Here is a 144,179-nt window from a genome sequence, read left to right as displayed (position 1 = left end):
AGAGACACAATACCTCTATTGATAGTTTTGTATTGTGAGATCATGATAACGTGGCAGGCACTTTACTACACATGGGATTATAGCTGAGAAAACTACACTACATTCTTTCGAACTGGTACCAAATAATTCTCTCCTGAGCTTGCTAGAGCCTAGAAATATACGTACACTGGGGGAATAAGATTTCTTCTGGAAAAACAAGATATGAATTTGGAAAATAAAGATGAAATCTCATTCATCAGCTCTATTCTGATATGACTCAGAAATTACAAGGCCTCAAAGGTGATTATGAAATTTGAGTCATAGTCAAACTGAGTCAAAGTTTACTAACATTGAAGAAAAACAGCAGCTGTTATTTTCCCTTACATGAGATTTATGTAAGAGAATAATAGCATCAGTTACTGTAACTTCATAGCGGTTGAACAAAAAAACACAGTGTTGAAATAAAAATATTTAAAGGACAATAAATTGTTTTAAAATTGTAAACAATCACAAATATAGATGCATATGACATGAAAAAAATGTTTTGTGAATCAAACAGTTTTGGCTTTGACATTTGGCCAGTTCATTCATTCAACACTATTTGATTCTGCGCTTCAGCTAAGACAAATTCTGGTACAGTGAGTAAGACAAGGCCTTGTCCCTCTTTCCACCTAATCTTTCTCAACATAGTCTATGCACCAGCCCATTCTAGCTCCTTCCTTCTCCCTAGACATCAACATGGTTTAATTAAAATGTGGTGTACCTAACAGGCTTATTTACTCTTTTCTCATTTTTCTTTCCTTCTCCTTAACTACCAATATAAGCCTCTTCTGAGCTTGCCTTTTCTGTCCTCTTATTTCTGGGCACTCAAACTGGCTGTTCCATGGTTTGAATGTTTTACACAGCCTAAATTTAAAAAAAAACACGTTTGAAACCTGAGCCTTATTTGCCCTAAGAAAAACCTAGCAGCTGAGTCACAGTCCCAATGTTACAAACCTTTGGGGGAAGCAGTGAAGCTTCGCCAAGGGCCCTAACTGTGCAGCTACCAAATGGAACAGAGTAGCAAGGCAGTTTATGCAACACAGCTCTTGTGAAGCCCATCTTTCAATGCTTCCCCCTTTCAGCACACATATGGGGTTAGGGATGCCCCCACCCCTTCTTTCACTGATTCCCTCCTCTCCAAATAAACCATCTCCATCTGAGGTCTGTCAAAAAGGAAACATTCACTCATCCATCTAAAAAAGAAAAGCCTATCAACAATTTCTTTGGGCAATGCCCTCTCCCCATTTGCTGAACATGCTGTATGCTGAGTGCACTCTGAGGCTGCTGACAGATTGATTTTGATATGCATTCCCCATTGTATGTGCACTTGCTTACTCTCTTCTAATCCATTTCTCTCCAAATAATAGAAATACAAGCATTAATTCTCTTCTTGTAAATTATCTGTGGGGGTAAACATTCTAAAGGACAGGAGAATAATTAGGAAGCAAACAAAAGCTAAGGTGTGAAACTTTAGTACTCTTGTCATTTTCAAGAAAGTAAAATGTGGTCATGTGATCTCTCACTTAGCAACTGCTTCACTTAGTGACAGAGTTGCCAATTCCAACTGTAGTTGCTAAATGAGGCAACCTATACCTTTATCTCCAATAATCAGCTCAGAGCAGGTATGAATAACTGTCATTACAAAAATTTTTCTTTGAACCTGTATGTGTTTTGTCTGCTTTTCTTTCTTCCAAAAGGTCCATGTTACAAGAATATGCAGGTACAATAGTGGATTTGCCACTTTTATCACTACCATGGAAAGCTCAAAAGTGATCTATTCCATTACATTCACTTCTGATTTTTCTACCACCATCATACTAGGTATCTTTTCAGTCATTTCATTTCCCACAACTCCATGGAAAATAAAGATCTGCTTGGAATCAGAAACTAGGAAAAGGCCTTACTGGAGCAACTTCATCCAGCACATTTTTTTCTTCCCTAGGTTACAGAAACTGGCTAGGTGCTCATTGGAACTTTTTGCCAGGTGGCCAGGAAAATCTTCAAGTGCTTTCCGGAATTCTTCTGAATCCATTTGCAGTACACTATTCTAAAGGGCCTGACTTCCATGCAAAAGTTCTGATCTTTTCATCTGCAATTTGATAAGGAAGTGATCTGACCACAATAAAATGTCAATGTCCTTCATCTTCAGATAACATCTCATCTGGTCTGAAGTAAAGACCAGCTCCATTGTGCCTTGCCATGTGTTGCAGGGATGGAATTACCTGCAATAAACTCCATGATCCCTATGGAGGCTATGAATTCATAAGAGCCTTCCTCAGAACATGGAAGTTGAAGTAACCCAAGATTAAAAGCTTTAGAAACTCCAAACTAGTGCAAAAAACTTCCATATTAAAAAGTAGTAATGAAAAATATGAAACTTGATAATATACAAATGAGTATGTTATGAATTCTAGTCAAATTTAGAGACAATAGAATGCACTGCATTGGAAACATTAATATCCCTTGGGAATTCTGTAACATTTTTCAAATGCAATATTTTTATTATTTATTTATTTTAATCCCATTTATATCCCGCCCTTCTCCGAAGACTCAGGGCGGCTTACAATCTAAGCACAAATCAAATGTGCTTAGCAATATATTGAACTGCATACCTGAGAAACTAATATATATGTCATAATCTTTATTTGCATTTATGTGCATAAAAATAAGTTTATGATGTAACAGATGACATTTCTATGCAAAGAAAATATATTGATTATCGCATAGACATAACCTAATGGAATTAGTAACTCTGTGAATGCAGTTAATACTTTTTTTCCTAAAGCCCTGCTGGCAATTAGTAGTTCTAAGAAGTATATCAAGATTGACTTGTTATATTCTTCCTTAAAAGACTAAATACTTACGGAGATATTGTGATTTTAGTGTCAGTATCCTGTTCAATTTTTTTCAAATTCCGTCCCTCTTTACCAATGAGTCGGCCAACAAAATTATTATGTGCCAGTATCTTCAAGGGAATGTCGTCTGTGCTGTAAACATTCCAGACATGTGTATAAATAAAAGTCACATAATTTATCAACCACAAATTAAGAAGCAGAGTCATTTTTCTATGATCAAGTTTGTAAAGTTTATTATATAAGCAAGAAATTCTCAAACTATGTAGGAAAATTAAATTTCCTCAAGAATAAAAGTTGAAGCTTTAAACCCATCATTTCCAAATTGCTTTGAATATATTGCTATGTACAGCTAGTATAATTTTACGTTTTCTAAATGTAAGTTTATCTAGAGTATTACATTCCTCATACAAATGGCATTCTGGATACCTTAAGGGTACCTCTAATAAGTGTGTAATATCAATGAAAACTTTATTCTATATGAAACTGATAGATTTGAATAGTAAAATAGTAACCCACTGAGATTTAGAAGGCTCTGGACTAAAATACTGATTTCTTACTCAGGAATATGTTTGAAATAAGGCTTAATTTTAAAGATATTTGTTTGCTGGAAATATACTACAGTTTTTCTATTATAGTTAGAATGGGTTTTCTCATAATTGAACTCTAAAGCAATTTATTTCTTAGTTCAATCAGATTGCTTATATTTCCAGGGAGAGAAAATTTATCATTTGCTTTTCATAATATTTCCTATCTCTAATAATAGACTTCTTTTATATTCAGTAATCATAATCTGCTTAGGACAGGGCCCCCCCAACTTTTGGGCACCGGGGACCAGTTCCGTGAAGAAGTTTTTTCACGGACCGGGGGGGAGGGAGAAGGTCATGTGTTCCGTGGCCTGCTGCCGGTCCACGGATCAGGGGTTGGGGACACCATCTTATCACAGTTTAGGAAAGAACAGAATATGTTTAGTACTATCCCACAATAACTAGATGAGCTGTTTGATTATAACTGATGCCTTTTACTACTGAATTAACAGAGATGTTAGAAATGAAAGCCTCATACTGTGGTTAGTTGCAGTAATTTCAACTATTATTAAAACTTCCATCGTGTTTCAACTGTTACTGTTCAATTTATACAACAGTTGAGATGACTTTTGGATACTATTTAAATTATGATTGATAAAAATATTGAGAAGCACTCTTTGCTCATATGTATTTCATTTGCTAGTTTGAAATGTTAAGAAATTTGCTTGAAATTCTGGCATCATTTTTTCACATGAGTATTTACATCTATCTCTATATTTTAACTGTACAAAATATGCTTAAGAAATAGCTAACTTATCTTCCTCTTTTGTCTATTTTTTCAATATATATATAGACAGGATTAAGATGTAATATTCCTTTGTATATGTTTGCCATACTTAAGTATTTGAGATAGATGAGAGAGATAGATGATAGATGAGAGAGAGAGAGAGAGAGAGAGAGAGAGAGAGAGAGAGAGATATCCCTCTTTTGTCTATTTTTTCAACATATATGGACAGGATTAAGATGTAATATTCCTTTGTATATGTTTGCCATACTTAAGTATTAGATAGATAGATAGATAGATAGATAGATAGATAGATAGATAGATAGATAGATAGATAGATAGGCAGGCAGGCAGGCAGGCAGGCAGGCAAGCAAAAACATTTTTACTCACAATTTAGTGTCCTGAGCTTCCTTTTGCATTATTTCCATGATAATTTTACAAGCAGTTGAGCATCCTTCTGGAGTAGAATGGATTGTGATTGGTTTTTCAGCAGCTCCTGCATTTTCTTTACGATGAATATCAATCCTGAAAAGAGGGGAAAAATCTCAAAATATTTGTGAGTTTCAAAATCTGAGTCCTATGAAAATAAACCAAATGGAACCAAATTGTGATACATTCAGTTCAATCCATTTGGTCTTGTTGCCTAACTTCATTTAGCCTGCATCTGCCCTAAGATTAATGTTTATACAGAAGATGTTTCTCATCAAAAAGCTCCTTTGAGTCCTCAAGACAGTAATTTGTATATATTTTAATCCAATCAAATTTTAGACATAGTCTCTATTAAAATAAGCTTGGTTCCATGGAAATGATTTGTCAGTATTGTATTCTGGGATATTTTTTTTCAGCTTCCCTATCTGAAAGCCCTGTAGCTTTCAAATGACCTATTATACTTACCTTTTTAAAGATCAGCCACAATAACTCATATTCACCCATTATTTAATATATACAGAACAACAATTTCTATATTTTCCCTGCCTTGGGACTTGCAAAATTTCAAACTCTTTTCTCTCCTTGTAGTGCTAACATAGAAAATCAAGCCTTGATCAACTGCTTGCCATCCATCTGAATACTTGTCGTACTCCACTTCTAGAACTACATTAATTCAGGGTCACTTTCAGACCTACCACTCTGTGTGACTGAAGAACACATTTTGGTTCAGTGAAGAACAGGATGTTATGCTTGGCTTTTAAACAATCCTAAAAATTCACTCAAAAATGGATGTCGAAATAATCAATAAAGTGCAAAACCTGCAATCAGTGAATACAGCTAGAAAAACAGGCTTCAGTTTTACTTGCTTGAACAAGGACAATACAGCAATAGTACAATGAAATGCAAAGTCTTCATTGGACATTGTTCAATGCAAAAATACTACCTCTTCATATTGGCCTTATGCAGACTCCATTCTGCCAGATTATAGTTTTGATAACTGGAAACATTTTACAAACATCCATGCTTCTCTTATTCATACAAATGCATCTCTTCCATCCTCATTTCACAAATTGACTATTCTTTCAAGATTCTACCTGAACTTGGTTTCAACTAACAGAAGTCTATTTTTTTATTTTTAAAAAAATCTTTCTTAAAAGAAGTGAAAGTATATATTAAAATATCATACTGAATTCACTTTTAAAAATGTTTTAAAAAAAACCCTACCTCAATTAAGTTTGTTAAACTTCACATAGTGACTTACTTTGACTGTGTCTGCTTTGTGATGTTTCTGATTGTGGCCCCTTCTTTTCCAATAATAGCTCCTACGAACTGGGTTGGAACAAGTATCCGTAATGGAACATCAGACTGTGGTTTCTGTCTTGTTGCTGCACCTGGTGAACCTTGTCTAGGGGGACCTCTCTGCCCAAATCCACGTCTACCTTGAGGATGCTGCTGAGGTGGTGGTTGGGCTGCCATTTCATCAGGGATATATGCAACTTTTAATGAATAGTTTTCAAGCTGGAATCCGTTCAATTTTTCTATTGCTCTGTATAAGTTTACAAAGAAAGTAAGTTGTTGCAGATGAAGCAGCAGAACAGCCAATCAATTATGGTATAGCATTTCATTGGGAATGGTAAGCTGTCCCATCTGGCTCATGAGGTCATAAATAACCCTTCTCTTTATGCCTAAAATATTATCTCCTTCCTTCCTCATGGGGAAACACCTTAAGATGACTCGAAAGCAGCATTAATAGCAACTTGAAGCACAATTTCTCTGAAGTTCTGCCTTTTTTTTATTTCCCTAGAGCAAAAAGTACTTTAGAAGCCAGCATCTGAAAGTGTTTCCAGTTCTAAAGTGTTTTGACTGTTGGCTTTTGAAGAGCCACATTTAACTCCTTTCTCTTTATAGATAGGCAGAAATTGCCAAAAAAGAGCCCTCTGGCAAATGAAGATGTGATTGGCTGGAAACTTAAAACTGCTTATCATTGGCAGATAGACAACATGATAAGAGGAAGGACTCTTGTCCTAATTTATGACACTACAAGTAGAAGGAAAAGAACTGGACTTTGGGCTGGATCCCATTCTCCAGCATGCTCAAGAAATTCAAATTCCAAGTATAGGTAATCCTCAATAACTGTCCTATTTAATGATCATTTGAATTTACAACAGAGCTTAAAAAACAGGTTTACAACTGGTACTTGAACTTAGAATGGTTGCAATATCCCTCTGGTTGTGGTTCAGGCACTCAGCAATTGGTGCACATTTGGGACATCTGAAGTGTCCCCCAAACCATATATGATCACCATTTGTGACTTTCACAGCTGGCTTCCAACAAGCAAAGTCAATGGGGAAGCCAGCAATAACTCACAAGTTGTGGTTATGTGATCATGCTTAACAACCTTGGGTAATATACTTGACAACTACATAACTCATGTTGTAAGTTGGAGAAGATCATCTTTCACAAAGAAACAACACTTATCAGCAGAGTTGCCAATCCCAATTATTATTATTATAATAATTATTATTATTCTTCTCTTTCTGCTTTTTCCTTCATATTATATGACTGTTCAGACCCCAAATCTGAAGGTAAGGTTTTATTGCCTGCTCTTAAATAAAGCCTTTGCCTTTTAAAACTACAAACTACAAATCCTGCATGAATAGGAAAGATCTTTTTTCCTGCTCTGCCTTCCCCAAATAACCAAGTTTTAGAAAAGCCTATTTTACAATTAAAATATCTAATCCAACATCTGTCAACTCAAAACATGAATTTCTTATTGAGTTCCCCATTTATATTATCATGCATCTATTTAAACCATTTGTCTTCCTAACAGAACAATTCCTGTTTCCTCCATTACTCATTTTTGAATCAGTATAGCAATATATTATAACGTTAATCCCTTACTCATACCAAACTCACCTCAGATGAGAGGATTAAATACAGCAGTGAAAGCATCCTTATTTTCATTCTTTTGAAGGGCAAACAGCCAATCTGACTTGGCAAACTTGCTCTTTCTCCCTTTTTCTACTTACATGCAGCTGTTCATGAACTGCACCTGGCAGCCTGGAGGCAAGTGTTACTCACTTAGGCAAATATCTAATTACAATAATGTATAAATTAATTTAAATTATCAATTGGTTAGTACTGACCAATTTGTAACATTAAAAAAAACACACCACGGTATACTTGAAACCTAATTAACCAAACAGCTAGTTCACCTTTTCTTATATGAAAAGTGAATTTAGGAAAATAGTTGTGACTTTAAAATCATTGCAAAATAGTACACTACAAAAAATTCATTAAATATCTGTGAATATTGTATTCAGTATTAAAGTTTTAATCCACATGCATGGGCATGCACCTGTGTGTGTATGTGTGTGTGTGTATGTTTGTGTGTATATATGTGTGTATATATATATGTGTAGTTTATTAAAGACTACTAGTTTGTAGTTTATTAAAGACGAGAACCAGACAGGAAGGTGGCTGGCAGAAAAAAAGGACTGAGCACATGTAGGGAGTGGGTTCGAAAGCACGTAAAAATGCAAGTAGAAAAATAGGGACCACTACGGTGGGAAGGTAACAGCGTTCCGTGCGCCTTTGGCGTCTAGTCATGCCGGCCACATGACCACGGAGACGTCCTCGGACAAGCGCTGGCTCTTCGGCTTTGAAACGGAGATGAGCACCGGCCCCTAGAGTCGGAAACGACTAGCACGCATGTGCGGGGGAACCTTTACCTTTACCTTTATGTGTGTGTGTGTGTATATATGTGTGTGTGTTTGTGTGTGTGTGTGTGTGTGTATATTCGACACAATTCTAACATCTTTAGGAAGTAGGTTTGTAGTTTATTAAAGACGAGAACCAGACAGGAAGGTGGCTGGCAGAAAAAAAGGACTGAGCACATGTAGGGAGTGGGTTTTTATACCCTTTATATGTGTGTGTGTGTATGTGTGTGTATGTGTGTGTGTGTGTGTGTGTGTGTATACACAGTCAGGTCCAGAAATATTGGGACATTGACACAATTCTAACATCTTTGGCTCTAAACACCACCACAATGGATTTGGAATGAAACAAATACAATGTGCTTTTATATATATGCAGCAGCTTACTTCAAAACTGCACCCTTGTGAGTGACATGTACTGAAAGCAAGGCCTACTAAAGCAGGGGTCCCCAACTCCCAGTCCATAGACTGGCACTGGTCCGTGGCATGCCAGCAACTGGACTGTGCAAACCAGAGAAGCCCTATCCATGGGATGCAGGCAGCATGCAAAACCACGTCTCCTCCTGCCCCCAGGAAAACCTTTTTCTATGGAACCATTAACTGGTGCCCAAAAGGTGGCAGGCCACTGTACTAAATAATCTTTCAATAGGCAAACTGTTCCTTGTAGGGAAATGATCTGATACTACATTGTTCATCCAACTCTTACAACACACAATTCTAGGAACCTTACTTCTAAAAGGGCTCTTTGAAAATTGTTAATTGCATTAAATGGTTGAGGAAAAGCAAGTGTGAATGTGTAGAGAACCATATAGAAGAAAAAAAAAGTTATTATTTTCAGTTAGCCACTAGGTGGCACAGAATTCCATTTTAATAGATTTACCAAGCAAACGTAGATATCAAAATATTACAAGTAATAAAATTGGTGGGGAAAAAAATCCAAGCAGTAAAAGTGAATATATGTGTAACTATTTTACACATCACTATTTGTAATTTTATGGTATTCTTTGATGCAATGTTGAGTCAATATCACATTTTTTAAAGTTAATGTATACTTTCTGCAACTGTTTATCGCCAATAATACTCTAATATTATAAAGGCTATACACCCTTGATTTATGGCCACTTAGCGTTTAAGAAAAAGGGGGCTTTGCAGATATTCTCAATCATCCAGGTCATAGTATTTTTTTCCAAAAGCATCTGGACATTCTTGGTGCTTTGAAAATGTTTCGCTTCTCCATTGAAGAAGCTTCTTCAATTCAGAAATTGGGGGAATTGCAACCTGGATTTAACGTTCCAGCAGATTTTTCACTCACCCAGTGTTCACATGACCGCACTCTGGATACTCAGCAACATGACTATATTTATGCTCAATTGCAGCATTCCACAGTCATGTGATTGGGTTTTATTTCAGCCATAACTTCAAGCTGGGATCAAGTCCCTTTGTTCAGTACTGCCATAATTTCAAATGTTCACTGAACAAGCACTAGTAAGTTGAGGACTATCTGTATACCATAAAATGTGATTCCTCACATGTATATGGCACCATGATTTTAAGCAAGTATTCTCAACTTAGCAAGAATAGGGCAGGGCATTTAGACAGATCAAACTTTTACTGGTGCCTACTACTGCAGAATTTGCTTATAATAGAGTGACAGGCAATTCTGAACTGTGGTCATTTTATACAAGACTGTACAACCTGCTATACCTAGTAGAAGTCCAATTCCTCTGTTAATGTGTGCATCTTTGGCAGGAGATTTTAAAATACAAATTACACCAAATTTTCAATAAACCATTGCAGACATAAAATAGCAAACCCACTGATAAACGATGTATGATTTTGCAACTTCTACACCTCTCCAAAATGTTGATATTTCTGCATTTATTTTTATGGTTTGATTTTATAATGTTTTTAATTTTATATGTCACACTGAATCTTTTTTGATCTAATAAATTGTCAGGGACTACTCAGATGAAGGTTTCGTTGCTTCCAATTCTGCAGTCTTGAAATACTTAACTAAAAACCGAAAAAGACTTGCATCTAAAAATAATAATAAAGTACAGTAAACCCAGGGGTAAATAGGGGTAAAACTGGAATGTGTGTGGGTGTATGGAAGGTATATTATATAAACCAGAAGGAATACCTCAGTTTAGATAAACGCCAACAGCTTTCAATCCCTTTAAAACATTATAATCTTCCCAAAGTTTGGCTTTTCTTACTATTAAAAAGAAATTAAATGAGTGTTCCAGATTCAAATCCTTCTATAGTTGTCTTCAATCTGGGCATTTTTCACTTGCACAGATCACTCTTCTCAAGAGGACATCTGGTCAGAGACTTCAGGAAACCAAATACACCAATTAATGAGGGAACTGTTTGATGTTAAATCACCTTACTCCCTCATAAAAGTTTACAAGTGAAATTCTACAGTGCAACTAGATATGTTCCTATTCAAAAGGTAACCCAACTATGCAGGCTAACATAAGCAGTTGGATGAAGAGTGTAACCTTAGTATTTTGATTTTTAAAAGTAAATATAAAATAAAAGACAAATAAGAGACTGTATCAAATATTAATACATAAGAGAAAAACTATTTTAAAGGTAGGAAAAAAACTAAAAATAAATAAATGAGGACTTACTGCCTGGCCTGGTCCTTATTGGCGTATGTTACATTTACTACTGCAGTCTCTGTGTCAGTATTCACTAGAACAAAAAAGGATGTATCGAAAAAAATAAATTAAAACTTCCTTTGATCATTTCCTTTAAACAAACTATATGAATATTACACCACCTTGCTCACAGTTTTCCACAGTTCCATACTGTGCCAGCAAACCGTCCAGGACCTATTAAAAAGAAACAAAGTACAATGTAAACTTTACACAAGTTATACAAATTTATATAATAATCTTTCAGCATAATATATAAAAAAGGAAAAACAAAAATCCCAATTATGTTTATGTCTTACAAAGTTATTAACATAGGTTTTTCCAAGGTTTCATACTCTTTATTTCTGAATGTGAAACTTCCACATTTAGTTTGATCCCTAGGAATGAAATGAATCCATTAATAGCAAATTGTATGGAGTTATTTGTGAGTAGATATATAGAGAATTAGATTATATCTGTAACAGTTCATCATACTTTTGTTTTAAATACATACTGAATAATACTTTATCCTAGTCAAGATACAAACAAAATTAAAGAGATGGCAAGGTTTCAGAGTAAACTGCAATATGTTGCATACAATTGAACAATTATAATTAAAATTACATTTCTTCATTGCAAAATCACCACGGGGGAAAAAGTAGGCTCCAGACTTAAATCAGCACATATTGAAATAGACTTTCTAATTACTATAATCTTCCTCAAAATCAAAATAAAACCATGCTTATTTAGAAAAATGGTTGACTCAGATAAATGCAGTATTATTTATTATTATTATTATTATTATTATTTAACAACAACAACAATAATAATAATAATAATAATGTTGGAAGGGACCTTGGAGGTCATCTAGTCCAACCCCCTGCTCAGGCACAAATCACTGTATCATTTTGGACAAATGGCTGTCCAGTCTCTTCTTAAAAATTTCCAGTGTTGGAGCATTCACAGCTTCTGGAGGCAGGTTGTTCCACTGGTAAACTGTTCTGACTGTCAGGAAGTTTCTCCTTAGTTCTAGGTTGCTCGACTGCTCTTACTGGTAAAAATTTATACATAAGATTTTTAAAAATAAATGTAGAGGTGTTTACAATTTATATATAATATTTACAGGAATGTTTTTTGTAAAGTAACCTGAATTGAGTTAATGTGAGGGGGGAAGGAAAAAAACAAGTGATTATTTTTTTTAACTTCAATAGACTGAAGAATTCCTTGCATATTCTGGAATGTAACTTTTCGAGTTAGACAGCACTTAATCAGTAGTTATAATTATTTTCAAAATTTACAATAGCTAGCAATTTTATTATGACTTAAATGCTTCACAGACAGAGACAGACATAGAAGCGTTCTCTGCGGCAGGATTAGGTTCTCTTCATTCATTTTAAATAAGAATTCACCTAGCTCCCTTTTACAACAAATAAGGTTTATGTAGAAGGGACTTTATTGGATATATTTATCCCAACAAACTTTTTTTAACTTATTGAAAGCATCTTTCCTGATGCCTGGAAACTGATTGCTAAAACATGAAATATAATAAACATACTTTTAAGCTAAATTATTTTTTGAGAGCAGAAGAAATGAAAAATCATATGCCTACTGGTTAGTGAGTTTTGTAACCCACTTCTTCAAAGGAAGAAAACAGTTGGTTAGATGAACACTTAATTCATGTCTAGAACAAACACCCAAAGTCAATGGGATGCAAATTTAAACCTGTATCCAACCATTATTTTTGAATCAGTTTTAACACAAGAAAATACACCTTCCTTTTAATATTAATCTTTAATATTGGCTTACTCCATCATGATTCTTATATTCTTTCTTTGTGGGGGGGGGGAAGAAACTGAATGCAATGAGTTTATAAACAGACATACTTTTCATCAGTAAATATGAAAATAATTTCCAATATGACCAGCATTCTATAAAGGCAAAATCACTATAAATTGAACACAAAAACAAAATAAAGAAAAATAACCAAGGAGTTTATACTCAAACTATAACCATTGTAGTTCTGATCTCACACTCCAATAATGATTTTACTTCTTAAATCAATATACACGAATAAATCCAAGAAAAGCATGAGAAACATTTGCATTTATATTCTAGCTTTCTTACTTACCAGGCATTTTTTACATTTTTATAATTACCGGTACTTCCAGTTCCTTTTTGATTTTATCAAGTGCAATACATTTTACTTTTATATTCATAAAAAATCAAGTCCTTTAATTTTTCTCTAAAAACAAACCAATTCTTTCTAAATTGTTCATCTGCCTCTCAATCTTCACATGTAGCCTTATTGGGCAATAAGAGAATTTCTAGCCAAGCTAGTAGTGAGATAGCAATCTTGATGAGCAACTGAACAGAAAAATTTGTTTGTATGAACATTTACTATAGTTAGAAAATAATGTATTCCTTTTTTATGTAGGAACTCTAGCCTTTGTCTAACTGGGGTCTCCTCCTCTTGTTATAACACAAGATGCCTTTCTTGCACACAAAAGGCTGCAGTTTTTATACTATAGGCTTTCATTCATCAGACACTAAAAGCCAAGTCATACAGTATTATAAACAGTGTTACCCTATACCCACTCAAAATCCATAATAATCTTTAACAAAGAGCCATCTAAGCAAATACTATATTAATATTTCTAAGCATTGAAATCAAATATATAGTTCTGTGAAAATAAAACAGCCTTTTTGGATTTCCTCAGTTTTTCAGTATCTTTGCTACTGTGTGTTCTTCATGTGAGTTCTACATAAAGAAAATGAACAAATAACACCAATGTTCTATTTATAAGCAAGTAATTTAACATGCTATATGCCCATATTAAAAAAATACCCTTGAATTTAAGAACTAGTTGCACTATCTTTTGCTTTTTTTCCAGTAACTGAAATGTTTCCCTGTAGTCACAGACTAGTTTCTCATGTAGCTGTTTAAGAATTTGCAACCCCAATTTGTTTAACTGTATTCTCTTTATCTACTTTCAGAACTTATGTGGAAAATAGATGTTTGAGGTCACATTTATGCAAAAATATTGAAAATTCTAAACAATTCACGAACTTTTAAGCACCTTGTACAAAATTTGTCTATACTGATTACTAGCATCATACAAACTATGCTACATGAATAAATTAGACTATAAACATCATGAAGTTGGAAGCATTGCTGCCCAGAGCTACCGTATTTTTCGGACCATAAGACGCACCCAGTTTTTAGAGCAGGAAAACAAGAAAAAAAATTCTTTCTCCTTCTCTCTCTCTCTGTCTTTCTCTCCCTCCCTCTCCCATTGTCCCTTCCTTCCTTCCCTCCCTCTTTGTCCTTCCCTCTCTGCATTAGAGCAGTACCCGCGGAGGCGGCCCTGCAGCCGGGCTTTCTCTTGCAGAAAGCAAGCTGAAACGGACTGAGGGAGATTGCCAGAAATGCGAATCGGCCGATCTCATGCTCCTGCAAACTCCCTCGCTCGGTTTCAGCTTCCCTTGCTACAAGAGAAAGCAGGCTGAAATGAGGCAGATTGCAGCAGCTCGAGATCAGCCAATTCGCATTCCTGGCAATCTCCCTCACTCCGTTTCAGCCTGCTTTCTCTTGTAGCAAGGGAAGCTGAAACCGAGCGAGGGAGAGTGCAGGAGCGTGAGATCGGCGTTTCTCAACACGTGCCGATTCGTGCTCCTGACAATCTCCCTTGCTTTCCACTTGCAGAGGTTGGGGCTGGCCATACGGATCACCTTCAGACCATAAGACGCACCCTCGTTTCCCCCCCCACTTTTGGGGGAAAAAGTGCGTCTTATGGTCCGAAAAATACGGCATTTCTCTCAACGTAGGCATTGGGTATTCAGGATCAAATTGGGGAATCTTGAAATTTTGTCCAGTAAACAAATCACAAGCATACAAATTTGGTAGCTCTTTATGAGCCCTGATTTGTTCAACACACCATATTTAAAGTATATTATTTAAAGTATATTATGGTATATGGTTTATTTATTTCAAATCTGTAAGAATTAACAGATTTTAATTCTTAGTATTACAACCAATTATTTAGAGGGTGGGTGTATGTGTATGGAATTTATATACACAACCTCTTAAAATTTCATGCATTTTAAAATTAGTCTGTCAGTAAAAAATCATACTTCTGCATGCAAGCTTTAGCTGAGGCACCAGCTTACCTAGTTACTTACCTGCCTATATTTAGTTAATCTATATGTACACTAACTTTACTTTATGAACTTTCTTTCATCTCAATTTAATTCATTTCCCACTCTATCAAACTAATTTTATCTTTTTTTCTGTAAGAATGCTTTTATGGCAACTGCTCCAATGTGTTACCACCATTATATGAAAATTTCTAATTTTTCCCCAGACATTTTAAATATTTTATTTTTACTACACAACTAAGATATCACTCTATTATTATTACACTAGTGTACAATCTCTCTAAAAATGGGGGAAAGTGGGGGATAATAGAGATAAGTACTATTTTTGATAAATAAAAAAATATTCTACAGCTCTTCAACATCCAAAACCTATCAAATAAATTATTTAGGCAAACAAATATAAATTTTACAAATTATATCGGGGAGAGGCACAAATAGAAAGGAATCCTCATATTCTTGGGATAATTGCTATCTTGATTTTATAAAATTTCTAGCCAGCATGGTGCTTTGAAAATATTTAGAGACAAAAGATTAATTATACAAATTCCATCACAATGTTCATGTTGCTAAAGATCATGAAAGCACTAATGAGCCTTTAAAGAGGGAATAAATCAAAAGGTTACTGTTCACCTAGAATTGTACTTTAGAACTCTGAAAACATTTAATTCCAATTGGCCTCCATTTAACTTCAATTGTCCAATAGGGGGCAGTATAAATAAATATTTGGATGCTTCTGTTCTTCAAAGATGCAAATTATCAACTCAAGAACAAAAAACTGTTCTTCTCAAATTCTCTGTATGTTAACAGAAGAGAAAAAAGTGATAATACAAGAGGCAAGATGGTAGGCAAAAGGCATACCATCAATTTATCCTCTTAAACAGGTTGAAAATTTAAAAATGAATGCCTACCTCCCACTGCAAGTGTGGCGGAATATTTCGGATTTGAAGTTTTCGACTCCTAGTGATAGAAGTTGGGGGAGGGGGAGAGAGAAAGATTGTTATTTATTAAGTTAAAACACTACTGAATATTTCTAACAATATATGGGGGGAAATCTTATGACAAAAGCTTTTTAAAATATAACCAACAGAATGTACTGTATTTTAAGATATTGCTTTCATGTTTAATGATGTACTGATACTGATTTTTGACACTAGAAATTCATTTCTTTCAATATAACCTCCCCACACATATTGTTTAGATATGCAATCAATTGCTTTTTACACATATATGAGTTTATTGATTTATTTAGAGGGTGTGTATGGCTGCCCACTTACTTTCAGTGACTCTGGGCACTTATAAACAATAATTTGTATGTTATTGCAGAGGCTCAAGTTCCCAAAATGGTATCAATTTAATTAGCACTTAAATTTCTAAGACTAAATGTCTCTCAGATTTTGATTGGCTATTACATTCTCATCTGTTTTATAAATACGCATTCAGATATGAAATCTTTTTACCTCCAACAATACAGCAAGATCTTACATGTCTTTTTTTAACTCATCTCATAGCTGCTTTTGCCAAAAATGAAATTATCTACACTCAAATTCATGTACCACATAACCTCTAGGACACGGATGTCAAACTCGCCGCATCACATGACGTGACATATCGCAACTTTTTTTGCATTGCCAGAGCTGGGTTGGGTGTGGCCTCTGTATGATGCAACCAGCCCGCGGGCCGGCAGTTTGACACCCCTGATCTAGGATCTACCAGAACATGGAATCATGTATAGCAACACCCAAGAAATAAATGCATTTTTAAGTCATATATAACTATACATAAAATATATATACTGCATATAATAGATATCAATATTTTGAAACAAAAAAAAACTAGAAAAAATTATTTTGAAATTTAGTTAGGTATATATTCCATTACATATTACATTTACTACATAAAACCCAGTAAGAAACTCCCCTAATTAAGTTTTTAGATGCTATATGCAATATTAAATTCTGTGCTTTCAATACCTATCTTTACTAGTCTAATCATTTCATTCTTCTTCTTATATATCTGAGATATATAAAGCAGCAATGCTGAAGATGGTTCTAATTTGTCACATTTTAACTATACCCAATTTACTGGGCTCCAAACACAAAAGAGCCAACAACAAACAAGTCCCTACACAATATACACAAACAAGCATTCATAGCTATTACTCACCACTACTCCATTCTTTCTCATCCTACTCCTACAACTCCAACTACCACCCATGTGAGTTCTAGTGTTCCTAGTGAGCATCATTAGACAAAATTATTGTCGTAAGTTCTTTTAACTATATCTAATTTACTGGGCTCCAACATAAAAAGGCCAACAAAGCAAGTTACCAACAAACACACATAAACAAGCATTCACAGCTATTGATCACTACTCAACACTACTCCATTCTTCCTCACTGCTATTACTGCTCCTACAACTCCAGTTACTATCTCTTGTGAGTACTGCTACTCCTAGTGAGTATTCCAGAGAAAATTATCTCCTTGTAACTGCTTCAGACTGCTTTACTTAAACATACCTTCTTCTTACTGTCTCCCACACACCACAACCAGCTGTCTCTTGAGTACAGCTTTTATAGTCAAGGTTGCAGTGCTGGCCAGGGAAAGAGCTTAAAGAGACAAGACAACAGCAGCACAGGTGCTTGCCGTTTTCTGGGCAGTCTGCTTTCTCACGTAAGTGTGAGAAAAGGCATCAACATTTCAAGACAAAAATTAATTAAGAAATTCCACCTAACTACATTAATTGCATGGAACTTAAGTTCTTACAACAGCTTGTCTTACATTAAGAGTTCTGAAAACAATCAACCAACCAACCCAGTATTTGTTTGAAATTCTGTTCTATCTATTCTGGAATATAAAAAGCAATGGTATTAAATTTATGTACATCTAGACTAGAAATAATGTAGAGTAGGAGGGGTAGAATAGAATAGAAATAGAATTGCTTTATTGGCCAAGTGTAATTAGACACAAGGAATTTGTCTCCAGTGCAAAAGGTGATACCAATAGAGAAGATGGGAAGTATAATACTACAGCTATACAATATAGGTAAATATATTTAGACATAAGACAGGACTATGAGAATTAGGCATTCAACAAAGTGATGGCACAAGAGAAAACTAAAACGATGCGCGCTCTCTCTCTATATATATATATATATGTATGTATGTATGTATGTATGTATGTATGTATGTATGTTATTTAGCTCTTTTATATAGGGCAGGCAGACCAATCCTAATATTTTCTTGGCTGCTCTCTTTCCTAAATTTCTTCCTACAGGTTAGCTGATGGCAGATAGTCCAGAAGGAAAGATAAAATAACTGCTATTGGTACAGCCCTGGGGAACTGTCAACTCTCATTAGACTTAAAAACAATTTATAGCCTGGAAATAAAAACCTGTTATTTTCTTTGGTCATTTTTAAAGGGAAAAAAAACACTTCAGAGAACTTCATTAATCTCTGGAAAGCTTCTTGATGTTAAGTACTTGCAATGTTTACATTAATTTCTAGAGCAACTTCATTAGTCTGTAACCATTTAAAAGTCTTGTGTGATCTCCAAAGCAGCTCCGTATACCTAGACATGCTTTCTCGTCAAAGTATTATGCATTTCTGAAACAGCACTTCTACAATCTGCAGCCCCATTTGAGTGATTTACTGCTTGTGAGTTTGATGTTTTCTTTTCATATAGGTACCCTTGGATTTTGCAATATTGTTGCTCTAAGTAGGTATTTGAAGAAAGATACAAAGCTACAAATACTCAGCTGGTTCACCAAAGTTAGTTACTTCCAAGAACAAAATGCAGACACTGGACTTTCAAAAGATTTTTTTTTCTTCATAGAACTGAAGGATAAATATTCTTCTATAGTGTAAAGCAGGGGTTCCCACCCCTGAGGCCATGAACAGGCAACTGAGCAATGTACACACACACACACACACACACACACACACACACATACACACACACACATACACACACACACATACACACACACACACGGTCCATGGAAGAATTGTCTTCCATGAAACCGGTGTCTGGTATCAAAAAGTTTGGGTACCACTGCTATAAAGTATGCTTATGTAATGGATTCAGTTGATGAAGAAGAAATTTAGGGCTAGACACTTGTTTTCTTTTGTTTATTACAGAACCAGCTAGATAACCTGCTGAAGTAAGAGATTCATATGGGAAGATGTGACAATCTTAGATAAGATGAGGAAGGATAAAGATTCTCCTATAGTAACCAAAAACAGAATAGTTTAAACCAAGGGGCTTCAAACTTGGCCCTTTTATGGACTTCAACTCCCAGAATTCCTCAGCCAGCACGCCTGGTTTAGACCCCTGGTTTAAACAGTAGTCTTTCCTGCAATAAGGTATGATGACTGTGAAACTGAACACTGAGAAAGAGAAAGAAGAGAGACAGCACTGAATTATTGTTTGGAGATGGTTACCACAGTCTGCATAAGAACAGTCAATGTTTCAGTCCTGAAGGAAAAAAAGACTGACTGCTCCCCTGACACACAAAAAGCAAGCAAAAACTCACATTCATTTGGGCATATAGTGTAAGTGGATGGAGCAAAAAAAAAAAAAAAAAAGAACTATGCATGGTAAACTAGTGAGGGAAGTAGAGAACAAAGACAACTGATAAGATAAACAAATGGGATCAATGATATCAGTGGGAATATCCCCGCGAAGCGAAGAGTTGTGGATTATCACAAGCACCAGTCAAGATGGAAGGCATTTGTCCATACACTAGTCAGATCAGACGTAAGGACACCAAAATAATTATAATTAATGCTGATTGAGTTATAATCATTGTAATTTAAGAAGTGAAGGATTTTTCATGCGATGTTTCTAGTCCAACCCCCTGCTCAGGCAGGAAACCCTATACCATTTCAGACAAATGGCTGTCCAGTCTCTTCTTAAAAACTTCCAGTGTTGGAGCATTCACAGCTTCTGGAGGCAGGTTGTTCCATTGGTTAATTGTTGTAACTGTCAGGAAGTTTCTCCTTAGTTCTAGGTTGCTTCTCTTTGGTTAGTTTCCATCTATTGCTTCTTGTCCTGCCTTCAGGCACTTTGGAGAATAGCTTGACTCCCTCTTCTTTGTGGGAACCCCTGAGATATTGGAATACTGCTATCATGTCATCCCTAGTGCTTCTTTTCATTAAACTACATACACCCAATTCCAGCAATCGTCCACTAGGACTCCAACATTCCTCTCACAGTTACTACTATTGAGCAAGGTGCCCCTATACTATATCTGGTTTTTCTTGCCTAAATGTAGAACCTTACTTTTTTCACCATTGAATTTCATTTTGTTAAGATAGTGCCCAATGTTCAAGTCTGTCAAGATCCTTCTGTCTCTTAAGCTTATCTTCTGGAGTGTTGGCTATTTCTGCCAGCTTGGTGTCATCTGCAAATCTGATGAGTTCCCATCTATCCCCTCATCCATATGATTGATGAAGATGTTGAAGAGCACTGGGACACCCCACTCAACATTTTCCTCCATGTAGATGCGGTTCCATTGAGGACCACACGCTGAGTATGATTGAAAAACATTAAATATGTTCTTTCTTTTCTTCTCTGAATACACAATATGTATGTACAACTTGGGAAAAACAAATCTTATCTATGTAATTGTGTAATGAGTTTTTGGAAGCTGAAATTATACCACCCTTAAATACTTGTGCCAAATAAGTACATAAATCAAAAATTGCCTAGTGTTGATATATTTTAATGAACTATATCCAATAATAGTTTAAACTAAATCCTAAAAGGACAGCATGTGTACAGTCATTCTTAATATACATTGCTGATTTTATCAGTTGACCTATGGAAGGACAAAGTTCTTCTTTGTGAATAGGACTGAAAAGTTGTCACTGTAAAAACTATTGCATGTCTTCTTGGGAATTGGTATACAGCAGCGGCCCCCAACCTTTTGGGCACCAGGGACCTGTTTCTTGGAGAGAGGTTTTCCATGGACAGGAGGGGGTATGGTTAAATATGCTTCCAGCTTCCTGCGGATGGGGCTTCATTTTTTTTGTGTGTGTGGTCCAGTTTCTGGCATGCCATGGACTGCTGCCAGTCCACGGACCAGGGGTTGGGGACCCCTGGTATACAGAATTTCACACAATTCTGTTTTGCTTGTTTTCTAGGAGACTTCATCTAGGAATGGGTTTGCATTAATCTGTGGATTATTTTCAGTACATTTTTATTTTCTATTGTACTCTGAGGCTACAGAAGAACTAAATAAGTCTCTCCCAAACATTTCTATCAAAAAGATTTCTGGCTTCTCTGGCTGTATTTTTGTTTCCAGCAACAGAAGAGAAATGAAATTCTAGAACAGGAGTTCAAGATTCTTGTGACACGAAGCTATCTTTATTAAAGGAAGAAGTTAGCAGTGTATATTTCTTTTGGTTTGTGATTGCATTGGATTGCTCAGGGATAACTCTACGCAGGTATGCTCTTGCCATTTTAGGTTGCTGTACCAACTGAATCTAACGGTTTTTAAAAATTTGTGAATCTTTTGAATTTTCAATATGACCCACTTCCACATATCTTAATTGTAAAGAGCAGACTTGAATAGCAAATGCCTAGAAATCTGTTCTTTAAAATAATGTAAGATTTCCACACTCATACCTCATTTTCATCCCTATGACTGAAACAGTTATCTCTAATTTGCCACAGAAATATGTAGTTTTGAATCATTTTCTTCAATAAATCAATGAACAAATACACTGGTTTTTTATTTATTTGTTTAACTGCTTATCTTTTTCTAGTTTTAGGACTTGTGGGGGGGGGATAAGAGATTACGTATTAGGTTGCCTTTTTTGCAGAAATATTGAAAATTCAAAAGATTTAGCAAACTTTTAAGCACCACTATATTCCAAAAACCCAAATGTAGCTGTGTTGATACATGCCTTGGTTACACTTAGATGGACAATGTGAGTGACACTGAGCAACTACTGACCTATTGTGTGAAACTTCAACTGGTCCAAAATGGGAAAGTAACAATGGGGTTGTATTATATTTTTCTGTACATGGAATCATCTGTTTTTCTGAAACAGTTGCACTGAATGCTTATGTCTTCTGAGCACAATTTAAAGCATTTGTCAATAACTGCCACATCCTAAATAATCTGGTCCCAATGTTTCTTATCAGTCATCTCCTTCTGTACTTCCCTGCCCTTGTCCTTATACCTGATGAAAAATCCTTTCCCTAAAGGTTAATTATTACAAATGCATACAAGAGAAAGATCCATTTCAGAGGTCTCGCACTTTCAGAAGTTCAAGTTGTCAATTTTTAAAACATATTTCAGTAAATACATTTGTTTAAAGTATCTCATGCTTTCATTTATTGATTTGCATAATATAATTCGGATTGTCTTTACTCATTTCTGAATCTTTCTGTTTTAGCACAGTGGTAAAGGTAAAGGTTCCCCCGCACATGCGTGCTAGTCGTTTCCAACTCTAGGGTCCGGTGCTCATCTCTGTTTCAAAGCCGAAGAGCCAGCGCTTATCCGAGAACGTCTCCGTGGTCATGTGGCCGGCATGACTAGACGCCAAAGGCGCACGGAACACTGTTACCTTCCCACCGTAGTGGTCCCTATTTTTCTACTTGCATTTTTACGTGCTTTCGAACTGCTAGGTTGGCAGAAGCTGGGACGAGTAACAGGCGCTCACTCTGTTACGCGGCACTCGGGATTCAACCCGCCAAACAGCCGACCTTCTGATCGACAAGCTCAGTGTCCTAACCCACTGAGCCACCACGTCCCTTAGCATAGTGGTACTTTACTTAAAATTTCTTATATTTTATCATTAATTTTCACTGCTATAAGTTGAGTGTTATATAAGGAAATCCTCGGATATGAATCCTTACATTAAACATATACCTGGAAGAACAAGACCAGACCTACTTCCTAGAACAGTATATTCAGCAGTTAAAATATTTTTATAAAGACAGAGATGCTATGAAATGCTTTCTAAAGTATCTGTGCGTACGATTCTTTATTGACATACTACTCTTAAACATTGAAGATAAATTCTGTACAATAATTTCACATACTTTATCTCTTTTAATTTCAATTTTGGATAGCTACTCTCCTCACCTTTAACTTTTAGTTTTTTAAAAATAAAATATAGTGGGAACATGAAGTCTTTTTGTTTTCTCAATTATGGATAGTGCAATTTGGATGGAATCCTTTAGACATGCCCAAGGCACACCCTGTGGGACTTTTTTTAAAAACAATTCTCACTATGCTGTAACACCAATGCTTTTGATTCAATTTCAAAAACTATTTCCAGTGTGCACAGTGCAGTGCTATTAGAGAAGCAGAAGCCCCAACTCCTCTTAGGCACATAAATGGGAATTAATTATGCTGCCTTTTGAAACACACCAGCAGGGACCTACATCTAAATCTACCAGTAAACACTTTCTATACTGAAGTCACCAAAAACATATCTTCTATCATGAAAATTAAAGATGAAAAATGCAGAAGGAATAGAAAAAAAAGTATAAGGAAACCTCAGGATTTGCTAACTTCTCCATTTTTGTTCACAATTATTTCCAGTCATATACTTTTTCAAATTTTAGTAACCATGTGCAATTCATTCATTATCACTTTTAAAAACTATATTGTGTGGGTCCTTGGTATCCTCTGAGCTTGATTGTTTTCTTGCAGACATTTCATGACCAAGCTAGGTAATTTAATCAATGCTAGAAGGGAGAGGGATTTTGTTCTCATTTTATATACTAGTGGTCTGCCCAGTCAATGCTGATGAGAATGGTCTTGGTGCTTCTTGGTTACAATTTTTTCTTTCCATTCAAAATTACTACAAAAATAAAAATGACCTGCAAGCTTTCCATCTCTTCTTTACAGCATAAATCTCACATAAACCACAAGGTTCCTAGTAACCCTTTAATAAATATTGAAAATTATCATCCTTCCTCTGGAATTCAACTACATGTATAATCCACAGGACCACTTTGCAATAATTATTTGTTTATTTAGATTCATTGCCAAATATGTTATTACATGATATTTATCATATTTTTGCTATTTGGTTTATTTAGTCCTTAAAAACAAATACATAATCCTGGCTTCAATTTCATGAACAAAAGATTAATTTTCTGAAAAGAACATTTATGTTTTATACTCCAAAATGTTGAGTGTATCGTTATATAGGATATACAGGCTGTTTCAGCATATAGTTTGCTGTTTTGTGATCATTAAAACAAGAATGCTAGGTTTTCAGTATTGTTTGAAATTATTGAGTCTAAGAAGAATATCAGTAGAAAATGCCCAAATGACTGTGGCTAGTGAAAAAACATATGGCTACATTTGTTTCAAGCAAAGATTACCTGAGCATTGTATGTAAGGTAACTGAAAATGACTTTAGTACAAATTATTAACTTCATTTAACAAGGATCATCTTCAACTATCTTTCTTTCTAGGTCTAATGTTATATTTACAAAACATTTCTCATGGCTCTAATCAATGCAATCTCTGAATATGGTAACAGAAATAGAGTGCTAAGAAAATATCAAAAGGAGCAGTTGTAATGGACTCCTCAAAATGAGCATTTTTTTAGTCCCAGACAGAAAATCCTACCCATTTTCTGATCCAGAAGTGCTTTTCCAATCATAAAATCTGTGATTTTGACCACTAGAAAAGAACATTATTAATTCCCTTTCATAATAATAATAATAATAATAATAATAATAATAATAATAATAATAATTTGATTTTTATACTAATTGTACATTACAATTAGTCATATTGTAATATGACTAATTTTTAATTTCATCTTTCTCCACAGTTCTCTGTATGTGAGCCAGTGAGAAAACAGTGCTAAAAAAAGTCAGACAATAACCTAAATCCATAGCAATACACAAACCACACATATGAAATGACTTGAACACAACAGATATCTAGTGAGAAAATTCTGATGCAGAGGTGGAACTATGATTTTGCAATAAAATATATTCATAAAATATATAGAAAAGAACAGAGGGGGCTGTTCCTCCCAGCAATTCTCTTCTGATTATTTTATATTTGTTAGATTTATATGGATGCCTATCTCATTAAAAGTGACTGAGTATAATAATCTAATGAAGCAAAAAACAACATATTACTTAAGATTAAGATATATAAACCCAAGGTATGGAAAAAAGAGAATATATTTATCTCAGTAGTGTAACTATCTGACCATATCCCTGATTTCCTGGGACCCCAGACCTGATGACGTAAGGACTACAGAACATCAAAAAGGATGGAGTTAACCAAACATTTGAGGAGAGAATGTTACACAAGTCGGCAACCATTGCAAAGAAGATCATCTCCCAAAATCATCAAATATAAGTCCCTGGCAAATGGTAATTGCAGCAGGCCATCTCTGTTTGATCTAATGGGACAGGCTCATATAATCAGGCAGAGGCGGTTCCTCAGATCACGAAAGGCTTTAAAGGTTAAAAGTTAAAACCAGCAATTTGAATTCAACCTGAAAGCAAACTGGCAACCAAAGCAGCTCATACAGCAGAAGTGTGACATGGGATGTTTTAGAAACACAGATAACTTGCCCACTGCATTCTGCACCACTGAAGCTTCTAAACATCTTCAAGGGCAGCCCTGTATATGAAGTATTACAGTAATCCAATACGGAAGTAACTAGGGCATGTATCATTGTGAGCAGAGTCTCTTGATCAAGGAAAAGTCCTCCCAGCCACAACTGCCACTTGTTCTTCAAGCAGTCATGAACCTAGGAGGATTCCAGAGTGTCCCACTGGGTTTACCTGGGACAGAGCAACGTCATCCAAAACCAAAGGTGGCATAGTCCTGGAATCACTCAAACCCCCCAAACACAGAGCCACTCCTCTTGTCAGAGTTCAGCTGAAAATTTGATGTTTCCCACCCAAACGGTCTCCAAGCAATGGTTTAAGACATTCATGGCACTTCATAATTCATCAGGGCAGAGATTTAAAACAGGATATCATCAGGATACCTCACCCCATAGTGACAGATGACCTTATCCAAAGGCATCACGTTAGATGTTAAAAAGGAGGGAGCATTGAACCTTGCAGCAGCCTATATAACGGGGGCCAAGGATGGAATCTTTCCTCTCCAATTAACACAGTTTGGAGAAAGAAGGTGTACCAATGCTGTGTCCTCCACCCCAAAGCCTCTGAGCCTATCCAAAAGGATGCCATGGTCAATGGTATTGAAGGCTGACACAAGGTCAAGTAGGACCATGTAAGAGGTTCTATAAGCCCTTTTTACCCAAGACAGCTCATGCATCAGTCACCCTGAACAGAGCTACAGGGCATCAATCTGTGGGCACATGATGGGCAGAGAGACACTGGCTCTTCCCAGCCCTTACCGTCACAAGGTCAGCCTTAATAGCCACTCTAATCCTTATTTGATCAAGTTTATCCATTACTGAGCAGTAGTAGCACTCCAGACATCTCATCTCTTATTTCGTTTTCTTCAACTCCACTGTGTACCATAGAAAGTCGTGAGATGCCCAAGAGGCAACCAAGACTTCTAATGGAGCATGGAGCAGATCAACAGAAACCCTCTAGCTCCCACTGAAAGCCCTAAGAATGTACAAATTTATGGAGTTTTAAGCTAATTTAACTACAATTACAAATGCAAGATACTAAGCCTCGTACTGAACTAAGCAAAAGGGGATAATATGCTGGGAAAATTTCAGAGAACTCTCACCTTTAAACTATTACTCTAATTTTTCAGACAAGAAAATAAGACAAAGATATATTTACCAGCAATTTGTCATCCAAATCTTCATAAACAACTTTCAAATACTTAGACAGGGGAAATGGCAAACTGAAAACCAATTTTCATTGCTATTTTGTAGTTATTTCCATCATGGCAAAACAATAGTTATTTTAAAATTGTTTGGGAAGTTTCAACATTATTTATATACAGTTCCAGGATGTGCAGGTAGTCTTTGACTTACAATTTTAGCACCAGTTTTAAGTTATGATAAAACTCCTCAAAAAATACTTATAACTCAGTTCCCGTTTTGGGCACAAACACCTCATAGCGAACAATGGGTTTGCTTAATGATCCCATATTCACTTGACCACCACCATTTAAAAGGTTATAAAATGCTCTGTATGACCATCATGGCATGGGGAGGCTCCATTATTGTCTTAAATCAAGAACTGTCTATATTGCATTTCACCTAGGTATAAAGAAAAACCAATCTTGATAGCTGAAACCAAAAAGGCTTGCAGTTGTTCTTCAAGCACATCGTGTAAGATAAATTACTATTTTAAATTAAAAGACTACTTGATACTTTAAGACAATTTCACACCTTTATGCCTAAAGCAGTCATAATAGAATACAAGCATGTGAGTTGATTTAAACCCACCAAGTCCCTATGCTAATCACCAAGTCTCTGTTAATTTAAAAAATTTAGATCCTCTTCCAATATACTAATTAATATATCAATATTTTAAATCCAAAATGCTTCAGTTTAACTATTTTGCTGAATTTATCATTAATATTTAATACATTCTAAATTACCAAAGTTGTCCTAAATTGGTTTATTCTATAACATCACACAGTCAACATTAAGTTTTAAATTGCACTGATGAAAAAGAACAGACGTCTAAAGGCCCATACAAAACATGGAAAATTAGGAGACCCCCCTTTTTTCGTGTATTCGTATCTCCAAATAGGGATTTAAAAATAAATTTAGCTTGTGTATAAACCAATGGGATTTTACTTGGTCTCTGTTCTTACTTGGTATCTATTGAAATATTAAATTATATTTTATACTAAAATACTTTCATCTTTTGTTAGATAAACATCTGTTGAAAGAACTAAGCAAATATCTGATATAATTTATTTCCAGTCTGGTCTTAATTTTGTAGACTATATTTTAAGAACTTTATAATATAACACTTTCTTTAATTCATTATAGATCACAGAAACAGCTGACAGAAGTTGCTTGTTAGAATAATTATAAAAAATTATAATTTCAATTATATTCAATCCTAGAAGGAATATAATAATTTAGTGCAATCTTATTTTGCTTTGGCAAATAGAAATGTTATTAACCTAGTCTACAAGTCACACAAAGCAAGCCTGATTTCAGAGAGAGAGAGAGACCTACAGCTTGGGCAAGGCAATCCTATCCTACCCTAACCCTTTATATTCAGTCTCCAAAAGGTTTTTCAAAATCATGAGATGCAAATGAAGCATCTCTCTATAACAGCTGTCCTGTGACCTCTCCTGTGTGGTCTGAAATGCTATTTAAACAGCTAGTTAGAATGCTGTATTTATTTACTTTTGCTTGATATTAATCCTATCTTTCCTCCAGGAACTCAAGCCACCCTATTTTTCCACAACATTTGAATAGCTTGAGATTATGACTGGTAGAAGTCACTCAATAAGCTTTTACAATTATGCTATCTTTAGGTTTTTTTTATTTCATTACTCACTACTGTTTTTAATATTGATCCTATTATATTATTCTTGTGATATTTTATTTCAGTAAATTTTATTGTTCATCTTGAGACTATAATATAAAAGGAATATAATTTTTAAATACAATTAACTCTTCAAATTATTTTTTTTCCAATGTTATTGATGCAATTTCATAAGTGGTATCCAATTGCTAATTACTGTGTAAGCATCATTCCGCTTATGTATCTTTCATTTACCAACAAATCTGTTTAAGAAAATATCTAATAATAAATTCCCTTAATAATAATAATTACATTTTAAGTCAAATTATTAAACAACTAAAACATTATTTATTTATAGTGCTAATTCTAATAGAGTTATAAAGCATTGGCGGGGATTACTCTACCAAACATTTCTGATGAAAAATAATTTTGTATTACTTTCCAATTTATTTTTTTCTATTCCATTCTATTTCCCTCACACATAAACAAGCACCACATTAAGAACAAAAGATTTGATCCATTTCACTCACTACTTTGCTTATTTTCTGAGTAATATTTTTTCTAGAATCTCAGGAGTTATCTATCCCACCTGATACAAATGTCCAATATAGATCTCAATTTCTAACTCAGCTCAGGAGTTCACAAAAAGACATCTTGGTGACCAGTACGCTAAAAAATCCAATAGCATATTTTAGAAAGGTCAGCCAAATGGACATAACAATCAAAGAGATTGTAGATTTTTTTGTAAGTCTTACAAAAACTCAGTTATAGTACATACAAATACAATTTGCAATATCTTAAAAGAAAACACCAATAAAGCATTATTTGGTGTATTTCATAAGAAAGTTTAAGGTCAATTTATATTATAAAATAGTATCACAGAGTACTTTTGCACGATTATATTTCTGACACATCTGTATGGAAATAGTTATGTGGGCACACTGGAGCTTCTCAGAAGAAAGTCCACGTAGAGACTGTATCTGCACATCCTCCTGCTAGTAGATGATGATGATACCCTTCTTGCCACAACATTGCCCCTCCATTGGCAAGCACTACAAGGAAGCATTGTAATATGAAAATCAAGGCATATTTCTATGCATTTTAGCCAAAAACTATGCTTCCTGGAAAACCTTATCAGGATATTCTTTATGACTGTCAAGTTAAGTATTATTTCAGACAAAATGAACAGAAAGTATTGACTTATGACCATAATTGACCCCCAAAATTGTGTTGTTAAGTGAGACATTTGTTAAGTGAGTTTTGCCCCATTTTACAATCTTTCTTAGACAGTTAAGTGAATCACTGCAGATAAGTCAGCAACACGGTTGTTAAATGAATCTGATTTTGTTTGTCAGAAGTTTGCAAAAGGTGATCGCGTGACCTTGGAACAGAGCAACAAATCGTAAGTTGCCAAGCATCTGAATTTTGATCACATGATCATGGGGATGCTACAAAGGTCAAAAGTGTGAAAAACTGTCATGCATCACTTTTTTCAGTGCTGTTGTAACTTTGAATGGTCGCTAAATGAACCGTTGTAATTGAGGACTACCTGTATTGAATTGGATTGCAGAAAAAAGAGAAATCTGTTAACTAAAAGTGAGATAATAATGCAAATATGAGAGGAAAACAGGATGCAGGAGAAAAATTATGTGAGTTTGGCATGAAAAAAATCTTTAAAAACATATTGAGGCACAACTTTTCTTCAGTATTTTAACTAGTACATTGTAACATTTGTTTTTCTCAGTATGCCTTTCTTGAATTTCATGTTTGTGTTCTACTGGGAGATAAAATTCATAATTTGTGATTCACCTATTTAGTAAAAAAAAACGCAAAAAGTCATATTTTCTCTGAATCTATACTATTTGTGCATTGTAGCTTTACAGCAAAGACAAATAATACTTTATTGAAATTACATGTTTTATTTTGACCAAAAAATGAAAACCAATGTTAAAGACAAAGGAGCTTAATGCAAAGTGTTAGACTTCTTACTAAGAAATTCTTCAAGAAATATTCTGGCTAACCACAAATGCACAAGCTCCATTGTATTAAAACACCCATATGAAGCTCTCCATGTAGCTTTCTGTTAATAAGAATTCTTAGATCTGGAAAGGGAAGGTCTTTCTTCCCTCAAGTTAATGTAAGATTTCACATCCAAAATATTTCACAGTAAGCTCTACTGGGACAAGTAGTTCAGTCATCTGTAAAGAAATATTAATTCTGAAATATTTCTTGTATGTCCGCTTTAGTCTCTTTTTTTAATATGCAGCAAATACTATAGGTAGCACAAGCGACAGGAATTTCAATCACTAACAGGTGGGGTTGTAAAGTGACACAATATGTGACTGGATTCCTTAGTTAATTCAATTGCGGCATTCACTGTTGCTGTGCTGTGCCCAGAAGGTCTTTGCAAAAGGGTTGCTTTTGGCTTCCCCTCCCCCCTCCCCCCCAATCAAGCCTAGCCCACGTGTGGCCCAGCAATCAGACCATCCAGGCCTCGCAATAGGAACAAGAAGACAGCATGTGTCTGCTGGATGGCACAGCCCATGATGGAAAGGGGTCAAAAGGGCACAGATGTAGTGTGGATAGGCAGATGGCAGAAGTTGATATGTGCTCTAAATGCATAATTTTGGTCATATGATTGCAAATGGCACTGCAATGGCTGTAACTTTGGACATGGATTGTAAGTCCCATCATTCTTAACTTTGGTCACTGAATGACTGTTCATAATTCAAGGACTATGTGTATACCACCATAAGAAGAGAGTGTTTAGGTTTAATTACTGACAAAAAGTACTGTATTCTATGAGCTAGTCTAGTCTGCATTGAACATATTTAATTCTGTTCACTTAAAAGATGTGCATCTGCATAAAAGTTAACATATAGAAAATTGATAATATACTGTTTATGTGATTATTATCAGTCAACTAGTGATATAATCAGTATGATACAAGTAATCCTTGCTTTACAACCACAGCCCAACTAGAATCTCTATCACAAAATGATGTGGTGAAGTAAATTATGACCACTTTATGACCTTTTTTTGCCATGGTTGTTTCATATAGCCATTAAGTGAATCAAGCCTCCTCCATTGGCTTTGTCAGAAAGTCTAAAATTGTGCTCGCATGATGCAGATACCGCCACAGTGCAAATATATGTCTATTGCCAAATGCCTAGATTTTGATCATATGACTTGTGGGAATTCTACAATGATCGTAAGTGCAAGGACTGGTCATGAGTCACTTTTTTCAGCACCATCATAACTTTGAATGATTACAATAAAATTGTTATTTCATTTTTTAATCTTGGTTCAAACATAAAGGAGTACATAAAAATTACTTGTGTGGACATAACTCAAGAAGAGAGAAAAACAGATTTACTTCGGGAAGCCGAAGTGTAAATTTTACTTTAAGTATGGCCATCATATCCTATATCAGACATGTCAAACACAAGGCCCGGGGGCTGGATCCGGCCTGCGAAGTGGTTTCATGCGGCCTGTGAAGCCATCCTGGAAACAGTGAGGGAAAGGCCCCCACTGCCTTGGCCCTGGCCCAGAGACCCTCCTCCTGCCAGAGACCCTCAGATCTGTCCCACTCCTGCCCAGGCCCCCATAGGCACCCTTGATGCGAACGATGTAGAGCTGGCCATGCCCACTCAGTAGGCCATACGCACTTTAGCCACGCCCACCCAGGCCACACCCACTCAGCCCCCTGAGGGCAACCGCAATGCTAATGCGGCCCTCAATGAAATTGAGTTTGACACCCCTGTCCTATATTAAGGATTGGGGGCTATTCTATATATGATACAAGGTATGAAACAGACGTAGGAAAAGAAATACCTGCTTCATCAAAAGTCAAAATAAATAAACAACTTCATATACCTACATGAAGTCACAGAGCTTATTAGGCTATCAAGCTGCTGTTGAAATTTGCAACCTATTTGTTGTGTTCTGCCAGTTTGGAACTCAGGGAAGAAATGGTTTCACAGACTATAAAAGTACATTATTAAATCAAACATGACTCCTGGTAAACACATGGACACATCTAGGTAGTGTCTTAGCAGTTTTATACATAGATTGCCATTAGAATTTTTTCAATCTAATATAAAATCCAATAGAGATATTCCTTCACTTATGATCACAATTAGGATCAGATTCTTAGTGATTGAACTAAACAGTTGTTAAGAGAGAAGTTGTGTGACTGTTTTGCTCAACAATCACAATTCCAACATCCCTGGTTGTAGTTGTTAAGCTATCTTATGGGTTGTTAAGCAAAGAGTCCCAATAAGGAGTACAGGGTGCTTTGGGGGGGGAATGGGGATACCTCTAGGAGGCTCCATGCAGGAGCTAAAAAGCTTATTTGGCAGAATCCAAGAAGGATTTTCATCCTCTGAGCAAAGAAACAGACAGGTGTGGCCTGCACTACACTTTGACTGACCTATGGCATCCTGAACTTCTTATCTTATTCACTGCCTGTCTACTGTCTGCTTAGATTTCGTCTCTCTCTCATCTCTTGAGACTTGCTGAAAGAGTTGCCTGCCAAAGGACTTCGGCTTCCCTCTATGCACAGAAGGGAACTCCACTGGTGATTTGCAGGAATGGAGCTCAAATCTTCATTTCTGCATCCTGCCGAAGGCGTTCAGCTCTTTTTGCAGTTTCAGCTAGCCCCCTAGAGTAGACCTAGGCATTTTATGGCCCTGGGCCACATTCAGCCCTTTAGCTGTCCCTGTTCAGCTTACATTGAGGAGGGAAATAGGATATTAGAAATCACATGTAAATAAGCACACTGCAGAACAGAAGAGAAGAGAAGAAGCTGATTTGGTCCAGCTCTGTGCAATTTCTGCGCACTACTTCAGTTGGCTGGCAACTGCAAGTGGGCATGGAAAGTGCTTTTCTGCACCTGTACACTGCTGGCCCCTGGAGCAGTTGAAGTGACAGGGCTGAAGATACTGAATTAGATTACAATGGTCCAACCCTTCACAATACCCCAGCTTCTCCTGTGGCCCCTTGGGGAAATTAATAACCCTGCCTTAGAGACAAATGAGTCCTCTGAAAGGGCAGCAACAGCTTGCAACCTTCCCTGTCAACTTCCCATTTGATTTTGGGGGAAAGCTGGCAGGAAAGATTGCAAATGGTAATCACATGATAGCGAGGGGCTCAGTAACTGGCCATCAGTGCAAAATAGGTTGCAAAGCACCCAGACTGCAATTACATGACTGTGTGAGTGGTGCAACATTTTGCCATGGCCTGAAGTGCTTTACAACATTTCTAAGTACCCATTTCAAGGCCATCATAACTCAGATCATCATTACATGAACAGCCTTTAAGCTGAGAATTATATATAGTGGTTGCTCCAATCAAAGAATTAACCTGTTGGGATCCTGTTTAGCCTCCAAATGTAGATAAGGAAAGTGAGATGCCAATTATCACCTTATAAAACTTACTCTTTTGTTCAAACATTCAGAATCCTTCAAATGATAAGGGAAATTCCAACTTGCAAAGAGAAACTGATACTAGAAAATGTGCACTTCCCAAAACTATTTTACACTTAGAACTTTTCCTAGGAATATGAGAAATATGAAACCAGAGAATCCTTACATTAATGGATGTGTGTATCCTTAATTCCCAATCCGAACTACTATGTTAGTTCTGAGGCCAAATCTGGGGGAGGGAAGGAGGGAGGGAGAGTTCATACATTTGCCCTTCATTCAGAAAAAATGGAAAACTGTTGGTTATTTTGCCAAACAAATGAGCAGCTGATGGGAGCAGGGCAATGGAGAAGAATAGGTGGGTAAAATGGCTGCCTCGTTTTAGTTTTTCTCTCATAATGTTCTTGTTCTTTCCTTCAACATTTTATCAGAGGTCCATAGTTGAAAATAGCAATTTCAAACTATTTATATGCAGTATCATTACCGTAACCGAAGAACAATAATTTTATGAATCCTATTATAGTAGCTCCAAAATTTGTTTCCCAATGATTACTCATTTTGCTATTGGTTATTTTTGTCAAAATTATCATTTTCTGTGGCAATCCCCATGGTTACATCATTGGTTTTTAAATGTTTTGACACATGAATTGGTTCTGTTTAAAAATATTTTAATAAATAACTAAAAAGTGACCACTAAGTTAACCCCACTAGTGAAATTTAGTACTATGTGAGAACTGTTATATCTGTTTCCTCAGGCTAGAAAACACACAAATGAACATTCAGCTACTGCTACAGAACCCTTTTACATTAATGGACACATGCAACCAAAGCCTGATCAACTTCTTTCTCCATCTTTCTATTCACGGTTACAAGGCAGAAGCAAGTAAGTATACTAGAAATGCCTCCTCCTAGAGCACCCCTGTGGTCCACTGGTATTAAAGCGGGCAGTACACTATAACTGCTTCTTAAGATTAATTTACAAAAGTAGTATTTAAAATTCCACTTCATATTAGTAAAAACTTCCTATTCTAAGGAATACTTGCATTAAAAGCAGATTTTATTTTAGAGTCAATTTTTCAAAATGTTAGAAAGAACAAGAAAATTAAGGGAATTATACGTGCATAATTATGGTTTATTTCTGGGATGGCATTCTACAGGATAAACAATTATTACTGTAAGAATGGTAAGATTACATTATATTGCAGGACCGGCTCAAATAGAAAATCATTCTGTTTTACAGGATATAACTAATTTAGAGGTCAAAAGAGCAGTGACAGTACTAATGGTAGAACTAGTTCAGCTATATTTGTCTCTGTTTCATTATAAGAAGTATGGGATGAACATTAACTTCCTTTTCCACCTAAGTATACTTATAGGCCAATCTTTAAACTTTGTATCAGCATACACTGATACTACTGGTTAATTTTCCAAGTATACTGCTTATCTTATAATCTATGTCAAAAGCCATTCTACTGTATTTCTATGAAAACAAAGCACCAGTATTTTCAATTACTTGCATTTTATAAAAGCTGGTTATGCATATTATAAAGTAAAAGATAAAGATGCTCTTGACACTAGTAACTGCATCTTGGCAGCTTATTATCCAAGTAATTTACTATTGCCTTCTTCCAATACAGTTGGAAGAATCCCAGTCCAGTTAACCAGCCTGGAATTCCCTGACAATCTCCCTCCATGTACTAATCAGAGCCAACAAAACTTATCTTTTGGGATTATCCACAGTCAGTTTGGTACTGCTATTCCTTTAGACATATTTTATGGACTTTTTAATACAATGATAATATGAAAGCCAATATGGGGAGGCTACATAACCTACTACAATGGGCACAATCATTTAACTTTAAATCTTGTATCCTGTATTCTTATTTTATTGCCCTGTACACCGCCCTGAGTCCTTCGGGAGAAGGGCGGTATATAAATCAAATAAATAAATAAATAAATATAGAACTAGATTTCTGAAGAATATTTTTTAAATATCAATCAGATTTTCAGTATTTTTCTTACCCATATATTAAAAAAATTATTAGACAGTTTAAATTGTTTTTTTAATTATTCAGTAAACCAGAACATACATTTTGTGCAGAAATCTGATTTGAATACAATATGTATATGGCAACCCTGTAGTCTATGTATATCCTTCAAGTAGTTTCTACAAGTACTAAAGTTGCTTTGTTTTTTATCACCAAATTTAACTCTCTTATATAAACGTTACCAAATGGAATGGCAGATGAAGGCAGTTCCTATTCCTTATAGTTGTTCTTGGTCCATAAAACATTTGACATAATTACTATGAAAAACAATTTAAATTAAGAGGTCAAGAAGCAAACAGTCTCATCTCTTGAGCCATCTCCCTCTTCCAGTTTCCTAAGTCACAAAGCTTCTCAATTTGGGAATTTGGGTGGCAGAGATGAGTTTATAAAATGTTCAGACAAAGAAAAGGAAGGCTTAACCTTGGTACCTGAAGTATAAGAGTTAGAAGATTGTTTATATGTTTGTTTTAATGTGCAGGAACAGTTCATAATATACCAGGCACTGCTATACATGAGCTTGGAGACAAAAGGATTGCTGACTATACTTGTTTCACTTCTAATCATCTGTTACAAACTAAAAATACATGGTTAGGATAGTAACACACATACACATTCCCCCCAAAACACAGAGACACATAGATTAGTATCTCTCCTCAAAACAAGAGTAATACTTTCAAGAAGATTCTAATTTTAGGGATAAATGTCATACCTGTGAAACTTGCAAGTATTAAATAATATTTATATTCCTCAAGGACTGACTCAATATAATGTAGCCCCAGCCAGCAAGAATCAGATTCCACTCCAAAGCTGAACTATTCAGATGATACTAATGTTATTTGAATAATCAGTCTCTGGTATGTATATCACCCAACAAAGTAACAGCTGCCGAAGCAAACTAAATACTATCTAAAAGGCATGCATACAAAGATTTCCAATATGCATGCATGAACTTGTTTTATATAGTTTTTCCCTTTTGTGGGAAGTGAAAATCATAGCTAATACTACACATTCTTTTCAAACATGTGGTTAAATAGCAGCACTGTTACAATGTCATTTCCAAGTTCTGAATAAAGTAACCTAAACTTTCATAATATAGTAAGATATTTTCTATTATTCATAAACTTGTGAACACCAAAATGTTATATTCTTGCGATCCCTTGAGGTTTCCTAGTAAGTTAGAAACCATTTTTTGAATATAACTATATTATACATATTTTGTCAGTCCTAGAGGAGATCAATCCTGACTGCTCTTTAGAAGGCCAGATCCTGAAGCTAAAACTCAAATACTTTGGCCACCTAATGAGAAGGAAGGACTCACTGGAGAACAGCCTAATGCTGGGAAAGATCGAGGGCAATAGAAGAAGGGGACGACAGAGAATGAGGTGGCTGGATGGAGTCACTGAAGCAGTAGGCGTGAGCTTAAATGGACTCCAGAAGATGGTAGAGGACAGGAAGGCCTGGAGGAATGTTGTCCATAGGGTCGCGATGGGTCGGACACGACTTCGCAGCTAACAACAAATACATATTTTGCTCTTCTCCATCCCCTCTGTTTCCTCTTTTAGTCTATTTGGAATATGCAGACCACTCTCACCCCACAAAATTTACAATTTACACTAAAGCTCTATACTGCTTTTCACAGAAGTTAGAAAGGTTAATTCTTTAAATATTGATGCAACATCTTTTAATTTAGGCGCTCAAACTGCTGGAATGCAATGACTTCTTGAAACTTTTTCCATAGAAAAAGAGGTATACTTCTCGCAATAACTGGCCCTACAAATGTAATTTATATTTGTAAGAATATTGAAACCATTAATATGAGAATATGTGGATTAACAATATACCCTTGGTCTCACCAAACTAAGTGAAAGAAAAATATCTAGTAGAACAGAACATAAACTAGAATAATTATATGGAAATAGACACGTCACTAAATAGTTTGGAATTTTTATCTCACACAAAAATACTTGTTTTAATACAATTTTTTTCTTAATATAATTGTCAAATGACCAATTAAAATATTTAACCAATCAGATCAGTCCCAGATCAATTGGTACCAACTGTATACATTTTCTACTAAGAAACAGAAGCGGAAAAAGAAAGGAGGAGAGTTTATAATGCATTTTATTACTATTTTAATAATAAACTTAGCTAACTTAAAATTTATAAAATACCAATTAAACCTATCTTTTGCTGTAAGGTTATTCAATTATCTATACAGATCTTTATACAAAGAACTTAAAAAAAGAAGTTATAGAAGAAAAACCATTAGCAAGCAATGAAAGATATTTCTTCCCCAGAGAATGTTAGTTTCTTACTTAAAGAGGATTGTACACTTTTTAAGTGTTAACAATAAACATTATTTACAAGCAAAAACAATGTTTACATTATTTCATTGGGAAGTCTTTCCAAGTTCAACAAGACTTTATTTCCTAAGGTGCATAGAGCTATAGCTTATATTTTTATCTGGCCTTATACATATGCATTCTGTATTGTATTAAACATTTATATGTTTTCACAAATACTTCAATCATTGATGGCATTTTAAATAATTTTAGCAAAAATCTCCCCCATGCAAAGCAGTTGAATTTGCAAATAAAATAAATGTATTTGCAGATGTTGTTTTTCAACTAGATACTTGGTATATTTTTTCTGTATTCTCAGGTTTGAAGCAATAACACAATGAAATAAAAATGAAAATATATCAAAGAAATTTTCAACATTTTAGTATTTGGCACTGCTTGATAATAATATATTACAAACTCATTGTAGTTTCTCATTTTATAAAGTATGATGATGTTAATATTGGCTATTGTACTACTTTGCATGATACCAATTTGAAATGTATATCTTAAGAAATTTATTTATGGTACATATTTTCAAAACTGATAGTGTATACCTGGGAACTAGTTCTTAATTTTTAATGAATTTTTAAATAAGCTTATGCATAATGGATATTACTAAAGAGTTTACAAATGAAATATGAATGCTTAAGTATTCAGTAAGCACACCAAAATAAATACCAGTAGATTTAACATACAACAGGTAGGGCAAATGACATTGGTAATTCTGCCAACTACCTAACTCTTACATTTCCAACCAAATTTCTTTAAATAGGTTTTGTAAATTTTAATTCTCAATATGAGATATCTAATTTTTAGGCCTCAAACTTTTTCTGAAGGTCTTTAAAAACATTTTTAAAGTTTTGTTTTGAAGATTTGTTTTCATTTAGTTAATATTCATAACTAGGTTTAGAATCCTAATCATTCAGGAGGTGAAAACAGATGTACTTGTCCCAAGGTTAAGTTGCTCTAATAGGTAGATTCATATGTATCAACTCCATAAAAACTGTACTGCTAACTACTCACTTCACCAAGTTAACAAAAAAAAGGCTAATTATGTATAAACAATATATTGTCATAAAAAATTTAACTGCTGTCTACTATATAAGAATATCTTTTGATGAGAAAATACTTCAACTTCAACGTTGGCCCTTCTCAAAATAACAGTATCTTCTCCAATTTCAGACCACCAACCTTGGAAGATGACAAACCTCATATATTCTTTTACATTTCAGCATGCTAATTCTTAATGTTAAATTATTTAAAGTTCATTGCCTTACAAAATATTTTAATGTTTAAACTTTAAATTACAACAAATTTCACTACAATCACAACTTTCTTGACAGCTTCCCAATAAATATAATTACTAACTTCAGATTAAAGTACTTTCTCAATCTCTTATAAATAACACAATTTTCAATTTAGACATTAAACTATTATGTGTATGTAATAAAATACCTTTGTCTTTTGGGAACTGAATGTTCAACTTCTAGGAGTTTACCATGCAGCTCCACTTTACCTGCAAACAGTAACACAACTCATTATAGAATTAATTATGTGCTCTCTCACCGCCTTCAAATCTTCTAATGCCCTCATGAATTGAATATGTAACGATGCAGAACACGACAAATACAACACATTTATGGGTTTTTTAAAAAATGTTGTAGGATAGTGGGAAAAGTCACAAAGGTTACTTTAGAAGAGGCCAAAATAAATGCTCAAACTAGTACCAAGAGGTTTTCCTTATTTAAAGTGGATGCTTCATTATTTAACCTGCGCTTTCCAAAATGATATGTGGAAACGTTCACTGCACAAAGACATATACGTATGTATGTCTCCCTTGACGAAAAGAACAGGCCTCTAATAACTTGTCACGAGGAAAGAGGAACTGCTGGTTTCAGTGAAAAATGAGCGCGCTCCCCACGCGTTTTTTTCTGGAAATACACCCTCTTATGTCTTCTTTCATATGCCTACTCCCAGTCACCGGCTGAGACAAGGCTTCCTCCCCCCCACCCCCAGCTCAGAGGTGGAAGAGAGTGAAAACAGGACTCAAATGAAATCATTCAGTTTAACCAGCCTCACCCGTTCAGCCCGCCAAGTCGTCTTTCACACAAAAACAGGATGTAGAAAAAGAGCGGTCGAGATGCTCACTGAATGCCTGAGAGCCAAAACGAAAAGCGAAATGACACCCAGAAGCGAATTGGGCTTCCAGGCCTCGACCTCTCTCCTGAAAGAGGCAGGACGCCCAGGAGGAGGAGGAGGAGGAGCCCTTTGTTGTTTTCGCTTTAAACAGCCAAAGTTTGGCTTCTAAAGTGAGAAGGAATCAACTGCCCCGCACTCGATAACTCTCCCCTCACAAATTCGAAATAAATGGGGAGGGGGGGGGCGTGATTGAGAGAAGCCAGAGAGAGAATCTTCGGGCGCGCACGCTTTGCGCTTCCAGCAAAGCTTAAGGCGCCGCACGTTTTCTCCATGCAAAGGCTCGTGTTTCCATTTCCACCTGCCCCACGGACAACTGGAAAGTTACATCTCTCTGCCGCGGTACTCCCGTGTGCCAGCGTTTAAACCGAGAGGGACCCCCCCCCCTGCGCCACGAAGTAGGTGGCTGCGAGTTGGGCCCTGGCTTTTGCGTTTCTGCGCGCGCGCCTCCCTTTTCTACTCCTGTGGGCGACGTTTAAGCGCGTCTCCTCTCCCTCTCCGCACGCCCGTTTTCTCGAACACATTTGAAACGCTGTTTTTTTTAAGTGGGGGGGGGGAGAGAGAGAGCAAGCAGCAAATTCTCCGAGCCCCAGCGGTCTTGTAATTCCTACTCTCGATGCTTTTTCTTTCCTCCGAAAGAAACGGCGTGAACCCCAGCCATTCCCGCGTTACCTGACGGAGTGCCCGAGGGCTGAAAGGAAGGAGAAACAAACCTCCTCGAGCGAATCTAAGCACTGCTCTCTCGGGGCCCCGAATAGCGCGGCTGGAGTCCTTCCAGACTAACTGGCAGCCTAATATATCCCAACCCCGCACCGGGAAAAAAAACCCGTCAGGAAGAGCCTTCGGACCAAATTGAGGGGTTATAATCCGGGAGTAGGAATTTTAGATCAAAACGACGAGGGCAATACGCAGAGGGGTGGGGCAGCGAGAATTCTTACCGGGGGGAGGTTATTGGAGCAGAGGAAGCCAGCTGATGGCGCCCTGAAATGAGCGTAAGGGTAGTAGGAAGAAGCCAAGGCTGGGATGGCTGAGGGGACTTCACCCACCTGAAAGTGCCTCGATGGCCTTCATAGCCCAGTTCTCGTCGGGGCAGTCCACAAAAGCGTATCCCGTCTTCACAAGAAACTGACCGGTGAAAGGAATCTTGGACTCTTTAAAGATACTTTCCAGGTCCATAGGGCACACGTTTTCGCCCAGGTTCCCGATGTACAGCTTATTCATCTTCTTAGTGAAAAACAGACCTTTGCTTAACGACAATTAAAGAAAACATGCACAGGCTGACTTGAAGCAACAACGGGAAAAAAACACACCCCCTCAAATGATTCTTGGAATCAAAATAAGAGAGGGCGGGTGCAAAGAGAGAGAGAGAGAGAGAGAGAGAGAGAGAGAGAGAGAGAGAAGAGTTTTAACCGCAGCTTGTATCCGTCCGTCTCCCACCCACCCCTCTCTCTCCCTCCCGCTTCACAGAGGGGAAAAAAAAAAGCCTGTGCCCAAATACGTTTGCTGCGCTACCCGAAGCTACGGCAGAAATCACGATGCCTTCGGAACTGCGATGGCGGTTTTTAAAAAAAGGAAAGGGAGGAGGGGAGGGGAGAAACTACTTTTTTATCTTACCCCCAAACCCCTTGCAAGCAGCAGGCGGAGTATGAAAATGTTACAATACGAGAACGCAGGCACCGCCTCTTCCAAAAAGAGAGAGAGGAGGGAGGAGGGGAAAAAAAGAATCACTTGAATACTCCGGCTTTTTGAATGAGCCACGTGTTCATACTACCAATCAACTTCTCACGTGAGGAATACGAACGCCTCAATTAGATAACAGCAGATTTAAGCTCAGTGAGTCACAAAGGGGGAGAAAGCGAGCTAGCTTTGGCCGTTCGGAAGATTTTTTTTATTATTATTATTTAAAGAGCGAGATTTGTTCGGCTAGGAGTCCTGACCGCGTGCTCTTTTCCGTTTACTACTTTCTCCTTTCGGATTTAGTTGCTGTTGTACACGAACTATTTCCTTTATGCCAAGTTTCTCTGCCTTTCGAGGCTCAGAAGCTCCCCCCCCCCCCCGATCGGGACAACTGTATAACTACAATGGGTCAGGAGAGGCGAAATTCTCCCTACCTTTAATCTAGGGAAAAGGCAGAAGAGCAGGAAGGAGGCCAAATGTGATACAAAGACCACCCATTCGCCTTCCCCCCGCAACCGCTGGGGTTCCCCAAAGTGTGCCTGGGCCTGCTGAGAACGAGTTATATAGCTCCCAAGGAACCTCCTTAGGCAAAACACCGATCTCGGAGCTGGTCTTCCACTACAAATTCATGGAACGCTGCACTACTACCACTTTTGCCTGGAATTTCGCGTTTGGTGGCTCTGTCTAGTTGTCTTGTTCGCAATTGGCTACACGCCAGAGAAAGACCAAGGGGTCTCGTAGAGGGCGGGAGGAGGAGGAACGACCGTCTCCTTGAAACAGCTCCCACCCATCCACCCCTTCCCTTCCTGCATAAAAATGTTTCTGGCAGTTTGATGAGCGTTCGTTGCATCGATTCTAGAGCTCAACATTATGAATCGGAGGACAAAGGGGTGGAGGCCAGTTGGAGGGTGATTAAAAAGTGGGAGTGCGCAGGGGGAGAGGACAATGTGCTCCTCTGGATGTCTCCCCCCTTCCCAAACTGTTTCCTTCCTCCATTATTTCAAATTTAGTAATGGTGATTTCTGTCTCAGAAAATGGGAGTGATTGGACAATATAAGCACTGCAATTACCATAGGACAGAGGAATCCATCCACCCCCATTTTCTTCCCCTCTTTGGTTCAAGGGACCATTCATAATTTTCAACATTTGTAAGTGTACAATGGTGGGTTTGTGGTGGTGGGGGGGAGTAGAATGGTGTGGAGCCTGGTTCCAGGGGAAACAAAATGAAGCCTGAAGATGAAGACAGAGTATGGAAATGAAAGCCAGCACTGTATTTCATAGTTAGGAATCCAGTAGGTTTTCAGAATTCCCTTTAGTTGAAAGGGTTCATTTATTCTGCATAGATGGAGAAAGTAGTTACAATGGGTAGATTAAAACGGTTCAGCATTTGATTTAGTTTACAATGGCAATCCCTGCACTGTTTTTTTGTTAAAATATGCAGAAAATAGTAATACATATATTTGCAGGTAAACAAAATGATTTTTAGTTTGCAGAAATACTCTTTTTAATTAACACTTTTGCTATGGCTATGCTTTTGTCTAATCAATTATATAATACATACAAACACCTGATAGTTTTGATAGCACTTGTATCAGAAACATGTTTAAGAAGCAAATATAAATTGCTACCTTTTAACATTATCATCAATAAACAGCTTTCTTTTCCTGTTTTAGAACAATTTTTTTTAGATATGAGAAAGTATTTTAACTTAGATCAGATCAACTTCCAATAAAATAATTAGAATGAATATGTCTTCTTGAATGCTACATTATCTATATCTTTGAATAATATTCTAAAGAAAAAGAAATTTTAAAGCAAGTTAAAATAGGAGCATACTGTCAAATATTTCCAAAGTTGTAATTTTAGTAACAATTTATAAAATACATATGCAATTATGTTTCTATAAATGTGACAAAAATTAACATAGTTTCAGGTGCTTTATGTTAATACTATTTAATATTTTCTTAACCAAAAAACTAAACATAGGGCATATTTAAAGTTTAATCAGACATTTATGAAATCAGCTTTTCTATGAAATATTTTAGTTTTGAAATTGATGAACAAACATGGTAAGACCCAAGGGTTAGTTTCTATAAAATAAGTACCTTAAACTTTCATTTGGCAATAAGTATTTTTAAATATAAAATATGGATTTTACAATATTAAATGGTAATATAAAATATTTTATGATGAAAGATCCAATTTCTAAGAAAAGTATTGTTTTTAGCTCCTTCAAATTACAAGGTACATCTCAAATATTTGACAATATAATTTGCAATTAAAATGCTAGTTTATAGATTAACATTTCAAAGTGGTGTTCAGTTGCTTTTAAAAGGTTCACTGTTGATAACACTACATGGTCACAATGGAATGACTGCTTTAAAACAATGCCAGAATTTTCCATTTTAACTTTTTAACAATCAAGTTTTTTATATTAATAGGTATATTTTTATACTTTAATGAAGTTTGGTTAAAACCGATGCAATTCTTTTACGTTTTTAATTAACATTCTTTTTAAATTTTAATTGTCTTAAGGATCTGAATTCTGAAAGAATAGTAGCAAAGCTGAGGTAGAATGTTTAAAAATATTCTGAAAATTTTGAGTTATGCTAAGATTTATTCTTAGGTATAGGCACACAAAGTACTGTAACGGTTCTTGCAATTGGAAAAAGGTAAATCTCTATTTGAAGAACTGAGATTTATAATGAATTCTGGTTTATTTTTACAGAATTAAGCTCCTTGGTTGAATATTTTAATACAGCTATCATTCATGCTATTTCTAGGAGTCCGGTAAAGTGAAGATAGAATTTTTTTTTTTTAAAAAAAGCCCCACATTTCAGATGAGCAAGGAAAACAGGAGAAAATGGATTCCCGCAATTACAGGGGTGGGGGTAATTACCCTAAAGCAGAACTCTCAAAGTGTTGGAAAAAATGTCATTGGTCAGCTTTGCTTTCCCTCCTTATTTTCCTCTCCGCCTCCAGCCTGAATTTAGCATAATTATAACTTCGCACAGCAAGTCATGGATACATTTAATCGGCTCAAAAGTATCCGCTGCTGATTCAGATGTGAACATCCGTCCTTTACTCGTTGTTGATATCACAAAGCATAATCCTATGCGAGTCTATTTAAAAATAAGGGCCTCTGTGTTCCATGTTAGCTTACTATAAGGAAACTAGAGAGAAAGCCTTAAACACAAACCATAAGAACGAATGGCTTCGAGCTCCAATTTGTCAAGGTTGAAAAATATGATTATGATATTAAAAATATTATTTTTCCCCTCCCGTTTTATTGATTTACTTTCTGGTTTGAGCATTTAACTGATACTGAAGTAGCCCCCCCCTCCCCCGAAAAGGAAATGAAGGGGTGGGAAAGGTCTCAGCCAACCTCGTCACGGAACACGCGGTTGCAATTCATCAGCCAACGCGAGCTGTAGGGAAGTGGCCGTAGTAATCGTAGTAAGCCTCACGTTAACTCTAGGATCTGATTCTTGCTTATGTGTAACAGGGATGCGTCCTATTGGTCGATGCGTCTACCTATCGCAGTGCTCCATCACAGTGGCGCTGGCGACACCAGCTCTCTGATTCGCTCCTGCTTCTCTCCATTCACGGGCTTTGGGGGCAGTCTTTAGTGCTCTGCTGGCTGTGGCGCGAAACTCGCTTGTCTCGCCTCGCGCAGTCGTGCTTCTTGTATACTTGGGACTTCTTTTGTTTGATAGCGCAATGGTTTGTAGGGTGGTTTAAATGCTTACCCCGTTTATGCTAATAAAGGCAAAATTATTCCGCTCTCCTTTTAAGTAAAGAGAGTAGGGAAACGAACGAATTGATGGAAGAAAGATGTGGACGTTGTTTGTAGTTATGGGTTTCCTACAATATCGTTTTCGCACTTTTTGATGGCTGATTAAATCATACTTGCATCGCTAACGTCAAAGAGTCGAATCGCCTGTTCATGTACTTATAATCAAGAATACTATGTAAACAAAGACCAGAAATGTTCCATGAGTCTTGAATTTGATGTATTTTTTAGAACTGTGAATCTAAAAATGTGTCAGAGTTAAAGAAGTTTATAGCAAAATCTTCAGTGAAATGTTAATGATGGGAAGGGAATGGTTTCAGAAATATTGTAACAAAACATGTTCGACTTTCACAGACAAATGAAGACTAGAAAGAATATAAAATACTTAGTTAACTCCTGAAAATTTTATTTAAATTGAGAAAGTAGGATTTAAAATGCATTTCTAATCTTCAGAAAAATGGTGCAAGTGCACATTTACTGCTGCTTATTTAATAGATCCAAGAAGATACAGCACTGCTATTTCTTTGCCAGGTTTCTGTACCTTTTACAAGGAAAGAAGCAGAAACTTATCAGATTGCATCTGTATTTCACCTGTGTTAAATTTTTGCTGCCCTGTTAGCTATCAGAGGCATACTGAAAGTGTGCCAGAAGGAAAAGACAGAACCTGGGCAATTCTTAATGTTAATGTTGGATCAATACAAAGATAGAGCATTAACTAAATGTATAATCTATTCTCTAGCCATAACATGTTTGCTTGCATTATGAACATTTGTCTGATTTTGATTTTGGGGTATGTAAAGAGGCTATTTTGGGAGGAGTCTAAGCAAAAAAGAACATACTGGCATAATTTTATATTTTATTAAATATAGAAAATAAATTTATTTTAAAGTAATTTATGTAATGAAATAATCTACTTTTTAATAATGGGAATTAAAACCATTCTATGAAAGAAACTGATATTCTCTCTACTCAGGAAGGATTTGTATTTACACAGAAGTTATTTAATGGGTCCGTGGTTTTTTTGTGATACACCTATTTTATTTAGTTTGGATACCAAATGGTAAAATAAAATTGTGTATAATTAATTTAGGTTTTGATCTTTAGGTTTGCATGTAACCTTGTATGTAATGTTGAAATGTTGGAAACAAGTGATCACAATAAAAACAAGTTCATGTTATGAAGCTACAGAAGAAATCTTTATAAATAATTTAAAACTCAGATAACATAGGTGGATGATGTTTACATGCCTCAAGTAGCATTTCTTTTTGATTATTGAATGTGGGTTTTTATGGAAATTTGTAAATTAACAATTTTTTTGGTTGGTGCACAGTACAAATGTTTGGAAATTATACCTAATGTTAGCTTGTTTTGTATATGAATTACTTGTTTTGCAAATGGGGAAAATATTTAATTGATAATCTCACTGCAGTGAATCTGCCCGTCACTATCCTTAAGAACCATATTCCTTTGCCATTCTAGTTACAATGAGTAAATTTCATTATCTTTGATTAATTTTAAATATTTTTAGGATTGTAGTTATGCAGAAGAACCCTGTGAAGATTTGCTCAAAAATATCTCCTATTCAGTGAAATGGGCTGTCAAAAGAAGATCAGGACTTCACATTGTGAATGCTTAATAGCTGACTGGAATTAAGTTGTTAGAAATATCTTTTAACTTGGTGAGTAAGTGACAACTTTCAGAAAATATTTTAATACTTTTGGGAATACATTATATGATATTTTTATGCTTTTCAAAACATACAATTAGGTCAAGAATAACTCAACATACTAGATCACTAACATTTTAAGATACTGTTGCATTATTTAACAAAAGGAAAGATAAACAGAACTAGAATTTATTATTACATAATTTGCTAATGTTAGTTGCAAAATATTGAAATTCTAATATTTAGTTAGTAGCAAAATCCGTTGAATTCAGTAGGGCATATACCTGTAGAGTTGCAGTTTTAAGACAGAAAGTTGATCTGTCTCTGATCAAGTTGGTTGCATGGATTTGTGAACAGTTAAGTGTTCCCAATTTATTTCCAGGAAAAGTAAGGCTATCTACAGTCTTATACAGGTTTATTTAGAAACAAGTTCAGCCATTGTGAATAGTAAGTATTCCTGGGTATATGGTTTTTCTTTTGCTTTCAGAGTAGCCACTTACATGCAGCTTGAAACTGGGATGCAACTAGGTCTTTCGGTTATGTAGTTTATATTCAAGGAATAGTTTTGTATACAATGATGTTCCATGTACTTTAGTGAAAAGGCATAATAAATGCATTTCAAATTCTATCATTGTTATCATATGAAGTTTAAATTTGAGAATGTATAAAATAAGTTTCAATTATTTTATTTAATTCACAGCTTGATTTGAAACTTAACTACCAAATAGAATATGAGCTTTTTATTTTTATCAGTTTCAAATGCAACTCTCTAAAATCATTAATTCATTTAATTTAGCATTCTTGTTTATTTATTCTCATGTTTTAAGTTGCAAATAGGATGAATTTAGTTAGAAAAAAATAATTAAAAAGCAGAAAGATTACAACACATTTGTTAACTTTGATCCTGGCAACGTAAGTATTAAAAGCTAGGTATTATTGATTTACTTGGGTTATCAAATGTAAAATATTACAACTTGTAATTCAAATTTGTTGACAGATGGATGAACCCATGTAACCAGAATTTCCTGAAAACAATACTTGTCCACTTTTCAAATGGTAGGTTTTCCCCTCTAAAGTTTTCCAGTGTACATGTTTGGTTAGCATTTTCTAGTTACCCTTAATTAAATGAAAAATTTTAAATCCTGAACGCCCCTCCTCCCAACCTCCAATGTTTCTGCATAATCTAAATTTTTTAAATAAGTAGGAAGATATTTTTTATTACTTATGAAATTGTTTTTAACGGTAAATTTCTATGTATATTATTTACCTGGGATACAGTAAATGAATTTTTGATTTAACCAAATAGTTATGTTCTCTTGTTTCAATATTTTTCAAGCTTGGATATTGATTTCTCAGATTGAAAATTAAAATAGTATCATAAAGGGGCCACAGGAAATTCTGTTTTGTTTCAGCAGATTTGTAATATTGTAACATCAGGGAAAAACACCAACTTTCCTCTTTTGATTAAAATGCTGTTTAAGGGGTGTCAGTATCAAGTTTGTAACTAAATCTAATTTAGTGAACAGAATTGATTGTTATATATATGAATAATATATTAAAAAACCTGCTTCCTTTAAATAGGCAGTTTAGTTAACGTAAGAATCTATTCCCCTATGCTCCTAGTAGAACAATTTCTTAAACTGGAACTCAAAGCTTCTTTCTTTATATCATTATAATCTTCTCATGTGGGTAACTACTTTTTTCCTTGACAATACTCTTCAACGGAGTAATATTATCCAGGTAGAAATTGAGTCATGGCAACTGAACTTTTTTTCCTTTTGGTCTGAAATGTTTCACTGCTCCAAATAATACTTGGATAAGCAGTGAAATGTTTCAAACCAAAAAGAAAAGAAGTCCAGTTGCCATGACTCAACTTCTAGAATATTCTTGAACTTTTCTCTTAAGTACTAGCAAAAGTTTTAAATATACCCTCTGTATGAATAAGCAAGGGGGATTATATCTATTCAATTTCTACATCTTATATCAATGGTTAAAAAAACATTCTCATTGCCTTCATTTTCTTCTTATATAAAGTCTTGAGGCTTTAAAGATCATCAAGGTGTTGTGGCCATTCTAATTACAATGGTTAAATAGTGGAATGAACCTAGATATAGATATATAGAAAAAAATGTTCAGCTTTCTTCTTTGAGGGCAACTGCTTTACTAATTTTAATCTTAACAATGTTCATTTCCACTAAATGGAAGTGTTTTGTTTATGTTGATGTAAACATTATATATTGATTTCACCATTTATAATTTAAAATCCAATCTTAAAACTTTGAACAATTGGATTACACAACAAAACATAAAAATATAATTTTGGAACTTGAAATGGAAAGAATGTTCCCATGCTTTCTCCATCTGTAAGAATTCTAGCTGTATTGAAATTTTATTGTTGAATAAGTAAAATACATTGTCCAGATTTAAAAGCAGTACTAAACCCTGAGGAGTTCATAGATGAAATTGCTTATATTACAAAAGCAAAGAAATATCTTCAGTAACATGATATGATACAATATACTTCAATGATTAATCAATTGACCACATCAAACATGAGCATCAGCCACACTAAAATACAATAAAATGAGATGAGATACAGTTAAGTGAGATAAAATAACTATGGTGAGATAAAATAGAATAAAATGTAGTAGGCAAGATAAAGTGAAAATAAAAGGTAAAATAATACAAGGTAAAGTAGAAGAAGAGGACTATATTAAATCGATTGTATCGAATATATGAAACTGATACAAAAGTACAAATAGATAAAAAGAAAACTTCATAATAGATTGTCACTCCTACAGTTAACTCCAGTCTAATCAGGGTCTTCTGTCCTGTTGGAGATGGACTTTGAAATGAAGAGTGCAATGTTATGAATGAGATGCAGGTTTGGCTCCCTACTATAAGTAAGATTGTTTCTCCCAATCTTACTTCTGCCCCAATATGTTTTAGTTTTTAAATAAGGTTCTAAATCAGTGACCCCTTCTGCAGATTTGTACAATTTGCAGTTGATGAAAATGTGTGCACTGTCTTCAAAGGCTGGTGCTTTACAACTATGACTTAAACACTCTTTGTAAAAGGAGTTTTATATAATGGACTTTAAATACACTTTTTATTCTATTCCTATTTCTATTGTAAGCTGTCTAGAATTCTAGTAAAATAATATCGACATATAAATATTTGCAATAATTTAAATTAGGTTAGCTTCTACAATAAGATACAGAAAGATAGAATTCATAAACAGTCATGTGGCCATTTAGGAAAAATTAAAACAGGACATAAACTGGATAGCCTGTTCTTCCAGAATTGTATAGCTCCACATAGATGCATTGGATCTTTCTATGAACATATTGCTATTTTGCTGCATATATATTTTGTTTTTCTTAAATAAAGTTTAAATTAGAACATTAATGAACTAGAGATTACTATTTTACTATTTTCAGTCAGAAATCAGCAACTATAAAAAGGTATTTTCCAGGTGATTCGAGGAATTTAAAGCTGCTGTAGTTAGGGTTAAAGTGACAAAGAGAGCCTTTTCTATTGCAGCACCTACTCCTTAGAATATCTTACCCTGGAGATTGCATTAGTGTCAAAAATACTTAGTCTATTGCAAGACTTGGCTATGAAACAAGGCAACTGGGGTGCAAAGTATGAAAGATAGTTATATTAGTGATTGAAGACTTAAAATCCTGTGATTGAAATCTTTTTTCTGAAAGCTGAAGAATCTGACTAAATGTCTACAAAGAAATATGTCTATTCCAATGGGCTACAATTTGTATTGTAATAGAAATTTGTAGTTGAGGATCCAGACAACAGAATAAGCAAATAACATTGGTGCAACTTTTGTCTGAACATTTTAACTCGTACTCTTAAGTGGAAACTGTGAAATCTCCAATTCAAATCTTATATAGAAACTTGCTTGGTAGCTTTAGGGAAATGGCTATTTTTGCAGATATAAAAAAAATGTTTATATTAGAAGATAATTCAATACTTGTCATTCATTTTCTATATACAATAGTTGATGGAATTTTGTGATTATTTTTGCAGTGTATGTTTTCAAAATTACTAATTTTAAGAAACACTAGGAACTCAGTATTGTATAACTTAAGTCAGAAGAAAATTCGAAAAAAGTGAATTAAGTAAGGCAAAAAAGATTATTTTTACTAACCCAAAACCAGATAGGACTATTTCAAGCCTGTCAGCTGTCATGATCAATTACAGCAGGAGGGTGGTCATATTTATAGAAAATATTTTTCTATATTCAAGACTTCCCCCCAAAAAAGAATCAGGATCATTCCTGTACATTTAAAAAAGGCAGCCTTTTTCAAGTTGATTCCATAAGGAATTTTAAATATGAAGCTCAGAAAATCATGAGCATCATTAATAGAAACAAAATGTATAAATTTAGCAATGGGCATTTATCATACAAACCTGTATGTTCCTTAAGATCTCTGGATGAAGCTCAATGCCATGTTGAGTCAACTTCTTAAAAGAGACAGTAAATGATTGGTATGAGACAGGTAACTTGAAAGTTGCATCCAATTGATTTCCTTGCCACAGACCCAAAACCTCTAGACCGTATATACTTATTGAACATATTTTTATTTCTGAAGGCTTTAGGCGCAGAAAACTTAATGGAGTGTTTTGTGTCAATTTTCTTTGTTGAATTCATAGTTGTGTGTTTTTTTTATTTGGCCCCATCTAATTTGAAAGTTAGGTTGTAAATGTAAATGAATGCTCATTTTAATTTAGGTAATCAGCTCTAAGTATTTTGGTTGCAGTAGGAAAACAAGAAATATATTATTTTAAAGAAGCAAACAAGCTTGCAAAGATTCACACATGTTCTGAGCTAAGTGCTATGTTAAGATGACACTGTATTTCATTACCCCTGTGTCTGAAGAGAACATTATATCTTTAAATTTAGCTTTTGCAGAAACATTTGACATTCTTCCTTGGAAATTTCAGAAATAGTTAAAATATAAATGTTTTCTTGCTAACTAGTTTATAAAATCAAATAAATTCAGGTTTAATTGCCTTAATGAATTATTAACTAATGTGTTCCAAGGGTTTACTAGCTGTAAGGGTTTGCCAATATCGGCATTTAATTGGGTATATAAAGTGACCACTTGCTGATTGCTCATTTTAACATGTTTACTACCCTTGACTTTAACCCAAGAGCTAGGAAGCAATGGGTGCTAAGTAAATGGACAAAAATAAAATTTTCTTAATAAAAACTGACTTTGCTTATTATCCATATCTTGTCTGCCAGTCTATCACTGAATTTCCTAGGGTTTGCTTCCCATGGCCAGATCTAGTTACTTTTGCCTACTCTTCTTCCTATGGGATAATTGTAAGCTTGGTTGGATGGTTTTCCATCATATACCTGCTTGAAACTGGAATTATGTCATCTAATATAATATACAGGGTGTCCCCAACGTGCAGTTGTAAGCTTTTATAGCTTAAAACTGTATTAAAAATTCTGGGACATTCAGATTGTATGCTGTTGAAGAGGTACATTCCTTTTGGTGGAAGTCAAATACTTGCTGTGACTTTTCTTTTTAAATTATACATTTTAAGCCTCAGAACTAATAGCCTACTCCTGAATTGCCATGCTTTTGTAATGAAAAGAAAAAGAATCATAAGGCTGGAAGGGACTTTGGTTTTCTAGTCCAGGGGTCCCCAATCCACGGTCTGTGGACCGGCACCAGTCCACAGCATGCCAACAAGAGGGCTGCACAAATAAGCAAAGCTCCATCCTCGGGATGCAGGCAGTATTCAAAACCACACTTCCTCTGGTCTGCAGTAAAACTTTTCTCCATGGCACCAGTGCCCAAAAGGTTGGGGCCCTCTGTTCTAGTCCAACCCCCATCCAAGGCAGGATTCCTTATATATCATACCAGACAAATGGATGTCCAATCTGTTCTTGAAAACCTCCAGAGATGGAGTATCCAGAACTCCAGAGGCAAGTTGTTCCACTGGGTAATTTCTCTCACTATTAGGAAATTTCCTCCTAGTTCCAGTTTAGATCTCTGTTTGATGAACTTCCACCCATTGCTTTTTGTCCTGCCTTCAGGTTCTTTGGACAATAAGTCAGACTCTTCCTTGTGTCAGCCCCTCAAGCACTGGAAGATAGCTATCATGTTACCTTTAAACCTTTTCTTGTTAGGCTAGCCGCTAGACATACCTAGTTTCATTAACTATTTATCATACTGTTTAGCCTCCAGACAGCAGTTATTTTATTGCTCTTCTCTGCATTCTTTCTAGGGTGTCATCATCTTTTTTTTATATTGTGGCAACCAGAACTGGATCCAGAATTCCAAGTGTTTCCTCACTAGTGCACTATGGAGTGACACTATTGTGTCTCCTGATCACGATGATCCAAACTATGTTGATCTGACCTAGCTTTTGATGTGCATTGGCTTTTTTGGTAGCTGCAGCACATTGCTGACTCATACCTAAGTGGTGGTCTACCTGGTCACCTAACTCCCACTCAGTTATTACTGTTGAGCCAGCTACTGCCCATTCTAAACCTATGCATTGGGTTTTACCTGCCCAAGTGCAGGACCTTATTTTTCTCACCACTGAATTGTATCTTGTTGGATGGGTCTCTTGTTCAAGTCTGCTAAGATCCTTCTGAATCTTGAGTCTATCTTCTAAAATGTTAACAATCCACCCTGCAGCTTGGTGTTGCCTGAAAATTTGATAAGTTCCCCTTGTATCCCCTCATATATAATATTTATGAAGATATTGAACACTGATATCTTGTGATAGTCCTGTTATAGGATTATTAGACCAAATTATTAAATGCTCCATTATTGAATGTACCGTGTTTCCCTGAAAATAAGACCGGGTCTTATATTAATTTTTGGTCCAAAAGATGCATTAGGTCTTATTTTTTGGTTAGCTTTTATTTTGGGGACAATATGGTAATAAATGCATCCATCTGGCTGATGATCTTAACTGGGGCTTATTTTGGGGGTGGGGCTTATATTACAAGCATCCTGAAAAATCATGCTAGGGCTTATTTCCTGGTTGGGTCTTTCTTTTTTTAAAAAAAGATTTTATTAGTTCTTTTTTCCTTACATACATAAGTTAGTTTTTCAACCAGCGTGCAGTCTGGGTTCAGAAGCGCTAATACATAGTCAAGTCCTAATCTTTGGTTCTTTCTTCTAGCCATTTGTAGAATGACTCCCAGGTTTGGTAGTATTCTGTTTCTTCTTTATCTTTCAATCTCATAGTTCATCTGTCCATCTCTGCGCATTCCAATATTTTTTTAATTACTTCTTCCTCTGGTGGTATTCCTTCATTTTTCCAGTATTGCATGAAGGTTATTCTTGCTGCTGTTGTAGAACCAAATATAAACTTTGTTTATTAATCTTTTCTGGTATTGTATCTAATAGAAAAAGTTCAGGATTAAATACTACATATTCTCCCAACATTTTTTCTAACCAAGCATGTATTTTTTTTCTAATAAGCCTTTGCTTTACCATATGTCCACCAGATATAATAATACGTGCCTGAATTATGTTTACATTTCCAACATCTATCTGACATATTTTAAACATTTTTGCTAATCTTGCTGGTGGCAGATGCCATCTATAAAACATTTAATATAGATTTTTTATACGCAGTTGACATTGTCAATTTATAATTTCTCTCCCATATTTTTTGCCATTTTTCTAGTTCTATATTATAACCAAAGTTTTTCGCCCACCTTGTCATTGTTTCTTTAGTTTGTTCACTTTCCATCTCCAAAATTAACAAAAAATTATACATTTTCTTAATTAGTTTCTCATCAGAGGTTAACAATATCTTTTTTTTATTTAAAAAGTTTTACAATACATTTTAACTTTAATCCCCCCTCCCCCACCCCATCTAACCCTCCCTATCCCTCTCCCCTATTCCCACCTCCCCCCCCCGACTTCCCAGAGCTAAATACAGGGTATAAAAACGAAAAACAAACATAAGCATCCATATGCTATCAACAATAAACTATTAATTCTATCACCCTCTGGCTCATGTAAAATGATTACAAACAGTAGTAATATTACAGATAAGAAAAAAAAGGAAGAAAACAGAAAAGGAATTTTACTCAAATGCTAAATAAAATTTCTTAATCCCAATCCTTATTCATATCAATTTCAAAAAAAACCCTTTCATCTACTATTTACATTCTCCCACATTTCTCTAATCTCTAGACAAATTCTCAATTATGCACCAAAAGCGCCTATCTCTATTAACCTTATTAATCTCCAACCAAACTGAACTATAATCAAAAATAATTCTTGCATATATCACGCCAAATATCTCGCAGTTCCAGATCATCCATCTATACGTCTAGGACACCATTCCAATCTCCAATAAGAATAAAATAAAAAATTTAAAAAAATTATAATCCAATTAGGTAACCTTTGTTTATAGTAAGTTAAGAAAAATCAACTTGTTGATTAGAAGCTTGCGTACAAATACTTTTAGTCCACAACCCTAATATACGTTTCTTGCAAACAGATAACATCAGTCTTAAATTGTTTTAAATATTAAAGAGCTTTCTTTCTCCTCTATGATGAATTCAATCCATTGACATTCTAATTAGAAATTTAGTCACCAATCTTGACACTCCAAAGCTTTTGGAGCATATCTGAAATGACCCCTTCAACTTCTTTAGACCGCGCCCCTCCCACAGCTTCACTGTAAGTACGCTTTGGAGGTTCCATAACTTTCTGCTGGTCTTGCTCTTGCTCTCGTCTCGCTCGTCTTAAGGCGGCACGGGTCATCCTCTGCTCTCCTGCAGCAACCGATGAGACTGTAACTTGATCCCCTCCAGCACCATTCTCCTCTGTCTGTCTATCTGCAACTTCTTGAAGCTTTCCCTCACCATATCCCTTTGCAGCTTCCAGAAATGGTAGGGGGCTTGCTTTTAACACATTGCTATAAAAATCACGTGCCTGGGCCACAGTAACCAAACGATGTCTTTTACCTTCATGCATCACCACCAGTCCAACTGGAATCTCCCATCTGAACTTAATATCACATTTCTTAAGTTCCTGTACAAGAAATGCAAAATCTTCCGGTGGCGGCGCGGCGCCGAAGACAGCCTTCCCGGGCTGCCTGCGGCTCAGCTGTTTGTTTTTTCGCCCGAAACAGCGCCGATCAGCTGTTCGGGCGAAATTGAAGCCCCCTCCTCGGGAGAAGAGGAGGGGGTGAGGCCCCAGGTAGGGGTAGAGTTCTCCGGGGCTTGCAATGAGGTCTGTTGCACCAGGGAAGACCCCGCACTCCGAAGAGCTTTAGAAGTTTTAGCCGCCATCTTCCCCCACTTTCACTTATTGCACACTTTCACTTTAAAGCTATAAAATCCGTTGAGCTAGAGAGTAAAAATAAAAGTCCACATCACCTTGACCTCCTGTACCGCTCTGCCTGCATCTTTATACTCAAAAGTATTCCTTCTGGCAGGGGTGGTTGCTAACGCCTGGCTCTGCTCCAAAAATCACGGAGCAGAGACACTGCGCAGCTCGGAGCAACCCAGGCTTTGGGGGGGCTCAATCCTTCAGCCGCCCAAACTCTCAGTTCAGGCGGCCCCGGAGAGCTCAACCCCTACCTGGGGCCTCACCCCCTCCTCTTCTCCCGAGGAGGGGGCTTCAAATCCATCTAAACAGCTGATCGGCGCTGTTTACGATGGAAAAACACAGCTGCGGAGCGGACAGCCCGGAGGCGGCTGTCTTCGGCGCCGCGTCGCCACCGGAAGTCAGAGGTTAACAATATCTTATCAAATACAGTTTGTTCTTTATAAAACCCATACAGTTTCACATCTTTTTCATATCTATTTTGCATTTCCAGCTGTGCCCACCATGACAGGTTGATACGCTGATTTTCCAGTTCTTGTTTCGATTTTAATGTCCCATCAGTGTTTAAAATATCTCTATATGTCCAAATGTTTTCAGAATCTACCAAATTTGGATGTGAGAAAGCTTCCATCATTGATAGCCACCCTGGAATTTTTACATATATTTTAGTTTTAATTTTTCCCCATACTGTTATCAAAGCATTTCTTATATAGTGATTTTGGAAATACAAATACATCAAGCTTCCCCCTTCCGTTATATATTCAAAATGGGCAGTATTTAATATTTATTTGTTATGTAATGTAGGGGGTGTATCTATGCATATGTAGTATATAGTATGGTTAGGTGTGTGTCATGTATGTGTTTCATTTTGAGAGTAGGCAACTAAATTTCATTTTTGATGTGTGCCATTGTGCCCACAGTAAAAAATGACAATAAAGGTTATCTTATCTTAATAATAGTATTTTTAAGGATTGGCACTGGAATGATGTGTGAAATGATTAAATATTTGAACAATTTATACATTATACTATTAACTACTATATTCCAAAATTTAGAAACAGCATACTTCATAATGTTGGGCCTTTAAGATGTTGCTGAGTTATGGCTATATTTCTGGTGCCAGTACCTAAAATAACCCTGAAAACAAATAGTTATGTAGAAGCTGCTAGTGCCAGGTATCATGGAACACACAACTATGTCGGTTTTGAATTCTGATAATTATACTTGTTTGGTAATGGAAGTTACCAAACATACCTTACAAAAGTATATAAATGTAAAAGCAATAGATTTACTGAATCACAATTTATTGGCAAATCCAATTTGTGGATGATTTTGCTTTAAGAAAGGAAATTAATGCACCAAGAAGTTGTTAGAAAACCAAGGAACCTCTTACAGCAAAACATGCAAAGATTTTCTCATGTGAGGCTTTTGGTAACATCTGGAATCAGAACCAGTTTGCTGCCCCTGGACCTTCTCGCTCTCCCCCTCACCTTGCTATAACTTTTTTTCTGCCTTGCTTTTAGTTAGTTTAGTTTTTTGGAACATATCAAGGAAGGGCAAGGAAGGGCACTGAGAGCAGTAAAAGTCACACACAGAAATACACTGAGTTCTAAAAGCAAAAAGTATTTTACTTTGAGGTGGTGTAAGAACAAAAATGCACAGTCAAAAATAAACAGTCCAAGTCATAAACAATAGCAACAGTCCAAGCTACAAAGTCTTCTTACCGGTCCAGAGGTCAAATACACAGTTCAGGTTACAACAGTAGTAAACCAACAGCAGAGCAAAAACAGTAATAGTAGAGATCAGTGAATTCAGAGAGAGAAAGAAGCTACGTTCCTAGCTTCCTCTTATGGCCATGAGAACACTTACACACCCATTGGCCAATTAACTTCTTAAAGCCATAGCATTATGGTTAATATATTTTCAACCCAACATTGTAGGCTAACACCATATGCCTAACATTCTCCCCTTTGGGTAGAATAATATATAACTCTTACAATCTTATGCACATTCTTTCACAATAAGCATTGTGTTTCACAGCACTTTGTACCTTCGTAAAATGGTCAGCAATATTTACATTAGATGAACAATACTCTAACTGTATTAATTTATCTTTGACACATTGTCTGACATTTAAATAACGAAGATCAGTATGTTTAGATCTTGTTCTTACTGCAGCATTATTAGCCATCTTTATCGCAGCTTGATTGTCCTCATACACAATAAATGGATCATTTACATTTAAACCCATATCTAACAATAATTGTTTGTACACTAGCAGTTCTGTACATAACACTGATAGACATGAAAATTCAGCCTCCATTGTAGATAAGCTTATGTGTTTTTGTCTAATAGACTTCCATCCAATTAAAGAATCACCCAACATTACAGCCAACCCTGAAGTAGATTTACGAGTGTTTGAATCAGAGGCAAAACTCGCATCTGCATATGCAGTAAGGATTAACTCACGATTTGGCTCTAGATATAACGAGTAGTGAATAGTCTGCTTCAAATACCTTAATACTCGTTTAGCTGATTGCCAGTGTCTAACAGTAGGATTATTGTTGTACCTAGCTAATTGGTTTACACAGTAAGAAATATCAGGTCTAGTCCAATTACTCAGATACATAAGACTTCCTATCAAAGATTGGTACATAGTCTTATCAAATACAGGACTCTCCACATTAGTGTCCTTAATATCCATAGCCATCGGAGTTTTTGCTGGTTTACACATTTCCATGTTGTATCTCTTTAATAACTGAGATATTTTACTGGCTTGCGACACCTTAAAACCCCTATTCGTTTTCACAATATCTAACCCCAAATAGTGGCTTATTTCTCCAAGATTTCTAATTGTGAATTTATTTTGCAATCTTGAAATGATAGTTTGTGCTTCTAACTCAGTTTTTGTTATTATTGCAATATCATCTGTGAATAATAAGAGAAAAGATAATGCTCCGTTGTGTTCCCTTCTAAACAAACAAGGATCAGCATTACTGGCTACAAAACCTATTGCACTTAACTCATTTACTATACATTTGTTCCACTCATAGCCTGATTGTTTCAATCCATAGAGGCTTTTCTTTAACTCCCAACAATCATGGTCTCTATCACTGGTCAATCCTGGTGGTATTCTTAAATAAATAGTATGTTGCAATGGAGCATGTAAATATGCAGTTTCAACATCTACATGATTAACCATATATTGGTTTTTAGCCGCCCATACTAAAGCTGCTCTTAAAGTAGTTGCCCTTAGACTGGGTGCAAACACTTCGTCATAATCCTCAGTAGTTTGGGCAAAACCTTGTGCAACCAAACGTGCCTTATGGGTTACAGTCCCGTCTACACCTTTCTTTATCTTATATATCCATTTACAACCTATAGCTTGCTCACCAGGTGGCAGTTTTGCTTTCTGATAAACCTTAAGATTCTGCAAAGACTTCAACTCCCTGTTCATTGCAGCTTTCCATGATGCCTGTTCTTTTTCAGGATACATCCTGATCTCATCATAGTTAGATGGCTCTACACTAACTTGACATATTACACTGGCTTCATAGCGATCAGGTGGATGTCTGATACGCATTGAACGCCAAGGAATTACAGGGCTTTGAGTTTCTGTCTCCTTTCCTTCCTCTGATTCCTCTTTTATCTCCCCTATCTCCTCTTCATCTTTTATATTTACAGGAGATGTATTATCATTACTAGTTACGTTATCAGAGGAGTCCTCAAACACTAGAGGATCAGTATTAACAGTTACTTGCTCTAACCTATCCCAACCAACGTGCTCAAGGAATTTTGCACTAGCACTGTTATATACATTAGTTGTGCCTCGTTCCCAGAAACGATAGGATCTATGGTTAGCTTCGTAACCTACGAAGTATAATTGCCTAGCCCTATGTTGGCCTTTACTCCTGAGTTGTGCAGGAATGTGGACCCAAGCTGGGGTGCCAAATGTGTGCAGGTAATCAAGGTTTGGTCTTCTACCATGCCATATTGTATATGGTATTTTACCAGTAGAAGTATTAACAACTATATTCAGAACATGGTTTGCACATTTTGCTGCTTCCCCCCACAGTCTATCTGTTAAGCCTGAATCTTGTAACATGGTTCTCATCATGGCTTGTAACGTTTGCCCACGTCTCTCAACAAAAGCATTATGTTGAGGTCTATAAGGGGCTGAACGTTTATGCTCAATGCCAGCTGATTGTAGCATATCAACAAAGCGCTTATTTGTAAATTCAGTACCATTATCAGTAATTATGCACTGAACCTTTCTCTTTGTTTTTCTCTCCACGAACTTCAGCCAGTTTGCAAATTGTTGGAAAGTATCTGCCTTTGACTTAAGCAGATAACAAAAACCATATCTAGAGTAGTGGTCCAATATACTTAAAATATAACATGACCCTCCTAAACTTGGTTTCATGGGTCCAATTAAATCAGCAAACACAACTTCCAAAGGTACAGTTGTTTTGAAGCTGTTTATCCTGTTTGCCGGACTTGCCTTACTCTTTTCCTGATTACAGGCATTGCAATTCAAATACTTACTACATGGCTTCAGTTTAACTCCCTCTACTAATTCCACTGTTTTACGTAGTGAGTTAAAGTTTACATGCCCTAACCGCCTATGCAATAAATGTATACATTCATCATGTGGCTTCTTGTTCTCACATATTGAGTTAGCTTTAACTGTACTAACCTGGTTACTTGTGAGAACGAATAAACCATTTTTCAAATTAGCAGTTACACAGGTTCCATTCCTCTCAATAGTGCATTGCTCCCCTCTGAACGTTACCACAAACCCAACCTTAACCAATTCCCTTACAGATAACAGGTTGAATCTTAGCTTAGGTATATATAACATAGGTAACTGTTCATCAATGCATGGACAATAGGAATTACCTTCACCAGAGGCCTTCATCCTCCAACCGTTTGCTAGTGAAACATATTGGTTGCTGTTTTTCATATTAATAAACCTCTTTTTCACTTTAGTAATGCATTGTGAAGCCCCACTATCAACAACCCACAATTCATTATTTCTGGATGTTGGTTTACCAGAAATAGCCAAACCAATGCCCTTCTTAGCCTTCCCACTGCTATTTACATTCTGTTTTCTACCCTTTCTACAGAATTTGGCTATATGCCCTCTAGCCCCACAAGAATAACATTTCTTGACGTTGTAAGCAGTGGTAAATGGCTGCTCCTCTCGTGGCTGTGTCTCTCTCAGCTGGTCTCTGTCACGCCCTCTTCTGGACTCTTCCAGCAGTCTCCCAGTAATGTTAGTCAATGTCAGTTCCTCTCTGGTCAGGACTTCCAAAGAAGAAACATATCCATCATAACTCTCATCCAAAGATGACAGAATAATGTAGACCTGATGCAACTCTGAAAAAATCAGCTCCTTTTCATGAAGCTCTTGAAAAGTTGCCTTCATGTAATTTAAATGGGTCAGCATATCTCCATTCTTCTGCAGACGAGCCCTAAACAGCTTACGTGTAAGGTGTATATGTGCACCCACACTGTCACGAACATAAAGCCTTCGCAAAACATCCCAACACCTAGCAGCAGACTCCTCACCACGAATATGGACAAGCTGCTGGTCATTCAGTGTTAGTCCAATAATGCAAAGAGCTTTCTCATTGCTACGTTTAAAGTTGTCTAACTTCTTTGCATCCTCTTCATCATCTGGATCCCAAGCAGTAGTATCTGGTGGGTTATTTACAACAGCCCATAGTCCTTCCTTGCGCAAAAGCAAGCAGCATTTTGTGGACCAGGAAACATAGTTTGTCCCATCCAACCGGGTTATCCAGGAGATGCCTGACAACAGGTCCTGTGCCATTTTACACCAAATAGCTAACACAAACTCAGCTAGGAATACTGTGTGTACTAACTCTCAGTACAGGCCTGGGCCCATAACCAGTGTTATGGAATTTGTTGTGCAGAGGTCTCCTTGTGCTACCAAAGAGTTGCACAGACAAGGAAGGGCACTGAGAGCAGTAAAAGTCACACACAGAAATACACTGAGTTCTAAAAGCAAAAAGTATTTTACTTTGAGGTGGTGTAAGAACAAAAATGCACAGTCAAAAATAAACAGTCCAAGTCATAAACAATAGCAACAGTCCAAGCTACAAAGTCTTCTTACCGGTCCAGAGGTCAAATACACAGTTCAGGTTACAACAGTAGTAAACCAACAGCAGAGCAAAAACAGTAATAGTAGAGATCAGTGAATTCAGAGAGAGAAAGAAGCTACGTTCCTAGCTTCCTCTTATGGCCATGAGAACACTTACACACCCATTGGCCAATTAACTTCTTAAAGCCATAGCATTATGGTTAATATATTTTCAACCCAACATTGTAGGCTAACACCATATGCCTAACAGGTAACATCTGGAATCAGAACCAGTTTGCTGCCCCTGGACCTTCTCGCTCTCCCCCTCACCTTGCTATAACTTTTTTTCTGCCTTGCTTTTAGTTAGTTTAGTTTTTTGGAACATATCAAACTCAATCCTTTTGTTTTCAGGAAAAAGTTTTTTTTTTTAAAAAAAGGATTTATTCCCTACCACTTCCATTGTTATGGCAAGCAGAATGCTGAGTGGAGAAAAAAGTACAGTAGCTGTATTATACATTTGCAAAAGTAAAGAAGTAGACACTTAAGAAAAACTCTGTAATGTGACTAGCATGATATTAACCCTATAAGTTGGTTTAAACATCATTACCAGATTGGTATCATTACATACCAGATGTGGGTTGTTTTTTTTTAAGCAGCCAGGCCTGTGCATTACAAATATTTAGTGGGGATACAGGTGGTGCAAAGGGCTGAAACGAGGATGTCAGCTTCAGACACTTCAAGCAGGCTGGTGTGAGATATTCAGATTTCTACTTGATCAACTGTGAGTTTTATTTTGGAAAAGGATTAAATGAAGACATACAATATTTCACTGCCATATCACTATTTAACAGTTTGCACAGCTGAAATTTGGAGACTTGAAGGTTTTATGACTTCAGGGTAGCAAACTACCAATTAATGGCATTAATGAAATGGCTTGATTGAAGAGTATCAATGTATCACATCTACAGGCAGTTCTTGATTTAAAACCATTAGTTTAGAGACCATTGGAGGTTACAACAGCACTAAAAAAAAGTGACCTATGACCATTTTTCACATTTACAACCATTGCAGCATTCCCGTGGTCGATCAAAATTCAGACCCTTGGCAACTGGCATATATTTAAGACGGTTGCAGTTTCTCGGGGACATGTGATCACCTTTTGTGATCTTCTGACAAGCAAAGTCAATGGGGAAGCCAGATTCACTTAACAACCATGTTACTAACTTAACAACTACAGTGATTCATTTAACTGTGGCAAGAAAGGTCATAAAATGGGGCAAAACTCACTTAACAACTGTCTTGTTTAGCCATGGAAATTTTGGGCTCAATTGTGGTCGTAAGTCGAGGACTACCTGTATCCCCAGACTTAAATTTTCTCAAAATTTCTTTACACATAGCTTCCTCTGAAGAAGCATTAACCTTTTGTGAAAGGAGATAAGTCATCAAATTTAGAATTGTCTGTATGCCTCTTCAAATCCTTTCTCCTGTGTTGGGTTGTGAACTAGTCCCTCTCTCTGGTGTCCGACACAGTGAATAGTTGCAAGGACAGACACTTGCACATCCAGCTCTAGACAAAAGCCTTGAATGTCCCTGAAATCACATGGATTATCAGAGATTTGGCAGATGTTGATGTTGGGAGAGGGACGGGCTGGTCAGCACAGCAGTATAACCCAGAAGCAGGAAATGTTTTTGCCATGAAATGATCCTATTAGTTGCATTAAAAGCAAGTTAGGGAAAGCATGCCAAGAATAGCTTCTGGAATTCTTTCCAACTGAATTATCAGCTGTGGCCACAGAAGGCATTTTTATTTTCTTCCGTGTAATGAAGCCACATTACATCTCTGTCTATCTAGGCATGCGCGTTCTCTCTGGGGCCTAAGAGTATACATATCCTGCCTGTATGTTCTTGGGAGGTCTAACCAGAGTAGATGCATCTACATTCCATTTTGGTGTGTATGTGCTTATGCTTTCATCCCGTGTTATATATTCTGTGAAATGGGAAGCGCACGCTGGAGCTCAGCTCTGAATAATGAGCCCTGGATAGGAGTTTAGAATGGAGGAAACAGTTCCTGAGATGCCACTATTGCCATTAAAACTCAAGCATCTGGGCTGGCTTGGAACTGGAAAGAAACTAGTCTCTGAATTTGAAAGAGAAACACTCAATACTTTTGCAAAGTGCCTTCCTCCCACCCAGTACAAGCTACAGGTTCTTCAGGCAAAAGAGGGGTAGGTGGCTGAATATCATATGGGATGCAGAAGCAAATATATATATGTGATGTGTTAAAAAACAATAAACAAGAAAAGATATTGATTAGATGTTACCCTTAAAATAAGTTGCATCTCCTCCTTTCTCACCCTAGTTTGTTTATTTAACACTTATAACTCAAGGATTTCAGAATACAATCCTAATGTTTGATTCATGATCCCTGAAAGGGCTAGTTTTTGGACCTCAAAGGAAATGGCTGTGGCTTAAAGGAAAAAAACATGATTTCCTAAACTTCCAAGGAATGGATGCCATGCTAAAATATAACTTTTATTGAAATGATAGTAATAAAGCTTAAAATTTCAGGTAATACCGCTAACTGCTTCTCCCATGTGGGTGCAATGGAGAATTTGTTTTGTAGAATATTTCCTCCACATCTCCAGTCAATTCCAACTTCTCTGTGAAGTCAATCTATTTTTCTGGCTTCTCTCCACATCAAATCTGGTCTAGTTCTGTTATATGTGTATAGAGATTTATCATATCAATGGCAGGTGTACCATCAACATCTCAAGCTTTTTTGTATAATGTCTTCATAGCATTCTTTTGTGTTGGAAAGAATATCAAGAAAGCAGTGATTTTCTTTCCTTTGAAAATATTAAAAATGGCAGTTATTTTCACATATTTTCACTAGTAATCAGAATACTCAAGGCTTTGTAAAGAGAAGCAAGGGGGAAGAAATACTGTGGCCTGAAGATTAGTTATAAACAATCACTGTAATAAGAAAATATAACTTAGCACTATATATTAGTTAGCTGCTGTTTTTGTACCAGCCATGCCTCACACACCTGAGCAAGATTAAAGAAACAAAAACTACACGTATTTCAATATAGTACCTTTAATGCTAATCTGAAACATAGAATCTTGGAAACTAGGACTTCCCAGTCTTATTCATAGTGAATTGCAAAGATGTCTTTGAATAATTTGAAACACTTCTTTCTGAATGCCTTTCCACCTGTGCAAAGTTGCCATTTATGAGATAGCTATCATCTATAAAGCCCTAAATGGCATGGGCCCGGATTATCTAAGGGAGCACCTGCTGCCAGCGTTAATTTCCCATCGTCCTGTGCGCTCCCACAGGGAGGGCCTCCTCAGGGTACCGCCGGTCAAGGATTGCCGACGGGTGATCCACAGGGGGAGGGCGTTCTCTGTGGGCGCGCCTGCCCTATGGAATCAACTGCCAACGGAACTCCGGACTGCCCCCGACCTTCGTTCATTTCGCCGGGACCTAAAAATCTGGCTCTTTGAGCTATCTGGTCTGGACTGGGGTTTTTAATGTTTTTAAATTGTGATCTTAATTTTTTGCGGCTAGACTTAATTTTATTTTATTTTAATTTTATATTGGATTGTTTTTAAATTTTGCCTTGTAAACCGCCCTGAGTCCTTTGGGAATAGGGCGGTATATAAACCAAATAAATAAATAAATAAATAAATAAATAAATAAATAAATAAATAAATAAATAAATAAATAAATAAATAAATAAATAAATAAATCTGACTTGTCCACTATTTTGTTATTTTATGCTTGCACTCTCTTCTATTCCTTGCTCAGCCTTCTCAAAATCCCTTTAAAAATATATCTTCTTTCTACTTTGGTTAGTTGCAACAACAGAATGACATTTATCCTGTCTAAAATAAAACTGTATATTTTATTCTAGGTATGCTAACATTTCAAGTTTGAGGCGGCTGGCTTTCAACAGATAATGTACAACAGTTTTAAAGATTTCCTTCCTGAAATATTTCTTTTCTATAAGTTATTACTGAAATAAACATCTTATATTAAAAAGTTGGATAAAATAAGCTAAAGACATGGCTAACCTTAAGAACAGCAAATATTTATCTCACAATATATTTACACAGAACATATTTAATGCAACAGACTAGTATTCAGGAACAAATAAGTGTTAATGACTCAGTGACTAAAGCTATAACTGGGTAATTCTAGGGAAAGAATGCACAACTTTATATCCCTTTCTGGATTATGTTCAACTTTATTATCTTGGACTAGAATAAAAATATATACAGGTAGTCCTCAACCAGTAGTGGGATTCAGCCAGTCCTCACCAGTTCAGCAGAAGGAGTAGCTAATTTTTTTTGCCCAGGCCCAGAATGGACTTCTGGAAGTGGCATCCACACAGAGAACCGATTGTTCACATATTTGAATCCCACCACTGTCCTCAGCCTAAACCCCAATTGGCTCTGGAATTTCCATCACTAAGTGATGTATTTATAAAGCCTGATGTCATATAATGGCATCCCTTAACAATGGCAATCCCAGCATTCTCCATTGCCATGGTTAAGCAAATGCCACTAGTCATTAGATATTAGGTGAGGATCTACCCCAATGCAAATCATTCTGGGCTTGATCCATCCCTGCCCCAAATCTCAGTTTTTCCAGAGAAAAGGACTGCCTCCATTTCAACTCCCCTCAACTGCCTGCTTTCCTCCTCCTCTGCTCTTTTAGCTACCCTGTACCCTAGCTTGTGGGGAAGCAAACAGCCCAGCACCATACAGCTCTGGGGTTTATTGCCACATGATGGCTCAGGGATTTCTTGGGACACATGGCTCTGGGGCTGCAAGAAAGCGTAGAGCAAAGCTGCAGCTACCTGTGGGGGTCTATGACAATTTGCCGTGACCAACTAGCTATGGCCTGTGGGACAACTAGCTATGGCCTGTGGGACAACTCGCCACAGCCAACTCATCACAGGACAAGTCATCCGGGACAATAGCTACACTAATATAAAAGAAATTATGGAAAAGAATCATTAAAGAAAGGATACAAAAGGAAAGACAGAATGAAATGTAAATGATAAAAATTAAAATACATTTTAATTTATTTTAAACCATTAAATAGAATTGTTAAATTGTCCCGCAGTGAGTTGTCCTATGGAAAGTTGGACATGGTGAGTTGGCCATGGCAACTTTGTCATGGCAAGTTGGCTGCAGTGAGTTGGCTGTAGCAAGTTGTCCCATTCCCAGTCCTGGAAGCCTCAGCCATCCCAGCCCAAGGCTGCCATGCACAGGGAGCTCCAACAGTACATTCCAAAGGTGCCACTCCCTGGGAAGCTCCAGAGATGTGGCCCGAAGCCATTGCCAGTCCGGGAAGTGCCCCTGCTTAGTCCCAGCTTAGTCTACAAAAATCAGCTAAGGGGGCCAAAAGAACATAGATGGAAAGACAGTAGATGGGGGAATTGAACCACCCCTATGGGGCCTAGTGGTAAGTCCTTTCATTCAGTAATTTTGAATCATCACTGAATGAACAATCATAAGTTGAGGACTATCTGTAATAGAGTTTACAGCAATATCTAGAATGAGCAATGAACTGCAAATACTAAAACAACAATAACCACCACATTAACACTTATTTTTCTTTGCTATAACAACATATACCAGTGAAATTGTTTCAGTGATGATTCAAAAACTGCTCATGCTTCACTAAGCACATGAGCTAGGGAGTCAAGAATATTAGCCGTGATAGTGCAGTGGTTAGAATGCAGTATTGCAGGCTAATTCTGCCGACTGCAAGCAGTTCATTCCTGACCGGCTCAAGGTTGACTCAGTTTACATCCTTCTGAGGTCGGGAAAATGAGGACTGAAATTGTTGGGGGCAATAGGCTGACTCTGGAAACTGCTTAGACATGGCTGTAAAGCACTGTGAAGCTGTATATAAGTTGAAGTGCGATTGCTAAGTGCTATTATTTGCAATAAGTATTGTTTTAAAAGTGCTACCAAGTAGTGAATGAAAATTAGCTAAGATTAAACAATGCAATGTTGCTGAATAGTCTGGATATGGACTGGAACACAACTTGGAAGTGTCTGAATGGTTCTTGAAAGAAATAAGAAAAAAAGTACAAAAATTATTACATGAAAAAAGTATAAATTCTGTATAAAATTGCCTTGGAATATAAATATTTCAACAGAATGATTGATAATGTGCTATTGTCAACTGTTAATGTCCATATAGATTTTGTCCATGATGATATCTCCCCAATCTAGTCTTTTAGGTCTTCCAATGGTGTAGTCATTATTGTTATAACTGAGTCCTTTCTGCTGGTTGGTCTCTTTCCTTCCACCTTTCCCAGCATTAGAGCCTTCTCTAGAGAGTTAGATTGTTGCCTAATGGGCCTGAAGTAAGATAATTTGAGCCTAGTCTTGTGTAACTAGAGTGAGAACTCTGTATCAATTTGTTCAATGATTCTTTTGTTTGTTTGTGGCAGACCACAGTATTTTCAAGAGTAGATGTAATGAAAGAAGATTGATATATGTTTCTAGCAGACTAAAAATTATGCTACAGAGTGCTGCACAATTTTGTGGGGTTCTGCTAATGGAAAATACAGGTCCTGGATAAAGTGAAGTGAGCAGCTATTGTGGATGAAGAAAAATGCAAAGGACAAAAAATGCATTTAATAAAAAAGGTATGTTGTGGATAGAAAGAAAAAAGGTAAAGAACATGCAGTGATCTTGATGAAAATAAAAAAAGAGGATCATGTGCAAAATGAATAAAATTTAATATAAATGTAATGATTTGAAATGAAACAGTGAGGAAATGCTAGAAGTACTTTATAAAGATTTATATAAGAATAATGGTGGCATGCTGAACCCAAGTCATTGAAAAATATGGGAAGCTTTATTGTATGTTTATTGATTTAACACAATTGATTAGAAATGAATTAATATTGCATGATGGAACAAGGAGTATGAATTTGACAACATCTTTTCGTAAGAGCCTAAAGATGTGGCTATGCCAGTCAGCTTGGGGCCCCAGTGGGGGAACAGCACAATGGAGATGGTTGATTGAGTAATAAGAAATCCCACCTATCCCTCACTCCGCCTCTGCCCTTCCCCATGTGTTTTTGGTTTTAATATCCTTTTATGTTTTTAGCTGTATATATAACTGTAACACCACCCCCCTCCCGAGTTACCCTTTGGTAAGATGGGCGGCCAATACATTTTATAAATAACTAAAATAAATAAACATATTGAAGATCAAGGGTTATTTATGATAGAAAAACCTATGCTTCATGCTTATGTCAGACTCCTCCCTGGTAGCCGTTTGTTACTTACAAAATCTTTTTCAACGCAACACCAAAATACATTAGGCAAAACTGTATCAATATATCCAATCCAAGGGTGGATTGAGATGGACTGTTGTTAAATCTTCTTCACACAAGAAGTACATGGGGAATAAACAAAATGGCAGCTCTCTTCTATTGCAGCCCATGCGCTCAGCAACTTGATCCTCACAAAGGTTCATTTAACTCCTTTCTTGAATTTCATAAAGTACTATTTTTTTTATTCCACTATTTCTAATTAATTGTGGGTATTCATCTGGGGTTGATCTCTTTTGTACACCATGCAGAATCTTCAGAGTAAGAAAGGTTACAATTATAATCAAATAAAATTGCATAAAACAAAACAAAACTGCAATGTTTGCCATTTAATAAACATTGTGGAAAAAACTAGAGATGAATTAATGTCCGAATATTTACTGAAGAAAAATGATAAATTACAATATGCAAATAGTAGAATTACAGTGCATGGTATGTATGCTGCACAAAATAAGTGCGTTTTGTGAGAAATTACTGTCAAAATATGCTTCTGCACATAGTATATTGCATACCATCCATCTTCAATGTTCCCATCCTTGCTATATAGATTGTTTCATTAACTCTTAATTTAAGATAACAAGATTATAATCTGCATATTTAGTCAGATTGAATTATAAAAAATTATAAAGTATGTAGAACACCTGCACCAGGTTAAATAGGCGGAGATCATGAATTCTAGTTCCATCCTAGCCATCTGGGGGATCTTGGGCCAGTCACTCTGTCTCAGCCCAACTCACCTCACAGGGTTGTTGTGTGGGGAAAATAGGAGGAGGAAAGTGTGTTGGATATGTTTGCCACCTTGAGCTATTTGTAAGTATGCACTTGCTGTGAATTTCAATTCATCTCTAATATATCTGTAATTCCCATGTGTTTTTCATTTGAAATGATATCATACACTGAGAATATTATACCTGAGCTGGAAAAATACATAACAATAAAATCCTCTAAGGGAAAATAGAATATAATTATATGAAGTTTGCAATTCAACTTATTCTTTCAAATGATGCAGAACAGCACTTGGATAATATATTTTGGCAGAAGTATTGTTTAGAGCATGCTTAAGTTTTTGGTTTAGAGCGTGTTGCAAGAGACTGAACACAACTTCTCTTAGAATTTTCACCCATCTTAAGGTAACAAAATTCTTGTTCTTGTATAGATGAGATAGATTATGTAACAATATACATGTATTGTAAGTGCTTTAAGGCGCTATAGATTATTACAATTCCTCTTTCACTTTGCTAATAGAAAAGAGAAAATAAAAAATTTAATTTAAAACAGTAAACTAAGTACTTAATTGCAAAAGAAATTGAAACTTTCTTCTCAGCAAATAAAATTCAAAATCAGAAATCTTGTGGGATACTTGCTGTTATGATTTAGTTATTTTTTTTACTTTCCTTGGTCATAGAAATAGCATTTTAGAAATTATACTGGTAAAACATGTGCTGTATTTGGATTTAAATTAAGGTTTTGATCTAAGTATGCTTGTGAAAGAAAGGTAAACAGTATACTTTATTCCCATGTATATTTCTAGTGGATATTACAATTTTTGGACATTTTCTTTCCGTTTCTTTGCTTTTGGAATTAATTCTTACATTGCAGCTAGTCAAAAATACTGAATTTTATGGAGTTCTGATGTTGTTGCACTTGATTGTTTGCTTGCAAATGTTTCACTACTGGACTAGTGCTGGTGAGCATGAGGTTTGATCTCTATGCATAGTAGCTTGCTCTGCTAGTGGTGGGAATGTGGTTTCTCCCTGGTAGTTTATACTTTGTTTGCCTGATGTTAATCCCTGCTTATCTGGGTATTGGCTTCTGTAAAGGATATGTTCTGATCTTCTTGTTTCCTTTTTAGTTTAATTGATTTGTTTGAATGGTGTTCAAATGTAATCAAGGAACCACCAGACCCCCACTCCACAGTAGGGCAAGCTACCGTTGTAAGGAAAACAGGTTCTTGGAGGAATGGTAGCATGTTAGCAAGGTAGAAATAGAGAAGGTGCGCATGCTAATTGGGGACTTGAAGTCCTCACTTCTCAGTGCAATTATCAAAACTACTATGACAATGCAACTGATATATTTTTTAATTAAGACAATTCTTTCTTGAGGATAGTAATAATAGATGGGTGAGAAGGAATTTGAGATTTTCTAATTATGAATATTCATGTTTGCGTCAGTTATGACCTTTACGCATGGCTATCATTTTCTCCTCCTTTCCTGAAATGTATAAATATGAGTGCATCCCCTTATCTATAGGAATCTCAACCACTATTTTCTAGAGGGAGGTTGCTCCAGTGTACACTGAATACATAACAATTGCAGTTATTGGTTTTTAATTCCACAAAAACTGGTGTTAGAAGTGGGATTCACCATCTTCGAGCTGTAACCAAGGCAGTAGCTGGGACGCTCCCACGAGGTAGGTGTTGTCAGACTGATCTCATCTATTCCTGCCAACACAAAAGGGCACTGTTTAGGAGTGTAAGGCAACTGTTTGTGTCTAAAAGTCTATTTTGGCTTGGGAAGTTTGTTGAATGTTTGTGGTCCCTTCCATTCTAATTCCCTGAGATTCTCTTCAAACTCCTTGGCTTAAAAACAGTAACTGTGAGAGGGATCTTGGAGTCCTAGTGGACGATCACTTGATTATGAGCCAGTAGTGTGCAGCAGCAGCCAAAAAGACTAATACAATCCTGGGGTGTATAAACAGAGGCATAGAATCAAGATCATGTGGAGTATTAGTACCGCTTTATAAAACCCTGGTAAGACCACACCTGGAATACTGCATCCAATTTTGGTCACCGTATCACAAAAAAGATGTTGAGAGTTTGGGGAAAAATCAGAGATCAACTAAAATGATCAAAGGAAGAACGGCTGCAGGACTTGGGTTTGGCTAGTCTAAAGAAAAGAAGAAAAAGGGGAGACATGATAGCAGTATTCCAGTATCTGAGGGGCTGCCACAAGGAAGAGGGGGTCACTTTGTTCACCAGAGGGAAGGATGAGAAACAATGGTTGGAAACTGATCAAAGAAAGAAGCAACCTGGTATTAAGGAGAAACTTCCTGACAGTGAGGACAACCTACCAGTGGAACAGCTTGCCTCCAGAAATTGTGGGCGCTCCATCACTGGAGATTTTTAAGAAGAGACTAGACAATCCCCTGTATGAGATGGTATAGGTCCGTGGTGGCAAACCTATGGCACGTGTGCCACAGGTGGCACGCAGAGCCCTCTCTGTGGGCACGCATGCCATCGCCCCAGTCCTAGGCCTTCAGCTGGGTTTTATAAAACTTTTTTGCTTTAGGCCTCCACCGCCGTGTGCAAAAAAAAGGGTTCAATCAATCAATTTCAACTTTTCGCAGGGAAAAAAAGATCTTGCAAAGTTGGAATTATTTGAACTGTTTAGTTCCACCCACTGCAGCCATGCCCACCCAAAGGGCCTTGCCCACTCAATTGGCCACACCCACCCAATGGGCCACACCCACCCGGCACCCGATGATACATAAGTGGGTTTTGGGTTGCAGTTTGGGCACTTGGTCTCTAAAAGGTTTGCCATCACTGGTATAGGTTCTCCTGCTTGAACAGGGGGCTGGACTAGAAGACCTCCAAGGTCCCTTCCAGCTCTATTCTATTCCAGGTGCTGCCATCTGTAAAATGAAGAGTGAAGGACTGTTCTAGAAAGAGCAGCTCTTATACAGCAGATCATGTATTTACAAAGGAGTGTATGAGAAGAGGTAAGAAGCATCAGAGATTCCCTGCTTTGTGAAAAAAAATCATCTGGATGGCAGATAATGAAATCACAACAAATATGAAGAGGTAGCACAAATGAAGGCAGCCCATACCACCACAGAAGCAGCTAGACTGTTTCAAAATTGTACAATAAGGTTATTTACAGGAAAGACTGCCAGAGATTTTTGGATAATTATGATAAATTGACTCAAACGGGAACTTTTGATTGTTGCAACCTAAAAAAAATATTTATTTTTGTAAAAAAAAACATACAATGCAATGACATAAAACTGGCTACTGACATTTTTGGGATAAAATTTGTCCCTGTAATTCAGGGGTGTCAAACTCAATTTCATTGAGGGCCGCATCACCGGAGAAGGGGCCTAGAGAGCATTTGGAGGTCCAGTCGGTCTGAATCTGACCGAACACAGTTAAGATCCTTTTCTAGATCCTATCTTGTGGCAATGGAGGTGGCGAAGCGTGCTCACTTCGCCACCCTCATTGCATCCGCAGATAACCGCCCGGCTGCCCTGTTTAGGGTGACCCGTTCCCTTTTAAATCAGGGGACGGGAGAGGACCCCTTGCAGGGACGGGCTGAGGAGTTTAGTGAGTATCTGGTGGATAAAATCGCTCAGATTCAGGCTGGCTTGGACTTCGACTGGGCAGTGTCTGACGAAATGGAAACGATGGGTTTGGCCGATAATATCTGGGAAGAGTTTGATCCTGTGACTCCGGATGAAGTGAACAGGATCATGGGGAAATTAAGTGCCGCCACGTGTTTGTTGGACCCGTGCCCCTCCTGGCTGGTTTATGCGGCCCGGGAGGTTACACGAGGCTGGCTCCTAGCAGTTATTAATGCTTCCTTGAGTGAGGGGTGCTTCCCTGCCACCTTGAAAGAGGTGGTGGTAAGGCCCCTCCTCAAGAAACCTGCCTTGGATCCAGCTATTTTAAACAACTTTCGTCCTGTCTCCAACCTTTGCTTTCTTGCGAAGGTTGTTGAGAGCGTGGTGGCACGGCAGCTCCCTTTGGTCCTGGAGGAAACTGAGTATCTGGATCCATACCAATCGGGTTTCAGGCCCGGGTACAGCACGGAGACGGCATTGATCGCACTGGTGGATGATCTCTGGCGGGCCCGAGACAGGGATTATTCCTCTGTCCTGGTCCTTTTAGATCTCTCAGCGGCTTCTGATACCATTGACCATGGTATCTTGCTGCGACGTCTTACGGGGTTGGGAGTGGGAGGCACCGTTTTACGGTGGTTCTCCTCCTACCTCTCGGCCGTTCGCATACGGTGTTGACAGGAGGGCAGAGGTCAACCCCTAGGCCCTTTAGTTGTGGGGTGCCTCAGGGGTCGGTACTCTCGCCCCTCCTGTTCAACATCTATATGAAGCCGCTGGGTGAGATCATCCGTGGTTTTGAGGTGAGGTATCATCAATATGCCGATGATACCCAGCTTTTTATCTCCACCCCGAACCAAGCCAGTGATGCCCTCGATGTGATGTCCCGTTGCCTGGAAGTGGTATGGATTTGGATGGGGAAGAACAGGCTCCAGCTCAACCCGGCCAAGACTGAGTGGCTCTACGTACCGGCATCTTGACTTGTCTTTGGTTATGGGAGGAGAGGTGTTGCCTCCCGTTGATAGGGCGCGCAATTTAGGGGTCCTCCTGGACTCATGCCGGGTAGGTGTGGCCTGGGTGGGCGTGGCCTACTGGGTGGGCATGGCTAGAGTGCATATGGCCTACTGAGTGGGCATGGCCAGCTCTACATCATTCGCATCAAGGGTGCCTATGGGGGCCTGGGCAGGAGTGGGACATATCTGAGGGTCTCTGGCAGAAAAAGGGTCTCTGGGCCAGGGCCAAGGCAGTGGGGGCCGTTCCCTCAGTTTCCAGGATGGCTTCGCGGGCCACATGAAACCTTGTGTTTGACATGTCTGCTGTAATTCAACAGCCGACACTAACATAGTCTCAAAACATTTTCCTTATAATTTTGTCAAGCAGCAAAGTTAACCCTATTAAGAGTACTGAGAAACACCATTGTTCAGAGCTCTGATGAAACTCATGATGCATTTTACACCATGTATAGAAAAAGCTTTGAAGCATGTACAGCTTAGTGTTAAATATGAAATTTAAGATTTTTAAAGCAATAGCAGTTTTCTTTTTTGTGAATTAATTTGCTACTGAATTGCAGGGCTGCGATTTGAAACCATCAAAGCTAATAGTAATTAGAAAACTACTTGTTATGCCATTACATATGTAAGTAATAGAACATCACTTTTTAAAATGTTTCCCTATTAATTAGATTCCATGTGAACTGTTTTTTTCCCCCCAGCTCAGCAGTTGGGAGGATGAATTCCTGTTTCTGTATAGGACTTTGATAGATTCCATGCAAATGTAAACAGGGAGATGTTTTTGTTACACTGTGTAAGGCACCAATGATTGTTTGTATAAATTTCTATTCGTATGTACATAAAACAAAATGTCTCTTTGAAACCTGTTGAATTATACAGAAAAATTTTGGAATTTATATGTTTGTCTACTAAAAAAAGTTGAATTTTTTTCCATGGAGAATGTGGGCACTGGCCATGCCTACATTCACCATTTTTTTCCTGGTGTGTATGTTTTATGTGAATTTTGTGATAAGTCAAGGAAGTTGAGATGTTTCTGGTACTTTTTTGCTATTTTTTATTGTTTGAAATATCTGAGGATTTTCCCCCTCCTTTTCTATTTAATTTACTCTTTCTGAGGCTCAAAGTTCTCTCTCCTCCAGATTTTGTAAGATTTGCTAATTAAGGTATCTGCCTCTTTGGTATCTGCTTCTTCTGTCTCTTCTCGTTAATTGAAGGTCACAGAGAGGAGATGGAAGTGTGTTTGTGTGTGTGTGGGGGAGAGACACAATAAAATACTTCTATAGAAAATCACTGGGAACAGATTCCCCCCCCCACACAATCTTTTTCAGGGTTTTTAACAGTGTTTTCACACATACATAAAATTAATTTCTTTGCACATGCACCAAGATTTCAATGAGTATCTCTACATGTACAGAGTGCAAAGCATGCCAGACCAAGAATTTTCAATGCCATAGTTTTGTGGGCTACATTTTTTTTTAAAAAATAACTTTTCTATGGGACCGAGTGCTCAGTGAAAATAGCATTTTCAGTGTAGAAAACATTATGTTACAGATTTCTGCTTATAGTGTTGATAAGGAACACTCCACAAAAAATCTGATGGACAAAAAGGACACAGAGAAAGATGTTCAAGAAAAAAAAGACAAATGGATACAAGTATTTCACAAAGGGTAGCCAGGTGGGAGGAAGATCGTTTTTCCTCTCTGAGCCCTGATTAAAATGGAAGTGCAAACGTCTTTTGAACTGAAAGAATGCCCTTTTAACTTGGCACAAAATGAAGCTCCAATTAAACTGAACAGAATGATGAAATTAAATCTTGCAGCCATAATTAAATTTTTTAAGAACATAGACTGCTGGATCATGTTGCCTTACAACTCTAGATTTAAAATTTATTTTTATTTTTCTTTCTCCTAAAAGCCAAGAGAAGATGGTCTATGAATAGTGATTCAGTATGTTCTTTGTTCTCTGCTGATATTTCCTGAGCATGTACAAAATACAGAACATCCTCCTTTCCTTATTGGGACAAGCTGCATATCAAGTACTATGGAAAACTTCAGATTACCCAGGAGATTGTTATTTGAGTTTTCATTTTTTTTCCAAGCACAAAGACAGTTGCTACCCAGATAAAACATTTTTGCAGGGTAGCTTCTACCCCCCTGCCTCCACTTACTGCCAATTGCATTCCAGAGTTTGGCCTGATTATCAAGTTCTTATCTAAGGCTAACCTGAGAAGAAATCTTTATGGCAGTTAACATAAATGCTCATAAAATGGGGTGAAGATAGAAGCTGCTACAGCAATTTGTTTTGATAAATAAGTTGGAGAAAGAAATTTTTCACACGCTGATCTTAGCAAATATCCTTCTCTCTCCAATTATGTGACAGTTTTTACTATCTACTAGCTTTTATTTAGGGGGTGGTGGTAGTTCAACACACATATTTGCATGCCCCACAAGGTTCAGCTTTAAGGCCAGAATTTTTTCACACGCTGATATTGGCAAATGTCCTTTTCTTTCTTCACCTATGTGAGTTTTTACTATCTACAGTATTAGCTTTTATTTTGGGGGCCTTCAGTACACATATTTGCATGCCCTACAAGGTTGAGTTTTAAGCCCAACCTGCTTTTCAATGACTTACAAAAAGTCTGATATGTTAAGCCTCTTATTTATTTTTTCCATAATAGCAGAAACAAAGCTAATGGAGAATTTAAGAGGTCAGTAGTCTTTCAATTTTACTCTTACCAGTTTCATCACAGTGGGGAGAGTGCAAAGCATAAGCTAGGATATGCAGTCTCCACAGAACACTGTCCAGAACTATATAACCAAGGTCATGAAGGAAGAGGAGCATCAGCCCAGACGTTTAAGCAAACTTATAGAGGCAATGTTTGGTATTATGAAGTATTATGAGCACTTTAAGGGAAGAGGACTATGACCACATTCTTTCCAACTGCCCTGCTACCCTTTCCAGATGATACAAACAGATTTTGCTGATATGCCCCTATAGTTCCCCTGGTATTCCTGGCTATCAAAAGCCCAAGTTTAAAGCAACCTAAAAGATACGTATGAAATTATATATGGGCAACCAATGCCCTTAGGCTTTGAATTAATTCCTATTCAAGATGTTTATTTTGACCATGATCAAATTACTGATATGCTATATAATTTTTTCAATAGCAGTGCAAAAAAACAAAGGGCAAGTAAGACTACATTGTGACCTGAGGGGGCTACACCAAACTATAACTATAACTACACCAAACTATAACTATAACTATAAGAGTAAATTTGGTGTTTCACAAAGTGCATCAGAGAAAAAACTGGAAAGTCAAAGCAATATGAAGTTTGAAGGTTTAACTTCACAGGTTCATTTAAGTCAGGGGTGACAAGCTGCTGGCCCACGGGCCAGACACGTCATCTGGAAGCTGCGCCCATCCCATTGCCGGCTATGGCAAAACCGTCCTGATACGTTGTGCAATGTCACGTGACGTCGCAAGTTTGACATGTATGATTTAAGTCATTTGAGGCCCGTTCCAGCAACCCCAGAAGCAAGTCTTATTAGATGTTCCAAACTTCTGGGAAGCAAGCAGAGGAAATAATAAAGGCAAAGTTCTGACTATGAAATCCTGAAAAGCCATTATCACTTTTAATGGGATTTTAAGCCAATGGGAGTTTTAGTTTTATTGTTAAAATAGTGTGCTTGTTTTACTATATTCATCTTCTTTTCCTTCTCTTTTCTACAGCAAAAGCAACAGTGTTGCTAAAAAGTGGGTTTCTGTTGGTATGATCTATTTATAATTGCCAAGTAGCATTCAACAGTCATTGAACTGGTTGTCCACCAGTAACTTTTTTAAAAAATAATTGCTTTTGTCTATTTCATAATTTTATCTGGAGTTTGCAAATTTGCCCTTTGTTTCTACACTATATGGGTATAGGCTTAATATAAAAGAGAACTGGCCTTTGAGGATGAGTGATTTATGCATACTTTTAAACCAGAATCGGAGTTTGTTCCCTTGGTAACATAGAAAGAGATGCTACAAGGGAACAAACTGAGATTCTGGGTTAAAAATATGCTTTAGCAGAGAAGTTTTCGTAGGGACTCCATAAGGCACCCTCAGCGCATAAACCACTCCGCCTCAATCACTAAGGCCAGTTCTTTTTTATAGTGAGCCTATACTCAAGGTTTATACAGCAGGGAAACAAAAGGACAAATCTGCAAGAGGACAATGTACGTGTTAGATTAAGACATGCATTTTTCTACCAGCAATTGAAAATACCATAAGTCCTGTAATACAGCTTGATTATGTTCAAACTCCCCTGTACTTGCCAAAGACATGGTATTTGTGGATGGAAATTATGCCATACTTTTCTTATGTCTCAGGAGGTCCTTATACAATTGGATATTTAACCTTATTTCATGCAGTACCAGTTGCCTAAAACTAGATTAATTACAAGCCCAAATGAATTCACAAAATACAGGACCTCAAGGGCTCCCCAACTGCTATTACCATAATTGGCATACAAGCCTTTGCAGTCCATGCTTACCTTGATACAGTGGCGTAGCGTGGGGGGCGCAGGGGGGGCTGGCCGCACCGGGCGCAACATCTGGGGGGCGCGCTCGCACTCGCAGCTCTCTGTCCCTGCCTGGCTCACTCACTGTCTCTCACTGCAGTGCTGGCTGTGCGAATCCGATCCGAGCCGCCGGGTCACCGCCCACTGTGGAGGGGGGGGGGGTTGCAAATTACTTGCCTTGCCCCGGGTGCTGACAACCCACGCTACGCCACTGCCTTGATATAAAAAAACATGGACAAAATATATAAGACTTCAAACACTAGCTCTCCTAAATGAGAAGCAGGAATAGCAGAGAACAGCAATCCTGCAAATTGACTTTATGCTATTTATTGGCTTCATGCTATTCAAAATGACCCATGGCTGTGAGGAATTTCCAGCTTTGTATTGTTTTAATCTAACAATTCCTTGCAAGTAAAAGCACACTATGCAAGATCTAAGGGATCTAACAAAAGGAGCTACAAAACAATTGTCAGCAATCTATGAAATTGTATTACCTTGATATTTGGGACAGGCTAGTTAGAAAATTACGCTGTAGATTGCCTACACTTCTGGCTGGCATTAGGTCTTTTCAATAATTGTTTCCAGAAGAGTGTAAGGGACACACATATTTTGCCCTCCAAGAGGTCAAAACAGAGAGAACTATGAAGAAAACAAGTTCTTGGAATAAGTGGGAGCATCTTAGCAAGAAACATTGAAGAAATGTATGGTAATTGGGGCTTTCTCAATAGTAGCAAAATTGCTATAGCAATGCAACTGTTTCTTTTTATTAAGACAATAACTCTTCAGGATAGTAACAGTAGATGGGTGAGGAAGTAACTTGAGATTTTCTAATTATGAATGTTCATGCTTATATCATCTATACCTTTGCATATGTATAACTATCGTTATCTTCTCCTTTCCTGAAATGTATAAAGCACCACAATTCAAGGACTCCAGAGTGCAACCCTAAGCTATCTCCTCTTCCATTGGAACTATTGAATTCAACAGCATGTTTTACAGTATGGCAGTCCATTCATTATAGCTGTAGCACACCTATTTCCAGAAATGAAAAGAAATGACTGCATTTAAACCTCTAATTTTCCTTAACATTATAGAAGGGTACCATGTTTTTCCTGAAAATAAGATCCGGTTCTTTTTTTTTTTCCTCCAAAAGAGCCATCAGGTCTTAATTTTGGGGGAGGGGGTTTCTTTCCCACTCACCTTTGGCACCGACAGCCCCGCCCAGCCAGCCCACTTCTGCCACCAAAGGAGCAGCTTCATTCTGCAGCTGAGAATGGAGCTCTGGCCTGCGTTTTGTAGTCAAAAGGCTTTCCGGAAGGCCACTGCAGCCAAGAACCGAGCTAAGGATTCAATCTATAGCTTGGTTCTTGGCTGCACTGGCTTTCCAGAAAGGAGTCTGACTGCGAAATGCAGACCTTGAGATGCTTCAGAGGCCTGGGTGCAAATGAGTGGATGCAGAGCGCTTGGGGCAGCTCCATACCCCCATCCCAGCTTGATTTCTGATGTGTGTGCCTCGCCCCAAAACTAGGGCTTACTTGGGGTAGGCCTTATATTAGACCCACCCCCAAAATCAAGCTAGTGCTTATTTTCAGGGTAGGTCTTACTTTCAGTGAAACATGGTATTATGTGTTCTTGTTTCCTAGATATTATGCATTCTTATTTAATTCTTGTTTTCCTTCAGCATACTCTCTGGTTTCAGGCAATGTCTTATATCGGAATATTACCCACTACTAAGATCTGATCTCAGTTTAAAAGCAGTTCAGTTCATGCTGATTTTGCAAGGATTAAAGACTTCCTTTTGGCATCACAAAATCATGGCCATTTGTAAAGCCTCAGGTTTTTTCCAGTTAGAGGACTTGTATTTTTTCCTCTATTTTTTCTTTGTAACATATTTGCATATATAATTAAACATTTAATAATATAGAAAGTGATAAGAATCATATTTTTAAATCCACTTTCATATGCTGAATTTTAAGGTCTTAATTTTTGCATTTTTTTCAGTTCAGTGTGTTCAAGTGATCTTTCCTTGGAATGTAAAGATGGACACAAGCAGTTTGCCTTCACCATATCAACATGTCTATTTGTTATTTTGCATTATCCATTCCCAGCTTCAAATCTAAAAACTCTTAACAAATGATATAAATACTGAACAATTGCAATTGTACAATTTAAATTTATTTTGAGAAGTCAAATAATTACAATTTCAGATCATACTACTAAATAGAATCCGCTTTATCTTTGTATCATATAGACTTATGTGAACAGATCAAATATTCCTTATATCTAGTCAGTTAAGCTTATCCTGATTATGGGGTAATAAAAATAAAAAGAATACTTTGCAGGTATTTAAAACAAATTTCAATTTCCTCTCAGCAGCACTGAGTTTATTTTACCAAAGCCCACTAAACAGGGTGCATCAGGTATACGTTTTTCCCCCTCCAAGGAATAGTCCTTACAGTCCAATATTGTTTTAATTATTAAACTGAAGATTCATGAAAATTCTGGCTTTGGATTATATACCAAATTGTGTTAAACAAAACAAGCAGGACAAGAGGATTTTTTTGAAACCAGAAAGATGAGATTATTAAAATAGTAGCTTTCTACTGAAAATATGACATGCAAGCATTAGCACATACCAGTTCTTTCTCCATGAGGTTCAACAAAAATCCACTTGTTTAAAAAACAAACAAATGCAGGAATTACAAAATATTTTACCACTCTGGGATTCCCATTAATTTTTGTTTAAAGATATTTAAGCACATAAAACTACAACAATTACACCTGTAATATTACAGTAAGAAGAGATGAAAATGGGTATTTCAAAAGAAAATACACCTTAATGAACCAGGGACATTTTAATTGGATACAGGATAATTGTAGGGGACCAACAGGAAAAGCTAGGTTCGGAACATGCTGTTGAAAAATGGTATTTACTCTGTAACTGACTTCTCTTCTTAATAGCGCCCTGAAAGAAAAAAAAGAATGCTGTAATTATAAATTAATACCTCCAGACTAGCTTCTATATTAATTTGTTTCTGAAAGGAAGAGTATACAGTATTAGTATTTCCTATGGTACTCTTAAAATCTCTCACTATATTAAATTATACATATTTACTCTTTACAATTAATATAGTTATGCTTACTTGGACTGTACGAACGAGATCTTGATCTTGATCTATAACGACTATAATATGGTGACGGTGATCGCCTCCTTTGAAAGAAAATGCAAAATATTTCTGTTGACAGTGGCTCATTCCCATATTCATACATTTTAAGCAGTACACACACACACACACACACAATGAGGCTTGAAGATATTAATTGAAAACCTGTTTATAGGGTTTACAATGTGGTAAAACAGGTAATCCTTGACTTATAACCATTTCTTTAGTGACCATTCAAAGTTGCAACAGCACTGAGAAAAGTGACTTATGACCATTTGTTTTTCATGCTTATGACTGTTGCAGCAATTCTCATGGTGATCCAAGATTCGGATGCCTGGCAACTGGCATGTATTTAAGACAGTTGCAATGTCCTGGGTCATGAAGTCACCTTTTGACAAGCAAAGTCATTGGGGAAGCCAGATTCACTTAACAGTCACATTAACAACTATAGTAATTCACTTAACAATTGTGGTAAGACAGGTAGTAAGATTAACAACTATCTTGAAAATTTTTGGACCAATTGTGGTTGCAAGTTGAAGACTCCCCCACAACATGCAGTCCATTTCACTCACTTACTACTTCAATCACTGACCATTCAATGCAGTGTCCTCACAATCATATAACTGCAATTTGGGCACTTTGCAACTGCCACACATCTATGATGGCTACAGCAGCCTATAGTCATGTGAATGCCGTTTGTGACCTTTACAATCAGCTTCTAACAAGCAAGGTCAATAGGAAGGCAGCAGGAAGTTATGGTCATGTGTTGTTAATGAGTTGCAGTGATTTGCTGAACAACTGCAATGGAACTGAAGTTGTTAAATCCAGTAGAGCCACGTGATATTTTCACTTAGCAATTGCATCACTTAGAGATAGAGTTGCCGGTCCCAAATTGTTAGTGTGAACTAGCTATATTGGTTTATATAACAGCAGTCTACATATATCATCTACTTTGCACAAATGTACATTCTACTTTTAAATAGCTTCCCAACACGTAGGTTATAATGATCATTACTTTTGTGCAAAAGTTCCAAATTGCCCTATTTGCCATCACTTAGGATATTTTCTTCCCAAACCTTCTTCCATTCCTATTTTATTATTTATTTTTCACACTGTATCCTTTCCTGATTTTAAAGTGATACAATTATATTGATGAAAGAATCACACAATAACTAGTATTAACTATTTTTGCCACTCTAATTAAGCCTTTATTGAACTGTAATTCAATAATCTCCTCCAGTGATCCTGGTTTTTCTTTTCCTTTTTAAATGTCAGGCAGAATCAAGGGTATGGCACCTACAGAAAATTTAAAACTGCATGGGAAACTCACTCCCTATTTATTTTGCCTCTTTTGTAGGATACAAACAGGGTAATCTCATCCTGATAAGATCTAATGAATCTTTTTTTTCCTAAAAAAAAAAGTATAACGGGAGCATGCAATGATAGAAGACATCCCTAGTTTTTTTATTAGAAAATAATCAAATGACTATGCTTGGCTGATTATTTTCTAACAAGGAACAAAGAACGTTCCTTGTTAGAAAACCTGTGTGCTATTACCAGTTTGGCTTTTAAAAGTGGTAACAAAAGATGGCCGCTCCTTCCCAACACAAATTACAAAATATCATTCATTTTTTTATGAAATATTCAGCATATTTATTATTATGCTGCCAGCTTTCACACTAGCTATTTTATTTAATTGGTTTTATTGTGGTATTCTGAGTATTTTAAAAAATATTCACTATATTGTATTAATATTCACTATATCATAAATAAATAAAATGGTTAAAACATTATTTGTTACTATTTACTTCATACACAATACAAATGAAAAATCATGTTATATATGAGCAGTAACTTGTCTGTAAACTGCCCAGAGTCACTTAGATGAGATGGGCAATATAGAAATTTAATAAATAATAAAGAAATAAACTTAGTTTTCCAAATACTGCAAAAGACTTTCTGGCAATGTTCTGGAAGTGGTAGGTCTGAACATTTTGGGCATATTTTTCACACATTTTGAGAGAAATTTACAGGTGGGATTTGGCTTATGCAGGCCATATACTTCTATCTGTCACTTTAAATCTGCAGTGTAGATAATTGAACGTTTCTCTCTCAAATTTAGTAGTGCACTCTCAGAGTGGTCTGGTGTCCACAAATGGGAAACTAGGGGAAACATATGACTCTTGGATTGTCCATCTCTGCTAAATGGGGAAGTGTTTGAGCTCCAATTAAAAAGATTTCCGAGGACCTCCAGAAAAGTTGTTGGTGCTTATCAGGCTGGAAAAGCTTACAAAACTATTCCCTAGGAGTTGGATTCTGCCAATCCACTATCAGGCAAATTGTGTATAAATGGATGCAATTCAACATTAATGTTAACCTCTCTAGGAAGGGTTGAACAATCAAAATCACACCAAGACTAATGCCCATAATACTGCCGAGAGTAATGTTGAAGGGATTAAAGGCCTCTCCTCACTGATGAATTTAGGTGTTCATGAGACCACTATTAGGAGAAACTGAACAATAATAGCAGAGTTGCAAGAAGAAAACTACTACAGGTAGCCCTTGACTTATGACCATTTGTTCAGCAAATATTGGAAATTATGATAGCACTAAATGAAGGGACTTACAAACTGTACCAGAATTTGCAGCAGCACCCCGTGGTCACATGAACAAAATTTGGGAGCATGACAATCCACCCTTCCTTACAACTGACCGCAGGAATGCTGCAATTGCTCCACCTGCCTATCTTCCAACTATCCCACCCTGTTGGGTCCCTTGTGCTTATCCCCTACCCTAGTGGGTCCCATACACTTGGGTCTCTTCACCTTCAGTCATGCCTTACTTCACATTCCTTTTCTGAAGATCACCTTTATCAAAGAGAACTTGCCAATGTGCCATACAGCTTTCCTATACAGAAGACACATGGTGCCAGCCCAGAATTGAACTCCATTTTAGAAACAGCCGCAATTCTTGCAATCCAAAAATTGTGCTTGCTAATCTCAAAAATCGCTTTTGGGACACAGAACTGCCAAATGGCCATCCTATACAGAGGCTGGAATAAGCATCATTTTGGGAGTGACTGCAATTCTTGCAATTTGAGAACTGTGGCCACTTCCAAAATGGCACACACTTTCAAGATGGTATGAAATGATTTCTGCATAGATGTATAGCTTTCAGCGTAACTTGTTTGATGTCTTTTTCTTAAAATGAAAGCAGCAGAGGTGGAGATGGAAGAACAGTGGAGGTGTAGATTGGTTGGTTTCCCCCCCCCCCAAAGGCAATCTTTGGAAAAGGTAAGTGGAGAAAGATGGGGGAGGAAACCCAAGAGCCTGGAACCCAGCAGGGTGAGAAGTGGGCCATAGGGTGTCTCAGGGGGTGGTGAAAGGCCTAGGAAGTCGAAAGCAGGTTACATATGAGCTGGGGAGGTACTACAGTGTAAGCCTGGGCCCGTCTTCTTATGGACTTTTCAACTCTGAAATACCCATTGCTCCTCTTAATGAGTGCAATAAGGAGATCAGGGATTTGTGGCCATTAAGTAAGACAATCATCTGTGCACCTCACTTAACAGCCACCATCACTTAGGACCATAATTCTGGGCTCAATTGTGGTTGTAAACCAAGGATTACCTGTACTCTCAAAAAATAACATTTCTGCCCATCTATCATTTATGAAAAACCACCAGTTTAAGCTGAAAGGCTAATGGAAAAACGTTCTGTAGATGGTGGTGGAAACCAAAACAGAACTTTTAAAATTTGTATTCCATTTGTATTCCATTTGTATTATTAAACAAACATATTCAACATGCCTTCCCTACAATAACCCTGTGAACTGAGCTGGGAAAGTGTGTGTGTGTGTGTGTGTGTGTGTGTGTGTGTGTGTGTGTGTGTGTGTGTGTGTGACTAGCCCAAGGTCACCCAGCTGGCTTTCATGGCTAAGGCAGGGCTTGAATTCACAGCTTCCTGATTACTAGCCTGGTGTCTTAACACGAGAAGTTGAAGTGTTCTGAAAGCAGGAATGAGCTAAAATTCTTCCAACTTAATGTCCAGGACTGATCACAGTTACCTTTTACTGCCCAATGGAAGCATCCATCATTGAAATAAATAATACATAATAATAAATAATAAATAAATGAAGAGGTATACATTTTTTACTGCTTTACAAATGGATTCTCTTTATCTAGTTTTAAGATGTGTGGAGAACAGATCATGCCTTAGGTCATATTTATACAGAAACATTGAACATTTAAAAGGCTTCACAAACTTTTAAACATCACTGTATCGGAATTTATTACTTGTGTTAAGTGTTTCCCATAACTTCCATATCTAATTTGAATACTTACCTATAGCGATAATCATATTCTTCATATCTGTCATATCCTCTGTCGTATCCTCTGTCATAATAGGAATCACGGCGACGACCAGTTCCTCCTCCTCCTCCACCTCCACCTCCTCCTCCACCTCCACTGCTTTTATTTAAAAAAAAAAGAGAGACAGACAGTTCAGATAAGTTATGCTGAAAGCTATACATCTATTTAAGATTTTGACTCAAGGATCAAGACGATACTCCTAATGAAGGAACTAATGATTTACAGTTGACTTAATTTCAGCAATTATTCAAACTGGCATCAAATATTGAAAATCATTTATAAAATGTGCTGGAGTCTTGTCCTAATCTCAGGAAAAAATGAATAAATATGCTACTGGAATAACAATAATAATAATTGGAATGGGCCTTGGTCTTCTAGCCCACCCCCCTGCTCAGGTAGAAAACCCTATACCATTTCAGACAAATTCCAGTGTTGGAGCATTCACTGCTTCTGGAGTCAGGTTGTTCCACTGCTTAATTGTTCTAACTGACAGGAAGTTTCTCTTTAGTTCTAGGTTGCTTCTCTCTTTGGTTAGTTTCCATCCGTTGCTTCTTGTCCTGCCTATAGATGCTTTGGAGAATAGCTTGACTCCCTCTTCTTTGTGGCAGCCCCTGAGATATTGGAACACTGCTATCATGTCCCCGCTCGTCCTTCTCTTCATTAAACTAGACATACCCAATTCCAGCAACCGTTCCTTATATGTTTTAACCTCCAGTCTCCTAATCATCTTTGTCTCTGTACTCTTTCGAGAGACTCAACATCTTTTTTACATCGTGGTGACCAAAACTGGATGCAGTATTCCAAGTGTGGCCTTACCAAGGCATTGTAAAGTGGTATTAACACTTCAGGTGATCTTTATTCTATCACTCTCTTAATGCAGCCTAGCACTGTGTTGGCTTTTTTGGTAGCTGCAGCACTTGTTGGCTCATATTTAAGTGATTGTCCACTAGGACTCCGAAATCCCTATCACAGTTACTACTATTGAGCAAGGTAGCACCTATACTATTCATGTGCATTTGGTTTTTCTTGCCTAAATGTAGAACCTTACTTTTTTCACCATTGAATTTCATTTTGTTAGGTAGCGCCCAATATTCAAATCTGTCAAGATCCTCCTGTACCTTAAGCCTATATTCTGGAGTGTTGGCTATTCCTGGAGTGTTGGCTATTCCTGCCAGCTTAGTGTCGTCTGCAAATTTGATGAGTTCTCCATCTATCCCCTTGTCCAAATTGTTGATGATGTGGAAGAACACTGGGCCTAGAACAGAGCCCTGGGGCACCCCACTACACAGTTCCCTCCATGTAGATGCAATTCCATTGAGGACCACACGCTGAATACGGCTGGACAGCCAGTTACAAATCCATCTGGTGGTGATGCTGTCTAACCCACATTTTTCTATCTTATCAAGTAGTAGGTTGTGGTCTACTTTATCAAATGTCTTACTGAAGTCGAAGTAAATTATATCCACAGCATTCCTCTGGTCCACTAATTTTGTCACTTGGTCAAAGAATGCAATAAAATTTGTCTGGCATGATCTGTTTTTAACAAGCCCATACTAGCTTTTGGTAATAACTTTGTTTGCCTCTAGGTGTTCGCTGATTTGTTGCTTGATTAATTTTTCCAGAATCTTCCCAGGAATAGAGGTCACGCTGATAGGTTTATAATTTCCTGGATCCATTTTTTCCCTTTTTTGAAGATGGGAACTACATCAGCTCTTTTCCAGTCCTCTGGTAGTTCCCCAGTGCTCCAGGATCTTTGAAAAATATAGTTCAGTGGTTCTGAGATCACATCTGCCAGTTCCTTCAGAACCTTGGGTGTAATCCATCTGGTCCTGGTGATTTGAACTCATCTAGGCAGGACAGGTGCTCACTTACCATTTTCTTGCCTATCCTGTGTTTCTAATCTGTGTTTTTTACAGTATGGTTTTTGATAGGTTGGACTGTTTTTTCCCTTTGTGTAAAAACAGATGCAAAAAACAAGTTAAGTAGTTCTGCTTTCTCCCTGTTTTTTGTCAGCTTCTTGCCACTTTCTCCCACTAATGGACCAATCATTTCCTTAACTTTTGTCTTGGTTTTTTTTACATGTTGAAAGAAGCTCTTTTTGTTATTTTTTACTTTTGTCATAAGCCTTATTTTTCCTCACATTGAGAGCCTTCCTTTTTTAGCAACCTTTCAATTCCAGTTAACTGGTACGTGGTCATTCCTATGTACATATACATTCCTGTGGTATTTCTAATTAACTTTTATTCTAGTATGTTTATTCATTTTAGTTATCGTATACTAAGAGTCTGGTGACACAGTGGTTAGAATACAGTATTGCAGGCTAAATCTGCCCACAGCCAGGAGTTCGATCCTAATGGGCTGATGGTTGATTTGGCCTTCCATCCTTCTAAGGTCAGTAAAATGAGGACCCAGATTGTTGGGGGCAATATGCTGACTTTTGAACTGCCCAGAGAGTGCTGTAAAGGACTATGGGGCGGTATATAAGTGCTATTGCTATACTACCCAGAATTGTAAGACTTGGCCCATTTAACAAATATAATAATCTCTGGAGTTCTTGGTTGGATGTAATGAAAGGAGGAGTGTGTTTTCTAGCCTTTGGCAAATAGAAAACTGTTCACAATATGCTTTAATGTTCAATTCCAGGGTGTTATATATAAAAAGGATGGTACTTCGTTAAATTTGGCAGGTAGGCCAAATGTGTGTATTAAGAAAGCTGAAGTCAATCATTAGGGAGTAATACTGTTCATGGCCTATACTGTATTGAAAGCTTCTTAACTGAATTAGGTTCTGAGCTATTTTTCAAGAAAAACAGCAAAAATGCATGCCACATTGAATGTTATGGTAATTTTAAAAATATTTATTCATTCTCCGGGAAATATTTAGTAGAGTCTACAATTACACCTATATCTGGAGCCCCAGGACTAAAACATAAAAGAGAACAATGGGCTTACTTTGTGTTCCATTGGATTCCTATAGCAAAATATTGGAATTATTTGTTATGCTGTATTGGAAGCCAATCTTTCTAAACCTTCTGATGGAACACTCTATTGAGATAGATTGCTTGGAGTTTGGAATTAACAAGTCATGTTTATTCCTAATCATTGGGCTCTGAGGTTTCACTTAAAGGTTGACTCAGCCTTCCATCCTTCCGAGGTAGGTAAAATGAGGACCCAGATTGTTGGGAGCAATTAAACTGACTTTGTAATAATGCCGCTTGGGGGGGGGGGCGAAAGCCCTAATAAGCAGGCATATACATAGAATGAAGGCTACTGCTAAGCTTGTAAGCCGCCCTGAGTCTTCGGAGAAGGGCGGGATATAAATGGAATTAAAATAAAAAAAAATAAATAAAAAATAAAATGCCAATCATAGAATATATTTGTAGAAACAATACAGTGAAATAAAGCAGTCATTAGATTAGAACATGTTTAAAGGAACTGAATATTTTACTTAAATGGCAATTGCATCTCTCACAGTAACAGGACTAAGACAATAAATATCTTACTGAGTTGGTCTGCCCATATAGATACCAGGGGTGGGTGTGTGTGCTCTCTTTGTGATAGAGTAATCTACTCTGATTCTTCTACCATCCAGCTCCATTCCATTTGCATGTTCCATAGCCTACAAGAAAGGGGAAAAACACCCTCTTATAATGCTTGTATCTAGTGATCTTCTACAAATTAATGGGAGGGGGGAATTAAATATGATCACTTTTAAGCCAACACAGGAAGATGCTATTGCATTCCTGACACTTTGTTTCTAAGTAAGGCAAAAAAGGACTAAACTAAACTTAACTAAAGCAAAGAATTCTATGATTAGCTTCAATCAGAGACATAAGAGGAAAGAATGATCAGGGGGCATCCAGTAGTATGACTTCTTGCAGACTCAGCTATCATTTCATGTTTTCCCTGTCTACTTCCATTTCATTTCTTCTAGAAGAATTGGGTATCACTGAAGTTTCAATGATACTCAATTCTTCCAGAAGAGATCCCAGTTATTTTTTTAATCTATATCAACATTATTAAAGCTCTACACATAAAATAAGCATTAAAACACAATAAACACATAAAAACATAACGTCCAAATACAAAACCAAACGTCTAACTTAAAAACACCTCATATTTCTCACAGATCCATTAACTTCTGCCTTTAATTTCTTCACAAATCCATTAACCCTCTCTTATTCTTTTACAGAACAGATTCCCATTTATGTGACTTTCAAATTAGTATCTTCTCTACTTATTCACCACTTTAAACACTGCAGTGGTGATGTTAAAAAAACCTCAAAAGTGTTAGAAATACATCAAAATGTCAGAAAATCCTAAAAATAAAGTTTCAACTGAATACACAAATATTTTTATTGGGTATCAATGAAAAATATCACAATTTACTAAAATATATGACAACTGCAATAACAAATTTGGTATTGGAAAAGAGAAACTTTACCTACAATACCAGATTGAACAACTAAAAATGGAGAATATGTAGCAATGACAAAATATGTAGCAATGACATATCTACTTAATAGAAATCTAATTAAATTTAAGTAAAGATGGCTCCTATATATATTACACATTGCATAGTAAAGCAAATTTAGTTATTTGTAACAGAAGGCAAGAATATGTCTCTGGAAAGTTTTTGCATTCTTTTGTTTTATACTGTCTGTTGTCCCTATTTAACACAAACTTTTTTCTATATATTTTACTACTGTAACAATAAAAATATCTTTTAAAACATGCTTAATATATCATGAGTGATTTTACATTAGGATCCATCCCTTACAGAATCAGTTTGAAACTTGCTGTTACTGCTGCTTTATATCAAGTCGCTAAATTATTTTTCAAAATATTCTCAATAATGTACTTCATTAGCTTAAGAATCAAATAACATGTTCATGTTAAGATATTTTAAAAATTGATAATTTCTGTTAATGAAGAAAATGCCTGCTTGCTATCAAATATTTTGTTAGAAAAAGTTAATGCCATTCCATAGAAAATTATTCCTTCTATATAATAACAGATAGACCTATCAGGATGTTCAGAATTGCCCTACTGTACAATAACATGTATTAGCTTCAGGAGCATTTTAGTATATTATTTAATTTAAATAATTATACTTAAGAGGGAAACTAGAGAATTTAGAGATTAAATTCAGACAGAAGCTAGTTCTGTATTATATATAGCTTTAAACAAAATAACAGGAAAACGGAGTATTCAATACATCCCTATTTAGCGTTCTTTAAAACCACATTAAATATAACTGTACTGCCATCTAGCGTTTCTTTTAATTCCATAGAAATATTTTTTTGCTTTTTACAGTATGTTATAAATCTTATACATTGTGTTGTTTCAATATATTGATGTCTGTATAATGTGTTTAAAGTTATTTTTTTATTTAGATAGCTTAGAATACTAAGAATGGAAAAGAGAAAAAAATCTATCAATGTTAATTGCAAATATAAAATTATTTAGCTTTTCCATCCAAATAAATTTATTCTGGTTTCTGTTTGTATTGTATGAATCTTTCCACCCTCACAGAAATGCTATTAAATGCAAATTATAGTAAAATGAATATTGTTTATAAAAACACATATCAGAAGAATCAGAATCCTGAAAGTGATGTGCCATAAACTCTGAACTATTTAGATTAATTTATAGTGATATGCATAACTTCAACTTTGAAAAATAGCCAAAAATGTAAAAGCAACCAGAAACCTGATTTGACATTGACATAATTCTTAGCTCTAAGTATTTAATTTATTCACTATTGTATCAATGGAAAGATTAAGCAGAATATTAAATGCAGGAATCAAACTATCTCAAATTAATAAACAAATAATGTCTAATCAATTCATAAATTTACCATATATATCTCCTTCTCTAAAATGTCTAATTGGCACTAGATTTTAACTATACTTTTTATACATTTTTTGTAGATTTTAACTATAGGTTAAAGATAATTTTATGGGCAAGAGGGCAAAAATTATATATTTACATAATTTCTTCCTAATTTTCCAAAAGAACTTAGCAATAATAAATATAAATTCTTTTTCTACCTGAGCTCTCAGTTGGATTAAGGTATTTATGTAGCTTTCTTTATAATAAAAAAAGAACTTAGCTCTGACTTTTCTGGTAATTCCATGCAAATTACTGGGCCCAAGTCTGCTTAGCCATTTGAGATCAACAAGGGTTAACTGGATGCTGCTACTTAGTTGGACTACCAGTGTAAAATATTTGGTTTAAAATGAAGTTGCTGAGCTATGGATTTATATAGTGAGTTAGTGTATAAAAATGACAAACAGGCCAAGTTCATACATAGCACTAAATTATGTACACTTACAAATAATGAACAGTAGGGTTAATGTTGTGCCAAGATAAAACTACAGTTGCAAGAAAAAGTATGTGAACCCTTTGGGATTACGTGGTTTTTTGCATGAATTGGCCATAAAATGCGCTCTAAACGTCATGTAAGTCACAACAATAGAAAAACACAGTCTGCTTAAAATAATACTACACAAACATTAGCTGTTGTCATGTTTTAATTGAACATAAGATGGAAACAGTCACAGTGCTGGGTGGAAAAAGTATGTGAACCTTTGGACTTAATAACTGGTTGACCCTCCTTTGGCAGCAATAACATCAACCAAACGTTTCCTGTAGTTGCAGATCAGACCTGCACAACGATCTGGAGTAATTTTGGACCACTCCTCTTCACAAAACTGTTTCAGTGTAGCAATATTCTTGGGATGTCTGGTGTGAATCGCTCTCTTAAGGTCATGCCACAGCATTTCAATCGGGTTGAGGTCAGGACTCTGACTGGGCCACTCCAGAAGGCGTATTCTGTTCTGTTGAAGCCATTGTTTTGTTGAATTACTTGTATGCTTTGGGTCATTGTCCTGTTGCATCACCCATCCTCTGCGGAGCTTCAGTTGGCGGACAGATGGTCGTACGTTTTCCTGCAAACTATCCTGATAAACTCTGGAATTCATTTTCCCATCAATGACAACAATCCGTCCAGGCCCTGAGGCAGCAAACCAGCCCCAAACCACGATGCTCCCTCCGCCATGTTTTACAGTGGGGATGAGGTTTTGATGTTGGTGTGCTGTGCCTTTTTTTCTCCACACAGTGTTGTGTGTTTTTCCCAAACAACTCAATTTTGGTTTCATCTGTCCACAGTATATTTTGCCAGTAGTGCTGTGGAACATCCAGGTGCTCTTTTGCAAACTTCAAACGTGCTGCAATATTTTTTTTGGACAGCAATGGCTTCCTCCGTGGTGTCTTCCCATGAACTCCATTCTTGTTTAATGTTTTCCTTATTGTAGATGTGTCAACAAAAATGTTAGCATGTGCCAGAGATTTCTGTAGGTCTTTAGCTGACACTCTAGGATTCTTCTTTACCTCATTAAGCATTATGCGCTGTGCTCTTGCGGTCATTTTTATAGGACGACCACACCTAGGGAGAATAGCAACAGTGCTAAACTTTCTCCATTTGTAGACAGTCTGTCTTACCGTGGATACATGAACATCAAGGCTTTTGGAGATACTTTTGTAACCCTTTCCAGCTTCATGCAAGTCAACAATTCTTGATCGTAGGTCTTCTGAGAGCTCTTTTCTGCGAGGCATGGTTCACATCAGACAGTGCTTCTTGAGACCAGTAAACACAAAACAGGTGTGTGTTTTTAAAGGGCAGGACAGCTGTCAGCAGCACATCCAATATCATCACACTGATTGGAGTCAAGGTTGGCTCACTCCTGGCTCCAATTAGCTCTTGGAGAAGTCATTAGGCTAGGGGTTCACATACTTTTTCCACCCTGCATGGTGAATGTTTCCATCTTATGTTCAATTAAAACATGACAACAGCTAATGTTTGTGTAGTATTATTTTAAGCAGACTGTTTTTTTTCTATTGTTGTGACTTACATGACGTTTACAGCACATTTTATGGCCAATTCATGCAAAAAACCACATAATCCCAAAGGGTTCACATACTTTTTCTTGCAACTGTACACCAGCCCAATATGATTTTGTGCAAAATGTGTATTTTATTGATATTGTATTAATGCTCCCTGTTTATATACTTTAGCATACCCTATCAGCCCTAACCAAGCTCTGAGAAAACAGGTGCTATACTCCATGAAATTATATAATTTCCAATACTCATATCTAGTTTTTCCCTTAGTATTAACCTAGTTTTAAGACATACTTACAATACAAATAACACCTGTTCATACTTTCAAACATACATATTAGCCCTTTCATTCATAACTAAACCTACATCTTTACTTTCCATTCACAAAATCAGACTTTCGTTCAGCTCTATTTCCCTTACGTAGGACCACATTTGAGCCCAGAATTTATGTTGCTAAGTGAGAAATTTGTTGAGTTTTGCACCATTTTACAACTTTTCTTGCCATTTGTTAAGTGAATCACTGCAGTTGTTAAAATCTGGCTTCCCTATTGACTTGGCTTGTAAGTCAAGATGACAAAAGATGAGCACATGACACTGGAGCACTGCAACCATCGTAACTATGAATCAGTCAAGCATCCAAATGTAAATTACGTGACCATGGATGTTGCAATGGTCATAAATCTGAAAAATTGTCATGTCACCTTTTTTCAATGCTGTTGTAACTTCGAATTAAATGAATTGTTGTAAGTTGAGAACTATCTGTATTTTTGTCATGCTCTTCTGATGAGATTAGGAAGACAGACCCCCAAAATCTACATACTCCACCCAAACTCTAAGGACAGGAAACATAATAAGATTAACTCACCAATACCAAAAGGGCACATTCAGACTCAGGTCAAAGTACATGGCACAGGAAATACAAAGCCTCAAACAGGATCAGGAAATAACCTCAAAATCCCTAGAAGGCATAAAAACCCACCACTCCCAGCAACAAGAGTTCAGCTTTCCCAGAGTCACATTGCTATCTGGCTCTGCTCTTTAATAAACCACAACCTTCTTTCTAAAGCAATTTCCATTTTGTTTATTCCTGGCTTGGACTGGACCCTGATGATGAATTTTTTCTTTCCACAATCGTCTCTCTACACTAGAGATCACCTGGCAAGCAAACTAGCCAACATCCTACCTAGATGTCTAGAAAGTATACAGGTAAACTTCAACTTACAACCATTTGCTTAATAATAATTTGGTTTAATAATTATCTACAAGTCAGTTATGACCTAAATTGAAACTTCTGACTTTTGCCCTATCCCCTAACGGTTATTTAATGACAATCTGAGGCCTTAGCAACCAGCCTGTATTTATGACTGTTTGCATCATCCTGATCATGTGATGGCATTTGTTTAGTTTCTAGCAAAACCTGCCATTGATTAAATTGGATTTACATATATGACCACATGACTCAACCTAGAACCGTGGTAAAAATAACTGTTAAAATTGGGTTAGGTCATATAGTGTCTTGACTTGTGATGCAATCTGTTCCTAATTGTTAACGTAAGTCAAGGACTACCGGCATGAAATATACTAACCCACATCCAGGATGCATCCTTTGTTCTTCAGAATAGTTACTAATGTTAATTGGATAAAATCATAAAACCTGATATATGAGGTTGTACTTTAAAAAAAACATAATCAAGCTTAGCCATATATTTAGGATCCTACATAAGCCAAACTATAGTTAAAGTCATCAAAATAAGCCATTTATTTCATTATATATGTGATTGCAGAAATTTATTTGTATCATTTATCAGTAGTTTCAAAGTTAACAAGCATCTTTGTAAAAAAAGAAACCCTGATAACTTCAGAAAAAGATTTACCTCTTTAGAATCATCTATTCTTTCAAAGTAAACGAAAGCAAATCCTCTTGATCGCCCAGTCCGTTGATCATACACCACATTGACTCCACTCAATGGTCCGTAACGGGAAAAGACTTCTCGAAGATCCCTTTCAGTAGTATATAAGCTGAGGCCAAAGACTCCAAGACATGTATTAGGATCCGGATTAGCCTAAAATATACCAAGTTAAACTATTAGGTGTCTTATTATTGAGAGTTAAATCTGTTACAGGTAGTCCTTGACTTATGACCACAATTGAACTCAAAATTTCCATTGCTAAGCAAGACATTTCAGTGAATTTTGTCCCTTATGACCTTTCTTGTTACAGTTAAGTGAATTATTGCAATTGTTAAACCACTTTTTCCAGTGCCGTTATTACTTCAGTCACTAAACAAATGGCTGTCAATTGAGGACTACTGTAGTACTTCATTTATACACTTGCCCCAGAAACAGTGATAGCAGAATATTTCAGCTGCATTCTGAGTAGCATATAAAAAGGAACAGAAATATGCTCTGTTTAATCCATCACTGTATCAGATTTCTTTAAAAAAGACGTTTTCAAATTATAAGAGAGGCACAAGAAAGGAATCTATTGTGGAATGAGCTATGTATCAATTTTCCTCATCTCATCATGGAGTTCTGATTTTAAACAAGTTATCATGTAATTTAAATTATGCTATTTAAATATCACCTCATAAGGAAAGGGTTTAAACCTGTGTTCTCCATGGCCAATCCAATTATCTAAAGAACTATTACTATAATTTTTTAGCAGAAATTTCAGAAGCAACCTGCTTTGGTTCCACCAAGCTACCATTTCTGTTCTCACCATCAATAATCCACACCTTATTGTGAACAAGAAGAATAAAGAACAAGTTTAGCTAGCAAAACACATGTTTACTTTTTGGGTAACTTATGGTAGCTAAGATGAATGCAACTGTGCCTATAAAGCAGAAAATGTAAAGACTTGTCTTTTTTTCTTGACTACAGAAACTGTGTTATAGTCAGCCAACTTAAATTGGAAAAAATAATAATATTCCTACAAGCTTACACTACATACTCTGCTGCCAGTGTGCCTTCTTCGGTTAGACATAGGAGAGTGGCTTCGGCTCCTTCGACGCCGATATTCTGGGGTGTAAGATCTACTTCGTGATCTCCGCTTGTGAGAATGGGATCTAGAGCGAGTATATCGCCTGTGAGAATGTCTTCTGGATCTAGACCTTTAAATGGTAAAAATAAAGTTCCATATAAAAACTGCAATAGGCCATCAAAATTAACATTAAAAGTTATTAATAACAATTTAAAACAACTGAAAGGGTTTATACAACTGTTAAAATTTTAAGATATTAAATTCATTGTTTTTCAAAACTTACAGGCCATTTACGGAATAAGATCTGCACCTGACATGCCATTAACATGCTGCAGTTACATACTGAGGAAATCTCCTAAAGAAATTCCAACCCTCACCTATCCTTAAAACAGATGTTATTTTTTTAAAGGCAAAGAAATGAAGCACTACTAGTCTTAACATTCTAAACTGGAGCAGTAAACTGCAGAAAGACTCTCAAAACTGCATGATCACTGCCACCCTATTTGAGAAGGTGTGAAATGAGCTGAAATTCGTGTATTTTTATTTGGGATACAATTTGTCATGGAAATTTCTGAACTTCTGTTCAAATAGTCTTTATTTACAGGTAATCCCCCAGGTAAGAACATTTATTTGGCGAGTTTTCACAAAAACAAAATAATTCAGAAAGGATACTTCCATTAGATACTCAAAATTGTGACCAAAAAGAGGCCTCTGTAGCTATGTGACTTGGATTCAGTCTCTGCTGCAAACAGCTGCCATGTGACTTGCCTGGGCCATTCGGGGTATGAGAAACTGGAAGGTTTTTTTTTTGTTCCTTGGTCACATAGGCAAACAAGAGCTGAGCAGGTACCAGTTTTTGCTTTTGATGCAATCTGCTACTGCCTGGGCTCGAGTGCTACAATTACTTCTGTAAATATTTTTTTAAAATTTTTTGTTACTCTGTAGTAACAAAACTGCTCTGCTTTTTAAGTACTGTACTTTGCAAACTATTGTTGTTTGCAAACTACTGAGCTATTATTTTGGAGATTAGCATATATTACTGTAGTTTGTAGGTTTTAAATTTAAATTGCATCTAGAAGTTGCGAGTGCCCATCACTGGAAGCTTTTAAGAAGAGACTGGATAGGCATTTATCAGAAATAGTTTCTTGTGAGAGCAGTGGTTAGACTAGATGACTTCAAGGTCCCTTCCATCTCTGCTACTATTGCAAGCTGAGAGTTCTGCAAGTTCCTCCTCCATCTCCCTCTGGGTGCCTGGCTGGAGACTTTTAAGCTAATAAGTGACAAGTTTTTTAATATTTTTTTAAAAGCAATGGGCCTCCCCACCCACCCACCCCAACAGCTAGCTGAAGACGCTTGAGCTGACTAGCAACAGTTGTTTTTTTTAAAAAAAATAATTTAATGGCTGCAAGCCCTGCTTGGAGGCAATTTAGTTCCTGAATGCACTGGAAACAGGTGATGGGCAGCTGACATGAAACCCTCCCAGTTCAGTTAACATGGCAGCTATTGGGAGGAAATAGCAAATCAGATTTTCGTTCATGTAACAACCTATTTGATTTAATTAATGAATTTGATTTTACTAATTTTTGTAAAATTGAGTCTGATTCATTCATTTGGCCTGGTTCCATTAGGCTCGTACCTCAGGTACTATCTGTATTACTGTAGGAATATTTTCATATTTTTCATAACTGCATGTAGCAATGAATTTAAATGGCTTACCGGTATTTCTACATTTACATGTGTATACATGCACATTGTTAAAACACATCACAACTGCTTGAAAACATGCCTAGTACAACTGTTCAGATGGATTTTACAATATCATGTTAACTTCTTATTTTTGCCATTATCACTATATGGTTACTTATGAAGTTTCAGGGCATTTTTCAAGACCTGACAAAAATCTTAGTTCTATAATTGTCTAGTGAAAGATCAAAGCAACAAGTGTACAAGTAAAGTTTAACATATTCAGGTTTTTAATAAACATAAACGTACCTGGATTTTGATCTTGATCGAGAGTGTGATTCAGAATGTTTAGAAGCTCTTGATGGACTACGAGATCGTGACCTGCTCTCAGATTTTGCACGAGCAGGACTCCCAGCTGGAGATTTTGACTGGGAGCGTGATTCCTACCGAAAGAAGCAGTATTACAAATGGTATTGGTTGCACAAATGCCTACCTTCTTAAGTTAAAAGTAACTATATTTTATTGATTGTGCCTGAAAAATAAATGGTTAGGCAATACCCTCCAGGACAAGATTCTCTTTAACCCACTATTAATATTGTACAATCTCCTCAAATAATTCCCTACAGATGTCCAATGTTCTATTAACTAAGTAATCATGCAAATTCATCTATAACTTGATCAGACAGACACTGGAACATAAGCCATACATTTACTTAACCTAGGACCCATTCATTCTTCCAGATTCTTTTAATTCTACTTCACTCTTGCTTTCTACTTTTCTTCATTCTTCATTGAGTTTTTCATTTTTCATACTTCGTGTATTCTTCCCCAATTCAAATTCATTATATACTTCGTGTATTCTTCCCCAATTCAAATTCATTATAGCCTTAAAAATATTCAAGTGCTTCTATCTGACCAATCTTCTGTTCAATTTTTTCCCCCATTCAATTTTAATTTTCTGATCTTTAACACTTTTCATTAGCCTTCTTTTATCTTGATTTATCTTCCACATTCTTGGAAAAAACTCTTCCATTTCTTCACGAACATTAACCTTAATGGAAAAAGAACATTTAGTATATTTAAGCATGTGGGGATTATAAAACCCTGCTGGATTTTCAGAATCTTATCTACTAAAATGGAATAGCCAGCAGGTGAAATGCAAATAACTAGTTTATAAAAGCAATTAAAAAAATCTTTCAACTGATATAATCATATAGGCTCTAGTAATGTCCATTGGTTCCCTTGTAGTGTTTCCCAAATATTGTACACCTATTCTGCTCCCTAATTTCAGTAACAAGTCTGTAATATTTATCTATATTTGTATTTATATACACATACATACATACACACACATTCTTAAAAAGTGAAACAGACTAATAGGCAAAGATTAAAAGAATTACAATAGCACAGCAATTAATACAAATACAAATAATAAAGCATCTTAACTCCTGCTTTTTAAACAGAAAGATCTCACAACTTATTACAAATTTGGTTCTAAAATACATATTAAGTGCTGGTTGTTCAAATCCCAAATCTGTACTGATTTGATTTACTTCTTTGGATCTTAGCCATAGAAGCTATTTTTGATTTACAAATCCCATGATACATGTCTATCCTTAAGTGTGATTATTTTATTAAAGTTAGAAGTATTTGTACAGTAAAATAACAAAGCTAAACTATTCGTTAATATCAGTATGGTTTAATAATGCTGCTAACTGTACTGCCTGACTAGATGTCTACTTTGTACTCCATCAGAAGAAACGTATCAGGCAAGGCAATTTAGAAAGATTAAGCAATAAATATATGCATGCATATTATATGTATCTAAATGAGGTGATCATTTATTCTCTCCAACTAAAGAACCAAGCAGAAATTACCGTATATACTTGAGTATAAGCCGACTCGAGTATAAGCCGAGACCCCCAATTTCACCCCCCAAAAACTGGAAAAAGTTGTTGACTCGAGTATAAGCCGATCCGCCGATCTGCAAGCCTCTGCCGCCAGCAGAGGCTCGATCCGCCATTTTGCAAGCCTGAATACACAGGAATACCCTGTGTGGCCGCGGCTCTCGGGGAAGCCCTGGCTGTCCGCTTCCTCGCTCCACGCTGCCATTCGGGGCCCGCGCGTTCCCCGGGCAAATCGCGGCGCCCAGCAGGCGAGGAAACACGCCCGCTCCAGTCGCCCCCCCTTCCCTCAGGAGACGCGAAGCAAGTGACCGCCCGGAGCTTACCGAGGACTTGCTTCGGTGCTTCCAGGATCGCGCGCACCTCTCCCAAGCCGCCGCCGTCCGGAGACCTGCCGAAGTTTGGGGAGGTTTGGGGAGGTGCGCGCGCACCTCCCCAAACCTCCCCAAACGTCGGCAGGTCTCCGGACCTCTGCGCCCTGCCTGCCTGCTTCTTTCCGCAGCGACGTTTGGGGAGGTTTGGGGAGGCGCCCAAACCTCCCCAAACGTCGGCAGGTGTCCGTTCCTCCGCGCCCTGCCTGCCTGCTTCTTTCCGCTGTGGAAAGAAGCAGGCAGGCAGGGCGCGGAGGAACGGAGACCCGGCGACGTTTGGGGAGGTTTGGGGAGGCGCCCAAACCTCCCCAAACGTCGGCAGGTGTCCGTTCCTCCGCGCCCTGCCTGCCTGCTTCTTTCCGCTGTGGAAAGAAGCAGGCAGGCAGGGCGCAGAGGAACGGAGACCCGGCGACGTTTGGGGAGGTTTGGGGAGGCGCCCAAACCTCCCCAAACGTCGGCAGGTGTCCGTTCCTCCGCGCCCTGCCTGCCTGCTTCTTTCCGCTGTGGAAAGAAGCAGGCAGGCAGGGCGCGGAGGAACGGAGACCCGGCGACGTTTGGGGAGGTTTGGGGAGGCGCCCAAACCTCCCCAAACGTCGGCAGGTGTCCGTTCCTCCGCGCCCTGCCTGCCTGCTTCTTTCCGCTGTGGAAAGAAGCAGGCAGGCAGGGGGCGGAGGAACGGAGACCCGGTGACGTTTGGGGAGGTTTGGGGAGGCACCCAAACCTCCCCAAACGTCGGCAGGTCTCCGTTCCTCCGCGCCCTGCCTGCCTGCTTCTTTCCGCTGTGGAAAGAAGCAGGCAGGCAGGGCGCGGAGGAACGGAGACCCGGCGACGTTTGGGGAGGCGCCCAAACCTCCCCAAACGTCGGCAGGTCTCCGTTCCTCCGCGCCCTGCCTGCCTGCTTCTTTCCGCTGTGGAAAGAAGCAGGCAGGCAGGGCGCAGAGGAACGGAGACCCGGCGACGTTTGGGGAGGCGCCCAAACCTCCCCAAACGTCGGCAGGTCTCCGTTCCTCCGCGCCCTGCCTGCCTGCTTCTTTCCGCTGCGGAAAGAAGCAGGCAGGCAGGGCGCGGAGGTCCGGAGACCTGCCGACGTTTGGGGAGGTTTGGGGAGGTGCGCGCGCACCTCCCCAAACCTCCCCAAACTTCGGCAGGTCTCCGGACGGCGGTGGCTTGGGAGAGGTGCGTGCGATCCCGGAAGCACCAAAGCCTCGGCCGCGCACAAGTCCTCGGTAAGGTTTTTTTGTTGACTGGAGTATAAGCCGAAGTGGAATTTTTCAGCCCAAAAAGTGGGCTGAAAAATTCGGCTTATACTCAAGTATATACGGTACTCTCAAAATTATTTAATTCAAAAGCTGATGTCAAAAAGACCCATTTTTTCAGGAATTGAAACCGTTCATTTTATTTTCTAATTTCAAATCTTTTCCCCATTATTTTTGAAATACTGAATAAAGTTGCAAAAATCTCAAACTTTTTACACTTTTAGCAAGGATTTGCAAATACCTGGTGGCTTTTGTAAAATTCAGGTTTTATGTATTTCTCTACAGGTAGTCCTCAACTTACAACAGATCATTTAGTGACTGTTGTTACATCACTGAAAAAAGTGACTTATGACCGTTTTTCACACTTATGACAGGTACACTGTCCCCATGAAGATGTGATCAAAATTCATACAGAATATTTATGACAGTTCCAGTGACCTGGGATCAAGTAATCACCTTTTGCGACCTTCTGACAAACAAAGTCAATGGGGAAGCCAGATTCAGTTAACAACGTTAATGATTCACACAACTGTGGCAATAAAGTTTATAAAATGGGGCAAAATTCAGTTAACAATGTCTCCCTTAGCACCATAAATTTTGGATTCAATTGTGGTTGTAAGTTGAGGACTACCTGTGCTTTCCCCACAATTAAATATGAGGTAATCTAACCTCTTCAAAAAAACTTCTAAAAAGTAAACTTTTAATGAGAGAAGAATGGGTAGAAACAAATATAACACTGGAAAATGCATTGGATCTTAGATAATGGTACAAGGAACTATGGGTAGTCCTCAACTTAAAACCACAAATTTTCTATGCTAAGTGAGACATTTGTTAAGAGAATTTTGCCCCATTTTACGACCTTTCTTGCCAGTTTTTAAATAAATCACTGCAGTTGTTAATGTCATGATTGTTAAATGAATCTGGCTTCCCCATTGACTTTGCTTGTCAGAAGGTTACAAGAGGTAATCACATGACCCAAGGCCACTGCAACTGTCATAAATATGAGTCAGTTACAAAGTGTTTGAATTTTGATCACATGACCATGGAGATGCTTCAATAGTCTAAATGTGAAAAACTGTCATAAGTCACTTTTTCGGTGCTGTTTTAACTTCAAACGGTCACTAAATGAAGTCTTGTAAGCCAAGGACTATCTGTACTAATTTTTTTACAAAGACTATACAAACTGTTGTGAGGATCAAATCTGGGTTGGTCACCTTGCCCAGAGATTTTTTTCTTCTGAGCTTTCGGACTAATGCTGGAGCCCATTTTCAGGGAACTTCTCTCTAGCCAGAACTTCTCTCTAGTTCAGGGGTGTCAAAGTCAATTTCACTGAGGGCCACATCAGCATTGCAGTTGCTCTCGGGGGTGCCAGGTGAGTGTGGCCAGGGTGGGTGCAGCCTACTGGGTGGGCGTGGCTAGCTAGCATGTGGCCTACTGGGTGGGCGTGGCCAGCTCTACATCGTTCGGGTCAAAGGTGCCTATGGGGACCTGGGCAGGAGTGGGACAGATCTAAGGGTCTCTGGCAGAAGGAGATGGGACTGGGGCAAGTACCAAGGTATGATCCACTGGAGGAGCCTCACTGTTTCTCTCAGGCCATGCGGGGTGGTGGTGGTGGACGGTGGCACGGAGTTCAAATGCCCAGCCCAGCCCAGCCCTCAAGCACCCACGGCACTAAGCCCAGCCCCACTTCCCCAAGGGGTCGCCCAGCTGCACTTACCTCCTCTTCAAGGCTGCTGCTGTTGCTGTGCTTGCTCTCCTTAGCCAGGTTGCTCATGAGGGGTAGGAGGGCAAAGTTAAGAGGGAGGCCCACTCCCTGTCCATGTGAAGAGACCTGGCTTTGTATCCAAAGCTTCCTTAGCAATAGGATGAGAGACCCCCAGGATAGGCCAGGAGGAGGGGGCAAGGGGATGGTGACAGGGCAGCAAGGAAGGACTAAGGCAGACTTCCTTCCTTCCTTCAAGTGGTGGGAAAATATTTGAGATGATGGAGGGAGAAAAACAGGCAAGAAACGCAGCTGGGGAAGTGTCATCCTTCGTGAGGTATGAAGAAATGCACCATCGCCTGGAAGTGGCCAGCACATGGCTCTCGCCTACTTCACATATCTGGCTTGGTGGGCTCTGGGGGAGGGGATGCCACCATGAGCAGCATGAGAGTTGATGTTACCTGCACAATGCTGCCCAGCCCCCAGCCTGCCCAGTTTTGGCAGGCAATGGGGCAGTTTCCTGATAGTGCCGAGAGGCTGAGCTGGGTGGCATGAATCTGAAGAGAAGCGCAACGCTGCCCAGCCCCTAGCTTGCCTGAAGTAGGCAGGGCCATGTGCTGGCTACTTCCAGGCGATGGTGCATTTCTTCATTCCTCATGAAGGGTGATAACTCCCCAGTGCATGCCCAGGGGGCGGGGCCAACGTAGCAGGGGCTGGTCCTTCACTGTTTCCAGACGGCTTTGTGGAGCTATGACTGAATGCATTTCAGCATAGATGGACACAACAAAATTGTACATTGGCTCCCAGCCAGCTTGGGCCGGGGCCAAGGCAGCGGGGGTCGTTCCCTCACTGTTTCCAGGATGGCTTCGTGGGCCACATGAAACCACTTTGTGAGCCGGATCTAGCACTCGGGCCTTCTGTTTGACATGTCTGCTCTAGTTAGAGAGCCAATTTGGGGTTATTGTTAAAGCTTAAGACTGCAACCTGGGAGACGGTGAGTTGTAGTTTTGCCCTGGGCATAAACCACTTTTAAAAAAACTGCAGGGACTTGTCCAGTCAACTTTTGAGAAATGGACACAATTGAGTAGAAGGGGGGGGAAAATTACATATCCAAGGCTCACTATCAACACTTAGAAAGACAATGACCTAGTTATATTAAGTATTTTTAACCTATTCTGTAGGTTTAATTCTACATCATGAATGATTGATATAAATGCCTATTATTTTAGAACAATTTTGGAAAAAGTAGACAAATACGCTGCTTTGCCTTGATGCTATTTCCACTTAAATCTTTTCAAAATTGTATCCTGACCAATGGATTCAGAAATGCCTGATTTTAATAAATTGGAAAAGAATATTCTATGTATCAGTGATATGGCATTTCATTTTTTTGCCTTCTCCTCCATCCTGAATATGTTCAGGAATAAAAATGAACTGAAAAGGGACTTTATCCTGGTTTGAACTAATGAACATATCAAGGATGGGGAGAAAGCAATCAAACTGTATTTTATACTACCACTTTCTGGATATTTTTTTTCCAATTTCCAGATCTATTATATCTTGGAATTTCCCAGTAACCCTCTTATCTTTGTAAATGTTTTGAGATTAACCAAGGTCAACATCAAAAACATACTATAGAAGGCAGCCCTATTTTATAAATAATCCTTGCATTTATACCATCATGACTGCATTCTGTCGAACTCGCAACTGGCTCACCTTTATGACAGATTGTAATGTTCTGCAATTTATACTTTTTGCTAGAAGCATGCTTTTTTGAACAGTTTCTGGCAAAAATGCCCACAGGAAGCATTGAATCCCTTAATGATTGTGGCAAGAAAGGTTGCAATCACATGGGTGCCTCAACTTATGACTGCTATGATTTAGAATGGAAATTCCAAGCTCCACTATGATTGTAAGTCAAGGACTATCTATATATAAATCACAAATATTAAACAACATCCCTCAATATATTTATATTATAAAAATAAGAAAAATTCTACAGGGAAACTACAAAATTTATATTGCCAAATTTATTATAGGGACTTTGCTACCTTCTCAAAAGAGCAATGAACAACTCAATTTCTCCAGACTCTTAAAGCTTAAGAGATTGGTGTGGATCTCTGAGTTTTATGAGGTCCTCCCTATGATGTAAATCTAAAGGGGGTGACTTTTATCACTCAAAAACCATATTTTCAGATGAACCTCAGGAAACTCAGATAAGCTGGTCTAGGAAAATAGAAGTGGTTTTTATGTTAGGTGGGCCATACTTAAGAACATGAAATAAATAAAATCTATGTTATGACCAAAAACAACTTTGTGGCTTTCTGCACAAGAAGCATTCTATAGATGAGAAATAAGTAAGAATAAATGATGACGTATTAGAATTTTCTCAGGGGGAATTAAAATAAAATCAAGAGAAAATCAAGAGAAAATCTGACAATATGGGTAGACTTCCACTTATACTCACAATTGGGCCTGAAATCTTGGTCACTGACCAAAGTGGTCATTAAATGAGACACCACATGACTGCTTCACTCAATAATCTCTAGTTAAGAAGAGCACCAGGGAGAGGCCTTGGGTTTCTCACCACACCCAGGAAGCCTACCCAACCAGGGAGAAGAAATTTGAATGCCATTATTTTTGAAGGCTCATTTTTGCCATATTTGAGGCCTGTTCCTCCTGTATATAGAAAGATTTCCCTTCTCTGCATAAGGAGAAGGGGAAATCCACAGATGTGCTGAGAGAACAGGTATCAAATCCAACATGCCCTCTGCTTGCAACCTTCCCTGCTAGCAATCACCACTGATTTTCTAGGAAAGCCAGCAGAAAAAAAGTCTGCAAGTGGTGATCATGTGGCACCTGACAAGACACCAAGGGCACTTCACAACTGCTTGTAAATGTAAACAGGCTGATAAGTCACCAAAATGTAGTCATATGAGAGGGAGGGCACAATATTTTACAATGGCCAGAAGAGCTTTGTGGGATTACACATGAACATTTAAATATACTTAAATTATGCAGCCCAGGCTAGATGGCCTCAAACATTCTGCATCTATTTCTGATAGAAGAACTGAGTTTTCCCTATTTGAGAAGAGTACATTAGTTATACCGATATACTGAAATTTCACAGCTCATTTTTAAAAATCTAAACAAACCCATTCTTCTCTCTCCTACTTATCCCTATATAAACAGATTCACTTCACCCTGCCCCAGCTACCATGTTTCCCCGAAATTAAGACCTGGTCTTTTCTTTTTTTGCCTCCAAAAGAGGCATTGGGGTGGTGGCTCTTTTCCATTCACCTTGCAGTGGTGGCACCAACAGCCCCGCCCACCCAGTCCACTTCTGTGGCCAAAGGAGCAGCTTCATTCTGCAGCTGAGAATGGAGCTCGGGCCTACATTTCACCGTCAGAGGCATTTCCGAAAGGCCTGTGCAGCTGAGAACCGAGCTGCAGATTGAATTCATAGCTCAGTCCTCAGCTGCACAGGACTTCCACAAAGGTCTCTGACTGTGAAATGCAGGCCCAAGCTCTATTCAGCTGCAGAATGAAGCTGCTCCTTCAGCCTAAGAAGTGAGCCGGTGAGGCAAGTGTCAATCCAAGGGAGGCCAGGCTACAATGGTAAGCTCCACCTCTGCCCTAGCTTGATTTTTTAGGCATGCACCTCAACCCAAACTAGGGCTTATTTTTGGAGTAGGTCTTACTTTCGGGGAAACATGATATATGTTAGCTTCCATTCTATTGATAGTAAGCTACTTCCCCATATCAAATGCAATATTTAGGAAATTCAGCTAATTGATAATGCAAAAAGGACATTCCCTTGCTGGGCTAATTATAGTGAAAGTTGTAGTCAAAGCTATTATGTTCCTAGTCTTAAATCTTATAAAGTATAGTCTTTATATTCAAAGTGCAATCTTTATATTGTTCCTAGGCGACCGGACTTTAAAGAAAATAAGGTAGTCCTCAACTTATGACCACAATTGAGCCCAAAATTTAGGTTACTTAGTGAAACATCTGTTAAATGAGTTTTGCCTCATTTTACAACTTTTCTTGCCACAGTTGTTAAGTGAATCACTGGAGTTGGTAAGTTAGTAACACGGTTGATAAGTGAAACAGGTTTCCCCATTGACTTTGCTTGTCAAAAGATTGCAAAAGGTGATCACATAATCTCTGGACACTACAACCATCATAAATATGAGTCAGTGGTCAAGCATCTGAATTTTGATCACATGATCACAGCGATGTTGCAATGGTCATAAGTGTGAAAAACGGTCACTGCATGGTGGCGCAGTGGTTAGAATGCAGTATATAGGCTAACTCACTGCTTACTCCAGAGGTTCAATTCTTAGCGGCTCAAGGTTGACTTAGCCTTCTATCCTTCTGAGGTCAGGGGCAATATGCTGACTCTGTAAACCACCTGAGAGGGCTATAAAGCACTAATAAATTATATATAAGTTTAAGTGCTAATGCTACTGCTCTAAATCACTTTTTTCAATGTAACTTTGAACAGTTATTAAATGAACTGTTTTAAGTTGATGACTACCTGTATACAGTGGTGGGATTCAAACATGTGAAAAACCGGTTCTGGGTGTGGATGCCGCTTTCGGAAGTCCATTCTGGGCCTGGGCAATAAAAAATTAGCTACAGGTTCTGCTGAACTGGTGCAAATTGGCCGAATCCCACCACTGCCTGTTTATGTCCCCTGAATTAAGCCAAGCAGTTTAGAGAGGCTAGTTCAGGACACTTTTTAATTAAGGGAAGTGTATTTCAGCAAAACACAACATCAACAAAACACAGTATTTCAATACCATAAGGCAGGGCTTTTCAACCAGTGGTACAGGTACCACCTGTGGTACATTGGCACCTGGCAGATGGTACGCAACCATCCTAGAAAAGTGGTAGCGGGGGAGGTGAATGAGCTGAACTGGTGGCAGCACCACACAAGCCTGAGCGAGAGATGGTTGGAGCTGCAAGGTTGTCAGGGCTCAGTGGAAGTGCAAGGATCAGCGCCATGCTCCAGCTGCTCAGTGCTGATCCTGGAGCTTCTGTGAGCCCAGAAGAAGCACCGATCAGCTAGAATGTTGCAGCATCTCCAGGGTCTTGTGATTTACATTCAGATGTTTGGCAACTGCTTCATATTTATGACTGTCAGTGTCCTAGGGTCATATGAAGTGACCAAAACCTGCTGCAACCACCCAAGAGATGGGGGTGGGGAATAAAAACCAAACACACCCCACCCCACCTCTGTTGCCAATCCTCAACAGAAATGCTCATAACAATGAAAACCTTGGACAGGAGGAAGAGCGCCGGTAGGCGGGTGTCTTGCTCGACTGTGGCTTGGGGGGCACTTTTTGCAGTGCCATTGTGACTTCGAACAGTCACTAAGTGAACTTTGTAAGTCGAAGACTACCTGTACTTCATCACTTTTTTCCTTTTTTTTGGTCCTCTATTTTTTGACACCTTGCTAGGCGACTGGTGGTACTCGGATGTCCTAAAAGTGGTACAATGGGTGAAAAGGTTGAAAAGCCCTGCCATAAGGAACAATTTTTAAAGTAACAAAGAGGATTCTACTGCATCCGGATTCTTAATCTAATTATACTGGGCATTTTATTATTTTAATACAGCTACAATATGCACTTCTATCTTTCCTGGTTTCAAATTGTTTCATTTCATTTCCTTCACAACTTCCAGCTGCTGCTTCAATAATAAGAGAAGTGTTCCTGAACTTTTGCACACAAAATCAAATAATAATCCTAAATATATTGAAAAACCTATCACCGCTTTACATTTGATTTTGTTGTTTTTCAAGATTTTAATATAAGTGAGAATAAGCTTTATAGAAACATCATTATTAGATACAAATGAACATTAATTGTAAAGGCTCAAATAGAATATTCTTATTCAAGGATAAGATTTGCACTGCAATCACACACTCCTATTATCATTTTTGAGAAAAGCAGTAACAAGATATGTCAGTTTTTAAACCATGAGTTTTCCCTAATTTATACGTAGGAATGAAATTACCTCAGGTTTTTTATACTGTAATAACACACAAACACACACACACACACATCTAAATCTAAAAATATGTAACACTCTTCCCAGACAGCATATTTAAAAGTATGCTACTATACTCTCTATACAAAATTTTAAAATCCCTTTCAATAATTAAAGACCTGATAAATTATTTAAGATAGCACAAACGTAAAATTGGAACAGTGGCAAGTAGCTTCTAATTAACTCTTTTCATTATTACTGCCCACAATAATGCAGAAAATATCCACTAATACCATACCTTAAACACCTTATCGTAACAAAATGTTGACTCTGTATTCCAGTGTAAACCTAATAAATCATGCTGGAAGCTTAATAGCATTTTTACCTGAAAAAATTCTGACGCCATTTTCATCGTATTATTATTAGAAACGGTCCTCAACTCTCTCCCAGGACAAGGGGGCATTATCGCCGGCCCTCCCGATTTCTCTGACTGTGTAGGGTCCCTTCCCACCAGCCCTGCATACTTTGCATTTGGATTTGCGGGAGGGGGATGTTATTAGTGAAAGTGAAAACGGGAATTTAAGGCAATCGGGAACGAAAGAACTTGAAAATGGCAAAAAAATAGTAACAGGGCAAACGGTTAAAAAAAAGAGCGAAGGGGACCGCTAGAACCCAACACCCATTAAAGGGTTGAGGGACGGCGCCAAAAGAGGAGTCGGGATCACGGTTTGTTAAGTCCGAGGATCCTGGTCCGGAAGGAGGAAAGCAGGGCCAAGTCGAAACAGCCAACGAGAGCGCGGTCCCTGCGGGCGGGATGTAGCGTAGCCCCACCTCGGAGGAAGGAACCATTTTGGTATGGAACTACGAAGTCTCTCAGGATGACTCCGCCCCGCTCGGCGCCCGATGCGGAGGCTCTTTTTTTCTTCTTCGCCCACTTCTTGCCCTCAGGGCCAGGCCAGGCCTCCGACACCTCGGCCCGAACAGAACCGCTCACTACTCACCCTCCCCTCGAAGTTATTCTCCTCCACGTCGCTCATGGTTGCGCGTGTCTAAGGCGGCAGGTGGCCAAACAAGTGGGAATCCGAGGGAGGAGCGCCGAGCCCCGACTTTCTCCTGCCACTGCCTTCAATTACCTAACTTCTATGCTGTGGCGACGGCAACGCAAAATGGCGCTTCAGTCGCTAAGGTCTGCGCCCGACACTCAGGGAAGGGGAGGGATTCCCGGTGCCACGCCCAGATATGCCACAATGTGGCATCTCCGCCGCAAGAAACAACATTCAGTAGTAGGCTGGATGAGTGGCACATGCGCAATTTATTGGGTCTAGTTTTCGGCTTTGCAAGTGTTCAGGAATGCTTGGCGTGGATTGCAATAGCATAGCAATTCTTGTTTTGTGGTCCCTGTTAGTTATTTTTGTTTAATTTATATGTTCACCCAACTGCAAAGGGACTCTAGACATTTACTATTGGATAGAAACATAAAGATAGAAAACAAAATCCAGCAATCATGCATTACTTAAAAACAGACTAAGTTTTGGAAATAGACTGGCAGTTTTAGTACAGGTAGTCTTTGACTTACAACAGTTCATTTAGTGACTGTTTGAAGTTATAGTGGCATTGTAAAATGTGACTAGCAACCATATTTCACAGTTATGACCTTTGCAGCATCCCCATGATCATGTGATCAAAATTAGATGCTTGGCAAGTATTCATATTTAATACTGTTCCTGTGCCCCAAGGTCATTTGATCACCTTTTGCAACCTGACAAGGAAAGTCAATGGGGAAACCAGGTTCACTTAACAACTGAGTTACTCACTTACCAGCTACAGTGATTCACTTAATAACTGTGGCAAATAAAGTCATAAAATGGAGTGAAACTCATTTAACAAATGTCTCACTTAATAACAGAAATTTTGGGCTCAGTTGTGGTTGTAAGTTGAGGGCTACCTATAGTTTCTAGATATTCTTATTACCAAGATTATGCAGCAGAACACTATGGCACATAAACCAGGCCAACAAAGATAGTTTGGGTTGTTGCTCACAGCCAATCTTAATTGGGATCTTCACACTCCCCTAGAAACTTCTGGCATTATGGCTAAAATGGTGTTGATTAAAACTTTTTCAGAAAAGGATACATTCACCTGTCTCACTGCTAATAATGCTATGGTGAATCTAGTATCAAATATTTTAATAATGTAATTTATTTCTTTATGGTTCAAGACCCTTTTGATGTTAAATCAGTTTTCACTTTGGCCCAGTTAACCAATTTATACAATTCAGTTCTCTGGGTTTGCACAATCCATCAACTAATATAGTTTAAACAACCTGCAAAAGCCTTGGTGGAGCAGTGGGCTAATGCCTCCTTAAGTAACACCAGCTGCCTGCAATTAGTGCAGGTTCGCATCCCACCAGGCTCAAGGTTGACTCAGCCTTCCATCCTTCCGAGGTAGGTAAAATGAGGACCCAGATTGTTGGGGGCAATTAAGCTGACTTTGTAATAATGCCGCTTGGGGGGTGTATGAAAGCCCTAATAAGCAGGCATATACATAGAATGAAGGCTACTGCTAAGCTTGTAAGCCGCCCTGAGTCTTCGGAGAAGGGCGGGATATAAATGGAATTAAAATAAATAAAATAAATAAATAAACTGAGATATAACATAATACATTGTAATTTTCCATACTGTAGACTAACATATAACTTATGGATGACATATTATCCAATTTATATGGTTTATTTTTTATTCAAACTACCTAGGGTTAGTATTTTATATATCCAGAGCACAGCTATGTTTAACCAATGTATGAACTCTGCTAAAGCTATGACACACATAGCTTCTGGCTAGAAACATGTACCAGTTACTGCATTGTACAGATAACAAGGGAACTAATAAGGAAATACCAGAGAGGGAGCAGTGAAGGGGCTAGGCTTAGCAAGTTTGGGTGACAATGGCTTAACTAACTTTAAGCATTTAGGAATGATAGGTGGATTGTTAGCATGTTACTGAACAGGGCCTATCAACTGGGCCTGGGGAGGATGGACCAGCGGTCAGGGATAGAACTGCTAAAATCTGTAAAGAAGGTGTGGTCTCTTACTTTCATGTGAGATCCACCAGCCTTTGCAAGGCATTTAATAAATCTTGTTTTTTCCAACAACCTTGGAGTTGAATTTTATTCTTCATACTAATCATACACAATCCCAAAGGTGCTTTTTCTAAGCTGAAGAAGCTTCTTCAATGAGAAGAGAAATGTCTTCAAAGACAAACAAGAAAGTCCAGTTGCTTTGTGAAAAAAGCACCTTTAGGATCACTATGACCTGGATGACTGAGCATCTCCATAGACAATCTTACACAAGCTGGATTTATATAATGGGTGGTTTGCTTATGGTTCAGTGTCTCATGTAAACAAAAAGTATTCTGTGATGAGATATAAATCTAATTAACTGCAATCAAACTCCCAACAATTTATATGGGCATCATGGAAGGGAATGAGGTCATTTGTGCCATCAGTCCAACTCCCCACTTCATATAAGAATCTGAATTAATTATTTTATTTTATTTATTTTTTTATTTTAATTCCATTTATATCCCGCCCTTCTCCGAAGACTCAGGGCGGCTTACAAGCTTAGCAGTAGCCTTCATTCTATGTATATGCCTGCTTAGGGCTTTCACACACACCCCAGCGGCATTATTACAAAGTCAGCTTAATTAATTATGCAGACATGTGGCTATATACTCTCCACTTGAGCTCAAATTGTAGGTCTAGTTTTTGATTCTATGTACAATCCAGTAAATGGGTTAAGTAGATCACGGTTAAGCTATGATAATTACGTGTGTGAACATACACAACCATAATCTTTGTGCAGTTAATCTTTCTAGGAAACTCTCCAGTTTTGAAGTGTTTTGTTTGTAAAATTCATATACTATAGAAAACGCTGAAAAGAAAGAGCAGATTGATAAAAATTTAAAAAATAGAAACTGTCAGAATTCATTGTAAATTCAGTAAGTGTACTGCAAAAAAATAATGCACTATAATAAATCAACGTATTTTTAAAATTAGGAGCAAATATCAATATTTCAAACGTGTGGTTTCCGTTGCCTTTCTTTTGCTCCACCCCGCATATGGTAATTTTACCCTTTTCCCACCAGTAGCCGGAAGTGCGGCCTGGATATGATTCAATTGCTGTTGTCCCTATGCACTGCGCAGTCAGGAGGTGCTGACTGAAATCTATGCTCAGGTAAGGTGGTGCTTCCTCTTTGTGTGTGGTACGCTGGCTGGATGTGCGAGATTCGATGGTAATTTATAGTTCACATTTGAATTTAGAGAACACATCTGGAGGAAGGGGAGAAAGAGATCGAGTGCCGGAAGGGCGGACGAGGTTTTGGTGACTGCCCGCCGCAAGCTTTTCCTGGGCCATGAAACCCATGGAGGGGAAAAAAAATCTGATAGGGGATGAATAGATTTGTGAGTCGCTTTATGAAAAACATACGTGTTTGTAAGGCACGATTCTGGGCGTGTATGTTGGCATGACGTACAGATACAGAAACGAGTTAGCCAAGTTCTAACCTAGCGTCTGGCGCGAACTTAATTCGTGGGTGTAGTTTTTGGTTCAATGTACAATCCAATAAACTGGGGCTAAGTAGATCACGGTTAAGCTATGATAATCACGTGTGTGAATATACACAACCATAGTATTTGTTTTCTTAAGTACCGTGGCGATTTTGCACGTTCTTTGTGCCTTATAAGGGTCGTTTTCTTGATAGCTTTCATGAAATAAGGTATTAGTATTTCATTTCCTTGCTCCTTGAATCCTGTGTCTTCCTTTAGTCAAGCTTCCCTCAACTTATCTATATTTCAGATTTTGAAATAAATATAGATTGTGAATAGTTTTTTTTAAAGACCTTTTCCTCCTGGTAGATTTAATTTTGTGTGGTAACATTTTAAAAAGGATTAAGTACTAGAATTTAATTTGATTGAAAATATGTAATTTTATGAAGTTGAATTCATCATTTTTATTATCAATGGGACACGTGAATTTAGATGGACACTAACCTGCTGGCAGGTCTTTAATTCTTTCAATTTAATGGTGTTTAATACTTCTTAAAATAATTTTCTATGTGATTACAAAAAGGGGGGGAAATGATGTCTTTCTGTTGATGCAGTTATACCAGTTGCAGAGGTATTTTCTATTTAATGTTAACATACAAAAAACATTAGGTCAGTAATAAATAACTTGATAATATATAAAGGCTATTGTAAGATTAATAATGTATTTACATTTTGTGAGAGTCTCATAAAGAAAATAAAAGACCCAAAGATCACCTACTAAAGAGCTTTGTGTAATTCTGAACTTTACCTACAACCCTCATTTTTTCTTGCTTATTTATAGCTGAAGAAAATACAAGAATTTTGAGAGAATTGTTTCTTATAAACTATACATTGGGGTTTGAGCAGTTTGGAATATGTGATTTTTTGATATTTTGGCCTCTTTAATATCATTTTCCTGGTTATACTAAAAGATCATAAAATATATATTTGAAGTGCCAACATGCCTTTTAAAATTTCTTCTCAAGCCTACATTTATAACATAATAACCTGAACAAGTTTTCTTTTTTTAAGTCTTTTTCCTCAGATGTTTCTCCCTCTCCTAAATGGTTATATCATTTGACCTGCAAACTCTGCTACTCTTAATTCTGAAAAATAAGAACTGCGTTAGGCTGACTAAATATAACGGATTAAATAATCCTTGAGTTTACTCAAAATGATATTGAGCTGAGCATGGATGCAAATGTTATCTTGGAATGTTGGTTAGTTGAGGACAGCTCCAACTAAAGCAACAGAATTGTAAAATGGTAGGTGTTCCTAATTTATTATCTTGAAAAGTACATATTTTATGTTAATTTATATTAAAAGAGTAATCTGCAATGGAAAACTGTCAGATAAAGCACTGTTTAATTGTACTTCCTACATAAGTAGTTCTGTTTTTTTCTAATGGGGCTTATTCTAAAGAGTGGATGTAGCTTCTGTTTCCTCTCACTGTTAACCAAGCTTCCTGGGGTTTTAGAGTCTGAAATACAAAACCTTTAAGGAAGTCACAGATTTTTCACTTGCAAATGGTTTACAGGCAGTCCTTGTTTAACAATTACATCCCTAAGCAAAACAGTTGTTAGGTGAAACATCATGAAATTATACTACTTGGCAAGAACAATTCCAATACTCAAGATTGCAATTGTTAGGTGAGGACTTCACGTTACTCCTGTCATTCCATGCTGACTTCTACTTCAACTCTCCCTAACCACCACTCCCCCCCCTTCACACACACCTCTGCCCTTTTGGCTACCCTGCACTCTGCTGCATAGCCTGCCATCCCCAGCTGACCTTGGCCATCTTCCTCCTGTTGATGAGGTGCACCTGGCTGAGGTAGCTGCTGGTTCTTTGTTAGACATTGTGAAAGACCAGCAGCTGCCTTGGTTAGGCATACCTCTTCAACAGCAGGGAGAAAAAGATGGCAAAGTCAGATGAAGCAGCCTGTTAGGTGATGGTGGCAGAATACTGGGTGGCCAAAAGGACAAAGGGGAGGGGTAGACAGGCAAGTGGAGAAGATTGCACACTGCATAAAGGCGGGTGGACTACCACGCATACAAATTTAGATCACGTGACCACAAAAGCATTGCAAATGCTTTATTTTCAGCAGCCAGTCATTACTGTCATTTCGTGAGCACTATTGTAACTTCAAATGGTTGCTGAGTGAATGGTTGTTAAGTAAAGACTAACATTTGCCTATCTATTCAGAAAGCGGGAAAAACAACAGTCCTTAATAGCAAACTTTCAATTTAAAAGAATCATAGAGCAGGAGTGTCAAACTGCTGGCCTGCAGGCCGGATGCATCGTAGCAAAACCGCGCCCACCCCATTACCGGCAATGGAAAAAAAGTCACAATACATTGCAACATGTCACATGACATTTTGAGTTTGACACCCCTGCCATTGAGAATGAAAAAAAAACCTTAATAAATTTAGACATGATTTCTTAGGATTTCATACCGTAACTTATCAGCTGGGTATAATTTAAAGAGAAAAAAAAAAGAATAATGGTTTATTTGCCGGGCTGATGAAATCGCTTGTTTTTCACTGCTGATGCTTTTTCTGATATAGTATTTAATCACTATTTTTGTAGCAATCTTTTTAGATAATAATGGCCTTGTTTTCATAGTACAGGTGTAAAGCTGAAGTAGAGAGATTAAAACTTACATGAAGGCACCAAGTAGTTCATAGCTGAATGGATATTTGTACCATGGATTTCCAATTCATGATTATATTGTTATCCTATACAAGTATAGTTTGGAAAGTTACCAGATTTTTGTTCTTAAATTGCCTGTATTCTCAGGAGTCATTTTACAGGGGTTCAATAATAATGCTCTAAATTATAAAACACATTCCAAATTAATACTGTAGTTTATAAAAAAATAAACAATTTTGACACAAGTTTTTTGATAAAAAATTTCAGGAAACAAATGGAAAAATTAGACAAAATAGTCTCCCCCGAAGACCAAGCATGCTGTGAAGATGTTTTGCAAAACAACTTACCATGAAGATACTGTGACTTCACACTTACTACCTTCTACTGATATATTTAGCCTGCTCAGAAATGGTTTTTGCATTTTCTAGAAAAAATGTGTCCCAGAAATTGAGTTTATTGTTGCTAGTTTTTGGTTTTATCTGGGGCATAATGTTACTGCGCTACACCTTTCAGCATCCAAGGCAACAAAGCAGTGCTGAATTGCGTGAACAAATTCTTGACTTAAGTAAAAGATACGTTAGAGCCCTAGCAGAAGAAAACAAGAATGTAATAAATGGTGATAATGGAGTTGCAATGGCGGGATATGGTAAGCTTACATAATCTCTGTAAATTCAAACTCAGTTTAGTTTTTCAAAATATATAAAGCAATATTATTTTAAAGGCATAAGGAGTTTAATATTTATAAAGTAGAATTAACGTTTGCTACATTTTCAGTGTTCTACTGAAGCTGAAAATACTGTATAATAATTTTCATTTCTAAGAAATATTAGACTGCTCTTAATATTAAAGAGTTGACATACTGGCATTGGGTATGGTATGTCTAGAAACATTTTACTTTGAATAATATAGGTTTTTGTCTAATAGTAGAAATATAAAATTTCCAGAACTTTTGAAACAAAGTATTTGGAAGAAATTCAAATGTGATTTTTTTTACTATTTACATATAAAGAATGACTTTCACTTTACAGAAGTATATTAGGTAAGTAAATCGTTTATGTAGACAACTCTAAATTTATACGGCTTAGTGTTTTTGTTACAAATGAAAGCTTAGAATGTTGTGCTCTAAAGAGTATAGCATTTATTTAATCTGTTTAAGAAAAGCAAAGAAAAAATTAAAATGGAAAAATAGTACATACACCATATATTTAAAAAGTTTGCATATACCGTATTTTTTCCATATATTAAAACAGATACAGAAAAAATTATATCCAGGAACACAATGAGAAAACAACTATTTTGTCACATGAGATTTTTCCTGCGCAGTGTCACTTTCTGAATATACTTTTTTTTCCTCTAGCGGATCTGAAAAGAACAATTGCCGTTCTTCTAGATGATATCTTGCAACGCTTGGTCAAACTGGAAAACAAGGTTGATTATATGGTTGTAAATGGTTCAACAACAAATACTACAAATGGGAACTTAATGCCATCAGCTACAAGCAAAAGGATAAATGCAGCAAACAATATAAGATAATAATCAAAATATTTTGCATTGCTGGAACTGCTTTAGATTTAATTCTTCAGGAGAGAAGCAAAAAGTTGGGTAATCCAGTTGCAGCTGGAAAAAAATGAATGTATAGAGACCCAATTTCTTTATTTAAAAACCTTTGTGTTAAGGAAGTTGTTTCATAAAGCAACATTGTATTGTAATTTTTAAAAAGGTGCATTGGTAATAAAACTAATGTAGGAAGATAAGTAGGTAACACACACACAAATGTGAAAGATCAAACTACCCAAAAAATTCCTTCAAAAGAAAAAGAGGACTAACCTAATAGGAAGAAAAAAAAATGAAGAAATTGATGGAATGAATTGCAAACTATACATACAGCAACAGATCAACCAGCAGAAATTTTCTATATGAAACCCAGATCTTAAAGAGCAATCAGAAATCAAATAATATTTCTAGGGAATGATCTCTTAGCAAAAGAAAACATTTTCTTCTGAGATTGCTATTTGACAGGAACAAGGATTTTTGCTCTCTGCCTCATGGAGATGCTGCTCTTACAAACTGAGTGGCTGCCTAGCCTTTTGGCAGCCTCCCGCTCACGAATGGTACAAAGTTGGGATCCCACAACTCTAACACGAGCTCTAAATTGGGGGCACTTCTTTCGGCAGCTTCATAGCCGTCTTCGGGCTCAGCCAACTCTCCGGGAAGCTTTGAAGAAACAGCTGAAAAAAAGAGGTTTAATCCGGTTAAGTCACTTGAAGCGCTGCCCAGAGCTTCTGGGTTTGGCACTGCTAGAAAATCCGGCATTGCCTTCTACTACCCGCCATAGCCTTTTCTGCAGCTTGATCCCAGCCACTGATGGAGTGGAGCCCTTCATCAGTCTACTGGCAAGACGCAGAGCTGCCTCTCAACTTCTTGGTCTCTTGGAACCTCCTGTAAAAGGAATAGTTGGTGTTGAACAATGGGAAGGGCTGCCAGTGAGAGTCCAGGCTCAGCTGCTGCTTTCACAGCTACAAGGGGACAGAGATGGTGATGGGAACCAAGGTCGATCTTCCTCAGCCTTGTTGGACTGTTTGCCTTGTGGTTCTATGCTGTACAGAGTTGTGGCTGCAGCTTTGATGGAGCCTGGTTGGGAAGTGGAGGCCAAGGTGTTGCTACTCCCTTGGTTGCTGCTTGGAGACCCAGCTCGTCTCTTGGCCTTCTGCCGCTCTTTGTCTCCCCGGTGTTTGGCTTCACTTTGTGCCCATTATTCTGAATTACTTGCTTCCTATTTGACTTTCCTCTCAGCCTGGGGAAACTGCCTCAGTTATGACCCTCTGCATGGGAAATGGCAAACTAGTGGTCTAAAAGAAGATGAAATACCTTGGCAGGAGATGCAGGAACGTGTCCGTGCCCTTTACCAGGAGCCAGAGCCTCTGGGCAGTGCAATCCAGACTTGGCTAAGACAGCTAAAGGCCCAGGAGGGGAACTTTGAAGTCCGAGGTCTGAGCATTTGGACTGACCTTTTGCTGGATATGGAGATGCCTCATTTTGAAAGGAAACTTAACTCATGTTAACTAAAGATGTTGAGTAAAAAAAGTGTAGGTATTATACAGATCAAGTGTAGAATTCTATGATAATTACATAAAAGGTATAGATTTAGTATCTAAATAAATATAAATGTAGGGAAATTAGCTTGATCTTATGAACTGGTTTACTAATCCATAGTGAAGAAAGAATACCTTTAAAGTGAGTGCTGTTAAGTATAGATAGGTTAAATACTTTAAAATTAGTAGGCAGATTTTTGTTCCAATTGAAGTGTGTTCCATCTTAAAGATGGTGGTCCAAAGAGTGAATTCTTTTTGCACTGTGAAATAGCTTGAAAAAGAATGTTTTAAAAATAGTTACACTTGAGAAAATTTAAAGTAGCAATGTGCCAAAGTGTAATCTTGCTACAGAACTAGAGCAGTTGATTAAAAAAATAGTAATGTATATAACTATTCCAGAAACATTTAATACATGTATTTAGTAACTGAAGATATAACCTGTGATGGAGTCACATTAATTGGATATTGAACACTATTAGCTTATTCATTGCTTTCCTATTTAATATATTTTACAGCCTATAATACATGGGGCACACTGTATCTTAAGTTACTCATGAAACAGAAACAAGAGGAATGGGTTGAACTTTGATGATGGGAAGCGAAGCATTTTGTTTACTGAAAATTTATGCTAAAGGGGTACAGTCTATTCTGCAGACAATTCTTGTGCAGTAATAATGGTTTATAACCAGGATCTTTTCAAGTGAACTTGAAATGGAACAGAGGTCAGCATTGCCTTATATTCATGTTAGCCTTATAGTGGAGAATTGTAGTAAAGGTGCTCTACTACGGTCTAAATTCTGCATCATAAATTATAAAATGAAGTGCCAGTTTGGGTTTTGCACCTTTATAGAATGATTTGTAAAACGATTGTTCTGCTATTTTTGCTTAGAATATGCTATGTGGTTTAAAAAATATTTAGAAAAAGAACAAGACTGGGGTTCTAGATGTACAATTTCAAATGATTTTCTCTTCACATGACTGTAGCATCTTGAAAGGTTAAATAAAATATATGTCCATGCTATGAGTCCCTATTGATCTTTTCAATTACTTTTTCAAATGTTTCAGTTAGGTTTTTTATTGTATACCTGTAAAGTAACATATTTCCAATTGTTAGTATTACTTTAATATCTATCTGGTAAATAAAACAGGAAAGCAAGTTTGGTTGAGAGAGAGAGTCAGAGAGTCCTTTATTAGCAAAATTGAAGACGGAATATACCAAATGCTCCTGCTTTCTACTACTTATACTTTCCCCATGAGATGTGAGGTGGATTGTGCTGGGCTGACTGGTCCAAGCTTTCATGGCTAAGGAAAAATTAGAACTCAGTCTTCTGGTTTGTAGGTCAGTGTTTTGTATTGTTTTTTTAGCCTTGGCAACTTAAAGACGTGGACTTCAACCTCAGAATTCTTTGAGAGCAAGCTTCCTGGGGGTTTCTGGGAGTTGAAGTCCACACACCGTCAAGCTGCCCACAGTGTGAAGTACTGCCTTACTGCATCAAGCTGGCTCGGTTTATATAATATATAGGTAGTGAATCGCCATTCCGGCGTTGAGTTCACATGATGCACTGCTGAAGCATTAACTATCCTGGCTAGGCAGGCAAAGTTTGTGGCTCTCGCAACTCTGTAAAATCAATTTCAGGACGGAGGGCGGCCTAGCTAGTATTTCTTTACTAGCTGCCCTTATCTCAAAATAATTAAAACTGTAATTTTGTCGCTGAAAGGGTTCGCGTAGCGGCAATTTCAACGAAATTATTCAAAACCAAGGCGGACGCTGAAAACGTTCTGAAACCGCTGTCTCCAAAGCAACGGCGAGTCCTCCCGAGTGACAACGCGGCCCAGCAGCTCCTCCTGACAGGAACCGCCTCCTTCTCCCGCGAGGCCATAGCTCCGTGCCGCGTCTCTACAGGTCCTTCTGGAGAGGGCACCTCTTCTGCGGATAGCCATCGGCTGTTCCCAAAGTAATGGAGCAGCTGACATTTCAGCCCGGGGCTGCCGCCGCCATAGACGACTACTTGGAATATAAGAGGTAAGGGAGCCAATTGAAAGGTCGCTTCTTATCCAACGAGGAGGGACTGGGAAAGCCGTTGCTAAGGCGCCCAGTACGGAAGAGGTTTCTGCAGTCCTCGAGGAGGATAAGCGCATGTCTCAAAAGACCCAACGTTTATTTATATCGCGTTTGAAGACCCACGCTGTAGTCTGGCGGCGATACGGATTTCTGTATGCCAGATCTCGTAGGCTGGCTATTCTGTAAACTCTACGGAAAACTTCATTTACTGACCTGAACCAGGAACACATTTTAAGGATTGGATAAAGTGGAATTGACGGATTTATTGTATGCGGTTCCACCCAACCTAGTTGATTCAGCAAACCATGGGACAGCTCTCTTGGGCCATATGAAGAAATAAATGTCTCCTGGGCATGTATAGAAAACATTACTTCACTTTCTAAAGATGTTGTATCTTTAGGAGCTAAGATTTAGAGAAAGATCTAGACTTAAGCCCCAATTTCCAATGGGGATTTCCATTCTACTCTAACGTTTTGGCTTCAGCATTTTGGCTGTGTTACTGCAACACAATAATCTAAACTGTGGTTCATTGAATCAACTATTTTTTGTCTGAAACAGTGCATTGTATGCACGCTATTATGAACTGGGCTTGCACAAGCGCTGGAGCCACTTAGTAGCTAATTACATCACAACCTAGTTAGTGGTGCTTAATTAGAACACTTCTGATTCATTTTCTGCTTCAGTCAGGCCCCAAAGAACTGCTACCTATCCTAAGTCAAGCTGCTTGATCTAAACTGAGTAGTCTTAAGAAGCAAGAATCAGGTGCCTAGAACAGTACCCACAAAATACTCCCTCTCAGGCTTTAAGGTGTACTAGAGTGAGTGGGTAAATTGGGAGCAGAAGAGGAGTGATTGGTTCTAGTGCCAATTTAACCACTCATTATAATCTCTGTGGGCGCCCCGGAGCTATGGAACCAGCTACCGGTTGAGCTCCGGATGGCGCCCGACCTTCGCTCCTTTCGCCGCGAGCTAAAAACATACTTTTTTGAACAAGCTGGCCTGGCCTGATGAGGGGATTGGGGGGGGGTTTGCTACTGTTTTTTATTAGGTTTTAATGATGTATTTTAGTATGTGGGCATTTATTTAATCTTGTTTTAACTTTTGTAATTTGTATTTTTATTCTTGCCCTGTTCACCGCCCTGAGTCCTTCGGGAGAAGGGCGGTATAGAAATAGTATTAAATAAATAAATAAATAAATAAATAATCAGTTTATTGCAGGATGAAGGCCTCTTCAACTGCTTTCCATATGCTTTAACACACTATGTTTTTTTCTTAGTTAACTTCTTTGAATTGAGTTATATCATTTATCCAGTATTGCAGTTGGTATCCAACTGAGATTGTTATCCAGCATTGATTTGTTTGTGGTGCGATATAGCCTGCACTTCACTATGATGCTATCCAAAGCAGTTTGGTAATTTCCTTTTGGCTGCTACAAACATATATACAGACATATTTTTTCGCCATCACACACCATTCATCTTTATTAGCAAACACTACTCTCCCAAGAACAATCTGATAAGGAGACTGATATTCCAATCAAAATAACTGCTTATTTAGCTGGGATAATTATACATTTTTGGCTGTTTGCAGAGTTCAGTCTGGATTAATAATTTACCACATATTTAATAATCCTGATGATTAAAAAGAAAATTATTGTCACTTTTATAGAACATCTAAAAAGATGATTTCATTTTGATAAGGAAAATATTTCAGTTAGCTAATCTGCAGTTTATTCTGTATTATTGTCCAAAACCATACATGATGCCCAGCAGCAATCATAATGATAAATTGCTGAAAAGGCTAAGAAATTTTGGAGGAGGTGCATCTACAGTATTTCCAAAGTTCTGGTCCATGCTGGAGCTCTTCTCACATTGTGCATGAACATTTAAACATGAATTCAAAATGTGTTCTGCTGTACATTATGTGTTTAGAATATTATCATCTGATTCTTTTTTAGTATGTGCTTTGATTCATTGACTAGATATACACTCCATGCTAAAGCCACAGAAGCTATATATTAAGATTGGGGATATAAAATATGAAAGGTGATATTGGTTGATGTTATTAATATATTAGTGCTTATTTTTAAAATATTTTAATTTTATTTTATACATTAGGTGCATCATGCTGCTTTTATTTTTGTCTCTTTGACTGAATTTTATTGATTTGTTTTTTCTATTTTGCAATTATATACATTGACATTGACTTTTGGAAGGCAACTCAAGCGGAATGATTGTTGAATGATTGCACTATTCCAATGCTACTACTCTAGATTTCTTGTCTGAGTTTGCAGAACATGCCAAGCTATATTACTATTACTACTACTACTACTACTACTACTACTACTACTACTACTACTAATAATAATAATAATAATAATAAAAGTTGGAAGGGACCTTGGAGGTCATCTAGTTCAACCCCTTGCTCAGGCATGATATTGTGGCCTGTGTGTTATGAGAATCCAGCCAATGTAGTTAATTTATTATTCATTGTAAGCTTGTTTGTCTGAATTAATGTTATAAACAATTGGTTAAAATTTTATGTGAATACAACTATGGTTTATAGTTAATCACTCACTGTTGTTGCATACCATGTTCTTCCCTACTTCCCAGACAACCATTCCAGTAATTACTATTTCTTAGTTTTATTGTACGGTTAGGAAATAATAAAACAATATGCCTGACTTCAGGGGAAGAAATATCTGACTGAATACGTGGAGCTGATGATCATGGCACAGTGAAAAGCTGTGTAGAAAAGCTGTGTCTTCCTCTCCAGACAAGGAAAGGACTTGCGAACACCCAAATGTGCTCCTGACAGCTGCTTTTCATGAGGAAACCACAAGATAACATTCTTTGGCAGGTTTAGAGCTCTGAGAGACCCGAATGGGACCTTTAGGCTCCCACCCTCGGCCACGTCTCCTTCACTTCTTGCCCCTTGCCTCTGCCCATTTACCTCTGCCCATTTACCGCCAGTGTTCCTCCTCGGCTGGCCCTCCTCCGCCCATTCTCCCTGGCCAGTGGGCCCCTTGCTCTCCACCCCATGCCCTTCAGCCTGGCTCTTTTGCTGAGACACCCTTTTTCCCGGGCCTTTGGCTGCATGGGACAGATAACCTTCAGCCAATTGTGTGGGTGGCAGGCAGAAGCCATGGTGCTGGCAGGGAGACAGCATGTAATGGTAGATAGCAGGGGCTGTATTGTGGGTGCGCAGGCAAATGGCAGGGCCAGTGCAGCTTCAGCGATTGTGGGGGGGAGTGTAGCGAATGGCAGGGCCAGCACAGCTTCACCAGTTGTGGGGGGAGCAGTTGGGTTGCACAGACAAATGATGCTGGCACGGCTTCTGCTATTGCAGGGGGAGGGGGCATGTCGTGGGGTGACAGGCCAACTCCCTACTGCGTGTCAGGCCAGAATGCCAGTACCCTGAGCTCCCCCCATAATTGGAGAAGCTGCGCCGGCCCTGCCATTTGCCTGCTGACCCACCCTTCCCTCCCCCAGATTTGGAGAAGTGCCAGTGCTGTTTGCCTGCTGCCCTACAACACAGCCCCTGTGATCACCCATCACCTGCTGCCCCACTGCAGAACCATGACTTCTGCCTGCCACCCACCTGATTGGCTGGCAGCTATCTGTCCCGTGTAGTCAAAGGCCTGGGACAAAGGATTCCTTGGCAAGGAGCCCATTGGCCAGAGAGAATGGGCAGGAGAGGGCTAGCCAAGGAGGAACACTGGAGGTAAATGGGCGGAGGCAGGAGGTGGGAGAAGGAGGCATGGCCAAAGGTCGGAACCTTATAGTCCTAGACCACAGGTCTGCAACCCGCGGCTCCGGAGCCGCATGCGGCTCTTTCAGCCATCTCCTGCGGCTCCCAGTCCTCTGCCATGTGCAGTCCCCCCCAAAAAAAAGTGGGACTAAAAAATTTCAACCAATCAATTCAAATATGCAGGGTAGGTGCATATCTCGCCTTGGCTCCACTCTTCAGTCAAACCCTGTTCTGCGCATGTGCGCATGTACGCGCATGCACACACATTTTTTGCGGCTCCCAGTTTTTCCTTTTGTGAGGGAACTGGTTTTGAGTGGCTCTTTCACTGTTTCAGGTTGCTGACCCCTGTCCTAGACCCCTGAGAGACTAGGGAATAGCCATCTTGCTAATACTGCGACTTTGAAAGGATACTAAATTTGCATATTTCTTTTTCCAATCACTTTTGGAAATTGCTCATCAAGTGCTTTTCAGCTATTAGGAACTTTTGGATTGACAAGTTTTTATAGCACCTGGTCAGTTTTCTTTAATCCTTAGTGAAAAAAAGTTTTAACTAAAAAATTGAAGATCTTTTTTAAAAAACAAACAGAAAAAGCAAAATTAAAAGTTTGATTATAGAAAGTTACAAATTGACTAAGGCTGCGGATAATTTGGAATTATAAAATATTCTTCCCATGGGTAAATGCTTTTGTTTTGAAACATAATAAAATAAAATTTTAAAAATGGCATAGTAGAGGGAACTAAAAATTACATTAAAGGAGAATAACATTTAACTCAGTTTAGAATTACAGAACGAAGCAAAATATTTTAACATTGAATATTGAAGGACGTTTTTGAAGTTAATTTTAAAAGTGTTTGTCTCTATAGAGAGAATGTGTCTAAAAGATGTTATTGAAGAGAAACAAGTTTTCTAACTGATAAGATTGAGACTGAAAATGCATTTCTATACAAATGACATAGAAAAAGATGTTATATTGGACATATAAAAATACTTGTTGATGTCTTAATAATTAAAATTATTAAACAATTAAATAATTAAAATTGAGAGTAACCTGGATAATTTTCCTATATTGGATTTGCAAAAAAGTCTTGTTAAAATTTTGAAAAACTTTGTGAGAAGAAGCAAAAAATGAAAAGAAATCAAGTTCAGCAACATTATTTAAAGAAACTAAAGATTAATATTGTTTGAAATAAAAGAAAAGAATGTAAAGTTGATTAATCTGATCAATCTTAAAAATAGATATGCTGTTATCTCTTGTAATCCTTAATGGATTTTTGCTGACATCAGGCTTAAGAATATGAATAATGTAAGAAACAATATATGAATCTGTATGTATATGTATAAACACACTTACATATGTACATATACATACATATACATACATACATACATACATACATACATACATATATATATATATATATATATATATATATATATATATATATATTTCATGTTTCCTAACTGTCCATCTCCCTCAGAGAAGGGCTCTTTTATATATCAAGGGGATGGGATGTGGAAAAGAAGAGATCAGTTCATTTGCATTTTAAGAGAAGGTAATATATTACTAAAATTGTTTATGCTTGCGATGAAAGGGGGAAGTAACTTTATATATATATATATATAATAATTTATATATATATATATAAATTATATATATATATATAAATTTTTAATATATATATATATAAAATAAAAAATAATATAATATATATATATATTCTTTTTTATAATCCTATTTTTTCTTTTCTAAAATTAAAAGAAAGAAAAAAAATTGATAAAAGAAAAAGGAATGAAACAAGTAAAAGTGAGAAAGAGAAAAAGGAAAATAAATAAATAATTTCTGACTTTCATACAAATATAAGTAAAAAATTCATCCTATCTTTGTCGTTTTATGATAATTATGCAAATCCTGAAAATTTGTTTCAGAACACTATTGATAAGTTAAGCAAGTATATTAAGCAACCACAGGCAATTATATTTAGGGTAATAATAGTCTTTAGATATTCACCCTACTTCTTTTCAGACATAGATTTTCCAGATATTCATATTTTGTCTCTCATTCACTCATGATATGACAAGTTGTCCCTGTGTTCTATATGTATATTATTAAAAGGGTTGTTGGTTATAATTTTAATTTTAATTAAATATGTAATGTAAAGTATTACAGAAATCAACACTTTTGCAGAATTGTAGGAGAAGATGATGGTGGGAAACTGTTTTCTCCAGAAGAATATGAACACTATAAGAAACAAGTATTACCAATTCGGTTGCAAAATAGATTATATGTGAGCTGGAGATCTCCAACTGGCATTGACTGTAAACTCGTGGGTCCAGAAACACCCTGCTTTTGTTCTCACAGGTGAGGCATTCTATATCTGTGCCAGTGGATGATGCACTGAAATTTATCTTAGGTTAAAAAATGCTGTTGATTAGAGAACCTGTGTCTTAATAGTCATGTACAGTATATTGTATAGTATAGTCATGTACAATATATTGTATAGTAAAGGAAGACTAATACTCCCACAAATTATTTTTATCTTTAAAACAGAAGAATGGTTTTGCATTTGTTGAAAATGCAAAAAATGGAAACAGATTTCTTTTTCTGCCTCATCATATTAGGGGAAGTAAAAAAATAATTATTATTGTGCTTTGCCTTATCTTTCTTCAAATGGTAATGGCCCAATAACTGTACTCTGCTGGTCTGTACTATCAGACTCAGTAACAACTCTTTTGTGCACAGAATATTGTATATATTTCTCTGCTATTGGTTGGATTCACAAATATAAACCGAGAGAAAGTAAAGTTTTAACAGCTCATATTCCTTTTATTAAGTTAGAAACATTTTGTCCTGGAAATGTGCCAATCTGTTCATTCTTCACTTTGATATATAAATAAATATATGAAACACAGTATGTATGTGTATGTGTGTACACATACATATACTCACACATTTCTGAGTTTTTCAACAGGGCAAAATTTATGACCTTGGTCATTTTTTCTATGTTATTTACTGATAAGTCAAATAAATGTAGAGTTGTAGTATAGAGAAATTTTGACTATCCATTTTGGATTATGTTCAGTTCAGGACAATGTTCATTCCAAATAATTCTGCTGGGAAGGATTCATTCAGAGGTTCTTACTTTGGAAGCCTCAATATTTCTGGGAATTACAAATAGAAAATTGAGCAATCCTAGGAATCAATTAAAACAGTGGTCCCCAATAATGGGCCATGGCCTGTTTGGAACCAGACTGCGAAAGCGGCAGGCGAGAGCATCCAGGCACAGCTGCACTTGCACAAATAGTAGGCCCCTGTGCCTGTTCACGTGGAATCATCCTCTCTTCCCCCCACCAGTCAGCAAAGGTTGGTACTGGAAAGGTTGGGGACTGCTGAGTTAAAGATTGGTGTATATTTTCTCCAAATCTGGAATAAAAATTGAGATTCTGAAGATTCGGCCAAATTGTACTGGCCTCACCCCTTTTATAAAATAATTGAATTTCTTTGAATAAAAGGATTCCTAAATATTCTAATAATAGTAACTAAACAGTATATTTGCATTTTTAATTTTTTTCCTAGATATAAACAACATAAAACAGATTTTGAAGTGATTCCAAAAGAACGTCCTATTTCTGTACCTTGTAGAGTGAGCCGGTGCCCATGCAAATCTTATCATTTTGTTCCTCTTAATGGCACTCAGCCCATCCGCTGTAGATGTAAGCACTTTGCAGATCAGCATAGTCCAGCAACTGGGTTTCTATGCAATATGTGTAAGTGTACATTGATTAAATGAGTAATTCATATTTAAGAGTTAACTACTATCCACAGATACCTTTCTTTAAATACTATCTCAGTATCCTAACAATGTATAGCTATTGCTTTGGAAATAACTAATACATTTCAAATTCTGCATCAGGAAACTAATTCAAGATTCACCATAAATATTTCTTCAGCCAGCTTTGGCTTGCCTGATTAGATCTAGTCATAAGAAATTGCTGTAAATTCCATACTTTTGGGAGGTTCGGGAAGTTGAGGTAAGGAGGTGCTGCTTTTCTGTTGAAGCCCCAATATTGTGGAATAGTCTCCCTGGGAAGATTTGGCCAGGTTTTTTTCGTTGGTTTCCTTTCTGGAAAGTCTCTGATTTGAGTTGTTACCATCTTTTATTCTCTATTTTTTGTTTTGATGTCTTATTTTTCATTAAAATTGGATTTGTTTTATATTGTATTTTTATGTGAGTTGCCAAGGGTAAATTTTGATTGAAGTGGCAAGCAAATAGGCTAAATAAATAAATAAATACTTTAAATCTGGTTACTTTGCATAATGATACACAATATTCAAATGTGTGCTGCTTTCAAGTATGAGATTCTCAATGCAGTCTTTTTCAGGAATACACAATAAGACTGTTTCTATTATCAGACAACTCCTTGCAAAATTAGAACCCACCTGCATGTTATTACCTAAGCAAAGAATAGTAATGTTTATGATTCCAGACATAGAAATGATTATCTTGTAATTATTACCTTTTCCCTCATGTACATATGAATATTAAAAGGTTTCAGCTGTAGCAATTGTTTATATCACTCAAGGCTACAGCAAGCAAAATTCACATTGAGTGGAAACCCTTCAAACAAATTCTGACTTTTTCAAAATATGTTTTGCATTAGGTTCGAAATGTGCAGGGTTTCACAGTTGCTTTACTTGTGGATGTGGCCAGCCAGCATATTCTCATGAAACAATAGTGGAAACAAAAGAGGAACGGTTAGCCCAAGGAAAGCCAGTTGGGCAAGATGTCCCTTATGCTGCAATGGGAGGACTAACAGGTTTTAGTTCCTTAGCAGAAGGCTACATGAGACTTGATGATAGCGGAATAGGTAAGGATGAAATTAATGATTTTTTAAAAAAAATTATGCCAAAATTTCCTCTGTATTTCTTAGCCAATTTATCCTAGGAAGTTTCAGGGAAGACTAGCATTGGGTGTGCTATATGTTTTACTTGAAATCCTGGAAGAAACGGGTGGAGTGGAGGTGTGGAATATGCGTTGAACAAATACTAGTTTAATAATACAATTGTAATAACCTAATTGCATGTCTAACAAAATCAGTGCTGTTTCAAGTAATTATGTCTGATTATGAAATCTATTTTAGTACCATTATGTTTAGTACAAATATGCTTGCACTGTTTTTAATAAATGAGATTGCTGTATTTTGATTTATGCAGTTACCTTGAAGATCACCTGAAATTCTAATACATTTTAAATTCTTCTTTCTGATTAATTTGAAGTTATAATTCTGTGTTCCAACATGGGCTCACTTTAGATTGTTGCCTTTCAGCTTTATAAATCTGTGAGCACTGATTTTGAATCACCATGCTGGCTTTTAATACTTGTTTAGGCTTAATTTCCACATAGAAATGCTTGACTTTCAAACTCTTTATAACCTGTGTTTAGTGCAAATAGTCTTTCACAATGGAACATGATCATTGATTAGGCTGGTTGATTTATCTTCTGTATATTAAGGAGTGTCATTTACAGTTGGCAATAGGCCTTTACTGGAATACACCTCTGTGGTGTTCTGATATTCCTATGAAGATCAGTCATATCTTTTTTCTCTCTGAAAACTTATACATATTTTAAAAAGTATAAAGTAAAGAAGCTTTCAGGCTTACATTTTTAAATTGCTGTCTTAAATAGCTGTCCTGAAGGTAATACGCTATTATATATTATAATATGCTTGTTTTTTTTAAATTAAATATAATTAAATGTATTTAAGTAAACTTTTGAGCTATAAAATAATAAAACCATGTTTTAATGGGTTTTGGCTGAAGGCAAAGGATAAGGTCATTTTTGAAATCAATTCAGGTATCTAGGTGAGAGTACAGAAGACACAAAATAGAAAATAAGCAACAATAGGTTTTCCTTTTCCTCATGCTGGTTGTTTCCCCCACGTACCCACTTTCTTGTTTAAGTTTCATGTTTGACTTCTGGATGAAGGAAGGGTAAGACAAGGAGGATGACACTATCATATCATTAATTGGGTAAGCCAGTTAGTGAAATTTACTGTGTTGAAACAGCAGTTTAGGATAGCAGAGAGGAAAGATTAAGCATTCTGGTAGGATATGCCAGCCTGGGAAATCAGCAGCAATTCCTTTTCACCCATCATGACTTTTGTTCTGACTTCTTATCTAACTTTGTGCCCTCATCTGAATAACCTCTTTTTTTCCATTCTGCAATATATATAAGGAAGCTATCCTAACTATCCTGAATTTCCTTCTTTTTCTATCTTTGGATTTGTTGGACTCTCCTTCTGCTGGAATGGCTCTCTAAACTGAGCTCTCTATCTGTAACTTATCAGTACATTTCAGCTAAGTATCCTTTTAATACGTCATCCCTTTTACAGAGATGTAAGAAAGCTATCTTAGGATACATTTTAATTGTTGCTTCTGTCAATATACAGTCATGGCCGAAATTGTTGGCACCCCAGAAATTTTTCCAGAAAATCAAGTATTTCTCACAGAAAAGTATTGCAGGAACACATGTTTTGCTATACACAGGTTTATTCCCTTTGTATGTATTGGAACACAACAAAAAAGGGAGGAAAAAAAGCAAATTGGACATAATGTCAAACAAAACTCCAAAAATGGGCCGGACAAAATTATTGGCACCCTTTCAAAATTGTGGGTAAACAAAATTGTTTCAAGCATGTGATGCTCCTTTAAACTCACCTGGGGCAAGTAACAGGTGTGGGCAATATAAAAATCACACCTGAAAGCAGATAAAAAGGAGAGAAGTTCACTTAGTCTTTGCATTGTGTGTCTGTGTGTGCCACACTAAGCATGGACAACAGAAAGAGGAGAAGAGAACTGTCTGAGGACTTGAGAACCAAAATTGTGGACAAATATCAACAATCTCAAGGTTACAAGTCCATCTCCAGAGATCTAGATTTGCCTTTGTCCACAGTGCGCAACATTATCAAGAAGTTTGCAACCCATGGCACTGTAGCTAATCTACCTGGTCATGGACGGAAGAGAAAAATTGATGAAAGGTTGCAACGCAGGATAGTCCAGATGGTGGATAAGCAGCCCCAAACAAGTTCCAAAGGAATGCAAGCTGTCCTGCAGGCTCAGGGAGCATCAGTGTCAGCGCGAACTATCCGTCAACATTTAAATGAAATGAAACGCTATGGCAGGAGACCCAGGAGGACCCCACTGCTGACACAGAGACGTAAAAAAGCAAGATTACAGTTTGCCAAAATGTAGTTGAGTAAGCCAAAATCCTTCTGGGAAAACGTCTTGTGGACAGATGAGACTAAGATAGAGCTTTTTGGTAAAGCACATCATTCTACTGTTTACCGAAAATGAAATGAGGCCTACAAAGAAAAGAACACAGTACCTACAGTGAAATATGGTGGAGGTTCAATGATGTTTTGGGGTTGTTTTGCTGCCTCTGGCACTGGGTGCCTTGAATGTGTGCAAGGCATCATGAAATCTGAGGATTACCAAAGGATTTTGGGTCGCACTGTAGAGCCCAGTGTCAGAAAGCTGGGTTTGCGTCCGAGATCTTGGGTCTTCCAGCAGGACAATGACCCCAAACATACGTCAAAAAGCACCCAGAAATGGATGGCAAGAAAGCGCTGGAGAGTTCTGAAGTGGCCAGCAATGAGTCCAGATCTGAATCCCATTGAACACCTGTGGAAAGATCTTAAAATTGCTGTTGGGAAAAGGCGCCCTTCCAATAAGAGAGACCTGGAGCAGTTTGCAAAGGAAGAGTGGTCCAAAATTCCGGGTGAGAGGTGTAAGAAGCTTATTGACGGTTATAGGAAGCGACTGATTTCAGTTATTTTTTCCAAAGGGTGTGCAACCAAATATTAAGTTAAGGGTGCCAATAATTTTGTCCAGCCCATTTTTGGAGTTTTGTTTGACATTATGTCCAATTTGCTTTTTTCCCTCCCTTTTTTTGTTGTGTTCCAATACACACAAAGGGAATAAACCTGTGTATAGCAAAACATGTGTTCCTGCAATACTTTTCTGTGAGAAATACTTGATTTTCTGGAAAGATTTCTGGGGTGCCAAAAATTTCGGCCATGACTGTATTTATGATTGTTCCTTTACTTTAATAGCAGCTTAATCACCAGTCTTATTAAAATCTATTTCATAGTTATTCCCAAATGAGTAGCAGTGCACATTTTGCAACAAAAATGGAATCTTGTGGGACTTTAAAGATTAAGAAATGTATTTGTGAAGTGTTCTATATTTTTTAAAAATGTATTACATCATTATATCCATCCATCTATCTATCTATCTGTCTGTCTGTCTGTCTGCCTACCTACCTATCTGCTATTAACCTTGCTAACAGTGGCTGTTCTCAAGCTTTTCTTGTTGACAATTTAACCAATGACAGGACCTTTAGATAGATACATGCAATATTTTAATTCTGATGTGACCTGTAGAAAATAAATCAACCCTTTTGATGAGTGTTGATTCATCTTGATTATGCTATTTTATCCATCCTATTAACTTACTTATTTGTTCATTTTATACTACACCATCATAATTCTAACAGAAATGTTGTTCAATATCATTGGTGATCTTAATTGAACAAATATTTAACCTAGACCTCACTCATTGGCAGTAATACTTTAATTTTAATTTGTTAATGCTTGTTTACTTTTAAGGAGCACCTTCTGTTCAATTCTTAGAAGCTCCTGTAACCAACATGGATAATCCATTTTTAAAAGCATACCAAGGTCCATCCAGTTCCATGCAGGCCTACTCCCAGTTAACAGATGGTAATGATTTTAAAATATTTTTATAGTTGATTAAACAGATTTTAGATGAATTTTAAAATCTAATAAAATTATTGTCTTTAAGGAAATACAAGTACAACAATGCAAGCTTCCAATTTAAGAAAATCTGAAGAAGATGATATGGCTTATTTTGAAAGACAATATCAGGCACGGGTAAGTCCATGTTGTTGTTAGTTGCGAAGTTGTGTCTGACCCATTGCGACCCCATGGACAACATTCCTCCAGGCCTTTCTGTCCTCTACCATCTTCTGGAATCCATTTAAGCTCACACCTACTGCTTCAGTGACTCCATCTAGCCGTTTCATTCTCTGTTGTCCCATTCTTCTCTTGCCCTTAACCTTTTCCAGCATTAGGCTCTTCTCCAGTGAGCCCTTCCTTCTCATTAGGTGGCCAAAGTATTTGAGTTTCAACTTCAGGATCTGGCCGTCTAAAGAGCAGTCAGGGTTGATCTCCTCTAGGACTGACCAGTTTGATCAGCTTGCAGTCCAAGGGACTCACAGGAGTCATCTCCAGCACCATAGTTCAAAGGCCTCAATTCTCTGGCGCTCAGCCTTTCTTATGGTCCAACTTTCACAGCCATACATTGCAACTGGGAAGACCATAGCCTTGACTATACCCACTTTTGCTGGCAGGGTGATGTCTCAGCTTTTTAGTGTGCTGTCTAGATTTGCCATGGCTTTCCTCCCCAGGAGCAAGCGTCTTTTAATTTCTTGGCTGCAGTCCCCATCTGTGGTGATCTTGGAGCCCAAGAAAATAAAATCTGTCACTACCTCCATTTCTTTCCCATCTATTTGCCAGGAATTGAGAAGGCTGGATGCCATGATCTTGGTTTTCTTAATGTTAAGTTTCAAGCCAACTTTTGTACTCTCCTTCTTTACCAGCAACAAGAGGCTCTTTAGTTCCTCTTCACTTTCTGCCTTTAGAGTGGTATCGTCTGCATATCATAGGTTGTTAATATTTCTCCCGGCAATCTTTGAAGTTCGTCCAATTCTGTTTCTGTGAATACTTTATTTCGTATTATAAATCGGCATTGATCTGCTAGTCTCTCTTCTGTTATTTCTGATTCTGGATGTTGTTCTTTCCAGAACTGGTGCATTTGTTTTAGATATCTTCTTGTTGGACTAGATCTGTAATAACAGATCATTATAAACACCTTTTCTTCCAGTAGTTCTGCAGCTGCTGGCCCTGGTTGCTCATCCAACAGTCCTGAGTCCTGTAACCCATTTTTCACCAGATATCCAGGAACTCCCAACATCTAGCACGGACCTTGTTAACCTGGGTGACATCCAAGCCGGTATGGCATTCTGAAATTTACGTCTCACCATATTTTTTTATGAGAGACACTCTTTGTCTGACTCCTCTGATGAGACCTATTGTTCTGTTCCCCCCGGCCCCCGAGGTACAAACAGACAGACAACTAGCAAGGGTTAATTGCTCTGGCTGAAGTAATTTGCCGTCCGATAAAGCCTTGGCAGCAAAATACAAGCAGTCTGCCAAAATAAACTCATTACCTCAAGCGTCCGCTGAAATGAGATAACGTCCAAACAAACAGTCCAGAAATATAGAGATACAGAAACGTTGTCAAGAAGCCAGACCAGGATTTCACACAGGTAGAAAATCCAACAGAGTTCTGAAGACGTGACCAGAAGTTGTTTGAGTTATTGTTCATCACAAAGTCCTGAGAGCAGCCACACCCCCTTTTGTACCTTGTGGGGTGTGGCTCAGTGACTCAGCTAATCCTTGGCCCTCCTACTCTTCTTACGCTGCTATAAACGCTTGGCTCTGCGTCGTTCTTGGGGATTCAGCCATGATTCATCTTTGTCACTCCCCATCTGCTGCAGCTGCTCGGGCTCGTTCCCAGCCTGGCTAATTACAGGCTGCTCCTGTCAGCCTTCAGATGGAGACGGAAGCTTTGCCAGAAAGGAGGGCCCCGGAGAGGGAAACCTTGCCAGAGGGGAGGGTCCCGGAGAGGGAGGCCTTGCCAGTTCCTCCCCATCATCCTCAGAGTCCTCTTCCTCAGGTGGGACAGGCTCGGGGATCGAGGCCACAACACCTATCCAGTATGGTTGAACCTCTGGCATAGCTCTCATCTTCCTCAGAGTACACAAGCCCCACAACCATGTCAAGATAGTGCCTTACTGGGGGTTATTTTATTATTATTATTATTGTTATTGTTGTTGTTGTTGTTGTATCCAAAGCATAGCACAACAATAAGCAACTCTAAGCGGTAGAAAAATGTGACATATAGTTTGGAGGAAGTTCATAGTTACCTTTTTAATATTTCTATTTTGCAGAAACAAAGAAGATAAAATACAGTTTGGGAAATACATATTTTTATTTTTATGTTTAATCAACTGATCAAACTCTTCAGCTACTTAAAATGTTTCCAGCATGGATTCAGTAATAGGAAATGTGCAGGTTCAAAAGCAATAAAGGTTTTAGAGGCCTATTTATTCAATAATGTGATTGCACAAAGAATATTTACATTGGCTAAATATTGTATAAATCTTGCTACAACAGGTTTAAGTTCTATGCATGATAATCATATCAACTAATTTATGTGTCTTTCTCTACTTCCATCTTAGATCACAGCTTATGAGATTTCCAACTATGGCATAACTCATACATTTCAATTTGTATGTTTGTGTCAAGTCATATGGGTGCTTGGATGTAGATGCAACCTAGCATCCTGCAAAGGAAATTTCTAGGATAAGAAAATGTGGCAATAATGGGATTAGATGCAAGTTATTTTCGGTAATTTGCACAAAACATGCAGAGTTTATGTTTCAAGTAATTTTATACAGATTTTCCCCCCATTACAGTTGAAACAAGAGAAGGCAAGAGATCAGAAAGGCAAACATCCTATGCCAATAAAGACTCAACATCAACAATAATACATTTGTGTTTCACTGTAATTTATCAGCATCTCTGTGTGTATTTGTCTATCTTCAGTGACTAGATACAGTGTTTATTTTTCTATGCCAATTTTGTTATATATAAAATGATAGTATACTTCTTTTCAGGCATTGAAGCAAAATTGTGCTATCCATCTAATTCTGCAAACTTGAAAATGGCAGAAACTATTATATGAACATTGAGAACTACTTCTTTAGAACATTTTATTGTTAATAAAGATTTGAATTTTATGAAGAGTGTTTTTGTTTTCTGTATTTCAAGATTTGAAAATGTTGATAATAAATAAAAATAATCATTACAAATAGTAATTGAGCCCAAAATTTCTGTTGTTAAGTGAGACAGTTGTTAAGTGAATTTTGCCCCATTTCATTTATAGTTGTTAAATGAGGCACTGCAGTTGTTAAATTAATAACACAGTTGTTAAGTGAATCTGGTTTCCTCAATTATTTTGCTGGTCAGAAGGTTACAAAAGTAATCCCATGATTCCAGAAACACTACCACTGTCATAAGCGGTACGAATCTGGATGGGGAAGAACAGGCTCCAGCTCAACCCAGCCAAGACAGAGTGGCTTTACGTATCGGCATCTCATGTAGTCCAAGATCTTCCATCTTTGGTTATGGGGGGAGAGGTGTTGCCTCCCGTTGATAGGGCGCGCAACTTAGGCGTCCTCCTGGATGCACGACTCAGTTTAGAAGATCATGTTGGAGTCGTGGCCAGGGGGGCATTTGCACAGGTTCGCCTGGTGCGCCAGTTGCGACCCTATCTGGACCGAGATGCTTTACGTACGGTCACTCATGCGCTCGTTACCTCCCGGGTAGATTACTGCAATGCTCTCTACATGGGGCTGACCTTGAAGACCACCCGGAGGCTTCAGCTGGTGCAGAATGCGGCCGCGCGGGTTGTGATGGGAGCATCCCGATACTCCCATATTACACCACTCCTGCGTGAGCTGCATTGGCTACCGGTTGCCCTCCGGATGAGATTCAAGGTGCTGGTTCTTACCTATAAAGCCTTACATGGCTTAGGCCCGGGATATTTGCAGGACCGTCTGCTGCCAGGAACGTTTTCCCATCGCCCTGTGCGCTCACACAGAGAGGGCCTCCTCAGGGTGCCGTCGGCCAGACAATGTCGGCTGGCGACCCCCAGGGGGAGGGCCTTCTCTGTTGGGGCACCTGCTTGGTGGAATCAACTCCCCCGGAAACTCCGGATGGCCCCAGACCTTCGGTCCTTTCGTCATGACCTTAAGACATATCTTTTCCAACAGGCCGACCTGGACTGATGATAATGGGGTTTTTAATTATGATTTTAAATGTTTTTATTGGTTTTAGTGGGACTTTGACACAATTTAATTCTTTTTTTATATTTGTATTCATTTGTATTTTATTGTTAGCCGCCCTGAGTCCTTCGGGAGATAGGGCGGCATACAAGTCTCATAATAAATAAATAAATAAATAAGTAAGTAAGTAAGTAAGTAAGTAAATAAGAGTCAGTTGCCAAGTGTCTGTATTTTGAACACATGACCATGGAGATGCTGCACTGATTGTAAGTGTGGACAATGGTCATAAGTCACTTTTTTCAATGCCATTGTAACTTCTGTCACTAAATGAACTTTTGTAAATTGATGACTGCCTGAACAATTGATTTGTCTAAAAATAATGCAATAAAAATGTGATTGACATATTAGTAGGTGGTTTTGATTGGACAACATACATCTCATGTCTTGTTTTTTTTAATAGGATATCCCTTTTTATACCAACCTTATAGATGATAGCTTAAAATGAACCAATCTCTAATAACGGTACTTTACTTGTCTTATGGACTTAGAATTTCAAGAGTCAGACTATTTCTCAGCATTTGTTAATGAGGACTGTATTGCTAGGTGAGAGTTCTTAAAATTATAACTTTCTATTTTTTTCTCTTAATCTTTTTGAAATGGTGAAACAAGAAAATGTAAGAGGATTGGTAATGCATATTTCATTAATTAGCCTTTTAAACTTATTCAGAGCAGAAACTGACAGTGTGAATAGCACATGGCATTAATAATTGTAAATAGCTTTATTCTTTGCCCCCTTAAAATGAGATTGATTTATGACAGACGAAGATCACTGGACTCCTTTTATATAAGGCTAATTTAAAAAAGACTTTTTCAAAAATCACTGACAAAGTATACACTTCATGAATGTGGGAAAAAGAGGTGGCTTTACCCAGGAAGATTCTGTCTAAGGGTGATCAGGGAATTGTTACCTAAGATCAGGGGGTCTTCAAACTTGGCCCTTTGATGACTTGTGGACTTCAACTCCCAGGATTCCTCAGCCAGGCACGCAGGCTGAGAAATTCTGAGAGTTGAAGTCCACAAGTCATCAAAGGGCCAAGTTTGAAAAACCCTGCCTAAGATGAAACATACACAAGTGTTCTGTAGCAACCATGGCGAGGGAACATGCCCATCGTGGCATACGGTAGCCAAATGGGGTGAAGGGATTTTTCCCAAAAAAAGGAAAGGCACAGAACGCTCTGAGTCAAAGGCCAAAGAGCCATTCTGCCCAATCAGATGTGAGAACTACTCTTTGGCCGTTAAATTCCCGCGCAGGCTTAGATTGGTTTAGTGTCTCACGTGATTGTGTTAAGGGCGCAATTTTGGTTGCGTGGTGTGAGTGCCTCCTTCTGCCGTTAGGGTGAGTGTTCGATCGTTTTTCTGTTATTTTTGAAATCCTAATTGGCCGTTATTAAAACAAACAGTTGGCTATGATTAAGAGATAGAGTGAGCGCAGGGAGAAAAAAAAACAATCCAAAGAGCATCTCCCACTCACTTGCAAAGTGGTGATTTAATTCTAAAAAGCTGAAGGGCTTCCTCGGAATCGCCCCTTTGCCAAAAACAAACAAACCCCGCGAAGAGTACGGCTGTCTGAATCACCTAGTCTTGGTGAATGGAGAGTGGAGTCTATTAACATTTACGTGTTGCTAGATTGCATCACGCATTAAAAACGAAAACGTGGTCAGTTGGCTAGTAAGTCGGGAGCTTCAGCTGCGTAAGAGTTTGTGATTTACTAAGCGCTGCAAAGCCAGCCTGTCAAGCAACTGTGGTTAAGTAAGTGGCTTACTAAGAGTCCTCGAGATATTTGTATTAGTACCAAATTCCAAGAGGTTCATCCTGTAAGATATCAGCACAACCTCGTGGAATAGCTGTCGTTTTAATAATTTAATGATAATTATATTAAGATAGGCATTTGAAGTTCGATGGGTAAATAAATATTTTCTTCTGGTTTCTTTTCATAAGTGTGAGATAACAGTTGGCTTAAAGTTATTGAATAAATATTCAGGGCTGTAACTGAACAGAAAGTTGGATTTTTTTGCTCCTAGGCCAACATATTAAGCACAGTTCCATTTGTACAGCATATCAAACTTTTTACTTTAACTTTGCTTTGACTTTTGTGGAATGGAGCAAACCCAGTCTGCTTGCTTAGTTTATGGCTCTGTGCTTTGCTAGATCGGAAAATCAGTTTATTCAGTATTCAGATTAAATTTATTGCAGGAACACAGTCACCAAATCATAAAACAGATGACTATATTTTAGCTGAATGTGTTTCATGGTTAATTTGTAGCTTAAGAGGTCATTTGGAGTTGGGTTAATTAAGAGAATTATGATTGTGTAAACCATGAGTAAGTGTATTATACAAACATAACTTCCCTCAGTATTAGGATTGATTAAAAGGATTGAAAATTTTTTGACAAGGTTATACCGCTTTTGTATAAAATCTAAGGTGTGGCTGCATTTGAAATAATGGTGTTTTAAGTTTAGATTCTAGGTGAATCTAGAAGGAGTTGTGTTGAGAAGCTTGTTTAGGAGTGACGAATAAAAAGCAGGGATATCTGACAAAACAGTGGTGCTCTAATTACAAAAACAAATGTTTTTAGTCAGATAGCATTCTTCTAAAACTTAGAAAGTGATAGTTGCATCCATAAGAGAAACCCTTTTGGTATTACTGCTACATGCTAGAGAAATGGCTTATGATACATCATATTAAACTATGAATTATTTATTCAGGACTTTTTGAATGAGAGAGAAGAGGCTGAATTTGCTTTTGTATGAATAAATAAATGGTTTCATATGACTTACTAAGCCTTAATTAAACTAGCTCCATGGTGTTCAGATATTCCTTGATTTACAACTGTTTGTTTAGTGATCATTTAAAGTTACAAAAAGTGACTTGCGATTGGTCCTTATACTTATGACCATCATAGCATCCCCACAGTCACATGATCAAAATCCAGGCACTTGGCAAGGGACATATATTTACAATAGCTGCAATGTCCCAAGATCATGTGATTGTCATTTGTGACTTTCCCAGCTGGTTTCCAATGAGGAAAGAAAATGTAGAAAGCCAAATTCACTTAACAACTTACGATCCACTTGACAATCATTGTATTAGTATGATATCTGAGCCTTATCTATAGGTTTTGAGAAGGGACAACATATTTTATCCTAAGAAAGTGGCAGGAAGATGGATCTCTAGTTTCCTGGTTTTTTTTTTCTTCCACTGAAAAGTTGTAGGTAATACAGGTAGTCCTCGAGTTATGAGTGTAATGGAGTCTGCTTCCACTCGTAAATCGAAAAC

The 144,179-nt window shown here is 37.5% G+C and overlaps 4 protein-coding genes and 1 long non-coding RNA gene across 12 annotated transcripts in view; 2 read left to right on the top strand and 3 right to left on the bottom strand.

The window, feature by feature from the left end:
* Positions 1–41,867, bottom strand: part of IGF2BP3 (insulin like growth factor 2 mRNA binding protein 3) — a 61,896-nt gene extending 20,029 nt beyond the window's left edge. The window contains 9 exon segments of the mRNA XM_081344157.1: positions 2,886–3,008; positions 4,575–4,709; positions 5,875–6,159; positions 10,963–11,042; positions 11,045–11,104; positions 11,107–11,166; positions 16,032–16,080; positions 39,810–39,870; positions 41,597–41,867. Of these exon segments, the coding sequence (XP_081200283.1) occupies positions 2,886–3,008; positions 4,575–4,709; positions 5,875–6,159; positions 10,963–11,042; positions 11,045–11,104; positions 11,107–11,166; positions 16,032–16,080; positions 39,810–39,870; positions 41,597–41,771 (1,028 nt within the window). The 5' untranslated portion in view covers positions 41,772–41,867.
* A 28,124-nt stretch (positions 41,868–69,991) lies between these two features.
* LOC308678505 lies at positions 69,992–81,320 on the bottom strand. The gene is made up of 4 exons (XR_014028670.1): positions 81,256–81,320; positions 80,367–80,608; positions 72,859–72,935; positions 69,992–70,748 (listed from the first exon to the last, which is right to left on the bottom strand). It is a non-coding gene; the product is annotated as an uncharacterized lncRNA (long non-coding RNA).
* A 1,226-nt stretch (positions 81,321–82,546) lies between these two features.
* On the bottom strand, positions 82,547–112,893 carry TRA2A (transformer 2 alpha homolog). 4 transcript variants are annotated; one of them, XM_081343852.1, is made up of 8 exons: positions 112,718–112,893; positions 100,799–100,932; positions 98,768–98,936; positions 97,702–97,890; positions 91,426–91,541; positions 87,897–88,022; positions 83,537–83,604; positions 82,547–83,358 (listed from the first exon to the last, which is right to left on the bottom strand). In XM_081343852.1, exons 1-8 carry the CDS (start codon positions 112,751–112,753, stop codon positions 83,348–83,350), a joined length of 849 nt encoding a protein of 282 aa, XP_081199978.1. In that variant the 5' UTR covers positions 112,754–112,893; the 3' UTR covers positions 82,547–83,347. The 4 variants fall into 4 exon arrangements, with proteins under 4 accessions (XP_081199978.1, XP_081199979.1, XP_081199976.1 ...); XM_081343853.1 differs by having other exon boundaries at positions 98,777–98,936; XM_081343850.1 differs by lacking the exon at positions 112,718–112,893 and adding an exon at positions 112,102–112,700.
* Positions 112,894–115,728: 2,835 nt separating this feature from the next.
* CCDC126 (coiled-coil domain containing 126) lies at positions 115,729–123,062 on the top strand. Of its 3 annotated transcripts, none has more exons than XM_081342992.1 (4): positions 115,729–115,947; positions 116,034–116,174; positions 117,330–117,562; positions 120,307–123,062. In XM_081342992.1, exon 4 carries the CDS (start codon positions 120,995–120,997, stop codon positions 122,009–122,011), a length of 1,017 nt encoding a protein of 338 aa, XP_081199118.1. In that variant the 5' UTR covers positions 115,729–115,947; positions 116,034–116,174; positions 117,330–117,562; positions 120,307–120,994; the 3' UTR covers positions 122,012–123,062. The 3 variants fall into 3 exon arrangements, with proteins under 3 accessions (XP_081199118.1, XP_081199119.1, XP_081199117.1); XM_081342993.1 differs by lacking the exon at positions 116,034–116,174 and adding an exon at positions 119,217–119,595 and having other exon boundaries at positions 120,307–120,984; XM_081342991.1 differs by lacking the exon at positions 116,034–116,174.
* An 850-nt stretch (positions 123,063–123,912) lies between these two features.
* On the top strand, positions 123,913–141,249 carry FAM221A (family with sequence similarity 221 member A). Of its 3 annotated transcripts, none has more exons than XM_081343568.1 (7): positions 123,913–124,064; positions 130,039–130,212; positions 131,428–131,618; positions 132,513–132,719; positions 136,518–136,631; positions 136,714–136,802; positions 139,472–141,249. In XM_081343568.1, exons 1-7 carry the CDS (start codon positions 124,000–124,002, stop codon positions 139,541–139,543), a joined length of 912 nt encoding a protein of 303 aa, XP_081199694.1. In that variant the 5' UTR covers positions 123,913–123,999; the 3' UTR covers positions 139,544–141,249. The 3 variants fall into 3 exon arrangements, with proteins under 3 accessions (XP_081199694.1, XP_081199693.1, XP_081199695.1); XM_081343567.1 differs by having other exon boundaries at positions 137,884–139,613; XM_081343569.1 differs by lacking the exons at positions 136,518–136,631; positions 136,714–136,802.
* Positions 141,250–144,179: the final 2,930 nt, after the last annotated feature.

The sequence above is a fragment of the Vipera berus genome (genome assembly GCF_964194415.1).
Source record: "Vipera berus genome assembly, chromosome: Z".
In the NCBI taxonomy this organism is placed as follows: domain Eukaryota; kingdom Metazoa; phylum Chordata; class Lepidosauria; order Squamata; family Viperidae; genus Vipera; species Vipera berus.
Note: the sequence above shows the minus strand (reverse complement) of the source record. Positions and strands in the feature narration are given on the sequence as shown.

Excerpts from the sequence above, each read along its gene's own strand:
- FAM221A (XM_081343567.1), top strand. The coding sequence starts at position 124,000 with ATGGAGCAGCTGACATTTCAGCCCGGGGCTGCCGCCGCCATAGACGAC. Across the intron at positions 136,632-136,713 it reads CTACTCCCAGTTAACAGATG|GAAATACAAGTACAACAATG; the intron begins GTAATGATTTTA and ends ATTGTCTTTAAG. Across the intron at positions 136,803-137,883 it reads AAAGACAATATCAGGCACGG|ATATCCAGGAACTCCCAACA; the intron begins GTAAGTCCATGT and ends ATTTTTCACCAG.
- TRA2A (XM_081343850.1), bottom strand. The coding sequence starts at position 112,179 with ATGCCCCCTTGTCCTGGGAGAGAGTTGAGGACCGTTTCTAATAATAAT. Across the intron at positions 100,933-112,101 it reads TGGCGTCAGAATTTTTTCAG|GAATCACGCTCCCAGTCAAA; the intron begins GTAAAAATGCTA and ends TTCTTTCGGTAG. Across the intron at positions 91,542-97,701 it reads GAATAGATGATTCTAAAGAG|GCTATGGAACATGCAAATGG; the intron begins GTAAATCTTTTT and ends CCTTTCTTGTAG.
- CCDC126 (XM_081342991.1), top strand. The coding sequence starts at position 120,995 with ATGGAGATGCTGCTCTTACAAACTGAGTGGCTGCCTAGCCTTTTGGCA.